The sequence below is a fragment of the Fistularia commersonii genome, chromosome 20 (assembly GCF_037954325.1).
Source record: "Fistularia commersonii isolate RoL2024-O1a breed Wild chromosome 20, RoL_Fcom_v1.0, whole genome shotgun sequence".
NCBI lineage: Eukaryota > Metazoa > Chordata > Actinopteri > Syngnathiformes > Fistulariidae > Fistularia > Fistularia commersonii.
The window spans coordinates 4,855,601-4,980,574 of record NC_141303.1 but is presented as its reverse complement, the minus strand read 5'-3'; the positions used below and the strand labels follow the sequence as shown (position 1 = coordinate 4,980,574).

Genomic DNA, 124,974 nt, shown 5'->3' with positions numbered 1-124,974 from the left:
CTGCAAAGAGCCACACCATGCTGGGATAGAGACTTATGATGAAATATCAAATTATGTGGTGGAGGAGTATGTCTGCATGGGGGTCTTGTACAAACACACACACTCATTTATGTACAGCAATACACCTAATCAAACTGTTGCCACATTCCACTAAAAGTCTCCCACAGAGTCATTATAATCTGGTGGTGGCAACAAGCCAGTATCACTGATTGTGTGTTGTTTTATTTACATAACACATCTCCTTTAAGCCATTGATGTGGTCTCTATAAAACCACTTTGGATTTATGAGGCCATTTTCATGCTTGTTACCACAGGAAATATGAGTGCCGATCAGCATGTGTTAGAAAGAGAGAGTTCCAGCTAAGAGCACTACATAGTGCGTCACCATGGGTTGCTGATTTGAACCCTGGTGATAGTGAATTTTTGCTTTGCGCTGAAGGACAAACTGAGCCATGCAACCATGTCCCCGGATGATCTACGTGTGTGACTGTGTACATATTATTCATATTTAATGTAAGTTGCAACTTAAATACAGACTAGGTCTCCGAGGTTGCAAATCCATCCAGGGGTGCATAGGGATCAAGCAAAGCCCAGCATGGAGCTCTCCTCTGGTCATCAATATGCACCACCACAGCCTCCCTGCACTGGATTCCAACTGTGTCTGTGTGAAAGAGAAACTATTTCAACGAGCGCCTGTGTTGACGTATCATATATCTATCTGGTTCTCGATGGCAAATAATTACTCTATGCATCTGACGGGAGATTGAGATGCATGTAGATGTGCCTTTGTGAGCAACCACTTAATTAAACACATGGTATGCAATTTATTCTACCAGAGGTCTTACAACTAAAATGTAACAAAAGAAGTCAGGTGGTGAATTTGTGAAATGGGATCACTGGAGTTGTTTTCTTCGTTGCTAAAGGTATAATTTCCAAAGAATAACAGTTTATATCCCCCCCACTAAGATCCACAGTACCATACCAGATGACATTCAAATTTCATAGACGTATTGATACATGGTTAGTGAAAAGATGCGTCTCGACATATTTTAAACAGGCAATAAGTGCCTATCACAAATTGACACAGTGAGATGTGGTACAATAGTTGGAATAGGGAGGATTTATTTTATCTCCAGTAACAAGAGACAGAAAGAAAGGGACATGACATTGTTTTAATATTTCATGAGGAATCTTAATTTGTAGCCTAATGAGATAATGTAAACAAGAATCTGAGAACAAATCTTAAATTGTTTGTAATGCATCTTTTCAGTGAGATGATAGAGCATTCTGTGCCTCATGTTTGCTTGTCTCACTTTCCAAAACATGTTTCCTCTGTTAGTCTCTTGGGCATGGCTAAGCCAAAATTGCAACAAAACTGCCTTTGCAACTATTCACTTAAATAACTGAGCCATCCAACTTCATTCTCAGAATTGTGTTGTTGTTTGCTACAAACAAATTAGTGGAGAGGGCGTTGTAGTCTTGTGTAGCGATGGAAAGTTTGAAAATTGCAAAATGCAATAAAAGTAAGGGATAGTGAATGAATAACTGAAATAGTTGACCAATAGCAAAGTTTGTATCCACTTTGTATACATGGTACACTGGACTATTTGAAAAGTTTTTTTTTTTTTTCCTAAGAGCATTTATTCATGCAGAGGAGAGTAGTGTGGACTGAGATATCTCATTTCAATATTTGTCCAGTTTGCATGAACATTTTGCAACACTATGTTCCATCAGTCCTGCACTCGAGTCTTAGGATTACATGATTGTGATGGTGTGCATGTCGACTCAGGTTTAAGACAAGGTATTGAAGCTCCATGAATGAAGACACTTGGAGTTTTGGGCTGAAAACAATGCTGCAATTGCTGAAGTGAACTGGTGTATTATTTTTAAACGTGACAATAAATAAATCAATAACAATTGATAAATCAGTTTTTAAGTGAAGGTAAATTCTTCCATAAGCTACCAAGAGTAGCAAGGCAAAATAGCATTTTTGTCTCTTGTTTTGTTTTCAGTTTTTGTTTTTTAATTTAATGTTTAAATACTCAGCGAGAGTTTGCATCTTGACTGTTGAGATGTGTTTTGATATGTCAGTGTGATTTGTCCACTGAAAAACAGTTTTGATTCCTTTATAATTAACTCAAAGGAATCAATAAAAAAATGTTATCCAAAGTTATAATCAGATGCCTCATAAATAATATCCTTATCACTTCAGGTGATGAAAGTCAAATTGCATTAGTTTTATCACTAAAACCAAATAAGCAAATTGCATTCTGTAGGTATCTGATATTAATTTGTGTAAACTGAAAGAGCTTCTCTAATGTAATTTATGAGTTATGGGATGTATTTGGAAATTATTGTCACACAACTCATATCAAGATGCGGGTAATGACAAACCAGACTTTGTCATTCTCCAACACATGGAGGCACATCCACCATGAGGCAAAAGCAATTTCAGTATCGATGGACTCATGTTTTAATAAAAATCAATGGTGCTTGCCTTGTGTCAGGTGGGGTCAACTCTCCAATTCAATTTCTTCCTGGGATAGAGCTATACAGACAAGGGTTAGGGGGAGGAGGCTGTGTGTGTGTGTGTGTGTGTGTGTGTGTGTGTGTACACAAGTATCTATGATGTCCTGAGATCCCATAAGTGTTAGTGTGCATGTTTCTGCAGGCACCGACACACATACACACTAACACAAATGGCTTGGAGACCTATTACAGTTACAGCATAAAACAGTACAGTTCCTCCCTTCCCCTGGTTATGTTACATACAGATACATGGTCAACTAAGATGCTGTTATAATTTATTGTGACATGTGTAACGTCTGTCATTATTTTAACCTGAAGGGAATTTCTAACTTTAATTAAACTGTTTTTTGTTCACTGTCACATTTGCATATGTCATTGTATGACCAATCTGCGTTTTAAAGAGACTAATAACCAGAATATTAAGAAGTCATTTGAAAGCTGAGTATAAACTTTTGGATACTCAATGTTAGCCATTTGAATTAGAGTAATTCATCATCGATGACGAATTTTTGATTTGGGATAAAAAAGATTGTTTTCAGGCTCCAAACAACCTTGACCTAAGATCACTTTAACCTAGTCAATTCATTCTTGATTCCATGTATATGTCTGCTCCAAATAAGAAGAATTTTCTGTCTCACCTTAGATATTGCATCCTTAACAATATAATGGATGGACAGGCACATGCACACACAGAAACACACACACACAAAAGCAAAAGCTGTTACTAGTGGGAGCATAAGATGCGTAGGACAATTTCATCCCTTTCATTTTTTATAAATAAGTGAAAACAGGCTACTGGAGTTCACATATTCTTCTTGTGTCTGAGAGGGTTTTCTCCAGGATCCTCCAATTTGCTCCAACAGTCCAAAACATGCAATAGCTGAACTGAAGACTTCAAATTGTCAATAGATCTGAAAGAGAGAGTGAAAAGTTTTATGTCTCTATATGTGGTCTCGAGTGGATCCCATTGCTTCCAGAAAACTAGCAATCACAACTTGTCACACAGGGCATAAAATGAATTTTCAAACCCAGAATGAGGCTGGACGCTCTATTCCTGGAGGTCCATGTAAACAGTTGATTTTTGTCCGAGAGGCTCGCTGTTACCAAAGACAGCCCAGAACTCCGTCTACCATAACGGCTTCTCCCATCACAGTGATACCTGATATTTAGTGTTGGAGAGGTATTAACACCCTGCATTCTCTATGGCGACGCCTCCTCGAGCAATGAACCTCTAACTGCTGCAGATGAGCAGGTTGGCCTCTTGAATGGCAGCCTCTGATGTATGAATGAGTGTGTGAGTGTGATGAAAAGTGCTTTGAGTGGTTGGTATACTAGAGAACTGCTATGTAAATGCAGTCAGTTCACCATTTTGGCATTTGAATAGAGCTAAAAGCTTTCAGGTGCTCATCATACACCAAGAATATGCTATTACTGATGTACACATGACTTGAAGAATCCTTATTGATGGACTCCATACGGAAAACACTGGAGATCAAATACTTCTAAGAGAAGTCAGAGGAACCCCTGCACTTATTTCTTCTTTTCTCACACCCATCAGCACAGAGACACACTTATACTGGATATGGGCTGATTGGACACGAGCAAGGGTTAGTTAACAGAGCTTCCAGTGATGGGAACCAAACTGAGAGGACGGGATGAGAGGAACACCTGCAAAGCTTCGGATTGAGTCGCAGTTCTTCATAATCTCTCTCTCTCTCTCTCTCTCTCTCTCTTTCTCTCTCTCTCTCTCTCTCTCTCTCTCTCTCTCTCTCTCTCTCTCTCCCCCCCTTCCTCTGTATACAGTATGCTATACATATGTATGTGTGTGTGTATTGAAGCTTCCTGATCCTGACTCGGGCAATTTTCGTGTGGAGTTTGCAGTCCCATGTCTGTGTGAGTTTTCTGTGGGTTTTTCAGTTTCCAAAAAACATGCAGTAGGTTAATTGAAGACTGAATATATATATATATATATATATATATATATAAAATATTGGCAAGACACTCAGGCAAGGACATAGACCACAAATGTCTTGATACACATAAAAAATACTGTCAGTGGCCTTGAGGACTGCAGGGTTTTATGTCTACCTTGTAAACCAGAAGCAAATAGCACTGGTCACGTGGGTTTATGAATGCTCCTCCAGAAACGGAATAAAGAGGAAAAGGAAGAAAGAGAGAAGGCGGCGCATGGATCGGTGACCCCCCCAACCATCCCATTTCATTCAGATTGTGTTGCTATTTCCCGACTGATCTATGCCATCTGGCTGTGGATCTAAATTTTGGCACCTCATCCATGTGGAATGCCCCGACACGCGGCTCGACTGAAGGGAAAATGAAAATGAAATGAGCTGAGCTTCTCTCCTGATCCTGGTCTCAGCTCTGTCCTCTGCTCAATCTCATCACCCCCTCCCTCTCTCCCTTCCTCCCCTCTGTATCATCATCCTCCTTCTCCATCCTCTCATCCCTCCTCCTCCTCCTTCACCACTGCCCCCCTTCCCCCACCCTCCACCCCCAACCCCCGCCACCCCTGGGTAATCAGTACGCTCCCTCATTCCGTGGCACACAGAGGCACATTGATCTGGCAGCACGCACTCACACATCTGTCAGTGCACGCCTACACACACACACATACACACACACACACACATATATGTACACACACACACCATGGCTGTCTTCTCACACACATTAACACACACACACAGACATTGATCTGGCCCGCAGGTCAAGTTCAATAGGAACAGCCATGTGGGCCTTTTTTTCTTTTTTTTTTTTAACAGACTAGCTCTGCAGTATATTGCAAGGAGCTCTCTTTCTCTTTCGTTACTTCTCTGGTTTTTTCGTTCGCACGGACACACACAGACACAAACGCGCACAACTGACGGAGGAAAAAAAAAGGAACTTTGTTATGAAATGGGATTCTCAAAAGACAGATCACCTCGCTAACATCAACACTTCCTGGAATTGATGTACATAATGCTAAGTTATTATCACTGACACAGATCCAATGTAAGGTCAAATGTTCAAATAATGTCACCAATAATGATGAATAATAATTCAATAATTTTATAATATATATATATATTTATATATGTATATTTCAGTTGTGATTAGTGAATTATGATGGCGTGAAAAATTGTACTTCGAAATACGAAAAAATAAGAATAAAACCGAGTCCAACTATTTTGTCCACGCCTCTTTTTATACACATATAAAACATGACATGTTTTTTTATTTTTTTACAAAGAGAAATCAATTCTCCAGAGCTCAGGCAGACAAAAACACACAAATACATGGATCACACAACCAAAGAGACATTGCAAAACATGCAGAAACAGACAAAATCAGAGAACCACAGCACACTGGAGACATATAAGCCAACATCTCAGTAAGTAAAAGCGGACTGGGATTGTTTGGGAGGAGGGATCCCACTCAACTGAAATCTCTCTTTTCCCCCCTTCTCTGTATTTTTTAACTCTTTTATGATTCTGGAGTAATTTATCCCTCAGAGAGAGAAAGAGACAGACAGACGGACATACAGAGGGGGAGAGACAGCAGGGAAGAGAGAGAGAGTCCCACATTTGGCACTACACTTTGATTTAGCGAAGCAAATTTAATTTTGTTTGCTTTATGCAAAAAAAAAAAAAGTGGCATCGTCCTCGACTTGTGTTGATTTCCACTGGAGGCAGAAACATCGCTAATGGGAGCTAGCGCTGTACGCACCACAGCTACAGGGCTACGACACTAACTGAATTAGCCTCATGCATATATTTAATACAGACCTGCTGCACAAATTAGCCTAGTGGTATGTAGCCTAGCACCTCTCCAGTGAGGCTTTGAGATCTAAGCTGCAAATTAATTGGCTAGGTTGCCTCCAAGAGCAGCTCCTCTGTTTTTCCTCCACCCTAAATTATGCTTTCCAATTGCTGAAACACATTTGATATGCATGGAAAAAGCGTGTAATGCAGTGTTCCCTACAAAAGCACTGTTTGCTTTCATTCCTTCACTTTGGTGCATCTGCCACTCATGTGATGAGAGGAAGAGTTATATAGCTGTACATGTGTAATTGTCAATCACTGCTTTGACTCTTTATTTAAATTTGAGTTTGTGTGTATAAGCAGCGGGAGACACTTGAATTCCACAAACCTGTAATGAATTGGTGCAAAATCGTCCCACTTGGAAACAAGGCAAGGGGAATGATGAGAGAGACGATGCCTTGAATTCAAACTCAGGAGATCTATCGCACCAAAGAAATGACAAATTTGGAAAAGGTAATATATATATATATATATATAAACTCCAGAAAACAAAGACACATACTCAGTTTTTCCTCATGTGGTTGAGACAAGGAACAAATAAGACAACAAGACAGGGATTAGTTTGATTACAGCACTGAGAGCAACCATTATTGCTCCCTCAGGTCTCTCCCCTATCCATCTTGATTCGATCCCTAGATGTCCATCATGGCTCAATTTACAAACAGGATCTATAAAAGTTGTTTAAGTCGCACATTGCTTTCCTCTCATCTTGGTGCAATTTGACTCAGACCATGGGGAAGGTTCAAGTTAGTGTTGGTATTTGCTTAAATGTTGCGCATTCAAATATATATAAGCTGATCATCGTTTCTTTACGTCTGGGCCTGCAGGCACAGCTTGGTTCGGGGGGAGGGGGGGCAGAGGTCTATTAAGAAGGCTTCCCTCTGCCACCCCTCCAGGTTTGAAGGAGATATAGAGTGTGATGGAGTGTGATGAAGTGACAGCTGGGGTCCCCTGATGAAGGAGCAGAGAAGCAAGCTACAAAACAGCCTGGGTGATGTTTAATCCAAGAACATTGCACCTAAATTGAATCTTATTTCTATTAATTTTTATTCATTTGCATGTTCTAATATTCATTTTTATTTTGTCTTATTTGTAAAATAGAGTGATAACCAAAACAGGGACAAAGAGGGATAAATAAGAGATAAGGACATCAATATCAGTTGAATATTGTGATAAAAAATGAGCCTGTATGCTGAGTATGTGTGTGTGGCTGCAGAATAGAGGAATTTTTCAGGTTTTAGTGGATCTGAACTAGTTGAGGTATGGTGCATTTGGCGGAGAGAGGAAGAAGTGCGTTGTGTTAATGTAAGTTCAATAATGATGTTATGGTAATGTTATCATGTCCAACATTATATAAAATATAATAGACAAAACAGTGCAACATCAGAGAATGAAATGTAAAATGTGCAACTTAATATATAATTTCATATCAGAATCTAATAGTATGTAAAGTAATTTAATACATTATCATAATAACAATTATGATAATGTCACTGATAGTGGAGGGTGCATGTTAATGCTAGCAGCAGCCTGCCCTGTTGTCTGAACTTTAGCAAGTGCATATTCGGAGTATTTTGTTGATGATGTGAACATGCTGATTGCATTATACTCAACAACGTAAGGCACTGGAGTAAGGTGATATTTCAGAATGCTTAATCTCATCTAAGACTGGTACCTTGCCATGGGGAGATTCTTGACTAACCCAGTAAGCTCTATCTGGGATATAGATCAAGGCTAGTCAATCAACCACTTCTCCCTCCTCCATGGGGGTCATGCCATTTGAGGCCAGTTGATCTTTCGCCCAATTGACAACGTCCCCATTTAAGATGTCTCATGTGTGATAAAATACTTGAGCCAAGCCCCGCTGCCCTTCTTGGAATTATCTCGCTATTTTTCCATAGCCTCAAGACCGAACGCAAGTCCTTCTCCACGGCTTCTCCAAAGTCCTCCTGCACTCTGGGGTTTTCTCAGCCACAGCAAGTGTGGCCCTCTGTTAACTGTCTGTAGTAAAAGGAGACCCATAGACCAACCCGGCAGGGAGGCCTCGATCTTCCTCGCTGCCTCCTTTGCTGCTGTCGTCCACCTTGGGGTTCTCAGGTTGATGCCATGACACCAACGGCGCCGATAACCCACTGACCACAACTCCACAAAGGAGGCACTGATCACAGACCACTTAGATACCGTGTCCCTAACCTCTCACAGTATTTGAAGGAAATCCCTCAAAAATTTTGAATTAAAGAGCTTGCAGACTGGGCCCTCCATTAAATATTCTAAATTGATCAAAACTAACTGATCCGACAGGTCATTCTGCCCAGTCATCCAGGTTTCTCTGTCATTGCCCACACACCAACATGGTGTCCTCGTGGCGGACGTATTTCCTTGCTCCAAATGCACTGCGGACAGAAAAGTAAGAATTTCATTGTACGGGGAAAACACGTTTCCACACTCTACATATGACAGTAAATTTTGAATTGAATTGAATTAATTGAATTAAGCATTGAAATCTCCCACCAAAAAGGCAGGACACCTCCCGGCAATTCCAAGAAGATTATACCGCCCGTCATACATGAACTTTTTCCTTTCCAACATAATCACAGGGAGAGGACACTCTCTTTCAGCAGGGAAGACTCCAACACGGGGGGCCTCAGCAGGAGACATGTGTGTATCCACACCTGGCCAATGCCTTTTACCATGACCAACTCCAGAAGAAAAGTGTCCATCCCTCCTAGGAGATGAGGCTCCTTCCCTGCTAAAGAGACAACATTCCATATTCCAAGTACCAGTTTGCCATAGGCCCACGCTTCCAGCTCTGTTTACCGCTCAAAATACACAGCAACAGAGTTTGATGTCTCTCCTTAGAGTTTGTGAACCCGCAGGATGATGGTTTCATGTTGTTTGCTTGTGATGTGCCAGACTAAGCCCTTCTCAGGCCTGGCTCCAGGAATGTGCCCTACTCTTCCTAATCCAAGCAAGGTGCCTTACTCCCTATTAGTGTTTATCATTGAGGAGATGATGATGGACCCTACCAGGGGCTCATGACCCCGACAGCATTGCTCCCAGTATGGCAGTGACATACATACTTGTCCAACGCACAAAATGAGTTGTTTACAAAAATGTTCTGATACATGTCTCAATATGGATTTTTTTGTATGGCTTTTTTACCTTGCGGGTTTTGTACCATTTTTCATGCAATGACCTTGTCAGTTAATGAGCTCCCTCAGTCAGCTCCTTGCTTGACCTTATGGTCTGCACCTGTTTCTTTTCTATTTACTGATTTCATTTATTTTAGTATCTTAGAATTGTGTGGATTGAAGATAGATAGTTTTGAATTTGTCTGTTACTTCTTTTTCCTACGGAGTCTATCTGAATTTTTTCATTCCTGTTTTCAGTTCCATCTCTCTCCATCCACTAAAGCAAAAGCCAAAGTCTAGTGCAGATTGCTGTTATTTTCCTTTGGGGAGTGAAAAAAAAATTGGGAGCCATGGTGGGATATCACGTGTTCTACTTTTGCTCAACTTTTCCATCAACACAAGCCAGAAATCATGAATGCTAATGCAACATATTTTTCATTTTTTACTTTTAACCTGACTTTTCTCCCCCGGCAAATCTCTCCCATACCACCATTGTCCATTCATCTAGAAAAAAAAAGAATTCACCTTCAGCCCTCTGCATTGATTTGTAATTGTGGGATTTAGTAACTTGTGTTTGCACCTGCGGTTTGTCATTGTGGCCACCTCATCATTTCACTGTGCTATGTTGAAGGACAGTGTTTTCCACATGAACATCGCAGACTTTCATTCTTAGGAATGTGCCAAATGTAGTGAATAGCTTAGCATGTGTTTTTTAATTTCTTTATTTTTTATGTGAGTTTGAATTTTCACCACAGTGTAAAAAGGGGCCACGGCATAAATACAGTAAATTATACAAAAAATTACATTGCAAGAAAATCAATTAATATTTTACACATTGAAAACATTTCAAGACTGAATTATATGATTGTTCAGGTACATTTTAATATAACTTATGAAACAAAGTTGGCTGCATCTTGATACAGCTGCCTCTTGGCTTGGCTTAATAAAAAGATTAGAGACAGGATAATCAACTCTGTCCTCCAAAAAAGCACATTTAAAACTCAGTAATCAACAGAATAGATTTTTTTTGACCAAAATAAAATATGCGAAGCTTTATGATAACTTTGGTATATGTATGAGTGTTTGCTGTATTCAATTATTTAAAAAAGAGAAACATGCATGTCTCCTCAAGAATTAGTTGCTCAGTCTACAAATGTGCAACTGTTTGCCTCCTTGCTGTCTGTCCATATTGATCAGTATTGGTAATTGATATGCCTACCTGTGCTTGTAAAATCAATTTAAGCATCTGTGTCCATCCTCCATTAGAGTGTGAAACAGTCAGTCTTGCATGGCGCACTATCTCTTAATACTTCAAGGGAGAGTGGGATAAGATACTTTTTAACCTTTTCCCCCATTCTCAAAAAAAAAAAAATCCTGAAAAAACACAAATATTGCACAAATGGTAGATGTATGCCATTAATTAACTTTAGCTGTGGATTTACTTGTAAATGATCTTGTGATTTTTTCTCATAAGTGGCGTAAGCGGATCTAGCAGCCCGTGCAAGTGTTGCCGTCAAACAAACTATTATTCTTTCACATTACACAAATATAGTTGTTGGAATAAAAGCACTCTTCAAAAATTGGACCATTTGAGACAAGTGCCAGCGGCACTGACCAAAGCTTCTAAATTGTAATTTTTGACTTTTAACCAAATCAACTGAACATGTGAAGGCATTGTGTTCATATGGCATTAAAATAGTCTTAAACAATACTTTGTATGATGACACATTAATGCCCGCTGGTGGATTCAAAGCACAGCAAGTAAAATGATGGGCTTCTCATGCAGCTGGTGCAAGGTACAAATACCTTTCGAGAAGGGTGAATTACACAAGCGACATCAATGATGTGGAGCTAAGATGCTAACAATATTGTACTGGAGTGACAACAAGATGAGGGGACTTCTATCTGTGAGATCTGACATTGGAACAGCCAAACAGATTTAGGGAACGAGGGAGACTCAGTTGTTTATGACCATATTACAGCGGGGGTTTCTGTAAACAAAACACAGTGAGCACTGTGTTTGCATACATTCTGCCTTCTGCATGTTCCTACCAGACACCTGTCAAACTGTAACAAGACCGTGAAGCCAGGCATCCACAGGGTCTGTAAAAGTATAAGCATGTGGTATAGGCTGAGTTGATTTTGTGATGTGAGAGACGACCAGCTTTGATGGCAACTCATTAGTAACAAAATCACAATTTCTAAAGAGGACATGATTTCGAATGAGCTGAAATTGTGAAAATGAATAATAGAATGTGCACATTTTGAATTTTTATACCACTTTTAGGTTAGTATTTTTTTTAGCGTGCTCATGCAGCTTAATATCAAAACTTTTGTGAAATCATTTTGGATTTGAATTGAATTTTGCTTGAATTCTATATTTTTTTCCCAAGTCTTTATCAAGTGGAAAGCAAAGCTAATACTGAAAAAAAAAACCTCTGCAGGCTTGGAGACACCGCTGAACAGCATGACGGAAAGATTTTCACATTTCTAACCTTAAGGCTAAACAGAAATTGAAGGGAGCACCTGCTCTTGTTTAACACAAAAGAGATGGACGTTATCCTCCTGTAAGACTGTGGTATATGCTTTCCGCTGGCCAGAAGAGTGTGTTTCTCTGAGGTTCAAGGCACCTCATTAGTTTAACTTCTTCAGTCTGGGGTGCCCTTTTTGCTCAGGTTACTTACACACAATAGCCAGAGTTATGTCATTCTAATTTTAATTACCTTTGTTTTATTATCATACCTTTTTAAATACAGCGCAGCATAGTGGTGCAGTGCTTAGCGCTTCCGCCTCAAAGCAACAAGGTCTCTGTTTTGATTCCAACTGGAAACCTTTCTGTTTGGATTTTTGCATGTTCTCCCCTGTGCCTGCATGGGTTTCCTCGAGATTCTCCGGTTTCCTCCCACGGTCCAAAAGCATGCAGTGGGTTAATTGGAGACTCCAAATAGCCCAGACGTGTAAATGAGAGAGTGAAAGGTTGCGTGCCCTGCGATCGACTGGCGACCCGTCCAGGACGAACCCAGCCTGTCAGCCAATGACAGCGAGGATTGGCTCCAGCCATAACTCTAAATGTTTAAATACATTATGCTTATTATACTGTCGCTCCTATATATGTATATATTTAGATATAGGTTCTACTCATATTTGTACAATTTCACACAAATAGTTACTGTCGCCAGAGCAAGAGACTGCAAACTAGATTTAGAGTCACATGACAAAAATTGAGTTGGGCCCGAATACAGTTAGTGGGTCACCTTGTCTCCTTCTCCCCTAATGTCTGCATAATCACAAATACAAAATGCATTAGTATCACTTTTAATATGTCTGTCTCTGTCACCCAAACACACACACACACACACACACAAACACAATACTGACACAAACATATACCCACACGTACACATTTCTGAGAGCTTTACTCACACTCTAGTCGTCCCCATCGATGAGCCAAAATTTACTGCTTCATTCACATAACTGAACAGAATGTATATCCTACATGTCCAGATATGTTGCAGCTACAGCGCTCGTTCATATCGACTATACTCACATGGCAACCCATTGTGTGTCCATTTGCATGGATAGCTCTAGATTTATCTGTCCTATCGGCCATAGTGCAGACTTGTGTATGGACACGTATGGAGATTTACTCCTGTTTTAACCCAAGGGTTAGTCATCAGTATTGATTGGAACAGACTTAGCCCGATTTTAATCCCTGCTCTGCCCAAGACTATCGATCAGGGCGCTGAGCTTTCAAGTGGGTTTAACGACCTTACTGCCCCTCCTCCCAATCTTCACTCCCCTGCCTCTGATGCCCTCCTCTCCTACTTGAGAAGGAAAGAAAGGTTTGTTATTACACCCCAAAGCAGAAGTGACACAAGGTGTTAAGCATGCACCTGTGAGCCACCCCTCCACATCCAACACCAAACCATTAACGCAGGATCTGACAAAGAGCTGCCTATAAAACAAGACTGCACTCATGCTTCTCCTGTCGGGAGTTTTTGTAGGACATTATAAAGCAGGAGATGAGATGAATCTGTGCAACTCAACAGCAATGTCACGGTAAAAATACCTCCCGGTGAATTATGACCACTCACCCAGAGGTGGGAGCGTCTCTTTATGTCTTTATGGGTTCCCTGGAAGACAGTTATATGAGACAACATGGGACATCTTAAAGGAGCCTGGTGTCATGGGACTGGGGGAGAGAATTTATGGTTGCATGGAATGGATACTACTTTGATTGGTCTGATACTCTGATGATGGAAATAGGGAAATTGAGCTCTCAGTGCCTTCTCATGGGCATTCAGCTCCCAGCAATATCACTAGGTTGTTCATATTTGGAAGTAAATAGGTTGTGAGGTCAGGTGATTACAATTCAGTTTCAGAAAACTTTCATTGCCATTTTTATTTCACAAAGAATACTATAAAAAGTTGAATTTACAGTTTTGTAGTTGTTTTAATGATGATACAGTAATGGTGAAACTAACTTTCTATCTCTCAACGCCTATGCAACATCAAGCCCCACCTCTTTTGGATGTTAAACTAATATCTCGTTGTGGCCGGGAACACACACAGAACCAGTCCGACGTGGTGATATATTGAGTTATTATTATTGTGCGTCAGCCGTGGTTATTGTGGCACGTCTCACTCACTGACATGTAAAATTTGGTAGGGTATGCTCTAAGTGAGAGCAATCATACTGATCATCAGCTCAGCTTCATGTGAAAGGGAAACAGAGGTTTCAAAAGTGACAAAAGCAGTAGTTGAAAAGGGAAAAAAAATGTCATGATTCGTTCGGTTCTTTGCGACAAAATCCAGGTCACTTGTAAAATTTGGCAGATATATTTTCTGTGTCTTATAAAACCAAATGGCAGGCATTTTATGCGCCGTTTCTATCAAATGTCCCAAGTTTCCTCCTTTTGAATGATGAATACAGACTGCTGCCACCTGCTGTTATGGAGGATTAATCCTCTCTACCAAAAAGTAGAACATAATAGTTGATCATCGGTCTTTGCAGTTCATTCAAGCAGAATACACACAAAAAGTGTGCTGAAACACCTGCCTGTCATTAATGTGCCCAGCTCTTTGACGTCCATTTGGTAAATCTTGACTCATTAGCTGGATTTCACCATGTGTGTTAGCATTTGCCTCCCTGTCTTGTTTATAAAATGTGAATTTCTAAATTTCTGCTGGCGGTGCGTGCGTTTGTGAGTGTGTGAGCGTGTGTGTGTGTGTGTGTGTGTGTGTGTGTGTGTGTGTGTGTGCACGCACGTGTGTGTGGCAGGGATATGTTTGGTGTTTCTCCTCCATTTGTCCTCCTAGAGGCAGATCAGGCGAAGGGGAAATAAATTGGAGAAAGAGAATAAATCAATGCTAAACTGAGCAACCGTGAGACCTTGTAACCCTGACAGTGTCGCGCGCGCACACAGACACACACAAATACAGATACAAATACGTGCACACATGAGAAATGTGGAACACATTCAGGGAAAATTGTACATTATCCATACGTCTCCACATTCATTAGAACCTTAATTGTGACACAGAAAAGACAAAAGAACAAGAAAAATAGATGGTTTTAAGGACCAAGTCATAGATCTGGGAACTCTCTGTCTCTTTCTCTCTCTCTCTCTCTTTCTCACACACACACACACACACACACACACACACACACACACACACACACACACACACACACACAAACACACACAGCTCTTTTTCACAGATACAAACACACCATTGCACTTGTTGGAAGAGATCGATGGGTGGGTGGAAACGGGCGGGATGTATTTTCTAACTGCAGCACCAAAACATCCTGACATTTCTCTGCAGTTTTAGCAGACCGATTCTGCACTGTACAGAGTGCAGGCTTCATAGGTGGAGCCAAGCGCTGGCAGTTGGGGGCAGAGGGAGTGTATAGATTGGGATTATGGGGGTTCACAGGGGGAAGGCTCTTCAGTGTGTTTTCTATTCAACTTAAGTCCTCTAAGACCTCCTCGTCTCTTCTGAGCAAAGCAAGCTGAGATGTGATCTAATGCCGAGTGCCACATATGAGTGTGTGTGAGAGATGCAACACTTTGATGAGGGCCTGCTGGGTTTGTGTGTGTGTGTGTGTGTGTGTGTGTGTGCCCGCGCATGCTCACTCGGTGCACGCACGCACATGATTAACGGCTACAGAGTGTGTGTGCCTATATGTTAAGGGTAATGAAGGAGTACAGGGTTTATATATCAGTGTGTATGTGTGTGTGTGTGTGTGCCCCGTGTCTGTGCACTCTCCCTCATCCCTGAAGGGTTGTTTGGAGTATTCTGCACAGGTTTTGCTTTGGGGGGAGGTGGGTTCTCCGGGTATGCATTCAGATGTAATTAGCACCGACAATGGCCTGGTTAAAGCTGGAATCCTCCAAGCCCCCTCTCTCTTTGATTGTGCAGGCCAGCTGTGGAGGAATGGCCATTATCTCCCTGTGTCCGACATCATAAAGAAGCCCCCCTGCTCTAGTTACTCCTACGTTTGGAGTTCCCACAGGGGGAGGGACATGGGCCGGTCACACACTGCTCCGTAGAAAATGAAAGCACCCAGAGCGCTTGTTCATCTGCAAACATTCGCTCGCACCAGCGTCTTCGCCTCACACTCGAACAGTTCTCTGCAAAACCTGAGCACGAGGTTTTCACATAGACGAGTCAATTTCCACATCTCGCGGCGCACGGTGAATTTCACCGCCTCGTCTGCGAAACTCTTTCAGTCCACATGTAAAGACGCCGAAGACGCGTGTTTTCTTGAGCGGTGTTCATTGTTCGTGTTCGTTTGTCACGTGTTCATTTTGGCCTTGTTTGCGTGTGGTTCCATCCTAAATATCACATACAGAGTTCTGCCTACGCAAGGGGACACTTACGCCCATTAGACTTGCAGAGAAATTGAATCTTCACTGCATTGGGGCCATATAATTACTGTTAATTTAACGCTCAGATTCTCCATCATTAACTCTCACTCCTGAGTACAGAACAAGGGACAAGGAAACAGAGACAGTATGTATGTGTAACCACTGTTTCGACACCATACGCAGTCCGTTGACTGAATTAACAGCGACCTCTTCGTCTTGTAAGAACAGGATTCGCATCGTTTATGCATTATTAAGTCCTGTAATTGGGCAGCCAGTAGTTTGCATATTAGTCTATTAGCGTAATATGTTTTGCCTCTCTCAACACACGGCTTGCAGGAGCCCCTGGCGACACATTTGGTAATTCTCAGAATGACACTCTAATCATAAAGCAGTGTTCTTTTGATCCCTATAATTCAGTGTGTGTCAGTTTTCACATCTTCAATTCATCTCCGCTCCATCTTCACTTCTTATCAAATTTAAAAGCGCTAAATATTTACATACATTTCCACTGATGATATCACCCCTGTGTTTGTAGGCGAATCTCTGATACGCTTTGTCTCCTGAGCTTTATTTTAACCTCTTAATTGCTGTTATGGTTTATGTTGGGTGTCCTACTTTGAGCCAATAATATCGCATTTCCTAAATACCAGTAGTTACCAAAGTAGGTCCAGGGACCCCCGAGGGGTCTGACGGGGATTCAGGGGGTACGGTTGAATGAGGATTAGTTTAATTTCAGTATCATTTCTCACATTTGAAAGAAAAGACCAGTGTCTAGTGAACGCCTATAAAACAGTAACACCAGGAGCTACAGTCTTATTTGAAGTGAACGAACATCTACACACTTGTGTCCAGCTACTCCCTCACCGAATACGTGTGTAAATGGGAACATTAAATAAATAGGTAAAAAGAAGTGACAGGTGTTTACGCCGTTCACACTGTATGTAGAAAGTGATCAAAACCATCTAATTGCATCTGGTCCTGCAATGATAATTCCAAATTATTTTACTTTTGGATTTTCATTTCATTATCACTTCCACACCACTACATATCAGAAAAAAAATTGTGCTTTCTACTCCACTGTATTTATTTGACCGCTTCACTTACTTATCTAATTGCCGTTTCCCCCCCCTAAAATTATACTCTGTATTCTCTCTTATAAAGTGTTGTCAAATGAATATGTATAATCTACTACATAGGCCATTATTATTATATTACAAAGTCTGTATTATGAATACTTTTAATTTTTTTTTTTACACTTCCCATGGGATGAGTTTTGCTGATAACTTATATTCTTAAGAAATGTTTTAGTCAAAGTAATCTACTGGCAAATAAGTAGTTTTGGACTACAGCGTATCTAAATTTACTCGGAGAAATGATCTAGCGCTTTAATATTTTGGCTGTTTGGAGCTGCCTGACTGCAGGACACTAAAAACTGACCCGCTGGAAATGAAGCCATGTGGGGGGGGGGGGGGGGGGGGGGGGGGGGTGCTGATATAAGTAAAGAACCATAAGTTAAATTTGTGCATATTGTACTCATCTTTTCTGTACCGTGGATATTCTAACTGAAGGCCTTTCTCGTGTGGGTTTTTGCAGGCCACACCTCGTTGGCACACCCTGGCCAAAGTTTGGCAGACGAGCAGGTGGAAGGAAAAGGGGTGGGGAGGCGGGGAGCACCGTGGGCTCCTTTTCTCGCAGGCACCTCTCTCTGGCCCTGGGCTGCCCTCTTACCCCCTCCCTCCATCCCCTCCCACCCTTTCCTCCATTATTTGTCCCGCGGGCCGAACGCGCGACCCCAATGAGCCCTTTGGAACGGAACGAAAAGAAGAGCGATTGCAGCTGTGACGTGGGCGTTGTTGTTCTATTCACCGCGTTCGCCATGGCAACGGGGCAGAGGCCCTCGAAGCACGCAGACCCCCTTTTTTTTTTCTTTCTATGGACAGCGTCCCGAGGGCAGAGAGGCATTTAAAAAAAAAAGTCTTAAAGTGTCCCAAAATCTTTTTTTTTTTCTTCTTTTTTTAAATTCCATTTTCATCAAAACTATTCAAAAAAAATTGAACTCCAAAAAGAGAAAGTCGTGGATGCGCTTTCAACCCTATAAGCCTGACCCACTGACATAGATGTTAAAAGTTTCATTTTTTTTTTTGTTTTGTTTTTTTTTTTGTTGTTGTGCCTCCCCCCCTACACCTCCCGTGTTTGCACTCGCGGTCCGATCTCTCCCTCCACTTTTTTTTAAATTTTTTTGTATGTGTGTGTGTGTGTGTGTGTGTGTGTGTGCTCCAGCGTGCTGCAGGACCCCCGCTCGTATTGTCGGGCAGAGCGGTTGGGGGGTTCAGTACAATCTCCCGTGACCAATGAGCGGGGTGCTGTCAGGGGTAACCACATCTGTCAACCGTTCTCGGCCAATAAAGAGCGGAGCGAGGCGGACCACAGGTGCGCGCCTCTGCGTCCCCTTGGCACAGCGCCCTGGAGATGCTGGAGAGAGACGCCTCGCTGCCCCGTGGCGCAAAGGAGTTCCTGTCAAAGGCGGACGCCTTTTAACTCCACGCAGCACTCGGGCTCCGATAGTTATGGCGACCGCCACGTCCAACCACTACAGCGTCCTGAGCGCCCCCGGCAGCGCGCCGCCGCCGCACTCGGAGTCCGGGAGCATGCAGCAGGCGGCGGCGTACAGGGACGCGCACAGCCTCCTCCAGAGCGACTACGGCGCGCTGCCGGGCGGCGGTGGGCATCCGCTCAGCCACGCACACCAGTGGATCACGGCGCTGTCGCACGGCGGTGACGGCGCGGCGCCGTGGCCGTCCAGTCCCCTCGGAGAGCAGGACGTGAAACCCGTGCTGCACGACGGCGACCGCGAGGAGCTGCAGAACTCCAGCAGCCTGCAGCAGCAACAGCGACACCCTCACCTCGCACACCAGCAGGCGCATCACGACGCCAGAGCATGGCGAACCAGCACGGCCGCCACGCACATCCCCGGCATGGCGACGTCTGAGGGTCAGAACCTGGTCTACTCGCAGTCCGGCTTCGGCCTGATGCCCGCCGGGGAGCAAGGCGGGATGCACCACCACCCCCTGCGGGACGAGGACCACCACAGCCACAGCCCGCACCTCAGCGAGCACGGGGGTGGCCCCGGGGCCCACCAGCAGTCGCTGTCACACCACCACCAGCACGGGGGCCACCAGGACCAGTCGGACGAGGACACGCCGACCTCCGACGAGTTGGAGCAGTTCGCCAAGCAGTTCAAGCAGCGGCGCATCAAGCTGGGCTTCACGCAGGCGGACGTGGGGCTGGCGCTCGGGACCCTCTACGGGAACGTCTTCTCGCAGACCACCATTTGCAGGTTCGAGGCGCTCCAGCTCAGCTTCAAGAACATGTGCAAACTCAAGCCCTTGTTGAACAAGTGGCTGGAGGAGGCGGACTCCACGTCGGGCAGCCCGACGAGCCTGGACAAGATCGCGGCGCAGGGGAGGAAGCGGAAAAAGAGGACCTCCATCGAGGTGGGCGTCAAGGGGGCTCTGGAGAGCCATTTTCTCAAATGTCCGAAACCCGGAGCGGCGGAGATCAACTCCTTAGCGGACAGCCTGCAGCTGGAGAAGGAGGTGGTGCGGGTTTGGTTTTGTAACAGGAGGCAGAAGGAGAAGAGGATGACGCCCGCCGGAGGACAGCTACCGGGAGGAGAGGACATGTACGGGGACACCCCCCCCCACCACGGCGGGCAGACTCCCGTGCAGTGACCCGATCCGAGCGCCCCCTGTTTTGTGTTTGTTCGATTCCCCGCACCGGGACCGCCCGGCATCCGGACCTGAAGCCCAGTTCGAACGCCCACGGTACCCCCACGGACAGAGCCGGTGTGTGGCGGTGGGGTGTGGGGGGGGGGGTGTTTGTGGGGTGGGGGTGGGGGTGGGGTGGGGGGGATTTACAGTGGCAACCCGAGCACTGATGATGAAAATACGCAGAGCCGGATGGAGAGGTTTACACGCTGCGGAACTGCTGGTGTGTGCGAACCCAAAAAAAAAAGGGGGGGGGGGGGGACCCACGACAAAAAATACCTACATCGATCCCAAACGCGTTTCTTTTACCTTCCACGGGGGAAAAAAGGTGCAGACGTGCCGTCATGCAGTCGCAGGTCGCAGACGACGGGTGGGATGTGTCGTGGATGCGAGGCGTCCGTGGAGGAATAATAATAAGAATAATAATTAGTAATTATCAAAAAAAAAAAAAAAAACTAAAATGACGCTACGGGCACAAAAAGTCGCGACCAGTGGGTAAATAAACGCCATCTTTTCGTCATAACAAAAGCAACAGGGGTTCCTCGTAGAGGCTGAAATAGCAGGCACCTGCTGTACAATGATAGGAGCCAATACCAGCCTTCTATAGTTATTATAATTATTATTTTGTATTATTATTATTATAATTATTATTATTACTATTATTATTAATATCATCAGTCGGGACTGGTGATTAAATCCAAATTCACTGTGATGTATTGATGTGCAAATCCATATTTTTTATTTTTGGAGACCCTTTAATTGAAACGACATTCAGGATTCATTTAAATAATATTTATAATGATGATAACAATAATAATAGAAGTAATAATAATAATAATAATAATAAAAATAACAACAATAATAATAGTGGTTACCAGAGAGACTGGGTATTGGCTCACTCTAATGCTTTTCGTGCGCCTGTTTACACTGTGTTTATGCTCTTTGTTATTTCCTGTACTCTTTTTTCCAAAATGCTGTGATAAGAAATACCGAGCCTGTCCGGCTGGAAACCTTCAAAGCAATCCAGCCCATTTTTTGCCTTCCTTTCCTATGAAGAAGAAGAAGAAGAAGAAGACGATGATGATGAAGAAGAAGAAAATAGAAAACAAACAGAGCAACTTAATCTCTCCTGGTACCAGCTCCTGCCGCAGCGGCTTTATACTGTATGACTCATTCATTCACCGAGAAGACTATTTGTGGGATGTACCTCCATTCGTTTTTGTAAGGCTTCGTTTGTTTGTATATTTGTTTGTTGTTTATTTTCTCCTGTTAGTCTGTGCCAAAAAAAAAAGATAGAAAAAAAAACAAAACAAAAAAACAAACAAACAAAACCCCACAAACACAGACATGTGTTCTTGTGCCACTTAAATAATAACCTGATCTGGGGGGTGGGGGGGTGGGGTGGGGGGGTGGGGGGGTACATGGTGAGGTGGGTAGGTGGGTGGGTGGGGGGACGCAAAAAAATAATCCACGAGTAGTTGGAGAATAATTCTCTGATTGAATGCTTGAGAAATTATAGACTTGCAGGAACTCAGATGCAGCTCAAGGATGTGGGCGGTTGTGAAGTTCACCCGGGAGGACATTGAATACAGAAAGACGTCCAATTTATATATATATATATATATATATATATATATATATGACGTAATAGCATTTCAAAACATTTTGAATGTCTTTAGAAATGTCCAAAAAAGGCCGTTTTGATTTGTTTTACCTGCTAGATCAATCCAGCTGAGCGGTTTACGTCATCTTTTAATGATAACACCCCTTCTTTTTTCGCCTTATTTAAAAGCCCTCTATTCCATAATAATCCAATACTGTTATGGCTTGTGACATAACGATCACTGGAATCTCGACATTGTCGTAAATATAACCGCTCAAATCGTTCAGCTGAATTTGAGTTTCCTGGGTGGGGAAGGGGGTTCGGGGGCGGAGGGGCGGATGGAGGGGCACAAAACCAAAACAAAATAGTACTGACCTGAAATCTGTGATCAAACGAAGAGGAAAAAAAAAATCAACGATTGCACAATTTCTATATGCTTTTTGTCATTAAATCGTATTTGTTTTCTATGACACTGCAGCCTTTGAATGTTTATTGAGGGAACGCTAAGTATTTTTAATATTTGTTTGTTTCCAAGGTGCCTATAAAAATTACAAATCGTTATTATTATTGTTATTATTTGCTCGACTGTCGATCAGCTGTGAAATATCGCGCTCTCCCGGACGATTCCCTGACAGTAAATGGCCTAAATATCTGAACGATGCCACATTTGATGGATTTACATTGTCCTGCAGTGAAACTCCCTTTATGATTCCCACTAATACGTCTTATCCACGTGTAGTGTGGATTTGCAGGCCTGAAGGGTGTAAACAATCCAGTATGACGGAGTGCAGGTGGAGGACAGGAGGTGATGTAATGGGATTCATTTGGACACTTGTCTTGAATACAAACGATGCAATTATTATATATTTAAATATAAATATATTTATATATAAAAACACACACACAGGGAGGCAAACCACGTGAATCACTTCCGGTATTATACTCGCAATAAAGAGAAACTGCTTTGTAAAATTGAATAGTAATTGTGTTTCCAGCGAAAGAGGAGGCCCGTGAATCTAAATTTTGAGGCGAAATCTTTGTTGTTGTTTTTTTTTTTAATTTCCTATAAGTTTTAAAAATTGTTTTTTTTTGTTGCATCGGGATATTAGGTGTAATTTCAGAGAACCGGAGACATCTTCATCATATCCTCGTCCTTTTGTTTTCCTCGCTTGTCCAATATTTCATAAACTGATCGATGGACGAATTACAACTTGTCTACTTACGCCCCCCTGTGGAGGTTACACAAACTTCAGGAATGCAGGAGGCTTACTTGGGTCATCCTTTCATTCAGACTAAATTATTATTTTATTTTATTTTGTTTCAAATGTTAGGATTATGGTCATCAATGGGTTTATCATTACATTTTCTGTCTGCTTGCTGTTTCTGAAGATGTAGAGCCGAGCACAGGTGGATGAAAAACACTATTCTTCCACCTATATTGTTTCAATTTGTAATAATTGCAACCAAAAATGTTCTGTTCTTCGTATATAAAGTAAATGGGAAAAAAGGAATACTGTATTAGCTGGACAATATTACATTTGATGGGATTAATAACATGAAAAGTGTTGAACAAAAAAAAAAAAATCTAAAAAAAGACCTTTATCCATTTATTTTCCTAAAAAAATAATTCAGCAGATTTATTTTCTTAACTCATATTTAGACAGATGATTGAATTCCTGAGCGTTTTCAATTAAAAAAAGGTTCTCTGAGATGCAGTCACAATGCAGTGATAAAATAAATTAAAAGAGATTAAAAAAGATACTTTGTGAATTAAGTTAAATCTGAAACTTTCTTTTACTGTTTTATCTGTACTTTTTAATTCTTAGCCATAAATCCAAAGTTTGCTTGCATACTTAACAACTGAAAAGTTTGCTTTTCCATCGAGCAATTGAAAAAGGCCAACACCTCTGCAATAACCTCAGCATTTTGACTGTTACAGTGTGTCCTTTTAAGCTTTTTGTCCACTGAGTGTTGACGTGTGGCTGCAGGTACTCTTACTGTGATACAGGCGACTGCAATGACAGATTGTATTTTTTGTTCTGCAACTATTGTTTACTTTCACCTCTTATAACTTAAGTCCTAAGACATCTTATATTCTGTACCACACTGTGCAGATTTAGGACATCAATTTACATTGTATAGTGGAAAAAGGGAAGAGCATGATGAATTGTCAGTACAAAGACAAGACAAAAATGTGCGTGTGTGCGTGTGCGTGTGTGTGTGTGTGTGTGCGTGTGTGTGTGTGTGTATGAGTGCTAACTGAGGTCTAAATCCAGCTCGCTGGAGGACCCTGTTGCTTGGATTCTGTCCTATCAGCAGGCGACCATCTGCCCTCCTCCTGGCCCTCATGCTCCTACAGGCGTCCTCTGCATTATTCATATTTTTACACAAGCAAGTGCGCACACACACACATGCACGTGTGCACATGCGCGCGCACACACACACTCACACACACACACACACACACACACACACATATATGCATGCACATACACACTGACTGACTGACTCACAGACACCCTCTCCCCACTGCTCACAATGGTCCACTTTACCAATCATGCACATGTAGACAGTAACACACACACACACACACACACACACGTACACAAACACACACACAAGTCTGACACTGTATTCCATCTCTGACTCACCAGAGATGGTCTATACTCTGCTGTTATTGTCTGCTTTGAATTGTTTCTCCTGTCTTATGGGGATGGGGTTCTCTGAAGGATTCCACACAATGGCAGGAGAAATGTGTAGCCAAAGTCATCAAATATCATTCATCTGTCCACCCTGTGCCCTTTTCATGCCCGAAACCCACACTCCAGTCTCTGCAGCCTGGCTTCCACAACTCTCTTTTTGTCGTTTTCCCTGTCTTCCTTTCTCTCTGTCTTTCTCCAGAGCTCCAGCACAAGCACAAAGAAAAGGGCAGAGAACTAATCCTCCAGCATTGTTGGGTGGGCTTAGTATTGTCATATGGCAGCAAGCACACAGGGAGAGGGATTATGAGACAGATATATGCCCACGGATACTCACCTCTAAGTACCCGGATTTTTACAGAAAGACGCCTTTTATCTGCAGGTAAAAATTAAAACTGACCTCCTCCAGCACAAAAAGTGATGCAAAACAAGAGAAAAATACCACAGTTATATTTAATGAAATATTAGGAGTAAACCATTGTCATACAGCTGTTTCATCTCTAGGTATTATACATTCGTAGGAGTTTTTTTTTTCTTCTTATAATGTTACACAGTCCATCATATATGCCACGTTATTTGTATTCCTCTTATTTACACTTTGATGAGTTTCCACAAGTGTTTCAACACACACGACACAAGTAGACATTTAAATATGGCTTCTACAGTCTACAAGCAGAAATCTCAATGAAGTTGTGACATCTTGGCGGGGCTGAGCTCCCGTCGATGACGCTTAGCTGCTGAGGAGTTGAGATGAAATCGCCTGCAGTCACTTGTGTAAAAATAGTTTTGATATTTACTCGTTACATGTGGCATCTCCTGCTGACCTCCCTCTGCTGTTTCAGAGACTCAGGAGGTCATTATGGAGGTGGGTTTTGATGAAGGATGAATTTGCGGCGGATGAAGGCCTCACATGATGATTTGACAGGATGTTATTGTGACGTGGATAACATTTACTTCATGACATCTGAAAAACATGGACGCACATGCAATGACTGGTAACGTGAAAATATAGTTTGTCGAGTGCATGTCAACACAAGTCTACAGTACAGTAGAGTCTACAGTATTGCACGTATATAATCCAACTTTCCATCATGGAACAGAACACACATGACAAACTGTGCAAATTAACTCAATATTTCCCAATTTGAGAACATCCAGTATCATAAACAATATTTATAAATATAGAATAGAAGAAAATTAAATAAACAACTATGCTGGCACTCGTATAACGTCTTCAGGAGACAGTTTGAATAAGGCGAAATCAGACTTAATTCGAGAAGGCAAGAACATGCAGGCAAAGGGTTTTAAGACTGAATATGATAGTATTGGATTCTTGTCTGCAGCACAAACAAAGGCCTTGCTGTCACTCTATCCGCCTATTTGATGCTTCTCTCTCCTAAGTTATTGGTGATAGTCATGGTTTTGATCGAGGTCTTGAAAAATATTATAACACGGTCAAAATATATCAAACTGAGATGTAATTTATACATTATTATTTCTCTCTGTGTAACTTGCTGCTACATATTTTAAACTGCTACTCATCCAGTGCAGTCCCTCATAAATGAAACTGTATCAATGAGGGACTATTTGTACGCTGTATTTTGAAGATCAAAATGTTGTCTCAAAATATTAAATGTAAACAATGAATTGATTTAATCTAAGTCAAATATTTTGGGGAATGATAACATTTTGAAAAAAAGCCTGTAACTATACATTTTATAAGGATAATAAGCAGGATAATTTCTCATTTCAAAAATTCAAAATAGTGGGAAAGCAGTACATATTTTCTTGATATTTTAACCTTATAAGTAGAGATAAACTCATCTTTTGGTCCTTTTCAAGATAACATAACGTTATCTTTTAGAGTCTAAACATTAATCAGTTCTTATTCTGGACTTTGGATAAACCTATCCGAAGACGTCACATATTCTCTAACAAGTCAAACAACTAGAGTGACACTGAAGTCATGACAGTGTGAGTGTCATCGGGACAGTGGGCTGAGTGACACGTCCTCACTGGGTCATCATTTCATCACGGAGTGACTCATCCACACACGGGACAGACAACAAGTCTACACACAAACTGAATCAAACAAGTACAATCAACAGGCATTCTGAAGGCTGTGCATTTGCTGAACGACAAACACAGACCTGCAATTTGTAGCGTGCCCAATAGCAAACAGCCTATAATAATATCAACGTTGACATTTCGCCTGCTCTGGTGATGCTTCAGCTAACAGTATATGAAAAAAACCCAGCAGAAAAGATATTAAACTGACCCGGTCCCAGACCCAAAACATTAGCACTTCCAAGTTCCACTAGCTACATCTTTGTGTGGTTGATTTGGCACCAAAACCAAAAAACAGCACCACAACCTAAAAGTTAAAGTTAACCAAGGAAAGCAATGTGGAGCATAAAGGGAGACTCTCAGCAGCACGTACCAGCCATGCACCGTCTATCACAACCCAGACCCGCTTTACCTCTTTCTACATGATTGTTGACTCGCTCAAAGCAACGCTGCAATGCATGTAAAATGTGGAGATATCGCTAAAGCTTTTTTTTTGTTAAACCAAACAAGACACCATGTGTATTCAGCAAATGTGATAAAATGCTGAGTAATGACACAAACTGCAAGTGCTGATATGATCAGGGTATGCTGCTGCAATAACTATAGAGGGTTAGTAAAAAAAAAAAAAACATAAGAAGTTTGTGTTTTTATTACGAGGCCACATGAGGTATAGCTGCATAAGTGATATTGCAGTAATTAGACATGTATTCATGCTAAATTTTACTCAGAGATACAACAAATGACAGATAGAAATGTAATTTTAGGTCATAACATACATTTTCAATAAAATTGTAGTTACTGCAATTAGCCTCTGGAAGGCAGTAAGACTCTGGACACTTTTTTTTTTTGAAGGAACATTGCAACTCAATGAGAAATTCATCCACAGATAATAATCCTTACAATTAGACCAGATTCTTGCACTGACCGCTTAATGAAACAAATATGAAAATTCCATAGTTCATTTGGATAAAGAGGCGCATTTCCCAAAAAAGTTTGTTCTTTAAACAAATTGTTCTTCAAACAAGTTCTCATGGGGGTTTGCCTTTTCAGTCAGCTTTAAATGAGATTTTTCCTCCACAATTCAGATATGTGCCTTTTTCTGACGACAGACAAACCAAAGCACAGGACTCACAGGACAGGTCCGAGACCAGCGGAGAGGGGGTTCTGTTCCGTGTGATAAATTCTGCAAGACATTGTATTCATTATGAAAGGGATTTTCCAGAAGGAGCACCCAGAGTATTTACAACATATGACACAAGATTCAATATGTTCAAGCTATCTATACTATTTATAATCATATATATTCAAATATTCTATCTATCAAATATTTTGTATATTTACAGTAAATCTTGTCCATAATGAATACTGTACAGTTTCCTACACGTCAACATCGTTGCACAATGCGTTAAAGGTCCGGTTAGTCGATACACGCGCAAGACAAGGTGGTGTGATTGGTAATGACGGGTGGAGGCCTTACACACACGGGTGCCACAGTTATGGCGGTGTGACGACACGTACAAGTTGTGGCTGCGGATGACCTCGATCGTGAGGAGTTTCTCAGCAGCTGCGTCATTTACTCCCGTTCTTTCTCCTTTTTGTTATTATCTTTAGTTCCACTTTACTGTCATTAATATTCTGAGCTGCACTCCTCTCTTGATTCTTCTCCTCTGCGGAGACTCCGAAAGTACTTTCTGATATCGCTGTGTCCTACGAGGTAGGGGACGTTTACAGGCTTCCTACCTGCGGTGTGCGTATATGCTTGTAGCTATGTGGTGTGTATTATCTTTGTATGCTTTGTCAACACTTGAGATGGTCTATTTCAGAGCACTCTGTGTCCATGTCTGAGTCATACAGGGAGTGGCCTGTTGGGTCGCTGTCGGGTGAGGGCGGGTACACTTGTGGTGTGTGAATGTGAGAGTGATGAGTGTATGAGTGCGTGTCGTCCTGGGAAGTGTCTGAGCGGGAGTACAGGCCCAGGTCGGGGAGTTTAGAAGGTGAGTCGCTGTAGTCTGAAGTGTCTTTGTAGCGGAAGTCCTCCGGGTCCACGAACCACTCGGGCCAGAATCGCCGGCGAATACGCTCGCAGTACATGGCCAGGTTGATCAGCTCACCTGAGACACACACACAGACACACACACACACACACACATACACACACACACGCGCACGCAAGAAATTCATGACACGGACAAATGAAAATGTTTGAGAATGTATCCGAAGCCGAAGGAAAATGTTCTGAATACACATGTAAACATTACAGAGTCTATACAGAGTCCGTATAAACATTTTGAAAAGTTGCATTAAAAAATGTTATAAATTCATGTGAGTCATTTAAGAATTAAAAATATACAGAGTCCATATAAATATTTTGAAAAGTTGCATTAAAAAATGTTATAAATTCATGTGAGTCATTTAAGAATTAAAAATATCTGTTGATTTTAATGGATTTAATCACTTTGGATCATGGGATCCTCATGTGTGTTTCTTGTAAGGAATAGCTAAAGATTTTTTTTTTTGTGAAAATAAAAGCTAAATTATAAATCTCTGTTTCTTCTCATTTTAAAAATTGAATTTAATCTCAGCAACCTCACCTTTGATGAGCTGCTCTGGCCTAGTTCCCGGCAGAGTCCACATAGCCGGTGCCAGGTGACCAAACACTGCAGCATCTACTGTTGAAAGCTTTGAACCCATAAGGTATTTTTTATTACCTGAGAAAACAAGGAATAGTTTATTAATTAAATAACAAAACAAAAAAAAACAAACAAACAAAATAAAAAAGATAACCTCCAGGCACTGGCCTGTAATGCCCAACTCTACCACAAGAGCTCAGTGCACAGCCTTTTTATGCAGCTATTTGTTAAAGTACTCAGGACACACACACACACACACACACACACTGCACACTGCACAATGAGGTAAAACAATTTCTCTGTGAAGTCTCATATGCCTCTGAATGAGTGGATCATTTAACAAACACACTGCAGAGGCTTGCGAGAATAATCGGCATTCAGTTTAGACAACTTGGACACATGCACACGCTCACGCACAGAAAGACATCCAACCCTTCACTTTTTTACCAGAGAAAAATAAGTGTTTTTTGTCAGTAGAAATGCATGTCATAATTTTTGATAATGAAAACATCCTCAGTCTGAGGTCACAATAATCATATTGGATGGGAAACCGAAGTGATGCCTATCACGATGATGTTAATGATGTTTGGTTACAAAATAATGCATTCGCAAATGTGATCTAAATAAAAAAGCAATTTGCATATTACTCACCTAGCAGAGTGGCCAAGGTGCGCATGTCTTTCTCCATCAGGGCATAGACCTCATCTTTTGAGAAACGTCCAATCCCGTGTCCATACATTTCCCTCTTCACAATGCCGCCAGTCACGTGACTCAGGATCCACTTGAGCAAGTCACTCAGCGGCCCGCTCACTGCTAACATCTTCTGGGTCTCCTCCAGGTTGTCCACCCACTGACAGTAAGCTATGGTCCTGTTAGGCACACACAAGCACACACACACACACACACAAATGCACACACATAAATTGTGGGTAAATATTAGTAAATTGACAAAAACCCCGGTATTTAACAACCAAACTCATCAATGAGACCAAAGAAAAAAATCTAAAATTAAATGAAAAATTGCCTTCAAGGAATCAAAAATAATCAAAAGTCAAATAGAATTCGATAACCTTAATAATGCAAAGTACGTAATAACAAAAGCTTTCAATCAAAACACTTGGGAAAAGCCTTCTCCTTTTGGCTTTTCTCTTCAGGGGTCGCCAAAGCGTATCTACTTTCTCCATCTAACCCTGTTCTCTGTATCCTCCTCTCTCGCACCAACTACCTTCATATCCTCTCTCACTATGTCCAGAAATCTTCTCTTTGGTCTTTCTCTAGACCTCCTGCCTAGCAGCTCCAGTTCCAGCATCCGTCTACCAATATAATCACGATCCCTCCTTTGTACATGACCGAACCATCTCTGTCTGGCTTCTCTGACCTTCTCTCCAAAACATCTAACATGTGTTGTCCCTCTGATAGACTCATACCTGATCCTATCCATCCCGGTCGCTCCTGAAGAAAACCTAAGCATCTTCATCTCCGCCACCTCGAGCTCTGCCTCCTGTCTTTTCATCAGTGTCACTGTTGCAAGACAATATTGCTGTTCTCACCACTGTCATGTACACCTTTCCTTTCATTCTGGCTGACACTCTTCTATCACATGTTACCCCTGACACCTTTCTCCATCCATTCCAACCAATGTGTTTCTTTACCTCTTTTCAACACTCTCTGTTGCTCTGGACTGTTGACCATAAGCACTTGAAATCCTCCAACTTCTTGATCTCCACTCCCTGTGGCCTCACCGTACCTTGCAGGTTCCTCTCATTCACACACATACTGTATATTCTGTCTTGCTGCGACTAACCCTCATTCCTCTCCAGTACAAACCTCTACCTCTCTAGATTTTCCTCAACCTGTTCCCTGTTCTCACTAAGGTTCACAATGTCATCTGCAAACATCATGGTCCATGGGGATTCCTGTCTAACCTCATCTGTCAGCCTGTCCATCACCACTGTAAACAAGAAGGGGCACAGAGCTGATCCCTGATGGAGTCCCACCTCCACCTTAAACTTCTCCTTTACAACTTCAGCACACCTCACCACCGTCTAACAGCGAGCATACATGTCCTGCACCAGTCTAGCACACTTCTCTGCCACTCCAAACCTCCTCATACAATCACAGTTACTCTCTTGGCACCCTGTCGTAGGGTTTTTCTAGGTCTACAAAAGCACAATGTTGCTCCCTCTGACCTTCTCTGTGCTTCTCTTTTAGCATTCTGAAAGCAAATACTGCATCTGTAGTACTCTAGAAACACTTGGAAAAAATAATTTTGTCAAAAAAAGTGTTATCCAGGTGGGGCAATTAGTTTGAACAAAAACCATTGGTTCAACCCATTAGAGATTGCTCAGGTTTTAATTTGCAATTAAAACTAATTTTCAGGACTACATCTATTTATATTACTGCAAAATCAAGAACAGGATAAAACGCCATAAAAATGTAAATCAGTTTTAAATTAAACACTTCTTTTCATGTAACTGAAGAAATTTTGGTGTCAGTATCAAAGCTATTCAACTCCATGACACAAGAAACACTTGTAATAACTTCACAGAAAGTACATCCTCCTGAATGAGCCCGCTCTAGTTTAGTTTGGTTAGAATTTCTGAAGTTTCTCACAGGTCACATTGCATCTGTGTATTTAAACTTAGTCAAACCGAATGCTACCTCTACGGATGGCACTCCTCAAACTCAACTGAGCGTCCAAGAAAATGTCTCTGACTTTGAATGGTCCCTCACCAGTAGAAATGCTCCTCCACCATTTTGGTTATGGCGCGAGACATGGCCCTCTCCTGTGGCGTCAGGGTCTTGTTGAGGCTCACACCCAGCCTCTCCTCCAGGAAGTCGATGATGAATTCAGAGCCACAAACCTGCTCCTGGTTGTACTCGATCCATGGCATTTTCCCCTGTGGTGAGAGCTTCCCATCAAAGTAGTTCTGGAGGAGCGTGAGGGCAGAGAGGAGACGGGAAGGCATCGGGAAATGAAAGAGCATCGAGTGGGAATTAGGGAAGAAGAGGAGGGAGGGAAAAGACATTATGAGGGAGAGGAAGATTAAGAATCTGGGGAGAGAATGTGGTCATGTTTGGTTGAAGGAGAGTTGAATTGGGTTGAGAGTAAATATTAAGCGGTGGAGAAATAAAATGGATGAAAAAAATGAAGGAGCTGTTTTGGTAGATTAAAAAATTTAAAATCATTGCAAATACCAAAAGGTCTGACAAAGAAACTCGTAAAAATTATCATCCAACAAATGGGACCAAAAAACAAAAAGAAAACACAAAAAAGATCAGCAATTCTCAAAAGTAAAAGAATCCATCTTAAATCAGCAACAAAAAAAAGCACCCAAAATCAAGCAAATAAAATTAGTCCTAAAAATAGCTGTAAATCGGTAAGAATTACATGAAAATTATGGAAAAAATAACTCCAGACTAGCATAAGAGGAAAATCACATGAAAAAAAAAAAGAAAAAGAAATCATAGCATCAACTTCATAAATTAAAATATAATTGAACTACATCTCTTTCGGCAGAGGACAAATTTAATTAATTTAATTGTTTAATTCAAAAGGACAGTTGCAATTGGAGGACTTCTGGGTCCTCCCGGTTCTTTCCCCAAAGACCAGATAATAATCTGTACATGCAGAGACTCCTTTTTTTTTTTGCTTGTGCTTTATTATATATTTCTATAAAAAAAATATAGCCAATAGAAACCTTTAGTGTTAATGTGAAGTCACCAAAGCATTTGAATCTATTCACCATTGACGAGAATAATTCTCAAAATTAAAATCATGTATCCAGTGTTGGATACTGTGAAAGTTGGGTGAATCTTAAGTAATTAAAAGTTAGATAAGTTAAAAGTCTAATTAGATTTTAAAAACATTAAATCATTAAAAATCGTTTCTATCATGTGCAATCCAACAGTTTTGAAACAGCGAAGAGGCATGTTAGAATATAACAATACCGTTGTCACCTTGCCTCGAGTCTATCAGATCACCAAATAAATGATTTCTAAGAGTTAATTAGAAACAAAACAAATGAAACGGCTGAGTAATTTTCTTCTCTCAGACATTTAGCTACCTGGTAGGGCAGGTCCACCATGCGGAGGTAGGTCTCTGTCTTAAGGCAGAAAGGGGACAGAGAAGGGACGCCGGTTCTGGGCCTGGAGAACTGATGGAGTATGATGGCATCCTTGGAGTCCAACTCTTCCTCTTTTCTATGAGAAAACAGAAAGATGTTGATGTTGACGAGGACGACGGCCAAAAGATTAAAATTGAAGGATGCAGGACTTCACATGAAGATATACTTTTAGCATTTAACGTTAGGTTGGACAGTATATCAAAATAAATCATATCCTCTGCCTGAAATATAATTCAATTCAATTCATTTCTATTGTAATATTTGTAATATTAATATGGATTAATTAATTTTTTAAATTAATATTAACATCTTTATGTCCATATCAAGACAAGGGAAATTCTAGTATTTACATTTTAATACTTACAATTTTATTCACGGTCAATGTAGAATTCATATAATATATAATATGAAATGTATAATATGTAACATATCTTCTTCCTCTCCTTTTAGATTTTCCCTTCAGGGGTCACCACAGTGGATCAACCTTCTCCATCTAACCCTATTCTCTGTATCCTCCTCTCTCACACCAACTACCTTCATATCCTCTCTCACCTTGTCTCGAGTCTATCAGATCACCAAATAAATGATTTCTAAGAGTTAATTAGAAACTTCCTCTAGACCCTCTGCCTGGCAGCTCCAATTCCAGCATCCACCTACCAATATATTCACCATCCTTCCTCTGTACATGACCCAACTATCGAAATCTGGCTTCTCTGACCTTCTCTCCAAAACATCTAATGTGTGCTGTTCCTCTGATAGACTCATTCCTGATCCTATCCATCCTGGTCACTCCCAAAGAGAACCTAAGCATCTTCATCTCTGTCACCTCTAGCTCTGCCTCCTGTCTTTTCGTCATTGTTACTGTTTCTAGGCCATACAGCTTCGCTGTTTCCTTTCATTCTGGCTGATACTTTATCGCAAATTACACCTGACACCTTTCTCCAGCCGTTTCAACCTATGTGTCTCTTTACCTCTTTTCCACACTCTCCATTGCTCTGGACTGTTGACCCTAAGTACTTGAATTCCTCCAACTTCTTGAACTTCACTCCCTGTGGCTTCACCTTTCCTCCCGGGTTACTTTCATTCACACACATATATGCTGTCTTACCTCCACCTCTAGATTTTCCTCAACCTGTTCCCTGTTCTCACAATGTCATCTACAAACACCATGATCCATGGAGATTCCTGTCTAACCTGTCCATCCCCACTGCAACAAAAAAGAGGGTCAGAGCTGATCCTTGATGGAGTCCCACCTCTACCTTGAACTTCTCTGTTACCCCTACAGCACACCACACCACTGTCTCACAGTGAGCATACATGTCCTGCACCAGTCCAACATTCTTCTCTGCCACGCCAAACAAGTTAATCTCTTGACATCCAGACAAATTCTTCTTATATATAATAAGAGGAATTTCTCTTGGGGGTTCACCCTGGACTTTTGCTAGTCGATCACTCTTTTATGCACACGTCATATAGAGACATACAACTATTCAAGCCCTCATTCATGCTTTTGGACAGTTTGGAGTCATCAGACTCAGAGAGAACCCACGGGGGAACACATCAACTCAACATAGTGGGATCCTACCAGAAAACTTCCTACTGTGAGGTGTGAGTGCTGACCACTCCACCACCCTCAAATGGGCAATGAGTCACCTTCAAAAATCATATGGAAATGACCAAAAAGGAACCATTTCTTTTCAAAATGGCAAAAAAATTGACAAACCTGTGATTCTTTTTGTGCTAAATTGAAAATAAAAAAACTGTCGACCCATTATCAGCCAGTATTGAAGTAACACGAGGGGGTGAAAATGGGTTTAAATGACACCACTATGTTTTTTTGCTCAAGAAGCAGCATGTTCCTCTTCCTGGCCCCCAGGAGGTCTCAAGAGAATCAAAGCAAAGAAATACTGTGCCTTCCTAGGAGTCAAGAACCGTCTGACTGTTTTTGCAGTCACAGTCCTAACACAATTCCAAGTTGGGCACAAAAAAACAAGTGATTGAATAAATGGAGTCACAGTGATGGACTCAACAAATCAAATAATGTGAAACCAAACCCCTTTAAGTGTCTCTAACCGATTTTCAGCCCTGGCCTCTTTGTAACAGCTTAGGGGAGGGAGAATCACAATGTCAAAACAATTAGCACGTCCTCCGCTGAGAGATAATTGTGCGTCCATGTGGAAGCTCATGGGAAAACAAGACGACTCAGTCGAGTCCAGAAGCAGCAGCGCGTCCACGTGGTCACGTGCATGAGCCACAGATTGTATAAGAGTGGATGTGGCGACCAGCATGCCATCACTGCTTCTTGTTAGTTGGGAAATTTTAAACCAGTTGCTAAGAACATGTGTGTAGCACATTTCTTAATTCTCTCTGCACATTCAAGCAATGTCTGTTCATATAAGTAGACGCAAAAAATACGATATAAATATGATATATGATGGAAATATCTCAGGTATTGGAGGCTGTGCAATATTTCACTGTTCACTATGTACATTGGACTCACTATATAGATATAGATATAGATATAGATACATGTGTGTGTGCATGTTTGTGTGAGTTTATATATATATGTGTGTTTGTGGTTGTGTGTGCGTCCAAAAATACCGCCACCCCAATTTGTAATATTCGATGTAGCATTTGAATCTGCGCCTCACTTCTGTCATTTATTCTCTTTGTGCATGATTACTTCATATACACACATACATGTATGTGTATATCTATATGTGAGTGCATAAATATGTGAGAATGTATATGTGTGCACACATATGTGTGTGTATGTATATGTGTGTGCACACACAAACAAATATATATATACACGTATATGCCATGTGCAATCATACTGTCATCCCAATGTGCAATATTCTACGTGGAAATCTCCACCTAACTTCTTTAGTTGGTCCACTGTGTGTATGTTTACTTTTATCATTGTCTGTATCTGAACTGTGTGTGTGTATGCAGTGTGCAAGCTTGTGTGTATGAGAAAAACGGACGGAAAATGCAGCCTGATTTTGTCGTATCGAACATTACAATGGCAATAAGGCTTTTCTTTCTGCATTGTGTTCCTGTCAGGATGGGCTGCAAGGCGTTTCAGCACCACGGACAGCTCCTGTTACCAAACTGTTATACAGAGAGGCTGACCGAACGCCGCGTCCACTCTTTTACGCAACATAGTGGGAGCTGTCCGGGATGTGTGGTGCTGAAATTTGGGGCTAACAAACGGAAAACACACCTCTTATTTTCTAATGCATGTAAAACATAAGGGGATCGGGAAAGTAACACACACACACATGCAGACACAAAAACAGCTTCTCAATCCACAACCCCGTTACGGGCTGCATCTTTAACAACAGCTGCGTATTACGGATTTTGTGAGGAGCCTTGACGTTGAGCATCATTTAAAATGATTTAAAACGACCACCCTCCTGCTCAGGATGTAGTTTTTCAGCTTTCAGATCTCCAGCCGGTTTGTCAACAGCAGCAGGCCCAGCCGCCGAGCCGCTGCACATATTACTGACAGGAGGCGCTGACCCTGCGCGCAGTCCTTTTGAATCCCGTCAATATTTGGTTTGATTATAATAGCGGATTATTCATCGTGCGTGTGTCTGTATGCCACACTGACGCACACTCGTCCTTGACCTGCTGCAGCCATAACGTCAACATAAACACCGAAGACAGCCAATAACCCAACAAACGCACAGCTGCGGATTGAGCGACGCAATATGTGGAATAAACCGTTCATTAACATTATTTTCAATGAGATTTCCTGCTGAGGCCAACGGGAATAAACGTGCAGATCTCATGTGTATTGTTTGTATAATTGGGGGTGGGGTGGGGGTGGGGGGTCTGTTACATCACAGTTAGCGACTCACGATTCCACATCCCCCCCGCCCCCCACCCACCTAACCAGACGAGATTAAGTAATTTCAAAATACATAGTGGGGAGGAGGGGAAAGGGCTTGGTGAAGTATGTTTTAAATTCCGGGTGCTCACAAACACTGTGCAAAAATGTGTTGATCTCTGCACTGCAGGCACTCCTTAGCAAATGTTGTTTTTGTTTTTTAATTTTATTTATTTTTTTACCTGATGGCCAGCAATTCGTGCAGCAAATAGGCGGCAGCGGCAAGCAGAGCCCCTCCGGTCAGATATAGTGTTTTCCTCCACCACGAGTCCGAACCCAGAGCGGACATGATCCCGCCGTAATCCTGCAGAGGGTAGGCGATGATGTACCCGTAAAACGAGAGCTGCTCATCGGAGCCCGGCAGGCCGGAGGAGAAGCTCTGGTTCTGGCCGAGATCAACCACACACGACCGCGTCCAGGCGAACCCGACGCGCCAGCACATCCTCTCGGTCCGCGGCCACTTTCCGCCTCACTTTGGCAGGTCGGGGCTTCATCGGTGCTGAGGGGTCGAGCGGCCCGGCCCCGGTGCGTGGAAGAGCCCGCTGGGCACCAGCGCCAGGCCCGGAGCTTGTCCCCGCAGCGGGGTCGACATCCCCCGCAGCCCGCTCGGAGCTCGCTGCTCGCAGGATCTCCCCCCCCCAGCACCCCAACCACCCTAGATCGCAGTCAAGTCAGACAGAAAAACCCCAACAGGGCAGCTAAAGAAGCCCTTCAAAATAAAACTTCGCTGTTGTGCAACATTATTTGAACGATGCAAAAATGCAGTGCAGGCAAAATTATTTTGCGTTAATATTTTCCGTTTCAGAACCAAACTATTTATAAGGATAAATCATTTTTTATTGTGAGTCAAATAAGAATGTTAACATTCGATTGCTCCATGTGGACATATGTATTTGCGATATATAAAATCCAGGATCAAATCATATCCTAGCGATCAAACCATTTCAACAAGCATTATTTTTATCATTGTCAAGGCTGTACAGAGACAAATTAATGCAGGACACTGTCCGAACATCTAAATATAGTTAATATACCTTTAAACCTTTCAAGAGTGCATGTTACACCTCTTTTTTATGAAAACTTAGGCAGGGGGTCCTTCTACTGTTGGACCCCTTAATAAAATAGACCTAGACAATGAGGGTCTTCAATAGACAACAATATGAAGTTAACTGTCAAACCTGAATCAGCGAATCCCTTCATTAAATTTCCCCAAAATTATTTTTCATTCATTTGTTACAAGTTTAAACATCTTCACTGAGTTAACCTTTTATTCCATTTAATGGTTGCCAACTAGTCGAACACTTTCGAGGACCCTTGTAATATTTGAAACCTGTTGTAAACTGCCTTTGAATGACTCATTCAGCTGGACTTGCTGCTCCTTGTTTTATTTTGAAAGGCGGGTCCCAAAGCGTTTCCGGTTTGTGACGTAGTTCTCAGTAGCTTTACACAGTTATGTTGACGTCACGGGGCCTGGCTGCACCATGTGATGAACACTTGGGAGGAAATTGCTGGAGAGAAAAAGTGCACCGGAACAAGGGTTTCTGAGCCTTCGGAATCACTTTTTACATAAAATTATTCATGACCCACGACCTTCCTATTTTAACACTCATTGATCTAATAATGTTTACCTAATCACAATTTCTGTGATCTTTAATCATGTCCTTAAGGTTTACCACTAGGGGTCCTTCTGTAGCCTGTCCACTAAGTTGACATTGAGGTTAGGTGAACATGAAAATGACCTCTTGACGTCCATTACATTTATTATTAATGTAACAGCTTCAATAACAAGATTGAATGGCCGTTTGCAACATAGTACATTTTATTTCCATTGATGAGCCATCCTGCGAATTCACAATCACAGATTTTCAAGTTTGTATTGATTTAAAGAAAAAAAAAATGTTTAGAATGTTTTAGCCATAACGAGAGATATTTAAGTGGGTTAAGCCCTTTTATTTTGACACCCACTCAAGTGCACAGTTGTGTAACAGATGGAGCTGCTGAAGGGGAGGAAAAATGCCGGAAGGCAAAGCTGAATGAGGAACTAAATGGCAGTGGAGCCCACTTCTCTTTGATTTAAAAAGAGAGATTGACCTCCACATGATACTCGATGTTTATATTCCTATTTGGCTGATTTAGAATCAAAGTGTCCGGGAAAGCCACTGTAAGATGGATGAAATCCCTGGGAGTTTGCAGTGGTTTGGGGGGGGAGGGCTCACTCAAACCCCTTGTGAGTGACCAAAGGTAAAAGTGCATATAGGGGATGTTCATAATGAAAAGCCTGATTATTGACACAAAACAATATTGGATAGAATAATTTTACGCCAAGAACTCTTTCTTCCGTAGAAGATATTAAATCTTTTTTTGGGAGCCCAAGCCCTTCAAAATGTACTGATGAAGATGGTTCACCTCCGAGAGCAAAATCCTCCAATTAATATACATTTCAACACTTCACCTGAATGGAAAATGTGCTTCTAATCAGAGTACCTCTGTCATCAGCAGCTTTTATTTTTGATAAGGCTTTAAAAGTACCTTGTTTTTGGTACACACCCACCCACACACACGCGCGCACACACACACACACACACACACACACACACACACACACATAGCCGCTTTTGAGTAATTAAATAAATGGTAGTTGGTGAGTTTTGAGATAAAAAAAATTGTGAACGAAATAATGTGGACTAATTGAATGACCATGAATTGATTTAGCAAAAAAAAGTCTGAGTAGCATTTTTTTTGCAGCTGTAAAACACTTGAAATAAAAGGGGTACTTTCATCTGGAGCACAAATACAAAGCTAAAGCAGTTCATGATTTCTATTCTAGTTTCATTAATTAAGCAAAAACATGGACAGTAACAATAATAATAATAATAATAATATTTACAAAAAGGGAAATACTGGGTTAAATTGTCGTTCTTTTAAACAGTAAATTCTATTAAAGAGTTAATAACAACTGTGAAGAAAGATTTGTTGCCACTGATCATCATCATCATCATCACATTTTCAAGCACATCACAGTTGCACGTGGTGATTTCCATTCAAAGAGCACAAAAAACTTTTTTTACAGACATTAGTAGAAGACTAATAATAGTCCCTGAGGAATGAAAACCCACCCTGACAGGCCAGTAGCGCATCTTAACCCACAGACACACAAACACGCACACGCACAGTACTTGTGATCAAGTTTTCGCAACCCTCCTGTGGAACTCTGTATAAAAACGATTAGCTCTTCTGGAACGTTCAAGAGTGTCAGGATCGTCACGATGCGTCTGTGTTGTGAACACATATTTTCAGACCCCCCCCTCAGCTCCCTCTCCTCCTGCACATTGTAGTTCATTTCAAGTCTGGAGCAGAGAAGAGAGGCCTCACCGAGACACCACAAGTGCCAGATGATGTCACCTGTCGACGACTAGCTGCAGGCATTTTGGTCCATAGGTGATCGGTAGAGGGGAAGAGTTGAAGACACGGCTGTCAGAGTTGGGTAACGATGAAGGGCATCTGTCGGCTGAAATGTGATTTTTTTTTTTTTCCAGCTGATATCGCTAAAGTTCTGCTGGGTGACACCTTACGATGAATTATTTCGCTGCATGGGTTCAGCAGGATTTAGCTGTCGTGCTATGACTGGCTGTAGGAATTGCTTTGGTTCCCATTGGAACTCTGGTCATTCTCACTGCGAATAAGATAGAAAATGACTACATGTCAGCTGCAGCATGATAGAATGACATATAAAGGGAAAGTCAATAGTGCTGTCCTTGATAGCAGTAGTTTACAATATTTCTTGAGCATGGAATATTATGTGTAGTCATATAGATTTTTACCAGACCGTGGTCAGAGTGTATTTCTAAACTAGTGATTTAGAGAAAAATATTGCACATTTTGACTTCAATTCTAAAGAAATACACAATACCATGTTACACTTAAAGAAAGATATTTATGTTGAAAAACTGTGTTTTGGGGGTCAACTGAATCAGCTTGTGATTGAGTGTCCCACCAGGTAAAACGCAGCATACAGCTCACAGTTTTCCTACTGCGAACTTGGTTTTACCTGTTAGGTGGTGGTTTGGGCTTCGGCATCTTGTTAAGAACAGCTGCTATCTCCTTCCTATCATCAAAATTTTTCCACTGGTCATAAAGCTTTAGAATCACTCGAATAATCTCCAAGATCTTAAACAGAGAAGACACAAATATGGGAATTAGTCCATACTGACCAGAAACAATACATGTAAAAGAAGCTTGCTGAATAGAAATGTTTTGAAAAGCGGCTGTCAATTACAATGGGGAAAAAAAGAAACAAAAAGGCTTCTTCACAAGTGATAAACTGAATTTTAGCAAATCATACACATTTATTAGTATTTTATTCACCATTTTATTAATGCATTCAGTCCTTGTTAAATTGATTCCTTGTTAAATGACTTGCTCCTGCAACATGAAGTTTTCATTAAATGGATGTTTATGTTTATCAGACTATAAGAAATATACCACTTTTATCAAATTAGCAATTTAAAAAAAGCTAAGTGGGAAAATAAAACAAAACACATAAGACACCTAGACTTCAAATTAGCCAAATCTAGAAAAAGTGGCGAGGAAAAAAAATACTAATCAACATGAACATAATGTATTTACTGAAATTACAGTTAAAATTTTAGATTAGTGATGCTGTGTAAATGCTCATGTGTAAATTCGGAGACTTCTGAATAGAAAGCCAGAGAAAGCAAGGGGCTTTGTATGGCGTGTTCCTTTGTGTCCATGCCACGCCCTGGTCACAATATGAGGAAGCAGGCCAACATCTTCATCATGTGCCTGTTCAATGAATTTGATTTGAACTGATTTCAATCAGCTCAGCCTCAGGCTTGAAGCTCAGCTTTAAGAGAGGGGAGAATTGTGCCACACATCCCCCCTTTCTGCCACAAAGCAAAATATTTTGAAATCAAACTATATAGTTTTGACTTACCATATCCGCAATATTAAAAGGCTAATTTACCTTTAACAGTGCAACAATCTTACCTTGTCCATATCGACAGAGAGCTCAGCAAACCACTGCCTGGCATCTTTCTGCTGAACAACACAGGCCACGTGCAGGCAGGCTGTGGGAGGAGGAGATCAACTCATCATCATCATCTACCAAATACATGAAGTCAGTAGCACCATGAAGCAGCTGTACTGAGAAATGGGACGCAAATCGTACCCAGGGCGATCATGAAAGGAGGGTAGAGGAGACACAGATCTGTCCTGTAGGTGTCATTCACTATTCGCCTGGTGCAGACAGACAACAGCACAAACAGTAAGGATAACTACAAAACTCTTGTTAATGACACCATATCATTTCTACTCAAGAAGAGTGTGCAGACAAAACACACCAGGCCAGTGGCAGCAGCATGTCTTCCTGTCCCATGTCCTGCACATACTGTAGCAGGGGTCTGTAGGGGTGGTACACAATCAAGCAGCAGTCCTGAAATATAAAATAAAGACATCAAATCAAACAGTGTCTCAAAAATACAAAGCGGAATTCAACACAAATTACCGTAATTTGTACAGAAGCTTCTCAACTCACCATCAACTCTAGAAGGTAGAACTCACACTCTAATATCTGCAAGGATAGAAATTAAGCATTGACAAGGCACCAATATGTTAACAGCTAGTTTTTAAATAAATTCATAATGGTCAACGCCTCACATGGATAACCTTGGCGCATGTTCACAAAGCTGGAAAAAAAAGGAAATACAATCTCCCCAGTTCAGAAATGGTGATACTATACTGCACTGAATAGCTTGTGACAAATAATTTAGATTTTTAAGTTTATATATATATATAGGTTAAGTGGCTTACACCAACATTGGTTTATGCATTAATTTGGATATCAGGAGAAAAGGTTGGGAAATAATTGGACATATCTATTTAGTGTAGAGAGTAAGGGGTAAAAATTAAAGTTATATGCTTAGTTCGATTTAAAGTCTTGCATGGAAAGCCTGCGTGGTGTGTGGTCAAGCAAGGCAAGCTTCACTGGGGCATTTATGAAAGGAATAAAATGGAGTGGATTTTAATTATGTTATCTTTCGCACACTCAGAGCTGAATTTGATACCTTTGTTAAACATCCTGGCTGCCATCACGGCCCTCTCTGTTCTTGTGCCATCAACTTTATTAATATGTCTCCGAAGATAGACATGAAATATTAAGAAGTTGCAGCAAAGTGTCAACTCATGAGCTGCAGTGTGAACCACTCCTTCCTTTTATCACTTCACGGTGGCTCGCTATAAATAATAGTTTACATGGTTTTCTGGACAGGCAGCATGTCTGAGAGGCACGAACGACATGGCATTAGTGTGGAGCTCATGGCTAAATGGCAGCGGGGCGCATTATTTGACATCTCAGTGAAACATGCTCCACTAAATAAACACATTATTGACTAGGAGGGTGTTATCCTTTTCTACTGCTTTTTTTACTTTAACAGTGTGAACAATAGCTGTGGAATCTTTCATATTAGTAAACAGTGAACTGTGAAACAGTAACACTTGCACATAGCGCATAAATAACTTTGCAGGGGGAGCTGAATGATTACAGTATATAAAGCTAAATAGGGTTTATTGGAATAGCTGAATTGGGGAATCCTGTCTGTTGTTTTTCCATGTGTGCACTGTACATCAGGGATCGTACGACGCCATTTATTTAAAAAAGACTGAATACCTACAAGCTTGTTAATTTTTTTGTGCAAATTGCCTTTCCACTATGTAGTACTGATAATAAGATGTTACATAAAATGAAGAAAAAAACATCCCAATTATGAATGCAACTAGAATGGTGAGTCAAGTTGCAAAGTTATGGGATATGATGAACCACCAAATTGACTTAATAAATAATCAAAAATGGAAGGACGAAAAAAAAATAACACTGCACTTGTGTGACTTGTTTCTCACACAAAAGCTTTCAGGAACACATCTTGTGAACTATAGTGACTTATATGACAAAAAGGTTTACTTGGAGTACACACTTAGCAAGTATTTCATTTTAATATCTGTAAAAATAAAAATTGCACCAGAGGTTTACTTACATGATTCATTCGGTAAGGGAACTCCTTTGGGAAGGCATAGGAAAATCTGGTTTTCACTGTTTGAGAAAATAAAATGTTTGAATTGTCTTTACACTTTACAAGAATTTTAGAAAGAAATGCATTTTCACAGCGTTTATCAAGTAAAGAAAATGGATCACTTAATATGCCTACGTACACACAGATGTTGCCGCAGAGATTAGCCTAGTGTTGGACACGACTCCAAATTCCTAGCAGACATGAATGTTAGAGATTAAATAATATAAAACATAGAAACCAAGTGCCCATAAGAGTAGATTGATTTAAACATAGTCCATATCTGAGATACCTGTGACTGAGGACAAAAATATGTTAAAGATATTGAGGCTTAACAAAACATGGACTTGCATTTTAATAACCACTTATTCCTGAAATGTGCTAGTTTACAATTCATGAGTTTGTACCTCAACTTTAGAAGCCAGGAAAACACAGGTGGGGGCCATGAGAACTGGATCAATGCTTTTAAGAGAATATCTGAAAGAGATCAGTTTATAATGAGGAACAAATATGTTCACAACAGTTTCAATATTTACAGAAAAGTAAAAAAACTAACAAGCTATTGCTATGTTAGTTAGAAATGCACCACTTGCAGCACAGTGATCCATGGATTGAGTCATTTGTAAACATGCTTGTTAATGAAGACAACATTGGCTAACTTGGCTACGCTTGGCAACAAGGAATAATGTGATTAGTCCATGGTGGCTGAGCTTGTCAAGGATATGCTACTTTCTTAGACTGAGCTATCCCTTCCATAAGACTAAACTTTGGATATTGCTTATTCAACCTTCCATGTTCTTACATTTCCCCTCTGTCACAACAAGAGAAAGCACTTATTGGACTTTTGGTCTGTGTTAAGCATTCCCATTAAAAAATAATAATAATAAAAAAATATTATTATTATTATTATTGCACACACACACACACACACACACACACACACACACACACACACACACACACACACACACACACACACACGGAGAGTGTGGAAAACAGTTGAAGAGACGGGTTCAAGCAGATTGGAATGGGTGGAGAACAGTGTTAGGGATACTATGAGAGAGAAGACTATCGGCCAGAATGAAAGGAAAGGTGTACAAGACAGTGGTGAGACCAGTGATGGTGTATGGCCTAGAAACAGTAACAATGACCAAAAGACAAGAGGCAGAGCTAGAGGTCGCAGAAATAAAGATGTTGAGGTTCTCTTTGGGAGTGACCAGGATGGATAGGATCAGGAATTAGTCTATCAGAGGAACAGCACATGTTAGGTGTTTTAGAGAAAAGGTCAGAGAAGCCAAACTGAGGTGGTTCTGTCATGAACAAAAGAGGGAGAGTGACTATATTGGTAGTGGATGATGGAATTGGAGCTGCCAGGCAGGAGGTCTCGAGGAAGACCAAAGAGAGGATTTATGGATGTAGTGAGAGCTTGGTGTGAGAGAGGGGGATGCAGAAAATAGGGTTAGATGGAGAAGGTTGATTTGCTGTGGTGACCCCTGAAGGGAAGAGCTGAAAGAAGAGGATACATACATACATATACGTATTTACACACACACATACACATATATTTATATATATATAAAATGATATTTTATATAATATATTTATGGTGCGGCCTGGCTTAGGGGGTTACAGCGGTCGTCCTTGGAACTGAATATTCCTTGTTAAATTCCCAGTTCCTCGCCTGTCAAAGTGTTATTGAGCAGGACACTGAACCCCCAACTGAACCCCCAACTGCTTTCCTGGTACTGTTCCTTATCTGCCTTCTGCTCATGGTTCTTCCATGATGGATTAAATGCAGTAATCAATCTTCACTGATGCTGTGCTCTATATATAACTGAATGTAACAATAAAGGTATCTCTTCTTCTTCTCTATAAAAAGCACCCCACTCCATCAAGTTGGGAGCTTGGGCTGTGTTGTGAACATATCCGTATGAAAATGAGCATAGTATTATATGATGCAGAGCAGCTGTAATACCAAATAGTTATGAAACTATTGGAAACATTTTACTAGGCTAATATCGCAAGATGACATATGACATGATAACACCACATATTTCAATGACTGATAATTACATTCTTGGTTGTCACAGTTTCTTTACCTTGCATAGAAACGTTTGAAGTAGACTGTAGCAGTGGCAATAACCTGCTGCCTTAACTTCAGGTGTTCTCCCAAAGCTTGGATGACTGAAAAAGCAAAAATATTGCAAAACAAATTTAATGTACTTGTTTATTCCTTACTATTCATTAGCCAAAATCACTGTTATCATTATTGTAAAAGGTAAAGGTAGGGTTACAGGGAGAATAAACATTTGGAATAGCATGAATAGTGATTTGTCCTCTGTTATTATCATCACACGTTAAATATTGATCAAAATTAGAAACCATTAGCAAAGAAGATCTGCAGCTTCCAGTACTCCTCTTCAGAGAGAAATTTGAGATCCTTCTGCCGTTCTTTCATTAGATCTTGCTTGTCCAGCACCCACTGTAGACTTATGATGATAAAAATAATGCACATTTCAATTTCACCATCCGTTTTACTAGTTAAGTTTAGAGAAACATTGTGAGTAGTTAACAAATCTGGCAAATTGGCACAATGATAATTAGCACAGATGTTATCTTGCTACAGTCGAGCAATAACATCCAACATATTGGGCAATTATAGTTTTAACTGGGCATTTCTTTTCAATTTTCCTAGGGATAATCTAGTTCTTTAGATATTAAATAAAAACCGAGGCAAGAATTAAAGAAAGACGCCTAGCATTTACAGCGCTAACCCTAGGCCTTACAACAAAGACGATGGGTTATTCAGTACAGATCTTAGACATCATATTTGTAGTAAAAGAAAGAAAACTTACTAATGGGAACTTTGCCAGAAATTTCCTGCCATGTCAAGGATGTTGAGGTAGAAGAATAAACTTTAAACTGTTATTCCACTGGTTCAAATCAGTGGGCAGCACAGAGAAAGTTGTTATGCTATTCAGACGGTGGTGTAACGTCAAAGCTCTTCCGTGTAGCAACACGGGAGCAAGTCCGCTAGTTCCGGATTAATGTTTCAGCTTTATAACGGGTAATAGTTTTATTTCCAAGTTGTTGTTTGTTTTATCATAATGTTGAATAAGAATACAATTTTAGGAACTCCTTTATTTTAAAATGTTTGTTATAAATCAATATATAAAAATATCATACAAAAGTACGAAACATTCGTAGTCGACTCGCCCCCAGGTGATACCAATCCTCCTCGAGATACTGCTTTTTTCAATTCCCATCCTTGACATCAACTTGATAAATGTTTGTAGTGGCGGTCAGACGTGGGTTGGGGAGGTTCAACATTCCTCCAGTATTAAGGGAAGGGTTTTAGGATATAAAGGAGCCCCCGGCATCCGTGGGTGAGAGCGAATCAGTCCCCTGGAGAAAAAGTCACAGCACAGCAGGAGAGTCATCATGAGCCGCAGCCCGGAGAGGATGTCCTCATACCGCCGTCATTTCGAGGGAGCCTTTGACGGCGCTCCCGCCATCCAGCTCCGGATGATCAGTCCGTCCCCGACCCGTAGGGAGGCCCGGCACCGCTCGGTGAGCTTCACCCGTGGAGACAGGAGAGTGGGGCGGAGGGGCATCACTGACAAGAGTCGTGTAACCAGGTAGGTCACTTTTTTTCATCCCGATACAGAAACATAACTACCACTGCAGCAAAAAAAAAAAAAAAGAAAAGAAAAGAATACATGAATAAATCACAGTAGTTACAAGAGAGGACGAGGTTCTGAGGGCTGGGTGAGATCATACGAAAAGTTTGGAGAGAGAAGAAGAAAGTTGGTGGGGATTTATTTTAGTCCACTATTCTTTCAAATTTGACAGGAATTGGAAATATAATGTGACATTCAAAGAAATTTGCTCACGCAAATATTATCCTCTTAAGGTATGGGCATTTTGATAAAAGTGCCTAGCTATAAGTGATTGCATCATCAGACTTTTTAATTCCTCTTCCTTCAGCTGCAGGGAATCTTCAAATCTTTGCACTTAAGACCTGAAAACACTTTATAGCCTTGACTTTGACACTTTATAGTTTTATTTGTATTTCCTATCCCTCCCCCCGCCTTTTTTTTTTCTTTTTTTTATTGTTTTTACAATTTCCTACGATTATTTATTATTGTTATGTTTTACTTGAGACTCTGGCACAACAATTTCCCTCGGGATAAATAAAGTTGTTCTTATTCTTATTATTACATTCAGGATATGAAAGATGTTTAAATGTCAGACTTACCAGGAAATGTTAAATTACAATGACCATTTCTTTCAATTACATTACTTTAAGTCAAATTGGGATAAATGAGGTAATTATGTTGTTGGTTTTTTTTTTGCTTATGCATGTCATGTAGTATACTGGCATGAAAAAAGATCAGCCTAAAACCTGTATAAAGTCTTTTGTATTTAAAACCCCACACCTGGTCCTGTCCTGTCTACATCAGTGCAAGTTTGGGAGCCTTGTGTTTTGGTATGTCAATGGGTCTCGGCCCTCAACTGGACTTGGATGCTGCTGCAGCTGAGAACCAGGATTACATGAAAACTCGCTCCACTGAAAGGAAGGAGATGATGGCCCTCAACGATCGCCTGGCAGTGTACATTGAAGAAGCAAGTGTTCCCACACACTATTTGAATTTGCTCTCATGTTTCACTCGTTTTCAACATTTTTTCCTAATGGAACTTCATTCACCCAACATCAGGAAACATAAATTGACCAATTACTGTATAAAGCACAACATGAAATGGTAAGTACCAAAACAGGGCAGAGTAAAGAAGGATTTTTATTATCTGTCCTGTAGGTTCGTACACTTGAATCCAAGAACAAAGTGCTGGAGGCTGAGATTGAGTCACTGAAGAGCCGCCATTTGAGACCGTCGGGCCTCAGGCAGCTTTACGAATCTCAGCTGAAGGAACTCCTGAGGGTCGCTGAACAAATGAAAGTCCAAAGGGTGAGGGAGACAATGTAACGCCGCAATCATGATATGTTGCTCAGACTCATCGAGACTCTTGCATTTCCTGATGCCATTTTCTGTGTTAATTTCTGCTTTTCACAATTGTTTGCCAAACGTATCTTGGGTCTATATAGGATGTGTCCTTGGCTGCCAAGAACGCCATGTTGGGCCAGCTGGATTCATTGAAGGCGAAATATGATGATGCTGTTGAGGCTCGGAAAGCAATAGAGCAAGAGATTGAGGGTCTCCGCCCGGTAACACACAATCAAACCTTTATTTTTGTTCAAAATATGGTGAGGTCTGTGGTATGGACAGAAAAGTACTGGATAAAATGGGAAAAAAAGTATTTTGCCACCCTTTTTCTTGACATCGATGTACATTACAACATATGTTTGGTATGTTTTTTTTTTTTAGTATGTTGGTTTTTTTTTATGTTAAAAGGTAGTAAAACAGTTTCCAAGTTATACATTGTCCTGTAAGTTTGCTCAGTCTCAGTGCTGAATTAGCAACATCCTGCTAAACATATGGGGTGTCTGTACCAGGATGTGGATAGAGCTACTTCTGCAAGGTTTGCCCTGGAGAAGCGTCTAGACAACCTGGAAGTGGAGCTGGCTTTTCTTCAGAGAGTTCACAAAGAGGTATGTGTATTTGTCCACCGTCTAAACATCTGCATAACTGTCAATGACTTGCTGTCAGATCTTCACATTCCTCTCATTTTGTCACTGATGCTTTAATGAGCAAGTAATTGACACTGTGTCCGATTATGGAGGGGAAGATTGTAAACCTAGTGGTCATTAGGACAATATTAGTTTAGAAGCCAATGGAGAAAGGTTGGCCTACATTGTAAGGCACAGTCTTGGATGATACCATGAAATATGTTTCACCTAATTGGAGGTCAGAATTTTTTAAATAATCAAAAAAAAAAAATTCTAATTATTCTCTCGGCATAGTTCCTCTATTTTCATTGTTTGTCACAATGAACTTTGTTATGTGTTAACTAATGAAACTTGGAATTACAATTTTCAAATGCTATCAAAGCATGTCAGAAATAATTTTGTGACTCATCTCACTGTGTTGTCTAATTTCCTTGTAGGAAATTGAGGAGTTGGTGCAGCAGATCTATTCAGTCACCACCAAGATTGACATGAGCTTTGGCCTCCCGGACCTGTCCTCTGCTCTCAGACAGATTCAGTCTCAGTATGATAGCATTGCTGCCAAAAATCTACAGGTATCACACAACACGGAAACCATATCATGTAACTTGATGCAGTCTTGAACCACATGAAGGAGTGCAATCAGATTAATGATAGGTAAACATCCGTGTCCTATTCTGCTATGTTTGTGCTTTTCCAGGAAATGGACGGCTGGTACAGGACAAAGTTTCAGGATCTGAGCAATGCCTCCACAAAACATGTTCATAGTCTGCGTGGCGTGAGAGAGGAAATCGCAGGTTTTAAAAAAGATGTGAGCTATGTTTTCTTTCCTTCTACAGGTTAAAAAATAAACTCCTATGAGATGCTAAAAGTGGTTATTTCTCTGCAGATTCTCAGCAAAGAACGAGAACTTGATGCACTGAAGACCAGAAATGAACACTTGGAGGCTCAGATCCGTGATGCGATGGAGAAATACAAGAAAACGGAGAATGACCTGCAGGCATGTAGAATATTTGGCATGTACATTTTTTTATAGCCATATGTGACACACAATGACATTCTGCTAAATGATTTTAGATGTTTTCTAGCCATAGGACTTCAACTTATACTTTTTTTGTTCTGTCACTTCAGGAACGTATTGAAGCGATAAAACTGGATTTGAAAGTGACAAAGGAAAAGATTGCTTTGCTTCTGCGAGAGTATCAGGATCTACTGAATGTCAAGATGGCTCTGGAGATTGAGATCATCACATACAGGTAGATCTACAGCCAGTCTGGCTTTTTGTGTTAGCAGTACTCATTTTTAAAAGTAAAATATGTAATATTGGTGAATTGGCTGATATTTAAGCTATGCTAAAAAGTGACCATGGAAATTTTGTATTTTGACGAACGTGTCTTTATCTAACAGGAAACTGATAGAGGGTGAAGATAGCCGTCTGAGCACCATGGTGCGAAGCCTGTCTTTAACCGGGGGTTTGCCTCTCACATCAAATGCTAGCCTGACTGTTGCATCAGCACCAGTCTCAGCTTCCTCATCAGTCTCAGCCTCAGCAACATTAGCTTCAATGACAGCTCCGGCTTCAGGCAGCACTGAGGCTGCACCCGATCCAAAGCTTGGTGAAGTTTCTGATAAAAGTACTGAAAAAGCTCTGATTACTAGTGCGACTCAAGAGGACTTGGCCTCATTGGACACCCAAGAGGAAGATGGGCAGGCGACTGAAACATCTGAGAGGAAGACCCTTTTAATCAGGTAGAATTTGTACTGCCTGTTATTTGAAATTATTTTGCTGACTGATGGTATATTTCTTATTACCCTATCCTTTGCCTTCTCCCCAGAACAGTTAAGATGGATGCTGACACATACGAGAGTGACTCAAAAGAGCGCACCATCACTATTTCTGGAGCAGCCGATGACACAGACGAAGAATAATTATAGATTTTAATTATTAAAAAGCTTAGAAACGCTAAACAAAAATTGAGTTTGAGAAATCAGAGGAATTACACAAAGTTGCAAAACTAGTATTAAAATAATTAGCAGATTTTACCACTGTCCACTGAAATTTGACATGACACAAGCCATAATCCAGTCACTGTGCTGTCTGCCGCTAACTCTCTCTCAGCTTCTTCTTATGCTAGAGCCAGAATGTCATTTGCAATGACAGAATAAAATGCAAGCAACCACAATTGTATTTTTATTGAAGTCATCAGAAAAGTACATACAATATGTATGCATGGGTATCCAGTCTGTAGCAACCATTATTTTTCCTAAGCAACATTCAAAGGAAGACTTGATTTAAACAGAGCCATGTAAACATCATACTTAAATGTTCCATCTCTTCATGAAGGTTTCATGGAGCACAGTTCATTCTCATAATCGAGCACCAACAAGAAGAATTTCTTTGATATATATTATATTAGTTCATGATTGGACTGAGGAATAATAGCATTGAGTAATATAGCATAATAGAAAACATGATATATAAATGACCATTAATATTACAAAATAATTTTGCATCGGACCAAAATGGATTTTGATAATCACAGTATTAGAAGTAGTGTTCAAGATATGGATTGGAGTGATGGGCATGCAACGTGTTGTCTAGTTCACTGGTTTAGGTTCGCCTCCCACTCCCCCGGCGAGGCGATACACTGCAAGGCTCACTTCATGTGCCAAGGAATCTGCACTCTCCTAAAACACACAGTTAAAGCAACCAAAATATTTATAGTGCTATCAAATCCAGAAATACTTGCTCAGCAAAAGTTCCCCTGGTTTACCTGAGTTTCTGCTTCAGAATAAACTCTGACAACATCCTCGGTGCCAGAAGGCCTCACAAAGGCACGGGCCAGCTGATACTTCCTCACTAAGCTGTCAATGGCGTCTTGCAGTCCAGCTGGGCTCACTGCCCGTCGCTCCGCATCTGTTGTGTCTATCACCCTGCGGTCTGACACCTACAAAATATGGTCATGGGTAAGGACATGTTTAATGTGATTCACCATGATAATGTACTTTTTTTTCTAATAGTTTTTTTTAGCATCATGGCTTTATTTTTTAATTCCTTGGGTTGGTTTATTGAAAATGATTTGGTTTGAAGAACTTAGTCATTACAGACCGAAATCTGTTTGGAAGGAGTTCTTGGAAGTAAACCACAAAGTATTACAGCTGACCAAAATGGAAAAGAGACCTTTAAATTTAGTTCACCCAAATGACATAATTGGGAAATCAATGGCAATGGCAAAGAATGGCAACTATGCCCCGAACATGTTTCAAGGGGAATTTTGCAACAGATTGGTAAAAATACATCAATATACCTTGACTTTTAGCTGCCTGTTTGGTAGATCACTGTAGATGGCATCCCACTGCTGTACAGACATACCTTTAATAGCCAATATAGCTTCGATAAGCAGCATGTCAGAGATAGCGTCACCCACAGTCTTAAGAGATTAAAAAAAAGAACATTAAAATCAATCAATAGACAAACGTGTTTTTTTACAAGATATTTCCATCATCCACTTGGATTGACTCTCTTTGTTTGTCTACCTGATTGATGATATTGATTGTGTTCTGAAGCAGAAGCACCGCTCTCTTCCTCTCGTCATTAATGTTAGGATCTTCGGCGAGCTGCCGGATCTTCTCCTCACTTGCCTTGCTGAATAGCACCTGAACCCAAAACACACTGTGACACCAAATTACAACAAAAGGATTGACACTTGTTTTCTGAAGTAATAAGTGACACCAGATACTATGCTAAAATGTCTCATATACTGTATGAGGGGCTGCTACATTTGTGAATATTCTTGTGATCCTTTCACGTATGTATATGTGAATCTACTCACAGTTCCGTGGCCGTTGGCTTCAAAGTACACACTGGTGTCGAACTGCTGGGCTGCATGGTGGAGGTGCTTCACTCCAGTCTTAGTACACTTCACTATTAACTGAGTCATATGACAGTATGTCAAGCACGTGCTTTTTTGCAGAAGTATAAAAAGTGATGTGTCATAAGTTTTCTCACCTTCATCTTATCTTCCAGGTAACGTGTTGAGCGGCCGTTAGCGTAAGCTGTTTGCACCACGGCAATATTCAAATCCAGGCCAGCCTAAATAGGTAAAAAACAAATGTAATTGAGTATTTGCAATAATTTATTACTAAAGTTTGATCAAAATCATCAGTAAGTGGATACTCATTTGTTATCAATCTTTCAAAGTTCCATGTACGGTATATAAAATACATGTGGGCGGCACGGTGGCACAGTGGTTAGCGCTTCGGCCTCACAGCACAAAGGACCCTGGACGATAAATGGATGGATGGATGGGTAAAATACATGTAAAATATACTACATTATGAAATCTCGTCATATGGACAGAGTAAAAGTACAATATATATAAAAAGTTTAGTTTGTTTCCCAGCAGATGCCTGGCTGGATACCACTGTCATTATTTGTGGATATTTGAAATCTCACTGACCTATAAGGTTTTGGTTTCCATATGCCACAGATGTCATAATGTTATATTTCACTAATATTGCATTTAAGCATAAAAAATTTTCCAAGAAAAACTTTTAAACACAGAAATTAGAAAAAAAAATGTGATACCAAAGTAATGTCAGGTTTGTGTTGTTCTGTTAAAGACACTTCAAGTGAGTTATATTGTCTTTTAATGTGGCGAGAATGTAAACTCTTGCCAAATGTAAACTAAGCAAAAAAAAAAAAGCCCACAATACAAGTCAAATATTGACTTGACCAGTTTTCTGTGACACTTCTAATAGATTTTGGCTGTGTTACATTAGCACTTTTACTGGATAGAGAATAATCACTTCAAATGTATGACTAATTCAATTGATTTTACCCTCCAATGTAAGTATTTGGTTCTACTTACTGTTCTGTTTATCCGATGGAAAGGGAAAGTTTACCTGTGTGAACACCTCTTTCAGAAAAGTGCTGATGAGTGTGGCTATCTTGTCTCCATCCAGCAAGTGAAACCGTCCGTCAGCGTCAGTGAAGTAGTACACGATTCTGTCGGCATCACCGTCAAATGAACAGCAACGTTCACCTGCCTTTAGTTCAATACCTAAGGGAGTGAGGGGGATTCACAAAGTTATAATTTTACATTTGTGAGTTGTGGCAAATAATAGTTTCATATTGGACATCTGTAATTTAAATCTATGACATATATTCCTTTGTGATTATTTAATAACCAGTCCAACGTTAGTAGACAAATCATTGCGGGGATTGAAACCCTCACTTCAGTTTGTTAAAGGATTTAAAAGTCAAGCCACACCTGTTGGGAGTTTTTGCTGCACTTTAACAAAATCAGCTCCACACTGATGGTTCAGAGGTCCCTCGCCTTTGTTGAAAAGGGCAATGTGCAGCTCCCTCTTTAAATGTTTTTCCAGCTCTAGAACTTTTAGGGCCCCAATACCATTGGCACCATCCACAGTGAGGCACTTTTGGTCGTCCGTACGGCTTGATGCCTACAAGAGGACAGGAAAAAGAATCTTCAGAAACATTATGTGAGTAATTACACACTTATGGAAAAACATTTTGTGATACTGTTTCTCTCGTGTGTTCACTCTATTAAACGACATACCCAATAGTTTGGGGGAAATCGAGTCAGCACACGATCAAATGGATTCAGTAAAGAAAAGCAAAGTAAGAAAATCAATTCACAAAAAAAGGAAAACTGAAAGCGAAAACAATGACAAAAGCTAAAGATTGCGAACAGATAGCACAAGAACAAAATAAATGTACATTTTTGGTAAGCTGGATGAAAGCTTGGCAGAGTTTGTTGTAGTATCCTTCGACTGTAGCCTCTCCATATTTGCCGTGTGTGTTCTGACAGCAGACCATGTAATGGAGCTGTGGAGTGGTTACCAGCCCGTAGTCTAAAACAACAGAAATGGAGGAAAAAATGAAGGAACGTGATAGAACACGCAAAAAAATATGGTGATGCCCCCTTTGCTGAAGCTAACCTTTGCTGTGGCCACCAAGAGCACTCACTCCATTCAGCACAGCTTGAGAGAGGCGAGCACTGCTGCTCCTATATTTAGACAAGAAGAATCTTCAGTCAAATAAGAATTGTCACTTCCGTCTCAGGATGTCATAGGGTGAATGTAATTACTGTAACAGATCTGATTGAAGCTGGTTATTCAAAAGTAAAGATTTCCAAAACTTTCAGGAAGTTAAAAGGGTTAATCACTCTAAAACCAAATATTCTCCCCTGCTGTGTGAAACATTATTAAAAGAGCACAGAAAACAAAATGTATGAATTTTGTAGAACATCTTTTCAGTAGCTCAGTTACGATGATTGTAGAAAGAAGTTCTAGAAGAAAAATACACATACCTCGTATCTTTTCCTATAAACACATTTGACTCCTGGCTCATATTTATGGTCTCTTTTTCGACAATGTCTTGTAGTGCAATAATCAAATCTTGCTGCTCTGCGTTGGCAAGACGGGTAGCATATTCCTCCCATACTGGGACCAACATCTCTCCCATAGGATCAATCAGCTTAACACCATTGTCCTCCTGCAGACGTCCAAAAAAAGACAGGGAGAATTCTAATATTAAAAAAAAAATGGGCCTTGATAAACATTTTATGGCAGTGCACAAATAGAAATGGTGTTCCTGAAACTATGTCACACCTCGGGGTTATGAGATGCAGTGACCATGACGCCGATGGTGGCTTTGGTGTTTTTGGAACGAAGAGTGGCAAGTAGTCCCATCCTAAACATGACATGGTCCAACTGTTTGGCATTGGTCCTAAATCCAGCGGTGCCATACTGCAAACTCAATCCTGTGGGTTTAGGGTGCAAAGCAGACTGTTTGGATACTTCCACAAACTCTGGCGTCACTGAAACACAACACAAAAAGCACGACAGACCAGTCAGTGTTAGAAGTGCTTTAGTCATTATCTTGGTAGAACTAGCAGCTCTCCCAAGTACTAGATAAGATAAAAGAACCAGAAATAAACTTGTACCTTTGGTTTCCAATACAGCAATATGTAGTAATACTCTTCATATAGTGAGTAGAATGAGCTTAATATATTTGTTTCAAAATAGTACGATAAACATTTTGCAATTATGTTGACAAATGTTCTATCTATCTGCGCTAACAAAACTGCAGTTGACTGGAATCAAGTATCAAGTAGTTTGCAACACAGAAAATATATTCATAAGGAGAGGTGCCTCAGAACTGTACAAGAGATAAACATAATTGTAAGCCTAAGGTAGTCCCACCCAAAAAGCAGGGAGGTAAAAAATATCGATCCTGTTATTCTTAGATTCACAAATATTCATCATAGGATAAATCTATTATTAATGGTCGTTAGTCCACAATCTCAGTGGTAACTGTAACAACAGCAGAATTACAGGAAATATGCGGATATTTGTGCAGACGAAAAACAAAATGTACAACCGATCAACAAACCATGCCCATATATCACCATGGATAATAACAGGGCAAAGTTTGCATCGGAGTGCAATCTCACAAGATGAATCACATCAAGTGACACTGACAGACCAACTCAGTCAGTGTAAAGAACCTACAAAAACACACATATAATAATAAACTGCAATTTCCGGGGCTCCAAATTTTGTACAGCAGCTAATCAGTTTTCTCTTCATTATTATGAAGGAATCGCGTTGACTTTCATTCACTTACTGTTAGGATTTCTGGGGAACTGTCGCGCAGTGGCAAGTCTCTTCCTGACTCCCTGGCGAGGCCTGATTATCGACGTGGCTTCACTTCCGGGTACGTCACATGACACAACCCTCTCGTGGTGGAGCCTCATTGGTCAATTTCAAGAAGCTCAGTTTCTAAGATGTTTCGTCCGCCTCTTTGACACTGTATTTATTAAGTCAATTCAAAATTAACTAAGGATACATTTTATGAATCTGCGTACCGATTTACACAGTTATTTTCCATGGGTTTGTTGATACATTTTTCTTTTTGAATGCAGCAACATGCTAATATAATCTTCTTTACATCTCCATAACCAGAGCTTTAACTATTTGTATTGGCCACATTATGTTAAAATGTTGTATTTTTTTCGTGCCCATTATCGTGCAGCAATACGTCCCACCTTATATTATGCAAGGATGAAATTAATTATATAATCTCATTTAGATAAAAATAGATTTTAAGATTAGTTAATTTTATACTCAAAATTTAAAATGCTTGCCTGCGTTTACAGTATGCTCAACTGCCTGTGGCAAATATAACTCAAATTGTGACTGTACAACTCTGTTCTCGCCCGATTAATATTCTGCACTTCACAAAACAGAAAGGAAAAACCCAGATCTTTCAAGAACACTTTCAGGCTCGAATCATTTGCAAAATTCCTCCTCATGTATGATTTTGCATTCAATGCGTGTCACCCTCCCTGATGCATCCCCCTGCTGCAGCCATAAACCAGTCACGCTTCTATATTAACCCGTTGTTGAAGCCAAGCGAGTGAATAGTAGCTCCCCCTCCCACCACCCGACGTCGACTCCCCTTTAAGAGGCGTGGGACGATATGCGTGTGTCACCCAACCCTGTCCACGCATGGCTGTGGGGAGGAGAGTAGAGATGGACATATAGATGGGCAAATTAATAACCAGTGAGCAACAGTGATGTGGTATTCACGAACGAGCCGGTGATAAAAGACGATTCCTTTGTAGGGACCGAAAAGAACCGACTCCCATCGGAGTGAGCCGAATCTTTAGCTGGCCGCTCATCTCTGCAGATCAGGCAGGCAGGAGAGGGACTTAATTTTAAGGAGAAAGACGACATAGTCACCCTCCTCAGGTAAGACCGCCTCAAAAGAAGACAAATAATTACAGAGAGGAAGAATCGAATCAGCACTTCCAAGCCGATGCATCTGAATACCGACCATTACTGTGATCGGTGTTAAGTTGTTCGAGTAAAACATAATTTGGGATTTTTACGGAAAAAAAATGAATGAGGGGGAGGGGGGTTGCTCATTCACGCATATTTAACATTGCTTGATTATCCAAAATAAAAGAAAAGTCTGAGTGATTCGAAATGATAGCGAGAGAAGGGAGTCGAGCCAAAAGAAACGAATCTTCTAATAGAGCCTGACTTCCCTCCATTAATGAACAAGGGGAGTGTGTGTGTGTGTGTGTGTGTGTGTGTGTGTGTGTGTGTGTGTGTGTGTGTGTGTGTTGGTTGGAGGGGGGTGCGGGCTGGCAGAATCGGAAATTCCCTTCAGTCTCTTCCTCCTGCGCTGCGCAGTGTTGGCGACACCACCAGGGAGCGGTGCGCATCCCCCCCCCGCCGATCTGAGGAGGGAGCGCGGCGTCTGAGCCCGGAGAAACACCGCAATCTCACCGACGAGCTGGATGTTGTCTCCTCGACGGCGTTGTTGTCTTTCCAGCCCCGGGAGGAATGACGGACAAACCCGATGCGCCCTCCATTCGGGATATTTGACGAACCCATGGATTTAGACTTGATTTTCCATTAATGTTTTTTTTTTGATAAATAAAGGAGTCGCCTCTTAGGGTTGTTTTTTTTAACACCCCCTTCGTTTTTTTAACAAAGGTGAAAAAATCAAGCTTCCAGCTCCAGTTGAGCGTTACATAACCGCGTGGCTTTAGCTGTCCAAGGTGCTGAACCGCTCGGTCGGAGCCTATAACGGGACGAGCCGCGGGGAATTCTCAACCTTGCGTAAGTCTTCACCTATGTCACAACGCGACACGACCGCACGATTCTTTGCTATTTTAATCCCAATTTAGTCATTTCTAGCTCAATTTGTGTGTCTTTCCGCCTCCCTCAACCAGGCAGAAGGTCACAGGCCTGTCGAGGAAAAGCAAGGGATCCGCTCTCTGCAGCCACCGGGTAGCTGGCGGGTTGTCGATACATCTATCACTTTTTATTTTTTAGGGGGGAAAAAAAACACAAAGGTGTGATACATTCCCCGTGGTGGTTGATTCAGCACTGAGAAAATGTCTGGGCAAACGCTCACGGATCGCATCGCCGCTGCGCAGTACCAGCTGACGGGCTCAGACATGGCCCGGGCCGTCTGCAAAGCCACCACTCATGAAGTGATGGCGCCCAAGAAGAAACACCTGGACTGTGAGTATCTCCCACTCTGTGAGGAATGTCTGCACAGCCTTGCTTTGGAAAAAAAAAAAAAAAGATCACATTACTCCTGAGGGTTTATCACAGAAATGTCATCAAATGGGTACTGTAATTAATTGATGTAGTCATTGAGATGACCCCTCTGGTGACCCCTCCTGTGTGCCTCCAGTAAAGATGGTAGAGAGATACAGTAATACCCAGAGAGCAGCCAATATTCCAAGGTCGATGCAACAGTTATTTTTAATTACTTAATAGCCATCTGTAATGCATTCTCCTTTGAGGTTCTGATTAATTGTCTATATTGCCATGGTGACCGGTCTCAAAGAGCCCCCCCAACTCCTCCCGCATCACACACAAGTATTATTTATTATCTATTTTACAAGAACATTTTATTCAACAAATGGATAAATGCACCCATATCCCCACCCCATCCCCCATCCCCCATCCCCGTAAAATGACCCTATAATTTTTTCTCTCCTTCACTCTTTGTCAATTGCTTTTATATATTTCTAAGGTCTAAGTGTCATTAATTTGTTACCTGTCAAAATTTCAAGAGATTTTATTTTTGCAGATTTTCATTGGTAAATTGCCGAAAATTTAATCATGCCATTTTCCCAACCAAATGACTGCTGAGGGGAAAAACGTGAATAGCTTATTGGGGGGAAAAAATCAAATAGCAATAAAAATAGCAATAAATGTGTTAAGCCAGTTAAATGACTACCGGCATATGTTGATATATTATCTAAGCCTATGTGACTATAAATTGATCATTTGAATCAGCTCTTATTCTGAGAAATAGATCAAGTTTAGCTACATGTGCAAATCCCAAAGTTTAATGATCATCTTTCGTCTAATTATTGGATTTTATTTTTAACAAGTCACAATCGTACGGGGCTTTCTTTGTAGCGCTACATGGCAGCGGCACCACCTTCTTGTCAAACCATGATTTATCACTGTCTCCTAACACATACAGTGAGTCAGACCAACACAGCGGTGTGGCTCTGTAAACAGATGACTTAATATTGTGTATGTGTCTGCATTTGTTTGTCTGTGTATCTGTGGCTGTCTGTGTGTGTGTCTGGGCAGGTCTGGTTTTGTGTCTTGAGCTAGGACCTTATATCTTGTGATCCGCTCCCCTTCTGAATAATTCAATAATCAGCCAATGACTGCCTTGCATTATTTAAACAGCAAAAGGTGACAATGTTTGAATACGGCAGAAAGGGTTGTCTGTTCTTTTTTTTTCTGTGGCTGGCTGCTTTTCTAGTTGTCATCTTAAATCATGCTGGCTTTTTGTGGCTCTGGAGTGACTTAATTTTCATCTACCACATGCAGGAGTCATGTGATCACACTGTTCCTGTTGGTTTCTTGATTGTTGTACAATAATTGCAACAGCATATTATGGATGTTTGAGGTTTTGAGGTCTTTTAGTCTGTTCTGTATCCATTTCTAGGGCAACTCAGCAAGCTTCTTGTATGTAGGCCACTGTGCCTCTCTTGCCTTGCACAAGTATCCCAAATACCTATACAATTAGAGAGTTACCCTCCAAAGAATAAGACTATTATATACTTATTTGATTTTTCAAAATGCATCTTTTAAAAAAAGGAAATGTGATTTCAGGAAAACAGACCGAATGTAGGCACAGAGCTTTCAGAAGCAACTGCAATGATACTCATCTATTTTGTTTCTTATAAAGTAAGATTGAAGAGGACAGCAGTTATCCCGTTTGCACAGTGACACAGGCCTGTGACCCTTGGGGTGGGCGTGGGTGTGTGTTGGTGGTGCAGTGCAGTTGCCATGGCAATGAACTGAGAATGTCAGAGGATGGCAGTGTAATGACAGGGGAGATTGTGACGGGGAGAGGACAAATGGAAGGCCTGTCATCCTTAAAGAGTAGGCAGGAATACATATTTGCGTAACAGCGATTAGGGTTTTTTACTGAATAGATTTGTGTAATTTTGGGTAAATAGGGGATGTTTGGTAAAGGTTTTTTTCTCTTTTTTTTTACAATCATTTTTGCAATGAAACCAATATCACATTTCTTCAACAATTTCATACCATATTCTTAAAAAAAACAAAACAATATACTGTGTACCTTCTGTATATTATATTCATATAATATGTATATCTGTATAGGACATGATTACTCATATAATATTTTCTATATTATATAATATATTCTATTCTATTGTGTTGTGGATGTTTTGAAAGAGTACGTGAAGTTAGTTGGTGTGAAAAAAGGGATGCAGAGGAAAGGGTTAGATGGAGGAAGATGATTCACTGTGGCGACAGTGAAGGTAGGAAGAGAAGATTTTGTATTGTGTTACATTTATCATTTCCTAGCTTCAATTAATCAGTAAGAGAATTTTTGTACTGGTCCTATCTTTTTTTTAAACTCTATTTGAGTAAGGGCGTCTTAAATAAACTGTACTATTATTGTTATTATTCTGTCATTTGAAATGTCTGTCATTTGTGTCTTTCAGCTGTCAGGTCCTCCATTAAAACCTACATTCTTCTCCACTCAACCTTATATTTAGAAGCCATAACTATAGGGTGTTTGTCGGAGGAAAGTCGTCAAAAATGGTAAAAGTAATTCATTTTGGTCAATTGTGAAGATGGCGAAAGCTTTATTGATTTCAAACGTGTAAGTGACTCACTTGTCTGATGAAAAAAGGTTGTGCATGCAGGTGGCACAGAGCTTAGAAGCTACCATCTCTCTCTTGCAGTGGTTGGAAACCTAATGTAATTTGACATTATTAGATCATTACAAGACAAGAAAGGAAAGCACAACTAGTAAAAGTGTGAATAACTGTTAAATTGAGCATCACAATATTCAATTATTTCAAGCAATGCATTACTGTTGCTGAGGCTGAAGATGGCTGTAAATTGAAATTTCGCTATCCCTTTGAACTAAATATGTTTCTCAAACACAAGATGTCTCATTAGCTCAACAAATGGGTCTGTGGGTCATTTGCAAGCACCCCCCAATAAAAGTTTTTTTTTGGGTCAAATTGGACCCTTATTACTGTAATTCAGCCTGGAAGTGCAGACAAAATGGAATTGCAGTGCTTTAAATTGACTCAGCGTGAGTCAAAACTCGTAGCTGACAAGAAATCAGTATCACACCAAGAAATCACATTTGTATTATGGTAGCATGAGCACTTTCTCTAATTTTATATAGCTTCATATTGATTGCTAAAATCCATGCAATTATCAGAAAGTTGCACCTTTACTGGAATGATGGGATGTCACACACAAGCCAACACCTTGGCAAGTACAAGACCATGTGGATCATTCTTAGAACCCTCCTGTGGGCCACGGATTACCGTAAGAGTCTTTATTTAGCTCAGCCAATCCTCATTAGACACACAAACAAATATACTCACACTACATCATGAATACTGGTGTGTGTTTCCTTCAGCTTCTAATGTCACTGCAGCATGCATGGATTAAATCCAGTGATATGATCCATATAGTTCATTTGAAGTTACAGAATAAATGGAGTTTGGTTGTTTTACAATATTTCAGCAATTTCAGTATCAACTTATAGCTTTGCCTGTGAACTGTTGAGCCTGTGTGTGTGTGTGTGTGTGTGTGTGTGTGTGTGTGTGTGTGTGTGTGTGTGTGTGTGTGTGTGTGTGTGTGTGTGATATGTAAAAGCTACAGGGGTGGTTTAATTTTCAGCCATAACGCAAGACAGATGAGGGGAAGGGAGTAACATAAAAGGGGGATAAAAAGTAAGGTGAGTGGAAGTGAAAATTACCTTGGGAATAAAACACTAATACATTAAGTATATGCATCATTACCCCTGACAAACTCAAGCTGTCCGTTTAATGCGGCCTTACTGACTAAACAAACTGTTACACTATAGCTGACACCATCTGTTGTATGGATGGATTTCAGCAATGTGAGAGAAGAATTTTTTTTTTTCATGTAAAAAAAACAAAGTATGAAATTATGTTACCAAATAGACGCATTATACTGTCTGAAAAAGAAAAAATATAACACTGGTGATATTCAGAACATGAGCCCTGGCATTATATTTATGTTTTAAACACTGTGTGACTGGGACATTGAATTATGGCTTTTTTTACATTCATATTTTCAATAATTGTTTTTACTTTTTTGAGATGTGGTTCATTGTAAAATTCTTTTTTTTTTTTTTGCTTTTTTGATCATTTTATCATTATTTTTTAAAACGATTAATAAATCCCATAAATACCCATGGTATTTGTTTAAAATCATCGGCACTTAATAAAGCTGCATTTTGTCAGCTCTGAACATTTAAAAATTATGGCCTAAATATGAACTAAAAATGTGCAAAAATGATGTAAAAGCTTAAAGCTTAAAATCTGTTGTTATGATTTTAAAATGGGGGGATGGTCTGTCAGGATGCCAGTGTGGAAAGACGGGGTGAAAGACGGTGATTAGTAATAATCTGTTTACAAGCCCCGACATCCCCATCCTAAACCTCAGCCCTCATGTCCAGCATGCCACATGACCTTCAGTAGCCTTCTTTTCTTTCACACTCATCTCTCCTCATTTTTTCCTTCCAGTTGCAAGCTACCCCTTATATTAAAACATGGCTGGACTATAATTTTGTGTCTGCAAAACCAAGGTCTGCTCGACGTCACAGCCTTCCTCCGCTTCCATAACTGGACATGCCTGCCAATATTTGCTGCATTCCTGGTTGGCACGATGAGAGGATCCACTCAGTCCCGCCCTTGGATTTTATTTATCAGTGTCATTCATGCTGTATAATGGCACTTCCTAAGAATCTTGAATTTAGGAAAACTGACAAAAATGTCAAAAAGCTGAAATGCTTGCATATGTTGATTTTTGATGTATAATTTCTAAATTAGATAGTTGCTAATAGGCATTGTGTATGAATAAGCTATACCTTCAGAATTCATGATCAACACTCATTTTCCATCCATTCACATATTTTTAACACATTTCTACAGACGCTCTCTTTTTTGTAGTTCACACTGGCAGGCAGTGCTGAGCAGCCAGACTAGTATTATAATCCTTAGATTGACATCACAAATTGTAGCTTAGCTTTTCAAAAATCACATGTAGAGTCATATTTGTGGTGCTTGCTTTAGTGAAATTGCAGTCAATGATAATAATTCCACATTACTGATTTCAGTTTGCTTGTTGTGAAATTGGTTCTGCATCTTGTGGAGGAGACATAAGTAGATATAAAACAAAATGATAGAGGGAAACCACAACTCTTCCCCTTTTTTGTCTTTGTGTCTTCAAATAAGAGTAATTTATAATAATCTGTATTACGGATGAATCTGCCAGTTCCCAGAATAATTACTTACCTTATGTTTTGTAAAATTGACTGTTCTATCTAAGCATGCTGCTGCAGCTGCAAAAATCTATTCCTCCAAGTAATGGTGCAATCATTTTACCCTTCTGCAGTGACAACTCTCTCTATGACTGACTAGGAGGGAGATGACAAGGCATTATTCTGTGTGTGTGTGTTTGAGATAGAGTGTGTGGTGTGTGTGCGCACACATCATTGCCCTTCAGTGCATACACTACCTCTTCCAGTGGCTTGGTATTCTCATGGGTGTCTGAGAAGCGCTATAGCATTTACTCTGCTGATTTAGATAAAATTGAGTCATTACATTAATATTATGGAGACATTTATCCAGTAATAAAGTAGCCATGATATGCTTGCATGTCACGGGCTCGTTGGTTTATACTGTTGCTTTGCAGCATTTAGCTTGTTGTTTATGTGTGTGGGTTTCTTACTCCACACATCCTTCTTCAAAAGTGAGTGCTCCTGTTTGCCCTGTCTTTCTAACAAATTAGCAGAAATAACTTTTGCTTTTAGAGGCCAGTGGAAAATTATTTCACGCTGATTTTTGCCTCTGTAACTCTGACATAGACCAGATCATCATAATTTCTGACTTTTCCAAGTTTATTTTTTTGTTCAAAAAACAAACAAGTTCATGAATAAAAATGAAAAGAATACTTTCCTCATCATAGGATGTTTTAATAACTATTGAAACAGCAACGATATTTCTAGTTTGAAATTTGAAAATGGCTGTCATCACATCTTGGTTATCCTATGTATGTATTGCTAAGTAGCAGTATTTTATCTTAATTCTTTGAATTGAATGGTTCTTAAAATACATGCATTACATTTTCCAGATTATTCTCATTTGCCTCTTGTAACTTTTCAAGCTTGCACTTTTACATTATCGGAATGCTTTGTTTATAAATTTCAGATGATTTGATCTCATAGCGATAGAAAGTATCATATTATAGGTTTACCCATTGGGGAGAATTCAGACTTCATTTTTTCTGGGTCAATGAATAGGATTTAATCTGCATTTTTGCTGTATGTCCTGCTATTTGTTATCAAAGAGCTTCCTGATGCCCAGTTTGAGTCCGACGCTTTCCATGACAAGTGTTTGTTTTCATGTCTGTGTTGCAGACCTGGTCTCAGCCACCAACACCACAAACGTCAATATTCCTCAGATGGCTGACACGCTGTTTGAGCGAGCCACCAATGCCAGCTGGGTGGTCGTCTTCAAGGCTTTGGTCACCACTCATCACATGTGTGTCCATGGCAATGAGGTACAGCGTCGAAATCCAGCAAGAATAACCCTGATTCTCTGATATTCTATTTTTTCATCCATACATTGCTTTTCAAATGATAATATAAATATTGAATTGACAAAAGATTTAATAATAAAGTCAAAACGCATTATCTGTTATCTCACTATCTACAGACGTCATTCACAATTTTTTCCATGTGCAGACTTGTCTCAAGATTTAGATCCTAATATACAAGCAGAAGGACATAAATCTCCATGTTTGCATGGGTTTCCTCTGGATTCTCTGCTTTCCTCCTGAAGTCCAAAAACATGGAGTAGGCTAATTGGAGGCCTCTAACCCCATGGCGCCCCCCTCTACTGGATAAACGGGAAAAAAAAAAACAATCAAATAGGTGTCATCTGTGGGCTACTCTCATGGAAAATGCTCTATAAATTCATTTATTGTTTATAAAGCAATACGCGTGCAAAAAGACATCCTGTTTTGAACAATGTGACGCTGTACTTTTATCGTATCGTGAAAAGAAGCTTTCAGTCGTACACCCACATGTTCACCAACTGTCTGAACCTCATCTGCTGATGAAACGTTTCATGTTTTATTTCAAGCACAATTAGATAATGCCACTTGTGTCTAGACTTTCTTATGTTGCTCAGATGTGCGCTTTTGGGTGCACTGCAATCTCACAGGTGATTTTTGGTCTTGCAGTGATGGTCATCAGCATTTGCATAGATACACTCTTCCTTTTTTTGACAATTTTGAATTTTGAATATATTCATTTTTTGCTTCTCATGGTGTCTATTTTCATTTTTTTCTCTTGTACATTTACACAATGAAGTTTCCACTTGCTCTCTCTTTCTCTTGTGCAGAGGTTTATTCAGTATTTGGCCTCCAGAACCTCCTTGTTCAACCTCAGCAACTTCATTGACAAAACTGGCTCTCATGGTGAGACCACCCTCGTCCTTGTTATTTTTATATATTTATCCTCACTGGGTGTGTGTTTTACAGATGAGGCTCACTGACAAAAAGAGCCATCTGGCAGAAAGACATTACAGGAGGGACAGGACATGATCTCTCCCCCTCTCCCTCTCTATCTGTTTCTTTCTCTCACACACCCACCTAACCACCCATCAACCTACCCAACCCAACACATGCACACATACACTTACTCGTACGCATGCATGCAGAATTATACCCGTATGCACTCACATTCATGCAAACAGCTGCTGCCTTTTTTCTCTTGTTTCACATAAAATTAACTCTACGTGGGTTACATGTTACCTCCACGGTCAGTGGAATAGTTCTTGTTATTAGGGATTTTGTTATCGTTATTGTTTACTTTGAATTGTGAAATTGCTTCTGACAGGCTATGACATGTCAACATTTATCAGACGATATGGCCGATACCTAAACGAGAAAGCCTTTGCATACCGTCAGATGGCTTTTGACTTCACCAGAGTCAAGAAGGGGTATGTCTAATTTATTTTACTTTTGATGTCATAAAGTTGCCTGACTTTGAAAAAGTGTGTATGTCTTGTATGTTTGTGTGTTTTCATGCATGTTCTGAAGAATATTTTAATTATGTGTTCTCTGAACTGTAGCTGCAATTTGCTGAATTTTAGACAATGCAATTTGACTTGAATTTAATTCCCAACGCTGACTTTCTAATGTCATCTAAGACTTTTTGGTGAATGTTTTGCCAGGTTTGATGGCAATTTAATCAATTTACTCAGTGTACTTTTTGCCCATAATTTCAAAAAATGGTAATGCAAATTAGGAGGGAAGACAAATATTATTTGTGCAAATGATGAGTGTCAAGAAAAAAAATTACAATTATTTGATTAAAAAACATGCGCTATATGATATTGATGTTTCACAATACTTGATATGCACATCACTACCCATCCCTAGATACATTTATGTCTAACCAGGACCTGAAAATCCATCCATTTGGCAGTCCTTGGTACTTCCTTTATCTAAATGCATTTTGAAAAAGGGTCTCCTGCTTGTTCTGTTGCATCTGTGCAGTGCTGAGGGCGTGATGCGAACTATGACCACTGAGAAGCTGTTGAAAGGCATGCCTGTTCTGCAGACTCAGATTGATACACTCCTGGAGTTTGATGTGAGTACGGCTGAGTAAGCACATATTTACACTGTCGACCGGTGATGAAATGAGCGTCATGCCTTTCCTGTCATCGCAGGTTCATCCCAAGGAACTGAACAATGGGATTATCAATGCTGCATTCATGCTTCTTTTTAAGGATCTGGTCAAACTTTTTGCGTCCTACAATGATGGAATCATCAATCTATTAGGTCAGTAGCCAATGAATAAGTAACATAACAGGATGAGTAAGTGTCAGATGCTCTGTTTTCTTGTTTCTCATATTGTAATTGTCTTCAGGACTGTGTAACTCAGTTTTGGGCTCCAACTTTGGCCTTTCCTGTTTACCAGCAGTATATTTGGAGTTGACGTTGAGGAAAAGATAATGAAAAACAAATCAATAAATGCCTGATACATATGAAGTCACAGTTAAACATACTTGAGCACTTGGGCAATTTATCTCATCATGATTCTACAAATCTGTTGTATTTTATCCAGAGAAATACTTCAAGATGAAAAAGAGTGATTGTAAGGAGGCTCTGGAGATTTACAAGAGGTTCCTAACCAGGGTGACAAAGATCGGGGAATTTATGAAGCTGGCTGAGGTAGAGGATGAACGGGAATCATGCGGCATGGTTGTCAGTTAGCATGTTTACAGCTAAGGAGACAGTGCATACTCATTTTAATCTTTATTTTTTCTTTGATTCAACAGACAGTCGGAGTTGACAAAAATGACATTCCTGACATCAACTATGTAAGTTGACACAGACTTCTTTTTTAAATTAAAACTTATATTATAAGCAACGCCTGAAGTAGACCAGGGGTTTCCCAAGTTGGGGAGGAACATGGTTTTAAGATATGACATAATATTCTTTGAGTGACATTAATACAGTATCATTAATACAGTACAGTATACAGTATTAATACAGTATCACATCAAATATCATATCACAGAAAAATAAGCATCGTCTTAGTGTGATTTTTTTTTTTCACCCATTTTCTACACTCTGTCTGTGGTTAGATTATGATTGTGTGATTTTGTTGTGATTTAACTTGCTGGGATTTGATTGGAATAAGAAAACATCTTATGTACTTGATGATGGTGTCCAAGTTAATTATTGTGTTTAGCAACAATATACTGATGTGACATTAAGCCAAAAAGAGGCAACAATCTATTTCATCAAAGCTAATAAGTTTTATATTTGTATTGTCCAGGACTACAGATGGAAATTAGCTATGAGCTACAATCTGGTACAAACATCTCTGCCTCCGTGCTTAATGTTATTGTACACTGTCCTAATAAACTTCTAAACAAATAAACAAATAGATTTTTTTTTAAATGTTGCTTTAGACTATTTAAATTATTAGAATATTAACCATATTTGTTTTCAAAATGTGAGTTAACAGATGACCGGCAGGCTGACTGAATGGCTAAGTGTACAGTATGTGTTAGTGTGTGGTTTCAGCATTTTTATTTGCAACTGCCTCCAGGGCTAATCAGGGTTGTGGTTCTTTAATACCATCATTTTATATGTTATTAATCTATTTATGGTTTACTGGTGGTGTTTGAGTGGTGACTGAGTGCATGCTTGTGAAGAGACAAATGTGGAAACATTATAAAACACATTGAGTGTCATTATAGTGGAAAATGCTCTGCAATTTTTAGTCCAAAGACGCCACCATGTCTCATTCCACCCATCCCCCTCAGTGTCTCCATCCGGGGGTAGTTGTGGATCTAGCAGACTCAGATGATGAAGACTGTCCTTTTAAACCCCTCGAGGACCCGGTAACCGCAGAAACGCAGGTTGCCTTAACTGAGTGTCTGTTTGCAAGATGGAGTTTCGGCATGTTGATCTCAGTCTAGCGACAAAAACATGCCAGGCACACATTTTTCCTTTGCTGTGTGTGTTCAAGTGCATGTGTGTGTCGTGCAGTGAGGTTTTTTTTTCAGTGATTATCCAAGATGGTTTCAGCGCCGGAAACTGAAATATAAGTCTGCACTTAATTAAGTCTAAAACGCAGTTCAGTTGTGTGTGGAAAGGAGTTTTACATTGATTACAGTATTGATTTTTTTTTTTTGCCAGGCTCCAAGCAGTATCCTGGAGTCTCTGGAAACACACATGAATGGCTTGGAGGATGTAAAGGGTGGAAAGAAGGGGTAAGACATTTTATTTCTTCCTAGTCACCTAAGATTTCTAGATTTTCCTTATTTCTTCTGTAATTTATTCTGATGGTTATTTTGTTGGTTTGTTGGCTCCAGGGTTTTTTGTTTTTTTTGGTACTTTTTGTCACAGCATCACTGATCTTTGAAGTGAACATATGTTTTTCGCTAAAGTTGATGAAGAAATTTGTTGAATGATGTTGTATTTATATTGCTTTTTTCTCTCAAGCATCCAAGTCCATTTATGACACTGATGATAATAATCGTTCCAATTCAGCACTTTAGGGGAAATGGCAATACAGAAAGGAAAAATAATCTTTTCAAATAGCAATTTAGGTTGATGGAAGAGACCTATTTGCAGAAACAGTTGCTGACAGATTTCGTATTTCTGTTATTCCTTTTAACCCTTACTCTCTTTTATTCCCCTTTTTCGTTCATTGGAAATCACCAGTGAAGGGTGAGCATTTACTGTATGTGTTATTAGGATCTGACTAACCTACAAAACAAAAAAGAGTTATTGTCTATCAAACACACACACCTAAATATGTGGTCGATCCACGGGCGATCCCTGCATGTGAAGTCAGACTTAAACTTCACGACTAACATGTTGGAGAGTGTGTGTTATTTTGAATGCATGTGTGAGCTCTTCAAGACACACATGTTTAATCGGAGTTGGACATGCAGTGTGAATCATAATATGAAGGGTTTTATTCCAACATTTCTTACTTAATAATTATAATTGCAATTGTTTACCTAATAAAGTAATGATAAGCAAATTGAGCTAATAGCGTGTTGCTCAGGGGATTTAACTCTTCATATGCATATGATCACATGCAATCTGTGACATAGTCATCTACTGTAGAGGAAATATTATAAAACATTTACAGCAAAATAACAAACACTTCTGTTTTTTCTTTTACCCTTTAGTTCACCAACAAAGGTAAGTCACCCTTTTTAAAATGGGACTTTTATAATGTTCTTTCAGACTCGTGCACATTTCAACACAGCTCTTAATGTCTTCTGCCAGGGATCTCCGACAAACAACGTCTCTCCAACATCAACTCCAGCCAAGTCTTCAAATGCAGTTCCCGCTCTGCAGCCTCCTCCGGGGGAGGCCGCCGCTGCCGCTGCCGCCACTCCTGCTGCGGCCGAGCCCGCTGAAGAGTATGTATCTGCGTTTTTGCAATACACAGTTACACTAAAACATCATCATACAATAATTGGTTGAAACATTTTACATGCCTATGATGCTGACAACTAATAATGCTAGGTATGATCATGCAGCTTGAATTTTGCAGCATTTGTCATGGTCATCTATGTACGTAGACACATATGTAGCATTCTGCATGGGTTTTCGGGGTTTCTTGGATTCTTAGGTTTCCTCCCACTGTCCAAAAACAAGCAGAAGGTATACATACATATCACCAAGGAGCTCCACTGAACGCCACAGGAGGTCTTTCCTACCTGAGGCTATCAGACTTTTTAATTCCTCTTCCCTCAGCCGAAGGGAATCTTCAAATCTTTGTACTTAAGACCTTCCTAAGACATTCTTATTCTCCCTCCTTCCTACTATTATCTATTACTGTTATGTTTTTGCTTAAAACTCTGGCACAACAATTTCCTTTGGGATAAATAAAGTTGTTCTCATCTCATCTCATCTCATTGGAAACCCCTAGCGCCGCTTAATAAGCATTGATATGTATTTTACCATTATTATTATTATTATCATTATTATTATCATCATTACTATTATCATTATTATTATTGGCGTCATCATCATCGTCATAAACTGTATGTCTGATGGTGTGTTTACATGGCAGTGAGACTTGTGTGAGTACATGTGAAATAACATTTGTTACTGCAAAGGATGGCGGGTTTAAAGTTGCCTCTATCTGTTTCATCTTCTCTATCCAGTTCTTTGCTGGACCTGGATCCACTCTCGTCTTCTGGCCCCTCAGTGACATCAGCTGCCCCCACGTCTTGGGGAGGTATATGCAAATGCCTTTTCAGGCTTTTTTCATATATTTGACTTTGAATTTACTGAAGTGTGAACTCCATGGATGGACTCCACATATTGAAATAGTTCAGAATTAACTGCATTTCTTCGGTGATCATGAATTTAATTTAATACTTCTGTATTTGCTGTCCGCTCGAACAGACCTCCTTGGATCGGGTGAGTATTTTTCACATTCCCTAGTGGTTTTGGTCACAATGAGTGTTGTGCTTGTATCCTCCACCAGTTTACTTCAATGTCACTGAGAGGTTTTCATAAAAGAACAACTCCTAACCTGAAATTGAGGCAAACTGGAAACAATCTCAGTGTTTAAATCTTTAGATAGCCGATACTGTGTCATGGTTACCTCCTTGTTTGTCTCCTCTAGCTGTTCTCTCTAGTCTGAGTGGTCTTTTTGTCTTTCTCTGCCCTCTCTCCCCTTCCTCCACATATTCCATTGTCTGTTTTTGGTTTACAACGGGTACTATTTTCATTGGTTGCATTTTTTGTTGGTTTTGATCGGTGGTGATGGGTATTTTTGCAACTTTAATTTGGTTAAATATTTTACTTTTTTTGCCTTTGTCGATTCCAATTGATCTTCAATGGGATTAATTTGAATTTGTTTTGGCTTGCTTTGCTGTAACTGGGACTCAACTGGTTGTTTTGGTTGCTCCTTTGGGCTTTACTTTGGTACCTTTGTTTGGGAATTTCAAACACCCCGTTGGTACTCGCAGAAATGGGCGATTCCTTGCTATCCGAACCCACCCTCACAGCAGAAGCTGCTCCCTCCCCTGCAGCAGCAACACCCACACCTGCAGCAGCAGAACCTGGAGGCTCTCTAGCTCCTCCCGCTAGCACAGCAGCCACCACCTCCCCTGGCGCCGCCAATATGGATCTGTTGGGAGGTCAGTGGGCTTCCAGAGAATTCTCTACGACAGAATCCCTCTGGGAAGCTCAACCCTAGAACCCATCACTTAATGTGATAATACAGATGACTGCATGCTGAAACACATACAGTCTGTGGACTGAAATGTCAGCCCTTTATATTACTGCCTGCACTTACAATCTTAGAAACCATCCGATTGACTATATTGTTTAAATACTGTGAATCTAAGGCTTTTATTTATCTGACATACGGAACTTCAATCTTACACAGTAAGAGTGATGATGCTCTTCCGCTGTTCAAGGCCAAAAAAAATGTCACGGGTAACAAATTCACCAGTAAATACATGCATTTCTTAATTTTTACTTTCAACAAGGTATGCTAATTTATTAATTTCCTTTGCCAATCACACATCATGTAAGGATAGTCGATTTGATAGAGATTTCAAGCTGATCACTTGCTACTAAGTAACAGCACAGGGGAGAGGTGTCTCAGAGGACTTTTGCAGGAACCCCCTCACAATCTTAGCATGGCTATAGGGTCCATTTGAATGCAGATTTTTTCTTTCAGCCATTATTATTATTATGGTGATGATGATGATGATGATTATTATTATTACTACTACTACTAGTTCTACGACTACATCATCAATTTATTTGATATTGTAGGTTGTAACAGGCTGTTTACAGTAAAACTAATTTATCTAACTATTTTAATCCAATTTAAATTCTAGTTACCAGGTAAATCTAGGTTTTGTATGATTTCTCTTGCAAAAATTTATGCATTCCATTTTGGTAATCATCTATCACATCGATAAGGTTTACCATTTTTTTTCAATCTTATTTTGTTTTGCTTTCACACTTGTAACTTCGGTGATTTGCAGGCCGTAATATAAAGCATTACTACAGAATTATGATAAAAAGGCTTGTCCATAAACTCAAACAAGAAACAATTGATCTTTAGTGATGTACATCTCCATCATCCTCAGCTACCACAAATAAGATCTTGCAGGTGACCGACGATACTCACAATTAAACTGAAATCTACTCCACAAGTATTTTCAAAGATCGCTGCACCGCATTATACTTTTACTTCAGACTTGGACTTGAACTACCACCAGTCTCATTCTCCACGGGTCTTGTTTGATAGGCAAACGTGCTTTTCTTGACTGCTGTGAAAAGTGATCCTATCAAACACTGTCACATTGCTGGAGCTACAAATAGGAATTGTAAAGTAGTCACTGCTTCTTTAACTAGGTAGTATCCTTAAGTAGAGTCTTATATGGCCTTGTGTCTGTACTCCCATTTGTCCATTCACCTGTCTGTCTGCATTTTCTTTAGAGACAATGAAACAATAGAAAAAGCACTGTCACGTCCTGTTTCCTGCGCAATCTTTTAAGCGTATCTGTTTTTATTCCTGAAATTCTCTCTTTCCTGTCATTTTTTTTGACTCCTCTTTTTTTCTTGGTTTTCTCTTTTATTTCTCCATCTGTCGCTGTCTCTCTGGACCTCCGTGTCCACCGCTGGGGTTTGTGCCAACCTCAGATGCCTTTGCAACGCCTGCCCCTGCCACTGAGGCCTCTGCGGCAGCAGCAACAGCAGCAGCAGCTGAGGGTGGAGCTGCAGCTACACCTGCCCCAGCCACCAACACTGGAGCTGGTGGGTGACTCAGAGCCTGTGTGTGAGCGTGTGGGAGAAAGAAATTCACGGGAGGGAATTTGGAAAAGGCCAAAGCAAAGAATTATAGGGACAGATGGACTAGTCACTCTGTTGTCTTGTCAAAGACAGTACTCCTCACTTGGTTATATTATTGCGGTCGTGAAATGGCCAACCTATTTAAGTTGTAGTTTCCAAGTGTACGGTTGTCGTTCAGTGGTCCGATTCCAGAAACTGGGGTGTGTGGAACCTCTGCACTTTGTGGGCTATCCATTCTCAGATTCACATTCCTTAATATCACCTTCAGCTTCCGTCACAGGCGCAGTCTGAAGTTTTTAGCCGATGCAAAACATCATATTGTGTTTCCTCTATTTTTATGCAAAACCCCATGCTTAAAGTTCAAACTGTGCCTGTGGACCTCTTCGCAGCTTTCATTGTTAGCGTTAGGATTGTATGACCACATGGAGTGTACATCATGTCAGTTTTTGTTACTGTCATTGTCTCACATTATCTCCATGTGTCACATTTTTTTTCCCAATCCCCACATCAAAAGACCCTTTTGCTGTCTTGGATGGTAGCACCAATGCCTCTCCCTCAAGTCTAGACCTTTTCGGCATGATGACGGTGGAGAGTAATAACCCGGCTAGTTCGCTTGAAGCCTGTTTTAGCTCTGTGATGCCCCAGCCCTCTTCCCCCTCCCCTTCACCACTCTTCACCTCGTCCACCACCATCATCACCAACGCAACATTTTCAGCTCCCGTAGCCTCCAGTACCGCCAACCCTGCAGTTGACCTTTTCAGCGGTAAACGTTTTATGTGTGTGGTCACTTATTAATTTTACAGTCTTTTGTTCATATTGGTGTTGACTGACATCTGTCTGGCTTCCTGCTCCTGCTACTCTCCTCTCCTCTTCTATATAGAAGGGATTCCCTTCTTGACTGCTGTGTGTGTGAGCATCGTCAATACTCTGTAGCCTTTGAGCACCTGGTGCCGGATTGTGCATGTGTTTGTAAATCTCTATGGTTCAACGTCGCACACGTAGCACTGACTTGTTTACACCGGGTACCCTGGTGCATGCACCCTGCTATCTCCACAGAATTTACACTCTCATATCCTGTATTGCAATGGCTTTTCCCCCCCATGAATATTCCTTGGCTTAGATGCCGGAAATGAGCTTGCTGGCCTACAGGTTAACTAAAAGCTTGTAGGACTCACGAAATAACCCTTACTGCCGTCCAATCCCAGCAAGCTAAGTATGTGTGCCCGGCATTTGCAAGTGAGAGTATGCATTTTAATAAAACAGAGTCCATAGCCTTGTGTGTGTGTGTGTGTGTGTGTTTGTGTGTGTTAGAAAGAGAGAAAGCGTGTTGTTTTTAGTCTGTTTGCCAACTAAATACCATCTCCATTACCATTACCCTCCCCAGCAGATGTATTCCATTCCCCCGCCCCCTTCCTCCCCCCTGCACCCTCACCTAAAATTGACACGGGAGCCATCATGAATCTATTTGGTGGGTAACTCGTTTTTTGAGGAGTTTTGTTGGACAGACCTCAGATTGTGCAATTCATTATATGATTTTATCATAATTAGTAGGTTTGTTCATGCATGTACTTTCCCTTCACCATTTTCATTTGCTAACGTTAACCTATTTCCTCATAGGTGTCCCACCAGTGAAAATATTTTTTTTGGTTTGAGTCACAATCTATGCACGATTTTGATCTATTCGCTTGCCTTTTAACATACCAAGGTATGATGTCATAACTTGAATTAAGTAGGTAAACAATGTAGGGCCACATTAAGGGTGGCTGTTACAAGATTGTCGTTTATGTGTGTGTGTTGGTGCACCTTTCACGTGTGAGGATCTTGACAGTTTAAAGTGTGCAAGTTAACTGTCAACCAAGACAATTGATCGCTTATAAATTCTTTCACCTTTCCTCTCTCAACGCTTCTGGCATCAGCGATGTAGAGCGGAAGGCTGACTCTTACCCCCTCTTTGCCCTCATGCTGCGATGGACATGTAACGCTCATGACATGCTATGTTTGTGGTCGGCCTGCCAGAGTCCACAGGAGGAGACAGCACCGCTGCTGCCGCAGCCGCCCCTGCTGCCCCCGGTGCAGAGCTGATGTCAGGTAAAAAACGCTCCATGTGAGGGGCTGCGCTGCATGCAGAAAGGCACGCTAATATGGTTTTCCATTTCACATGAACGCATCACACAGTATGCAGCTGTTTTCATCAAGTGCTGCATACTGGCTGGAGTGTTTAACCAAGGCCGCCATGACTGCCGTGCTACAACGATTCTTGCTATAACTTCAATTCATACTAGTTGTACTTTTTTTTTTTTTTTATATAAATAATTACCTTTTTTGGCAAATGAATTTCAATGTGGTGTAAAGTCTGTAAACATGACTACAACTGAAAGACGTATTCTACTTAATGGATGAATAGCCGTTTGTGTACATGTACAGATGTACAGTTTATTTATAGATGTTTGGATCTTTGGATGCTGCCCCACGTGCCCTCCAATTGTCCCTTGGGGGCAAATTAAGTGATCCTGATTCTGACCACAGATGGTTTCTGATGAATGATATAGGACTTTCACATTTATGAGTATTGGCGACACGCAAAACAGATCGACATTTTTACGCAAAACATTTCGGTTCTGAGGTTCATGTGTGGTTGAATGTAACTAACATCCCGCTCTGGATGTTGATTTCCAATCATTTTATTAAGAATACTTACATCAACTGACATTGTTTGGTTGCGTGTTGTCACATTGTGTCCTTAATTGTCAATTGTAACCAATGCGTGGTTATGATTCACACCTGTAGTGTTTGTTTGTGTCTGTATCTGATTTAATTTAATGATTCATCCTCCTCTTCAGTTTTACTCCAAGCATCAATATCATTCAGACTCTAATTATTTATCATTTATAAAGTATTGCCATGATATTCAGACATGTTTTAAAAGAAAAACAGAGTTATTATTTTTATATACATGATGACAACCCTAATTTGAACAAATAGATAACTGTATGGATGTCTTAACCGCTTGGCGTTTCATTGTCGTCACTGAGATTTTCCTTTTAACGTAAGCATTGTTACCTCACTTGCCCATTAGTCCTCAGGGAATTCCTCCCACTCTCCGTGACTATGCAGCTGGTAACCATGGCAACACTATCCATTTAAAACGGACAATCCTCACCTGGTTCTTCGCGAACTCCGGCGCCACTAGTCTGCATGTTACACAACTGATGGTCTGCATTTCTACTGCTTTGAGGCTTAACTCTTTCTTCCCCATCTATCATTCAACCTTGAATGGTTTTATTCCCTCGTGGCATTTTTGAAACACAATCATTGGCCCTTTTTCTCTCCGGCTTCTGTATATTTTACTTTCCAGTCTTTTTCTTTCTCTCTCTCTGTCTCGTATCTTCGTCCTCTCTCTCCATCTGGCTCTTGGGCTGGCTCATTGCTTGCTTCCTGCTATTCGATTCGGTGAGTTTTCTCGCTCTTCAACACGCTAATGTCTCACAGTGCACTGCTGCATTGCAGTTGTGGCTCAGCTGCACTGTCCTGTCCGGCACCAGATGATCCACGGCTACAATGAGTGCGAAACACCGAGTGCCATTTGCTCTTTCTCCAACATATACACAAGGCTGCAGTGCTTCTTCTGTCATTATGAATCGTGTTGAACTCTCATTGAAAGTAACAATGAAAATTATCACAATTTATCAAAAAGCTGATGAACTGATTTTGTACTTTGCCACAGCCCATTCCTTAAAAATACACCGATAAATTGAAAGAACAAACGCGTTCATATTTTTACATGTAAATAATCAACATTTCCCATATTTATGTTTTCTTTCCTAATCAAGAAAGCTTAAACTTACTAGCCGTTCAACTCAGCTTGCATTTATTCTCGAGGATCATTGATTGCTACCCTCAATTAGAAGAAAAGAGAGAAAAACCTGTGTTTTTTCACACTGAATATCAGCAAATATTGTTGCGTGCATTGAACCTATCATGCATGGGTTCAGGCACTGATGCAGCATCCGATGAGCAGTTAGGGTTTCAGTGTCTTGCTTAACAACACTTCAACAGTTAGCCGCTCTTTAAACCCTCAATCGTAATGGCAGCGGTGGGATTTAAACCCGAACCGTTGAAATGACTGGAACCTAAATCCACGCTACCAGTCCTATCACTGTCAGGATAAAAAAAAAAAAGCATGAAGAGATCAGAATATCATTAAAGTTAAATGTTGGATAGTAACAAATAAAAGCACAGGACAAAAACTTGATTGATGAATTTGTGAAACTGAAATAATTCAAAATCACCACAGTCATTATTATTAACTTTTTAAATGTAAACGTTTTTAACTGAGTAGTGATTTTCATGTAGTAAACCTAAGCGACCCGGCCGACTGATGTCTCCTGTCACTGATATAAATGTTTTCTATTTGTTTAGTATTTCACTTGTTTCATTCAGTAACAAATGACAGAAGTCATTTTATTTTGTGTGGTCCAAATGACCACACAATTTTTTTTTTGGAAATATCTCATCATGTTTTTTTTTTTCTCTGATACGAATCTACTCTGTGAATAATTTCTACTCTTGTTGTCATGGAGACATCTACTGGTTGTCATGGTAATTCCAAGTAGTAAGGCAGTCTGCTGAATTGTAGTCGTGTTAGGATAGCTAATATCATCTCCCACCCTCTCCTTATGTGCCCCTCCCCCCATCCTCTCCGTAGTATTTGATGGCCTAGGGGATGTAATGAAGCCCACTCTGACACCCCAAGCAGGTGACGTTGACGCCTCCATGGCCAGTATGGCGAGTAGTAAGTAGCTTCTAGCAATACTGTAGGTCCAAGCATAAAGGAAAAGTACAATATTTTGGGGAAATATATTAAAATGTGGACCCGAGGGCTATGTGATGATTTGTCTAGCGCTTGATCTGAATGAGCATTTGACGGATTGACTCGTAGGCCGATTGATTTATCTTCCGAACCAGAGGAATGTTTAATTTATTATGTGTTTTTGCCTTAGAGAATGATCCTGGTCAGAGCGCAGCCAGTCACAACTGTAACTCAGTTTGTTTTAATATCCACAGTAATTTGTAATAATTACCAACACATTTAATCATAACTAAACATACATAATTGTTTCTTCTATAGCCACTGCAGCATTTTGAACATTTTCGAATTCCTAAAAATGAAGGCATTTAACAAGACGTATTTGCAGGTGAATAAAAATATTGTTAATGTCTCTATTTGTTTTCTGCAAAATGAATTGAAAAGTGATATCAGTGTTTCATGGGGTATTTTAGTCATCACTGCAGTACTTTTATATCTTTTGCTTTCTGTTTTTATTAGGCATCCGCAAAACTAAATTTTTTGAAAAAAGTCTCCCCAAAATGTTGAACTATCCCTTTAACATTCCCCCAGTTGGAATAAAAGAATGGTTGTGTGATAATGTTTGCCAAAGAGGGCAGCAATTTTGTAGAACGTCACTTTCTCTCTCTTTCTCTCTCCCTCTCTCTCACACTGCCAGATCTTACAATGGGATCCCCTGCAGCCCCTCAGGTAGCTCCCCCCAGTTGGGGTGCTCCCATGGTAAATGTTGTCTGTGTCTTATAGCATGGAGTGGAACCGCATGGCAGCAACAGACAGGGCGTAGCCGCAATCACAAGGCACTGCCTTCATCTGGCTCTCCAGGTTCCATGTTCAGTTGTTCTCTGAGGCCCATGTCAAGGGTGGAAGAAAAGCAAGGAGATAAAACGGATCAATCAGTTGGCCTCTTGCATGTTCCACGTATGTCCGGAATATGACCGAAACACAAAAAATGAGGTTCACACATTTGGATATTTTCTGCTGGAGAGCGATGAAGTGGCAAATGAAGGTGCCAAAGACAAGGAGCTGTTGCTTGGAAACGGTTTATTCCTCTCTGAAGTTCATTCCTTCTTCGAAGCCTGATAAAGCTCTAGCGATCCCGGCACTTTTACCCCTCCCCAGCCCGCAACCCCCACCCCGCTATACTCAACCCATTTATTTTCCTAAAAAGGACGATAAAGTTGTAATTCTGACGCACACGGATGTTGTCAGCCTGCAACAAGTTTCCTCCTGCGTTCTAAAGCTTTGTGCATGTGTGAATCCTTTGTTTTAATGATGTTGCGTGTGTTGGAGTGCGTCTGTCCGTCGATCACTGTAGAAAACATTGTGTTTTTTTTTATTTTATGTGAGTTTGCGTTGTGTTGCATTGTGTCTGTCTGTTACATAGTGATCCCGACTCCTCCTCTCCCTCCCCTCCACACCTTTAGACCATTCCCATAGGTGTTCCTCCTTTTACGGGGACTCACCCCAGCTTCAGCCTGGTAAGACAAACCAGTCCAGTCCAGTAATGTCCCTGAACCACTCTGGACATTATGGGAAAGTCTTGGACAATGAGCCCTTTAGGTGTCCCAAACGCACCCCTCAGAAAGTGTGTACTGTGTGTCATTGTATCCTTTTTTTTTTTTCCTCTATGTGTCTCTGTGCAAGCCGGGGGCACCAGTAGGCGGAGCTCCCATGATGCCGATGGTGAGGCCTGGCTTCCCTGCCACCGGAGCGACCCCCGGGGCACCGGTAACGCCGTCAGCTAGGAACACGTTAACGGAATGCTTGGTTTTACAGCCGCGTGCTGAAAGCGTAATATGCTTGCAGATGTCTCCTGGAGTGGCCCAGAGCCCAAGAAAGCCTCCGCCACCCAGGAACGCTCTGGATGACCTTAATATTAAGGACTTCATGTAGACCGACTGAAGTGTAATTCCCAAGGTAAGGTCACTTTGATTGGACTGGACAAGCTAATTGAATTATTTTAGGTTGGTGTTGGATTTGTGATATTATACTGCCACTTTTCCTGGTGGAGATCCGGATGTGTGTGTGTGTGTGTGACCCTGATGGTGCCAGACACTGAAAACACAACCAAATCCAGAGACTCTACCTCACACTGCATGGGAATACCCACAAAGACATACCGGGATAAACACGAAGTGTGTTTTTCCAAAGTGTGGGTAATATGTGTTATCTCTGGGTCATTTCTTGCCGGTTCTCTGCTCATATGATTACATTATTATATAACTAATCTTGTTAGTCCTTCTTGTAACCTATCCTGGAGATCCTCTATTAATGTAACACTTAGCGGATGTTTGCGTGGGTTTTTTTTTATACTTGCATGTTGTTTGACATTGTGTGTCTGTGCCATTAAATCACCTTGTAAATCTTTTTTTTTTTTGATGATAGTGTTGTGATCTATTTCCAAAGGTTTGTCATTGTGTCCAGAGCTCTGTGGATGTGGAAAACTGCACTTCCCCACTGCCTCCCCTCAGTCACGTCCCAACAAGCCATCAGTTCAACGATTTCTGTCCTTTTACCAGCCGCACCCCTGAAACAACTTGCCCCCTCCTTATCTACTGTTGTAGCACAACTGTGAATGTGAACCCTAGATACAGAAAAAAAAAAAAAAAAAAAAAAAAAAAAAAACTGTTTATGTGTGTGTGCGGGTGCGTGTGTATGTGTAAATCGGTGTTAAACTTTACTTAATATACGAATGAAAAATCAACAAAAAGATGTGTATTTAGATTCATTCTGGATTTCCATGTATCAGCTGACTTGGAATGGTGGATATTTGTTTGTTTCTCTGCGCATCTCCCAGACAAGGACTGTATTGTTAAATGTGGACTGTGTTCAGTGTGTGTAATTTCACCGGCCAACCCTCCCATTCCTCCTAAAACTTGGTTGTACCTCTTACCTGCTTGGCCATCAATCTTCCCACTTGTCTGCAACAATTCTTATTCAGAACAATCCTGGAAACAACTTGCGTTGCAAATATAAAACTGTCACGGAGCACATTGGTTTGTGTTCGGTTTTACTTTCACTTTATTCTCTTTTTTTTTAGATCTGTACGGAACACGCAAAAGTTGCGAAACTGTGTTAAAATTGACTTATGCATTTTAGACTATTTTGATAGATTATACATATTTTCTTTAATCTTTATTTTGAGAGAAAAAAAAATGTACCATATATTTTTAGTTACATCAAATTACATGTTTGAAAAAAGGCAAGTGGATGAGAACATCCCAATATTCTTTGTACATACCTCTCAGTCCGTCATCAGGTGCAGTATTGGAAAGAAACTTTGCCACAGAGTTTACTGTTGCGCCCTCTGTTGGTTTGGAGTTCATCGCAACGTGGGATGCATTCTACCCCAATGAACTCCTTCCCTTGCCTTGGTTTCCGCAGGATGAAATTTGACTTAAAGTAAGGCTGGATATCAAAGAGACACGGATGCGTTAATGTTTGTGGTTGGAATGTGGCCTCAGTCCTCTGGGGGTCAACGAGGAGACCGGTCCTGGCACTGGACGGCTCGGGGACTCTCACTGTAAAGCACTCAAGTATACGCTGGATGTTCTGTGTTGTTTCTTTTCAAGGTGACTATATCTTAATCCGTTGTGGCATTACCAAGTGTTGAAAGAAAAATAAAGGTGACTATATCATACAAGTACAAAAAGGATGTGGATAATGATGTTTGCTAAGTATTCAAATGAAGGCTGTGTAGTTTTGTTTCTTTTTTTTTTGGATTAAAATGGATGGCATTGTCCTCCCTTCCTCCCTCTCTTATGCCCCCCACCTGCATGTGAGTCCAAATGAGATGCAATAAAATACAAATACACTGATCTGAACCATCCTACTGGCTCATCACTTATCTCTCTTCAGTTACGTTGGTCGGTTGAAAATTATAATTATCATTATCAGCATCAGTAGTAGTATTTCCAATAATAATAATGATTAAGACATGCTAATCAGATTGTTTTCAGCATTCCTATTATCTTACATCACTCACAAAAACAAACATAGTGTACCTCTATTATGTCCGTGATATCCATCCATCTTCTGCTGCTTATCCTGCACTCGGGGATCCGGGGTATGATGGAGCCCATACCAGCTGTTCCGTGATTATAAAATGATGGAAATATAATATGCCAAGAAGTAACTATAACAACACATTTTACAACATAGAATATTGGAAAAAAAAGTACTTCTAAAAAAATGTGCATTACGTCATAAAAAAATCACCCCATTGACAACATTTGACATATTTATTCGTCGTATGCATAATCAAAATTTATCTTGTCATCATATATTTTCTGCTTTGTGTGCCACAATCTATTGAAGCATATAATCGTACAAGACCTGCTGAGAGTTGTCAACTAGCAGTACAATAATACAGTAATTGTTTTCAAGTTCATTTGTATACCTATTGTCAAACATCAACAGTAAAATATGCACATTGAAATATATATATATATATATATATGTACATACATGGGTACATCACAAGTCAAAAATAAAGGAATGCAGGGATAATAATCTATCCGCCATGACACATCACCTATGGATGTGTTCCTTTACAGTGCTTGAGAAATAAGCTAAATGTTACTTTCACTTTTTGCACGTTTTTCTTTGAATCCTCCTTTATAGGATCTTTGATATTCCTATGAAATTGTGATCTCCTGCTGGACGCTTCTATTGTTCAAACCTCTTTGCAGAGACTGGGATCTCTGTGAATCCAATGGCAGATCTGGGCATATTTTGGGGGAGTGATCCTCACCGCAATGTTAAAATCCCTCTGTTCCCCCTTTTCCAGTTCCACCAACTGATGACCTGAAAACACCCCGATCACCCTCCGCTGCCACTTCCCCTTTCCTCCTCCCTGCACGTCTCGCCTCAGACGGATATAAACGCCTGCACCCGTGGCCCCTGGTTGAGCGTCACAGTGCTGATACATCAGATCCTCGGACTCTTTAGCCACTGAGCAAAAACGGTACACCACCTTCTCATCGGTGCGACCCGCCAGCTGGCTTTTGTCTGCATCATAACCTGAGAAGTGGATGCGGCTCAGGGGTACGCTTGAAGGCACCACTCCGAGTTCCATGAACTTTTGCTTGAGGGGTCGTTTTAGCTCCAGGAGAGCATAGTCGTAATCGGAGGCCACCGAGTCGGAGGCGCTCTCCGACTGGATCCATCCTTGAGGGATTTGGGTTAGTTTTACTCGGGTCCAACGGAAGGCCGGCTTCTTCCTAGGTTCATCGCTGCGCCGTATTCTCCTGAGACCGCCTCTCCTTGGTTTTCCTCTTCTTTTAGACTCGACCGTGTTTCCGCTGCCGGTCCTCACCCTGCGCCTCCTAACTCCCTGTCTTCCCCGAACTTGACCCTCATCAATGCTATTCAGCTCCTCACCTTCACCCGCTTGTATTCTTTCCTCGGTGGCATCCTCTTTCCTTTTCCTCCCACCTCGCTGCTTCCTTCTTCCCCTCTTGCCCTCTCTATTTCGCCTGGTTTTCAGCTGTAACACTCCTACTTTCAGCTTCCTCGCTTGCTCCAGGTATTTCTTGCCATCATGGATGCAGTGAGCCGCTGTCAGCACGTGTTTCGAGGACACCAGCACTCCAGAGCACCCTGTGGATAGGCGGACTGCGGTGGAGAAAGGGTAGCGAGTGATGAAGTGGGAATCGGAAATCACAAAGCGTCCATCTGTTCCATAAACTTGACGTTTGTTGCGTGTACGTGAAGAAGAGCTGGACGGCAAATGAGTGATGTTAAAACCCTGCAGGGTTACATCTGTGTGCGTCAGTGTGCCGTTCTCATACATTGTCTCATATCCCAAGACTCTTTCTTGTTCACTCTCATCCACCTGCGGGAGCTTTTGCTGACACTCTATCCCACAGAGTGTCTTTGTGTCACCTTTCTCCTCATCCCCACCTCTCTTTTTGTCCCTTTCTCCTCCGTACAGGGGTTTGTTTAACAGCTCGGTGCGATCGTCCAGCAGCGTCGGGAGGCTCTGCCGGCTCCACCTACTGCTTTCATTCTGACCCAACACAGTCAGAGTGGCCGCACCAAGCAGCACACACATCAACTTGATGTCCATCCCACTGAACAGAGAAAGAAAGGAAAAATAAAAATCATTCATAGAATTACAGTTTGTTTGAAATATGGTTGCAAACCCATCATTATTTATCTGTTTTTGTCAGTAGCTCTAAAGTGTTTCTTACTTTCCAAAATAATAAGTAATGTTAATCATTATAATTCAACAAGACATCATTAATTGTCTTATCACTGCAAGTTAAATTAAATTTAATTGCACACCCAGCAGTTCAGGTCACAACAGCTTTGAACTGATAGAGTGTGAAAGCTGGGAAAGAGTCGGGGAGGTAAATGGGATAACATACATTATTTCTTTCATATGATTTAGAATAGACAGTTTTTTTTCTCAGTGCTGCTTTCAGTGTGTCATAGGAAATCACATTAAAAAAACAAAAAAACTTCCATGTATTGTAACATGAGCTATATTTACATTTACCCCTTTTTGCCCCTTTACATTTTGTAATACAACATATTTAACAGAATGGTTGATCAACATGAGTTTTTTTTAATTTTTCTTCCATTCTTATATAAAGTAGGTCTTGCAAGAGTTGCTTAAAATATCCCCAAGAACTTGATTTCACTAATGTTTTTCACAATTTATAAGTTTATCATGGACATTTTAGCTACATTGCTAAAAATATTAACTTTTAAAATACCCATATTAGAGAGAGCAACAAAACTGATATAGTGATACATTTTTTGGAAAATAAAAAAAATGAACAGATAAAAAAATTAATCAACTACACATTGAAATATCAATAAAAATTAACATTACAATATATCTAATATTAATATGAAATTAATCAATTAATGAAAAATTTTGAAGCTATTGGTCGAGTGTCTTACTTCACTGCCGACATGTCCTTACGTTAATGGCTGGTTGAAAGTTGATTTACACATAAATAATTTGCACAAACAGATGGTGGACAAGACCGAATGAGGTTGCTTTCCATCTGTAGTCCTTATGTTAATATGCCATAGTCTCAGTAGTCAGATGGTGAACAAAACCAGATTCAAACACAAAATTTACGCAGAAAGTCAAACGTCCCAAGTTATATTATGTATATAAAAAAATCAATCGCATTTCTTCACCCTGTGCCTCGTAAAGTGCTTAAACATTTGGCCAGCAGATGACGCCAGAATTCAGATTCAAAGCCACCAGAGCAAATATGAGTGATTTCTGTTATCATTTATTTCCAAATGGACTTGGAATTCCGTCAGTTGACAGAATTCAAAGCATTGTTTCTCTCAAAATGCAGATTGAATAATTCTCACCAGATGTACCAACTTTTAAATATAGACAAAAATGTTGTTTTGGCTTAAAATGATGCCACATAAAGGAAAATAGGTGAGTTGCAGCTTTAGATGACTCATATAAAGTTCTGATAACAAGCATACACACAGAAAGAAAAGCATGAAGAGAGACAGTAAAACATAAGATCTTGGCAAAGAATTCTGCAAAAACACACAACAGATAAGTTATGCAAGAAATACAACCTCATAAAATGTCTTACCTGGAAGCTATTGCCCACAACAACCTCCGGTAAATGTTCTCTTTCTCATTAATAAAGCAGCTCTCTCTTTCCAAAAGACGCTGAGCAGACTGTGTTCCATCATTTGCGGAGCTCACCCCCCCCCCCCCCCCCCGCACACACACACACACACTCACTCACACACACACAAATTATCACAGAGCTCTACATCCAATTCTGATGCAGAAAAAAAAAAACGATGACTCGAGATGTGGAGGAGGGAGCCAGTGGAGATGCTGAGGACTGCGAACATGAGTTAAGTTTTTGATCATGAGGTCATTTTACATTCCAGGTCAAAAGTGGGGCCATGTGGAGGGACGTTTGTTTATTTTTCTCCAGTGATTTTTGGAGATATTTTCATAACGCGTCGAAACCACTGAGCCTAGCAATGCTTTCACTCCCATGGAAATTCATATACATGTAAATCCATATGAAGAGAAACCCTCCAATGTAAAACTATCCTATGAACTTGGGTTTATCTTGTGCTTTTGTGGGAACAAATCAATATTTAGCTTTCTGTTAGAGGATAACATAACATAACATAACATAGCATAGCATAGCATAGCATAGCATAGCATAGAATAGCATAACATAACATAACATAACATAGCATAGCATAGAATAACATAACATAACATAACATAACATAACATAACATAACATAACATAACACAACACAACACAACACAACACAACACAACACAACACAACACAACACAACATAACATAACATAACATGACATGACATGACATGACATGACATAACATAACATAACATAACATAACATAACATAACATAACATAACATAACATAACATAACATAACATAATATAACATACATGCTTATTGATCCCCAAAGGGGAAAGTCGTTTGTCATGTTTGAACCTTGTCAAGAACACACACACACACACACACACACACACACACACACACACACACACACACACACCTATACACACGCATAAAACAAATTTACATCATTGATTTCTGCACAGGTGAGTGACACCAAAAGCAGTAGGAGCGGTTTAACTCCATATCTCTTCTCCTCCTTTCGGCTTTTCCCTTCAGGGGTCGCCACAGCGAATCAACCTTCTCCATCTAACCCTCTTTCACACCAACTATCTTCACATCCTCTCTCACTACATCCATAAATCTGCAGAATTTCTGTTCAGTCCCGTCTTTCTTGTTATGTCGGTAAGCTTTTAGTCCATCGCCAACGCATCAATCGGTCGTTTCTGCTGATTTGGGGCTCATACTTGCTGCTGTTGCCATTCAATTAATGAATTCATTGATTTATTTGTTTTTTTTTTCATTATTGTGACCATTTGAAAGTAATGCATTGTAAGTACTTCAGGTATAAATATAGATACCTTTTTTTAAATGTGGCATTGTAGTCTGTCATGGTTTGCTTTTGTGGTTTCTCATTAAGTCGTGCTGTCGCTCAAGGAGGCAAGCAGTGCTTGAGGCATTCAAGAGCAACCTTAATTGTTCGTCTTTTAAATAATAAGTCACTCCCCCAGTCGTCTCTCAGGTAGAGCTCGAAGCTTTCGTTTCTTTATATGTTCCTTTCTGTATTATGGATTCTCTGAATACATGGAACACAAAGCGAAGCTTTCAAGGACCTGTTTTAGACGTTCGCTATCAACTTCCCATGACTGATTAAACCTTCATTATCAAAGTTGGAAGAATAAAGTTTCCACTAACCTCTGGATTGTAACAGTTACTCTGTGCGATCCGAATGCCACCACTGAGAGATGATGCAAGATAAGGTGATTGGGATGGTCTCGCTTTAGCGTACAAAGGACGCGCTTCAGCCAAGCGTTTTTAGTTTGAGCGGTTGTGGCGGAGCATGATCAAGGCACATTTTCATCCATGCAGTTCATATACACAGGGCTGTCCGGGTGGTTTATTTCATTTTTAACAACACACTGACACATTTTTAGGGGGCATTTTAGGGTAGAATTTAACCAGTTGTTGCTTTCACATCCCTGCGTGTTCCCAGGATCTTTTGTTTTTGCCTCCACTGTAACTTCAGCTGATATACTGTAAATCAGAAACCACTCTGACAATGACTTCTTTCATGTCTTGAACTCTTTCAACAAAAAAAAAACAGCGCCTCCCGTGGCGCAGCTCAAACGGAAGAGATAAAAAACAGCAGTCCATTAACCCAGCCTCTTTCAGCATCTGAAGCAAACCTGTTCAATTGCTTGTTTGAGTGTTGATTCTCTCCAGGGCAGCTGCCGGCCTCAGATGAGGCATCGCCTGGATGTGCTTCATGCTCAGCTCCAGAAAATCAATGCAATACATTCGTGCCACTCTTTCAAGTCGCAGCCGCTCGGATTGCCGTCGACTGAATCCCCCACTTTGTAACAATTATTTACCGAAATAGCTTCATTTGCAAACCGGATAACTTTAATTTCCACTTAATTAGCCGCAGGAAAAATAAATATATAGCTATATTGCAGTCTCTTTTTGCAGATGAGAAGGGGGAGAAGACCAAAGCTGCTCCCGGTTTGTTGTATTCACTGTCTGAGAGAGTGAATCATGTTCCTCAAAACTCATTTACCTCAACCAACTGGTGTTTTTCTTTATTTTAAAATTTTAAAAACATCTTAGAAGTCTCCTTCTTGGAATGTGTGAAATATCTACCAGGTTGCCTGCTGATAACTGTGTTTTAAGGGTGATGAACTATTCTGTTGAGCAATGTTTTCTCTGTTGATTGTTAACCAAATTTGTAAAAGGATTTATTTTCCCCCCATACAGTTTCACTATAGATCGACATATAAAACCTGAAATGAAACTGATTTGTAGTGCTTTTTGTCCATTTTGAGCTTTTCAACGATCTACTTTTCGATTCCATTCCTCCAGTCTCTTCCGTTATATACCACGATAAATAGTTTACACCATGAAATAATATACCTTTAAGTGAGTTATTGCTGTTGGATTGTAGCCTTTGTGGGAGAGTCACAGAGGAAAGAAAATAATGAATGAAAACACTGAATGACTGTTTTTGTTGGAAAGCGTCCAGTCAAAGAAGAGATGGTCTCCATTCCTCATACAGGGAGAGAAAGAAAAAAAGTGTGGAGATCCTAAAGTCTTTATCCCATTTTACTGTCTGTATTTATCCAATAAAAATGTTGAAGAAGAAATATATAAACAATAAAGAACAGATAATGATAGTTCAGAACATCTTTATTAGATTTAATAAATCTGTCGGAAATACTTTTCCTGTTTTTAAGTATTTTTGACAGCTATTCTGGTGCACGAGTACCGTCTTCCTCGGTAGTTAAGCACAAAACCTCATGTAGGATTTCAGACAAGGAAATGAAAATGTCCAGATATTACCAAATATCCAGTGGCTTATTTCCTAAAACCAGTCAGCGAGTTTCATGATAATTAGCCCATGAGGGTTGTGTACTCCAACTGCTGACAGACAAACACCAGGAATGAAAATACAACATATTGAGGAAATACATGGACGAATCTTTTAGAGCTCAGATTTAAAAGTGCGGACAGAGTGAAGCACTAAGTTCGTGCAACGTTGATTAATGTAACGTTGTGAGTCGTATTTCTCCAAGGCGATGTTGTCTGTTGTAGTGCGTCGTCTGTAATAATAGATGGCGTGTAAAACCCAGTAACTCTTTTCTCCTTTGTGTTTCTCTGTTGACAGAACAAAGAAGGCGCTTCATCATTTCTTCCTGACGCGCTCACTTTCACGCCGCCTGCTCCGATTTCATTGGTTTCAAAACGGAGATCTTGTAAACCTGGAGGTCCAGGTGTTCTTGTTTCCGCTTCATCCTGCCGGTTGTGCCCTCAGCTGCGGAGGAAAATGTCCTCACAGCAGTGTGGGTCAGTCCATCATCTGCTCCTGAAAGTCTAGTCTAGACACATTTGTAAATAATAACCATTCCTACCGAGGGGGGTCAAACAGCTGTGGGAGAGTGTCCACGTTTTAATCTTTGTGCTGGTGGTGACTCAACATCTCCAGCTGCTCCTTTGGGCCCTGCCGGGGGTTTTCTGTGGTTTGTTCTCAACACCGCTTTTTCCCATGCAACCGTGACTTCTTCTCTAAATCGTGGCCAAGATGGTTGGATGCTATTTTCAAGATCTGACACATGTCAAGTTTTGTCATCAAACATGGCTTATCTTGACCCTGAAAACACAACATTGGCGAGTGACTGGAGCCGAACGTGCAGTATCAGTGCTCACGCCCAAGTGGCAACAAAAAATGTAAAAGCCAACAAATTATGTTTGTTAAGCTTTAATCATCTTATCGATTTATATGCTCGACCAGGCTGCCTAAAAGAAAGCAATGAAAGACCGCACTTAAATTTCAATTGTGTGTTCTTATACTGATTTTTATCCAACTGTCAAAAGTTAGTATCAAATTTATTGTAGCTCTCTGCGCTTTTATATTGGCATGCTCACTTTGTGGCTAAATAAAGTAGCTTGACTGAATCCACCAAAATCTTCACAAAGAATATGGTATGAACTATTCACACGAGCATCCAAGTTAACGTACTATGGTTTGATTTGAAGACAGAAAGGCTTATTTCCATTTTCTGCTCTAAGCTTGACAGCAGCTGATGGTGGTGTCCAATTCATGGCGTTTAGAATGAGTCTTAAAACCGGAAATGAATTAAACAGAAATTCAAAGAAAGAGAGCCAACAAGCAATGAGACAAAAGTTAAAACTATTAACTTTTTAATAATACTGATACAATCAACCTGGCATAATAAATGACTCATTTTTCCCCTTCTCGGTTTACAATTCCCACAAATTTAGGATTTTCTCCCGTGTTCTCCCAGCCCATCCGTGTGTGATTCACCCTCTCGCCCTCTTCATCCCGACCCAGCTGTTGTTTCCTTGTTATCCTAATTGCGTGTTTTACTATAAAGACATATATTTTTTCTTCATCCCAATATTCTTTTGTTTCCTTTTCCCTTACAGGAGTCAAAGAGAAACCAGGTGCGTGACCGAGGGGGAGGCCGAGGGGAAAAGGGGAGCTGATTTATCTTGGCTTGCCGGACGTCCTTGTCTCTTGTAATACGTGACGCCGGTTCCAATCCAACTGTAACACTTGTTCGATCGCAGCCAAGGTCAGCAGAAAGTTTCTCCCTCAGCATCAAGTAAGTCTAGTTGTTAAGGTGGTCCTTAAGGTGCTCCAAGAACTGTGACAAATATCAGCACGGTCGTTTGAAAATACAGGACTGTCTCAGAAAATTAGAATATTGTGATAAAGATCTTTTCTGTAATGCAATTAAAAAAAACAGAAATTACTTCTTCATGATATTCTAATATTTTGAGATAGGATTTTGGAGTTTTATTAAGATGTAAGCCATAAACAACAATATTGAAATAATAAAAGGCTTGCAATATTTCAGTTGATTTGTAATGAATCCAGAATGTATGACATTTTTGTTTTTGTAATTACATTACAAAGATAAAGAACTTTATAACAATATTCTCATTTTCTGAGACCGTCCTGTATCTTTGCCGTCGAGCACCAACACTGTTATATTGCTTTATTCCTTTGAAAAAAATAAACATCTGTGCAATAATAAATAGTGACGGAATCAAAAACGTAATTTGGGAATTGGTACGATTTTTTTTTTTTTTTTTAAGATTTACATGTTTTAAATTAAATCTCAAAGCGTGTTTCTGCTTGGTTATGGTCATGTAATTGCCCTTTGTCATGTTAATTGTTTTGTTTTTGTCATATTTATGCGTTAAAACCCCTTGGAAACAAAACTGCAATGTTCTCATGAAATCAAATTTAATTGTTCTGTTTGTTGTGGGGAAACTTTAGGATTTTTTTTATGTCTTCTTACCATTTCCCCACCACATCCCCATCATTTCAATGAGTACATTTCCAGTCTGCTAGATCTTACTTCCTGTCAGCCATTTTGGATTCCCTGTGATTTTCCACCTCGCCTGAAATCTGATCAGTCCAAGGTATGAGTATTTTTCTTGGCTTTCTAAAAGTATGCACACACTGTGTGTCTTGTTGTGCATGCTAGTTCCTCATTTTTTTCCCCAGCGATGTCTCTTGTGTTGTGTTGCTGTTTCTGGAAAGTGTTTTTTGGCTCTCTGGTTCGCTGCCCTATATGTGTTAACTGTTTTTTTTTGTGTATGATTAGGCCTCACAATTTGCTATATGGCCCCTTTTACCAATCTTTCTATTTACTACTGACTTGAATTGTTTAGATTGGATTTCCCTACTGCTGTGGAGTGTTTGACTTTGGATCCCTTGCTGAAGAAACCATATGTTTCAAGGGGTTTTGTCCTCCAAATCGTGTAAGCAATGCCATAAGTAGGTTCAACAAAAATAAAGAACATTAGCTGGAAAGAGCCTCGCAGCCGGCACAATGGACCGAGTTTGCCAAACCGTCAGATTTGCATTTAAATGAGACCTGACATGCATTGTAATCTGACTTCTAGAATAAGCCATTTCCCCTGAGCTCTCACGGGGTCACATCACTTGCAAGATTTAAATGAATGAAAACCGTCTGGGTTCTTGTACGTCACGTTCGCTGTGGACATTTGAGGACACACGCAAACAAAGGGAAGGGATCTTCTGTAAAAAAAACGAGTGTTATGGTTGCATTGCGGACTACCGCTTAATGACTTTAATATATTTCATGCGTGATCAGTTTGGATTGTAAGACATCTGTTCTGCATACAAGAATGAACCTTTTTTTTTTTTTTTTGCTATCCTATAATTCACAAGCACATTCATAACACAAAGATGAGATGATGTGGTCCTAGGAACAACACCACCTCCAGTAATCCCTGGGGGGTTTACAGCTGAGCAGTCAAGGATTATAGTCAGCACCTTCAAATCAATGATGACTGTTCCTTCCATGTTGGACATGACTTGATGCCCCCAAGTTAGAGAGTTAATTTAAACCGTGGTTGTCAATGTTCACAAGTCGGGATAGGATGCGACAAGAGGGGTGGATAAAGTGTAATGGGGACTCCATGGTTGTCTGGACTGAAAGCTCTAAATACGTCCCTCAGACTGTACACATCATTTCTACAAGTGGCTTCTAGCAATTTAAAGTCAAACGGTTCAAAATATTTGAAATGATATAATTTGCATGCTGCGAGCCATATCATCTGCAGCTAATGCCAAATCTTTTGACTGTTTGTTGTTGTTGTTGTTGTTGTTGTTGTTGTTGTGGTGGTGGTGTTGGTTCATGTTTTTTTTTTTCTTGAAATATAAATTTCTGTCGTTTAAGCTGCAATCGGCTGAGATGTTCTGTGTAACCTGTGTTTATACTCCCGACATTGCCATGCTGGTTCGATCCGAAAGAAAAAGTGTTCTTTGGCAACCGTCTTCAATGCGGTCCAATCTCAACACAAGCTAAAATGTATCGTTGTGCTATTGATAATATCCATCAACTAATAATGCTACCAGACCTCACTTGAACATTTGTAATTCCATGTATACTGTATCTGCATAATAAATTCCGAAACCGCACGCCAATTGTGCTCTGATGTTATCGCTCCTTTCAGGATGTGGATTTGTTGTTCTAATATTGTCGGCGAAAACAGACGTGTTTGTCTGGAGGCGTTTGTTTGTGGGACTTGGATGACTGTTGCAACGTCAGTATGTCAGTGGTGTTTGTGTTTTCACGATTACTTATTTTATCCCTCAAACGTGTGTGTGTGTGTGTGTGTGTGTGTGTGTGTGGTCCATTTTGTGATTTGTCTTGCTGTTTATTCTGCTCGTTTTAAAGTTGAAAACAGTTGTTTCGGACAAGACCGTGTCCAGCGCTTGAAGACATCTGAGACCCCGTAATCATTAATAAATTCAGACTTTGAGAGATCCGGCTCTTCCTCATTCAGATTGATGAGTTTAAGCCCACGCTAATCATTTTTAAGACAGAGAACTGATGCCTGTCCAGGATCACCAACTCCCTACGGCTCCTCAGAATGAAAACAGAATTGTTTTTATAGCTGCTTCAGAGACGAGGTTCAGTAAGTTAATGGGGACATAAAAACTGTCCAGTCGAGACAGAAAAAGATTCTGTTGGAATTTCCAGAATAGATCTTGCATTTTAAAGATAACATTATTAATCTTAATTGTATTACTGTGTTTAGAAAACTGTGTATGATCCTGCAAGACGTGTGATACATATATATACAGTGTATACATAAATATATATACATACATAAATGTATAACATATAAAGTTTATTTAATTTGGGTTGGATCAGAGTGTCATAGGACATAAATAATTGCTTGCTGACAAATGACTCTCAGCTCAATGTGAAAGATCTGCACAGACACTAATTTGACAACCTCAACATCCAAATCCTGTAAAATGAGCCCGAGTTCTCGGATTCTCCTGACATCAGTTGTTGATCTCATCGGATCTGGTTTCTAATCTTGTCAAACCTACCTGGAAGTGTTGGCGGTGTTGTGAAAACACCTTATTTTTGAAAAGATTCGCTGAAGAGCCACCGGCAGCTGTCATGTCCTGTCTCTTTCACAGGAGTTTTTTTTTTTTTTTTTCTCTGACAACCCTTGTATAATCCCCTGGTGTCTCTAGGATTAGTTAATATGTCGTACAAATAAGCATCTTTTCTTTGTACACGCTCCCCCTAAGATTTTAAATATTTTATTAACAGTTATTTTTAGAAATTCATGACATCTGCTTTCACTGACATGGGGATGACACAAAAAGCTATGAGTTTTTTAAAAGTAATTTGTGCAACCCCTGTGAGAATGTCGCCTGACTGCCTTAATGTAATCAGCATCGGAAGAGCCCAAAACTGGAATCATGATATTTGGCCCGTGTTTTGCCCCTGATGCCCTGAATTTCCTCAAAACATGCTTGAAAACAGTTGTGTGGGTTTTATGGTAATTGGTTCGATGTTTCTTCCGGTCGAGATGTTAAATTACCGCATCTTTCAACGAGCAAACACAAATACTTTCCGATTCACAAACCCATGCAGGTTTTTTGATAACTTTTACTGGTTGAAATAATTAAATAGACTCGCCCCCACCTTGAATCTCTCTGCTCCAACCTTTTAAATCCCCCAAACATCCTGAGATCATTATGGGCTACCAATGTGTTCCTTCTGGTCTCACCAAAGATAAATGCAAAGCACAAAGGGAGTCATACCTTTGCAGCTGCTGACCCCAAGTTTCCTTTGCACCTCAAAAATCCCCTCCCTTAACACTCAACTACTAGCGCAGCCTCTAAATCACTTTTGAAAGTTTTTTTTTTCTGACAACGTTTCTGACATTTTTATTCAGTTCTCTGGGTGTTTTTCTTTTGTACTTAGTATTTGCTTTCGTCATTACGTTCCGTTGTAGTCACATTTAAAATGTGCCGTCACTGTGCAGTTTCATTTGATTTCCACATCTTTTCATTAATGTTTCAGTGTATTTCACCCTCCCCTGAGATGTCCTCTGAAACTTTATGCTAAGGATTGTCTGTTTTGTAAAAGAAAAAAAGAAGTTTTACATCTGTGTTCTCTAAGCACTAACTGTATGTTAACATTATATTGAAGAAAGAAGAAGCAAAAAAAAAAAGAGAGATCAAGGCGTTGGATTATTTCAGGTACTTTGGGTCAACAGTCCAGAGTAAAGAGGTAGAGAGACAGGTTCAAGCAGGTCGGAATGGGTGGAGAAAATTGTCCGGGCTACTATGTGATAGAAGAGTATCGGCCAGAATGAAAGGAAAGGTGTACAAGACCGGTGATGCTGTATGGACTAGAAACAGTTACGATGACAAAAAGACAGGAGGCAGAGCTAGAGGTCGCAGAGATGAAGATGTTGAGGTTCTCTCTGGGAGTGACCAGGATGGATAGGATCAGGAATGAGTCTATCAGAGGAACAGCACATGTTAGATGTTTTGGAGAGAAGGTCAGAGAAGCCGGACTGAGATGGTTGGGTCATGTGCAAAGGAGGAACAGAGAATATATTAGTAGACGGATGCTGGAATTTGAGCTGTCAGGTTCGAGGAGGACCAAAGAGAAGATTTATGGACGTAGTGAGAGAGAACATGAAGGTAGTTGGTGTGAGAGAGGAGGATACAGAGAATAGGGTTAGATGGAGAAGGTTGATTCGCTGTGGCGACCCCTGAGGGGAAAAGCCGAAAGGAGGAGGAGGAGATTGTAGAAGTTTGAAGAAGAAAAAAATACAAATAAAATATTAAAATTAAAATAAAAATATAAAAATATTTTTTTTAGAAACCGATCCGGGTGAGAACATCATATGAATCATTGGATTGCTTTTTAAATAGAGAGAGGCCTCAAGAAAAACAATAGATTCCTTATTTTGTCTGTATGATTCAGTACAGCTGATACCTACTTTCAGCTTTGGGGATTAAGTATCTTGAAAAGTGACTCTTTATTCACCCACGCCAAGCATTCATGATGTGAAAGTTTATATCTCGGCCTCCAGCTGATGAAATGAGGAATTTCAGGTTGGGTATAATCGAACAGAGATCGCGCTCACGGGAGGGATGATCTCCGCATAGTTGAGAGGAGACATTTTTTAACTGACATCTGTGGAAAATCTTCATTTTCTGTTTTGAATTTTCAAACCGTTGCCACATGTTGTCCAGTTCATGAGTCAAAGAAGAAAATGGCGGCTCTAAATTTTTCTGTGGGAAAATCTTTTGTCCCGTCAGGATTGTTACTTTTGCCATTTGTTTACTTAAATGCCGCCAAAACAAGCTGTTTGTTTTGCAGTAACCAACTTTTCTTATTTCATTTTTTGTCACCACTTTCCAGTACTTCGTCTCCTCTTTCTTCGTTCCCTGGGCCGTTTCCTGTTTTTGTTTCAGACTCTGAAACTGACCTTGAATCTGTTCCAGCTTGTTAAAATGAGGGGAATTCAGTGTTTTGAGAAAACAATATGAAGATATGACGAGCGGAAGACAAGTTTGGCCAACTTGAAACTGAACATGAAGACACACATATAGACATCGCGCATCTTCCTACTGTAGGATTTTCTAATTCGCGTCGGCCTCGGTCAGCACGGAAGAGAAAATTCCCTTTGTTGCCAAGTTGCACAAAATAAAAACAAACGGGCCGACAGGCAGGGGTAATGTTACTTTGGCATGTGACTTGCTTTCATAATTTGTCTGTCCTTGTATGAACTTTGTTTATTTCCACTCTCTTTCTCAACCCACGTCAATATAAATCACTGATTTTCATTATGATCAATAATTAATTATGGATCTTTGCATTATGAAACTCCAGCACCTCCAATCGCACTCACAAACACAACACACACGCGCACAGTGCAATAACACTAATTGAAACAAGATGTGAGGAAACACCATCATGAGGGAGTCAAACATCAGGATTAAATGCTGAATACATCCCAGCAAAATGAAAATCTAGATTTTTTGTTTAAGTATCTGATGCAATCAAATGCTAAGTTTTGCATCGGTGCTGCTTTATGGCCAAAGTTGATTTTAATTATTTTCAAATAACTGCTTTAAGGCGGCAACTAGAAACTACTGTGTCTCTCATATTGCGCTGCTCAAGTTATTTTTGCAGTAGACCTGAAATCAGAAAAACGTTAATGTAGTAAATAATTACACAACGGGTATTGATGATTTTGTGTTCACTTTCAAAGATTGTGTAATATTTTTACATAAAGACTTCTAAAAGAATAAATATATTTCCAAATATTACTCAAGGATTGTGATTATCACAGTATCTTAAATCAAAAGTACGTCTGTATCTCTCACATTCAGTCATCATAAAATTTATGCAATTATTTTTCTGCGCCATGTGGTTGACATTTATCTTTGCATGTATCTGCTTTGGCATCAGCTACCGTATGAACCATGGCGTGTTTGGTTCCACGTTGACCTTTCACCTTTAGCTCCTTATGCATCAGTTCCAAATCTATATATCAAAAAAATTCAGATTCTTTTTTTTTTTTTTTCTTTTTAATGATACTACTCGCCATCCAATACTGTTATTTGAGAATAAAAATGCATTTAATACAACGAAGAGGAGGAATAACAAACACCAGATAGTTGAACTGTACTTGCTCAGACTTAGTAATAATCAAGTGAAATAACATGCAGATGTTGATCTTTATCTGACTTTTCACATTCTCGTGTTTTTCTACAGTGCTATCGTAGGCGAGCAGGAAAATGATCCAATTTTTAAAATGTCAATATCCATCGCAAATATGGCAGAGAAGCCGATAGAACGCAAAATCCCACACCTGGGTTGTTTTACATCTTGACAGATGCAGTGATCGCATTACTTTGTGGTAAATTGTAAAAATTGCAGGGTGGATTTCAAGGTTCAATTGAAATGGAACTTGATGCATCAGATATTCGACCCTGGACGTACAGCTCATATGCAAACGTCCCCTGCGTACTATTTTGAATGAAAGCTATTTCATCCGGTGTCATTTTATTTGTTCCAATTCTCCACCCACATACTGTCTATGAAGTTACTCTTAAAGTGTAGTTTCTCTCAAAGTTAACACAATGCAAAGTGTCCAGTCTAAAATTGTATTAACAAAATCCAAAAGGCAGACTTTTTTTTCAATTTTTTTTTTTTTTACTTTTTTACAACATCATAAGTATTATAGTGACTTGAGGTCAAAGTGATAAATCCAGTGATCACTAATACTAACAAGTCCCAATACACAAACAAAATAAGAATTCTTCCGACCAAGACTGTGAATTAGGAAACACAGCATGTGAGTTTATTTAAATCTGGCTTCATCAGCCCAATGATTTTAAATGCCTCGAAAATGGAAAGCAGAACACCGATATATTGAATTGCGCTAAGTTAGGGAAGGAAATCTGTTTCAGTTTAGAACCACCTCCTGATTTCTATTCCCACAAAGCTTATCAATTCCAGCGAGTGTATCATAAATGGATGCTTTGTCCCTCTATCAATAATCAAATACTTTAATTTCCATTCCCTCTCTGGGTTTCTATGACAACTTCCTTGCTTATCTCTAACCTGAACAGCAGGCAAAGGTTAGTTACTTTTTCAAGTGATGCATTTTCGCATTAAACAGATTGTGAGCGATGGGAGGAAGGCGAATTGACTGGCTAAACATGACAAAGTGGAGATGAAGAGCGGGGTTGTGTGAGAAATAGGCCGCAAAAGCAAAAACTCCCATTTGGGCTAAATAGAAAAAGATGTGGTTTGTGACATCAGGCTTGGAAAGACTCGCAGCGCTGGCTGGACGCTGCACCTTGGATTAGAGGTGGCGATGCGTCCCCCAGGCTTGAGTTAGGAGTGCGGTCAGGCTTTTTCTACATCTAAGCACTTCTGCTGTAATTTATTTCTGTATGTTACTCCGAGACTTTCCTTGATAGGCAATTCATTTCGATGTATTGTTTTTATCCTCCTGTTTGTTTCTGCAGGAACTCTGGAATGCACAAGATAGTATCATTCATTTTCATGTTCAATTTCCTTTTCCCCTCACAAACCTCACCACCGTTGGGTTTCATTCAAAATGAGAACCTCGTGATGATCTACGAGAAAAGGCAGGAGTCAAACCTCACACGACGCTGCTCTTATAAAACTACCTTTACCATGACCAGCTTTTAAACAGTCATAGGATGATTTTAAAAGAATATATAGTTTTGCCTGGAAGGTTTGACAGCATATGTGTGCTTGTGCCTGTGCCCATTCTATAAATTGTGTTAGCGCGACGTACTATGTCATATATTCGCTAATCATTAAGACGGCTAACAGGTTGCAGATGCAGAGACAATCGTCTTTTACAACGTATGCCTCCAAGGCCCCCCTTTTTTTTTTTTTTTTTGTTTGGAGTTTTGCTGTACTTATGGCCATAAATCATTCTGTAGCTTCAAAACAGAACCGAGATTAAGTATTCGCCTGTGAAACACAGAACATAAACAAGATGTTTGAGTCATCCATTCCACAGACAAGGAACAGACGCAGCTGCGTGCTGCTAATTTAAGTCTCAAAAATAATGCAAAAAAGAGTTTTTTTGCACAAAAGAGTTAAATCACCACACATTTTCGCACCATTTGTTCTGGATGAGAAAACTTAAGGAGACGGTTTGCAATAAGGGCGCTCTATTTTTATTCATTCAAAGCATTTCACTTATACACAAATATTGAATAAACGGGGAAAGTTTTGAATGGCATACGGAGACACTGAGGAGACACAGCTGTCTTTTTGGATCCATGGAAATGTTACGTCCAGTCTCCTACACACGTTTTAATTCTTGTAGGGTTGTTTTTTTGTTTTTTTTTACATAGTAAATCATTATTCTCGGTGAACGAGTTGAACGTTTAAGTCACCCGTGCAACCCTAGCAGCTTTCCCCAAACTGTCAGCTTTACTTTAAGAGAAAGAGGTGCCTCACCCTGATTCTGCACACATGCTGCATGTTAAAAGAAGTACTTCTGAGTAACCGATGACTCATTATTCCGATATCAGTCAAAGCTGCGGGGTATTATAGAATTAAGCTTTTAATGACAGAAACCTAATAAGCGACATTAATGAATACAGTGACCTATCTTGGCTTATCTTGGATGACGGTTCAGCCGGTACAGCTGTATAAATACTTGTCAATGTTTGACTGCGGTCTGAATGATGGGAAAATATAAGATGAGAGAAATGTGAGGAGAGGTTAATTAACTTTCTGCTGTAGGAAAACAGCGCCACCTTGTGAGATTGTTCACTGGTGTGGCTGTATGGGGGTGAGACAGTTGCATTGCAGACTGTTTGCAGTCATCCAGCAGATGGCCCTCTCTGTCTTCCATGCTATTGTTGACCTTTGTGCTGGCTTTTTTTTTTAAAAAGGGATTTTCCCAGCTTCTCCATGAAACTAGCAGCTTTGAAGACAGGGGGAAGTTTATCAAGCCCAAAAAATAAAATACTTGTCTCGGCGGTAAGAGTTCACAGAGCCATGAAGCAAGTACTTTTATTGAACGGTGCTTTGTATAGACTTTTACGTTACTGCATTCTCAAGACACGTATTGCATAGACTTTCATATTTCATATTTTCATACTTGATGAAGAAAATAAAGTGAGCTGATTTGGGGGCTACTGTTTGATTATTTACATAATACCATTGACAAGGTAGGAAGATATATGAAGAAGACTTTTTTTCCTAGAAGGACTTGACAAATTGTGTTAAGAGGTATAATTTCATGATTCAATTCCAAACATTTCAATCTTGATTTTTATTGTTTTTATTTTGAGACTCATTAAAGAGAGATATTTTTAATAATAACAATAACATCTTACTTTGTTACTTCATTAAAACATTTTAATTTTTCATATAACTCATGTGTTTGTATTTTTTTTTAAATTAAAAATGTGGTCACCCTAATTTATGCTGAAGAAAACTGAAGATATCTGTTATTCTAAACTCTTTGTACCAGCCAGAGAGGGCTAGTGCATTTTTATCCCATCTTTTTATTAACAGCCCCACCAAAATCAAATTAAAAAAAAAAAAAAAGAATTTCAAAAAAGAATAAATATCATAGGCTTTGCAGTTAAATTGAATCAAGTCAACATGAGGCCTCACTACAACTTGTAAAGATTCTCTATTCGTGTGTGTGATAGAGAATAAATGTGACAGGCAGAAGAAAAATGGAATACCAGAAATAGACAGCAAAAGTAAAACAATGTATTGACCAGAAAGAATGCAGCTATTACAATTAAAGTAAGTGCAGAAATTAGAATTTAACTCTTTCCAGTCCCAGGTGGGGGTCTCATCATGTATTTGCAAAAAGACATGGGAAAGTAACAAGCATGTCCAACCACGGTATAATACAGGAAAGTGTGTCATATGTGGTGCGATCACTTCCTGTTTTCATTTTCATATCAGTATCTGCTGCCCTCTGCAACAACACATCCCAAAAGCAGAAGAGACTATTAATAATTTGAAAATAAAATGAATCAAATGACCAGAGCATTGTTGACTTTAGCTGGTATTTACTGTGTGCTGGAGTCTCGTATCACAATGTGATGCAAACATATATTTTGTCAGCAATATCTACATAATTATGAAAGATTTCATGAAAGAAAATGCTGATGAATATATATTTCTTAACTGTATATTTCTGTTTTTTTTTTAATTTTATTTTATTTGAACTGGCCTTTAGCGCACTTGCACACAGAACACCTTGTGGGTGCACTGCAGCCTGGCTTACAGCGCAGGGTACGTCAGCGAATCTCATTAGAGGCTGTGGAAGAGTTTAGTGGGGGCTTACACTATTGAGCACAATCTTCAAGGTTGATTGGGGTCAACAGAGGTCTCTTACAGGGGTCAGGGTTAAAACTGATGGGAAATATCGGGTTAGTCTTGGCGTAGAGACAGAGACAATGTCTTACAATGTACTTTACAGCGACTTAGTCGAAGGCCAATTGGCTGGCCAGCGAGAGTGGATTTCATGCCCAATGGCAGCTGCAGGAAGGTGTATAATTGCTGGCATATGATTTATGAAGTGTAAGTTAGCTGTTAATGTGGTACCACCAACATGAACCAGTATGGGAACATTTCTGCATCCCTTAGGGACTATTACATAATCTTGCAGGCTTATATTTTTTTTTTTCCATATTAGCCAAATGGTCTCAGATTATGAGTCAAATATTTCTGCACATGTATTATTTTGCCAGCAGAATAAACCATTTGGAGAAATTATACAAAGGCCAAAGAAAAGATTTACGGACGTAGTGAGAGATGATATGAAGTTAGTTGGTGTGAGAGAAAAGCCAACATTTCTAATGTACATTTGAGAGCTGAAGTTGTCTGTTGTCATTGTTGGTTTTTATTTATGTGATGCATATTTGATGGCATTTTCCTTTAAATGCACCATTGTATGTTAGTATCTTAGTTAGTAAACTTATGAATGTTTATGAATTTACATTATTTTGCGTGCGTGCGTGTGTGTGTCTGTGTGTGTGTGTGTGTGTGTGTTACAATATAATAAAAACTGGGCAGATAATATATTACTATATTATGACATGATATGTGTTTAAACTCTACTTTTATATTTCACTGAACATGCATATAAAATAATTTTGTTGCTTTTACTGAACTCTTCAGCTCAGCTTCCTCCAGTAATTTTGCTTTTTTATTATTGTCTGCCATAATCTGTTCTGGTTCGCTCACAAATAGGAATTGCTGATTCTGTTTTGATTTGTTTTTTTTTTTGTTTTTTAAACCTAATCTACACTTGAAAATCTTAGATTATCAACTGTAACATTTCAAAAGAGATGCACATAAAAAGGGGATGTGTGACTGAGAGGCAAAATTTATCCGGTAATGATTTTTCAAATGAATTGCGGGAGGTGAAAAGAAATTTAAGGTTGACAAAACAAACATCATTCCTGTAGATGAAAAGTGAATTAATGGTAGCAGGCAAGTAGCTTAGCATTAAGACTGCAGAGAAGTCCGGGTGGACCCTCATAAGGTTTCGTGGTTATTAAAAATAACACAGCACAATTTTTCCTTTTACATGGTTTCATATTTTTCAAGACAAACTTTATTTTAAATGTCAAAATGGTAGAAAAATGAAAAAAAAAACAATACACTGTGTTTTCCAAGTGGTACTATTCACAAGTTAAATTTTCGGCCAGCCTGTTTAAAGGAATAAAATTATATTGTATTGTCATGAAGCACTCTTACATGTGGCCTTATCATAATATTGAGGTCATCCAACAACTAGCTGTGACGTTCATGTTGCCTTTCGACTGGGTTTGAGGTTTGGCTCTGTTTCCTGTTATTATGCAGACCAATATTCATGCCAGTAATTTGTCAGGCTACCTCCGAGACAGTTTTAGTCAACGTCAGTACTTTTTCAATAATAGCGGAAGCCTCTGGAAGACGCCTTAACGTATTTTAATTGCAGGTTTAAAATCCGCCAATATGGATTTTATTTATCTATTTTCATTTTTGGGTTGTTGTGATTCCTTTCGAATTAACCGTCTGAAGAGTAGAAACCAAAACGTGATATTCAGCAAAATCTGCAACTATTGGGATAATCAAGAGTATGAATCCCGACGAGAGTAAAAATAGACGATTTGCTTGAGGTGGGAAAGGAAGGAGGGACGGAAAGGAGGCACGTTCGGCTAACTAGCTCACGGTAATCTCTTAATGAACTTCCACGTGTAGGAATGGTGATAAAGGGGACAGAAAAGACGACGAGCGAAAATAGAGGTGATGTAGGTTGGATGGAGGGAATGACAGACTGATAGTAAAATGACAAGAGCAGACAGAACAATGAGTGTCTCACGCTGAAAAACGTCAAAACCCAGTCACTAATGCGGTTTTGACTGAGAACTGTAATTAAATTCCTGATTGGTAAGAACATCTGCATATTCTGGACTAATACATGGGGGGAGAGAATGACATGGACACATTTATTTTTTTTTTTAAATAAAGATAACACAGATGGATTTGTTTCACAAACGTGAACCCCCTCCCCCCCTCAAGCACGTATGCACACGCACACACTCGTTGCCATGGTTGGAAATTGGTTTGGCAGCCTTACGAGGGGTCTGTCAGAAATCCCCTTGCCAATCCTCTGATGTCGTCAGACACTGGATACCAAGCTGGTGTCATCCACTTGTCAAGTCAGAGGTCAGATAAGTAGAATCCCAGGCAGTAAGCCTGACATTGAGCCTGCAGATGAATGGGGAAAGTGAAAGAGTATGACTGACCTGCTGTCCTGTCTTGACAGAGTTGCTTTGTCTGAAGCTTCACAATGAACTATAAGTTCAGTCTCGTCTGTTATCGTCACATTTTATTTCGAGGTTCCAAGTTCCCCCTGTGTCTGACATTTGCGGGGCGGCCGCTTCGCTCGCCGCCGGCGTTCCAGTTTCACACTCGAACGAAAAACTTAATGCCAACGATGCTGAAGTTAAATACGGTCTCCGTAAACTTTAACTGTTTCCTCATTGTCATGTGCCACAGAACAATAGTTCCTGTGATTATTGTTCTTACTCTTAAAATCAGTCATACATTGACGTCATGAAATGTCAGAGGTACGTGTTTATTTTCTTTCTGTCTGCAGTGATATCGCATCAAATGTGTTTTTCGTTATTGTTTTTTTTTTTTCCTGAGCAGTGCAACTTCAATAAAACAACCTCTCAAATCTGTTACCATAATCTTCTCCTCAGACATACAGGCCTTGTATTTTAAACCATTAGGACCCAATAGAGTATTTCAAAAACAGCATTTTGCTTCACTTATAACTTTTTGATAAGACCGCGCTTCTTTCACCACGCTTTAAACAATGAGAAAATATTGGCCGAGTATTATTTGGAATGGTGTGGGTGTGCATTTGCCTCTTCCCGCACATACCTGTGCGCCTGTGTGAATGTGAGTGTCTCTGCACATACAGGTTAATCTCCAGTAAGCTGGTTTATGGGCTCGTCTGCAGTGACGCAGGTATACGCGCCGAGCTCCGCACTGATAGATTCTCCATGACAACTAAACTGCACTGGCTCTATGGGCAGTATTTTGCAATTATATGGTAAAGTTTGGTGACAGGGTTGGAAAGTAGCTGCTTTGCAGGGGTAGCTTTACACAAATGTCTACAAAGTTATAATAGTAATTGCAACTTCACGTGAGTTTGAAACGCATAAAATAAAGTTTCCCAACAAGTGGTTTGGAACGATGAACAAATCACCTTTTGTGTGAAGGAAGTGTTTTCAGATAAAACATAATCGCACTCATATCGGGGCAGATTTGGAAACCAATTAAATCCTACTTTATCCTGACTGCAAAGACCAGGCTGTTGGATAATTTACCGAATGTCAGTTCGCCTAGATCCCCGCAGGGGTCACGGCGCGGAGCGAGCCGGGCATTTTATTTCACAAGAAATGCAACTTAAAAACCAGGAGCTGGGGTTGGAGGTTCTGCATCCAATCCGGATATGTCCCTCTCTCTCTCTTTCTCTCTCCTCGCAACGCCCATTGTTCTCAGTCCTCCTTCACCCAGGGGAGCTGGGAAGCGACGGCTGCTATTAGTAGGTGTTTGCTGTCACTCAAACTGACCCGCCCCGACCGTTTCTCAGACGGGAAGCGTTATCGGTTCACAACTTCGACGGCAGTCGTGGGACCGGACATCTCCACGCCACCGCGCGCTTTCAGGGAGAAGAAATAAACAAACAAAAGAAAAAAAAACGTTCAAAATGTAAGGGATAAACAACCGCACACGTCTGGCGTGCAGTGGAACAGCGTTGAAAAGTTCTCGCCGAGTTGCGCTTCTGCGACGCGCAACCATCCATGCGTAAAAGCGAGCCATTAGTATAAAACTTTTTTTTTTTTCTTCTTTTTTTGAGTTGACTTGATTCGCTTTTCTCGGATGTAATGGATACGTCGGTCGGCCTTTGGGACGTGAGTAAAAGAGGGACACTTTGACCTAAGCATCGTTTGAACTTCTTTTTTCTCCAGAAGGAGTCTCTGCGGAGCGGAGCGCGCCGCGCGGCGGGGCAGCGGATGCTGGACGGTGCCTGAGCCTTGCGGCTGGGTGGTGGTGGTGGTGGTGGTGGAGGAGGAGGAGGGGGTGGTGGTGGTGGTTGGGATTGAATTTGTCTGGACGGACTTTATGTAAGAAGTAGGACAAGTACAACAACGCCGCTTAACGCGAAGACGCGCCGCCGTTCCTGCATCTTGTAATGACATACATCAATACATAGGGACAGTTGTGCGCGGGGAGGGAAGGAGGGGGGGGGGGGTAAAAAAAAAAAAGTTGCCACTACTCCAGAGGGAGTCAGTGAGAAACTCCCCATCGTTTTCCGTCCTTTTTTTTTAATCGATCGAGGATGGACGAAGGAGTGGAAGTTCTGGAGCGGTGCTCCGACGGGGAGAGCATCAGCCTCAGCGTGCTCAACTGGGAGCAAGTGCAGCGGCTGGACGCCATCCTTACCGGCTCCATCCCGATCCACGGTCGCTGGAGTTTCCCCACCTTGGAAGTGAAGCCACGGGATATCGTGAAAGTGGTGCGCAGCCGGATGGAGGAGAAGAGGATACACGTCCGGGAGGTGCGACTTAACGGCTCAGCGGCCAGCTATGTTCTCCATGAGGACAGCGGCCTGGGGTGGAAAGATCTGGACTTAATATTCTGCGCCGACATGAAAGGGGAGCTGGAATTTCAGACGGTGAAAGATATTGTTCTGGACTGTCTTCTGGACTTCCTACCGGAGGGAGTGAACAAAGAAAAGATCACACCAGTGACCTTAAAGGTATGGAGTTTGATCCCAGCTTGAGATTGAGTCTGTGATTTTCCAAACATGTGGATAAAATGCAGTGCAGCCTGAATCCTCACTCTCCCACAGTTTCAGTTCATAAAGTCAGACGACCGACTGCATTCAGGACCGCGATGATTCGGGCTTTTTAAATATCAAAGATCTGTTTTCGATTCAAAAGGGGGATCTTGTCTAATTCACTTCGAGTCGTATCCATAGGAATTAGTCGCCCGTCCTGCCAAGGCAGATGTGATCCCCGACCCCATCGCTGCTGCGACGTCACACATATTATTGGGCGAACTCAAGCTGAATTTGAATTTAGTTCCAGGCAGTCACCTCGTGTGGCCGTGTCTTATAACCCATTGCACAACATTTTTCAGAAGAATGGAGAACCTGCATAATGAATTGCGCAATTGCTGCTTCGACTCTTTGATACAACAATGTTGGGTATTCATCTAGGAAGAAGTCGTGGCAGCTTGAATTACAAACTAGTCATATCTGATAACACTTGAGAGGAGAGGAGGCCATAATTTGCTCGGGGAAATTAGTTTAAACATCATTGAAGGCATATGTGGTCGCATATGCCGCCCTTTTTAAATTGTGACGTAGTTAACTGACAGCTATATTTGAATCGGTCTGTGCTGACAATTTATTTCTCACTGATTCAGGAGGCCTACGTGCAAAAAATGGTGAAGGTTTGCAATGAATCAGACCGCTGGAGTCTCATCTCACTCTCCAACAACCGTGGCAAGAACGTGGAGCTAAAGTTCGTGGACTCTCTTCGGCGGCAGTTCGAGTTTAGCGTCGATTCCTTTCAAATTCGCCTGGACTCTCTCCTGCTCTTCTACGAGTGCTCCGAGCATCCGATGGCCGCCACCTTCCACCCCACAATCCTGGGCGAGAGCGTCTACGGCGACTTCCCCACGGCCCTGGATCACCTGCGCAAACGCCTCATCTGCACAAGGAGCCCGGAGGAGATCCGAGGCGGAGGCTTGCTAAAATATTGCCACCTGCTGGTGCGGGGTTTCCGTGCGGCTTCTGACGCAGAGATGAAACTCCTCCAGCGCTACATGTGCTCGCGCTTCTTCATAGATTTCCCCGATGTCAGTGAACAGAGGAGAAAGCTGGAGTCCTATCTACAGAATCACTTTGTAGACCTGGAGGACAGGAAGTATGACTACCTCGCCATGCTGTACAACGTGGTGCAGGAGAGCACGGTGTGCCTGATGGGCCATGAGAGGCGCCAGACGCTCAGCCTCATCTCCTCGCTGGCACTGCGGGTCCTGGCTGAGCAGAACGCGATTCCCAACGCTGCCAACGTCACCTGCTTCTACCAACCTGCCCCTTATGTCTCAAATGGCAACTTCAGCAACTATTACGTCGCGCAGGTTCAGCCCATTTATCCCTGTCCTCCGTCACCCCCCCAGCAGTACATTCATCCTCCACAACATCCCATGTATGCCACCTGGTTGCCCTGTAACTAAACTGTGTGACAATGTATGCACTTTGGCGCAACCGGTGGAGTCTGAAAACCCCTCAAAGAATGGGGATTCCTTTTTTTTTTTTGTCTTCCTTGAATTAAGGGAAACAAGAATAGGAGTTGAAAAAAAATCACAAAAAGCATGGATAAAAGACAAGACTGGATGAAAGAAGTGAAGGGTGAATGAGGACAATGAACTTGGATTAAGGCAGTGGACCAGGAAAAGGCTTTTTGCCTGGTTAGGCGGCGCAGCAGTCGGTGCTGAGCATGCCGGGAGACATGCCAATGAGAAATACTGACGTGCTTGCGAGAGTGTGACCCATCAGTTTCAGGGGCTCCTTTAAGTCAAGAGTGATACTGTCAAATATGTTACCAACAGCTGGGACCCGATGCTTATTTCCCCCCCAAAAAAAAAAAAAAAAAAAAACAGCATCAATGAAAAATAATGACCAAAACAAAAGTGGACACTCAAATCAAAGAATAAATCTGCAAAATACCTTCATCCTCTCTATACCTTTGCTTTACAAACCACAATCATATGCAGCAATAAATAGTCACAAAGGGATACAAGACTAAAGGAGAGCATAATGGATATATCAAATTTCCATGTGCACAAGTGCGTGGGACTACTTTTTGCAAGATGATAAAGTGGGTTCTGTTTACAAACACAAAGTTTTACTTTGAGATGAATGACAACAACAACAACAACGAAACAATGCATGCTTTATTTCTGTACAGGAATAATTTTCTTTAAGTGCCTAGATGAAGCCTAAAGGGAAATGATTTTTTTTTTTTTCTGTGATTCTTCATTGTAGAAAAGATATCTAACCGAGTACGACGTCCAAGATGATAATGAATGAATGAACAGAGTATGCAGAGTAAGGTCTTACACTAAGGGATACTTGTGAACCAAATTATATATTTTTGAATGTTTATAGTTGAAGACCACACTCCTCCTGTATCTGCCATCGTGCTTGACAAACACTCATACAGATTATCAAAGAGGAAGTCGTACATTATCTCATCATCTGACAGGGGGGAGGGTTGATGAATTGATCGAAAATGCTGAAAACAATAAAGTAGATAGGAACTGTGACAAAAATGTACAGACAGACTGTAAAGATGTTAGATGGAAAACAGTTGGAACTGAGGTGATTTTCCTCTGGTTTTTTTTTTTTTAATAAATTGACAATTAAAGTGGTGCAGTGCAGCACTGGATAACCAAAAGGCTTTTAATCACACACCCAAAAAAAAAAACTCAGCGAAGGCAATGAATTATTAGAATTTTAAAATGGAGAATGCAAAATTAAAAGTACTTGTTGGGTGTCCTTTAAGGAGAGGTCTAGATTCACTCAGTGTCTTTTATCAAAATAAATTTTTGTGTAACCTAACTGTCAAGCTGAATGCACTTCCTCATTGTCCTTATATAACACAAGCAATGTTTTTACTAATAATATGCAGTAGGGCTGACAATGTCTTCTGAAGGAGAGACAAATTTCTCAAATTACCCAAAGGCTTTAACATTCTGCACGTTAATTTATATAATTTTATTGTACTGATGATAAGTAGCAATTTCCCTGTTGTGGGACTAATAAAAGATGGTCTGATCTGAACATGTTTTTGTTAATTATTAAAAAGGGGTGCAACATTACACTTGCTGGAAAAACTTGCGAGAGACAGATGGTTCAAGAAAAAAAAATCAGATGTCGTTGTTTTGATGCTTTGCTGTATGTTTGTCAGAGACAAAGAAAAATCGGTTTACAGGAGTGTTTAACCTAAGTGAAGTGCAAGACTACTAGGAGAGTCAGGGATCCAACAGAGAAGAACATTTTCACACAAATGCATTGACTCAAGAGCGTCCATGACACGAGACGGGCAAATTTGTATTCGCACTTGATATCTTTTTAACAAGTGAAAAAATGATGCAAGAACAGACGTTGAGGAACATGGTGATCATGAACCTAACAGTCACTTTTTAAGGAAACCTATTCAGCGAATACTTTGAAAACAAGCTGTCCTATTTTTCTATGCATTTCTATTTTTGTACAGTTTGTCTTTGGCTGATATTACCTGCAGATCTGACTTGCTGAATCCAAAAGGTGTTTTGTGGTGTCCGTGTGTGTGTGTGTGTGTGTGTGTGTGTGTGTGTGTGTGTGTGTGTGTGTGTGTGTGTGTGTGTGTGTGTGTGTGTTCCGGTGACAAAGAACAGCATTGGTCGCCAAAGTGTCTAAACTGTTAGGACGCAGGTGTACTGTGTGATGCGCGCAATCAAATCCGTTTCCTCTGGATATCTGTTTCTCCAAAGATTTGTTTCACGGTTTCAGTATGCCATTTCAAACTGCCATCTGGTTCAGATATGGAAATAAACATCTGATTATTATGTTCAAGTTGACCAGCTTGATAATTAAAGGTGGAAAGTAAAAGAAAAGCAGAAGGCTTGTCAATGCATTTTTTTTTTTTAGTGTGACTCCAATAACAGTTACCGCTATCAAGATTCTCTCACACTGACATTGTAAAACCGCAGAGGAGGACGGCTCAGGGTTCTGACAGACGGGGTCGACATCCTGAGGTGCTTAAAGATTTCATGGCATGGAAGACACTGCCAGCGAGTGACAGCTGAGCATGAAGGATTTCTCGTGCCAGAGACGTCACAGCAAACGTCAGTGACTGTCATTACGCCGTTTGCCAGGCCTAATTTGCTTCAGCATCAGCAAGCAGATCATGTATGTGCACAGACGTGACTTCCAGCAGACCCTTGGTCTCCAGACACACATGGTAATAGAGTGAGTAGATCAGCTCCAGGTCTGAATCACACTAATGCCCAGAGGCCTTGGCCTCCAGATGTCACTTTCCCTGCTGACATTGAGAAAAAATATTTAGGACTCTTTCATGTTTTTTTTTTTTTTCTCCCCCATTTCCTCCCCTCTTTATCTTCTTTTATTTATTTAGTTGACATTTGCCACTTGAGTCTGGCTGGTCTGATTTGTTGCTGTCTCCCTTAAACGCACAGCTTCATACCGGCCTGACCCCTCCCCACTCCCCTTCCGATACCTCTCATCGTGTCGGTCTGAGTTTGTTGAAGAATTAAAGCAGAAAAGTGATAAAGGTGAACAGAGCCTATGTGATCCCCTGTTAAGAGGGAGAGAGTGGACACTAAATATAACCCCCCCCCCCCCTCAAACTCCCCACCCTCAGCTACTGTAAGGACATTAGCTCATCTGCAGAAAGCTGATTAGCATCCCACCATATGTACTCACTGTACTGCTACGGTTACAGTGAATAGGTTTGCTGGTGAGTGAACTGTAACGCATACTTCCCCCTATCACCCAGTGTTTTAGGTCACACTCCGTGTAAACAGCACAAAAAAAAAAAAAAAATCAGTTCACTTCCTTATCAAAGGCTTAAAGGGAACTGAGAACAAGGGATTGGGACTTTAAGTGTGTTGCACAATGAGGAAAAGAGCTAACCCAATAACACGGGCAGCTTAGGAAGTGTGTTACTATGGAGCTTGAAAGTCTTGTAATGTCTTCACAGGTGGGCTGGACCCGAGGAGTGTGTCGTGTAGTTTTTCAGCACAGTAACTTCATCAAAGAAAAATAAAGCACTGCATTATCAATCCATATAGAAATGAGTGTCATTACAGTTACTTAGAATCTAAAAAAAAAAAAAAAGAGTGTGAAAATACCGATTAGATGAAATCCATTCAAGTATATGATTAATAATCAGTATCGTGATACTGTTGAACAGGTTGTGTAAACCAGCAGCGCTGAACGTCAGCTCACGGCCGGAAAAATGTCATTTCAGAGCCAGAATAGAATCATCGAGATGGTACATTTTAGTCAGAAATGAAAAAAAAAGGCTTAAGTCTCTTTAACATCTTCAGATGTTTTCAAAAGGTAAATTATTGGCACTGGGACCATGACCTCAAAGTCTACAGTCAGGAGAAAAATAATAGATATGAAAAATCATAAAATGCAAAAAAACTGAAATTACATTCGCATGCAAAGAACAGTTGCCTATATCAAACTGATTAATTGTTTCAAATGAAAAAAAAAAAAATCTGTATATGTCAAATAAGCATATTCAGTATTACCCTGAAAGCCAGTCTTGCCTTCAGTCAGGATCCGCTTACAATTCCTGTTTTCATTTATTTTTTTTTTTTGATAGCCAAATCTGCCCCAATACAGTAATCAAAGACAACATGTAGCAAATGACATTTGGATCCGCCTCACATTTTTAATCTTTGTACCAAACAGTAAAAATATTTCTCAAACATTATGCCACTTATAGGTATAACCTGCAGCCAGAATCAGTCTTCTTCAGCTTCTCTTGAGTCAGCTGGTAAGGACTGCAGCTCTGCCACACTTCACCACAGAACCAACCAATGCAAGGTCTGCGCGTGATCGCGGTGTTGCGTCATTCCTGCAAGAACAAGCACTTTAAGTTGGCGTCATGTCTGGCAGCTACAGGTTCTTCACACCGCAGTGACACACTGCAGCTGGGCGTCTAGGACCCTGCTCGGATCCTAGACGCTACAGCTTTGCTACGTGCTTCAAAATATTCCTTTTTTTAAAGTCATTCCCCATTTTTTAAATGTTATTTCAATGACAAAAAATGAATAAACACAAGCGGTCACAAAGTAGCATCTTTTTAATTATGTTAAACAATATCAATTACATTTGTTACGTAATTTTGGAACGATAATCAGATTGTGAATTATGAATTTGTTTTCATTGCTTTCAGTTTGAATTTGTTTATTGGTAATGATGTAGAAGAAAATGACCCTGACTTGAGTTACTCCATCTTTTACTAATTTGTTTCACAGTAATATATCAGCATGGCATTTAGCAGCTTATAAAGCATCAACATGATGATGAGGTTTTGATTTGTTTGGACAAGCATGAGGACACTTTTACAGAGTTAGGCTTAATTATAACAAATGGCAAAATTGGGACGGAAACAAAACCGAACAAGAAAAGGGAAAACGAAGAACCCCATAACATATGCTATTATTTCTAGTTCATTTTTTGAACCGGAAATCGCATGGATTGACATATCTTGGCTATTAGCGTGAAGTGAAAACACATGTGTATCAGGACATGTAAACACTGATATCCACACACGGACATACAAATACATCTCCAATGGGGATATGTTGGAAATGGCCCAGTTGGAGCGACACCCAGGCCAACAGTCCATTAAGCTCAGTCCAGCCAAGGTCAGAGGTCCACGGCGTAAATCAAACAACAGTGAGGAGAGACTGTGAGAAACCAGTGATAGTGTACTTCTGTGTGCGTGTGTGTACTGAAGAAAGCTGGCATTTGTGTCTGCAGTTGTGTTTTTGTGCCGTCTCTGTATTTGGGTTACAGGAAAAGTTGAGTGAGCGTTTAGTTTTCAGCGTCTGTGAACAACATTGCTTTTAGAGATTACAAATAGCAGCCATGAGCAAAACTTGATCCTCTTGATTATTAGGAAATACAATATAATAATAATTCATGGTGTGGAACAAGCCAATCACCGAGAGACTTTTCCAAGACAACAGATGCCAAACAACTGGCGAGCTGTAGCAATAAATCAGATTCATCCCCGATCTTAAGTGTTTATGCCTGGTCGTATAAATTCTGTGGCCAGCTGAACCAGGGCCGGGGCTGGAACAGAGATCAGTTTGTTGCAGTTTAGCGATCAGCCACAGAGAGAGAGGGCGGGTGAGATTGATATTGAGATCCATATTTCGACACGAAAGAACAAAAACGATCGGCTTCTTTCTCCCGATCGGATCAGGAGTCGTCCTGTCAGAAATCCAAAAATGAATCGACAGCGTCTCCCGACAGTCTGCGTGTTTCTGTGCCCGCCTGTAGCTTCGCATTCACTGCAAATTCATTTTAAATCCATCAATTATTACTTTATTTCAGTTTTTGGTCCCACTTCTGAGTAGAAACTATGAAAGTAATTACAGCTTTTCCACGTTTAATTACAGCTCGTACACACTCCCATTCAACATTTAGTCCAAAGTTGAACAAACATCGACTTGATCATTGTCTACTTTGGCAGCTGTTCTGGAAAACTTTGCATTAGGAACAGAGCAGAGAGCATTAAGAAAGGAAGCTGAAAGTTATGGAGGATCAAAACTCCCTTTACTGAGTGGTTTATTTACTTATCTTATTTTAAAAGAAAAGGAAAAAAAAAGATAGAAAAGACTAAAATGTATTGTGCTAATATTTGCCCCCACGCCCTTTTACTGGTGATACTGTAAGTAGAAATAGAAGTGGAGCACATTAGTGAAGACTTATGAGGGGTTTGGTAGCCACAAGCACAATAAAAAAAACATATTGTTGTGTTAAATGGCAAGTACATTCTTCTAATTTCTCTTACTTTGCAAAGCAAACATCAGCCTTCACACCTTCTATGGTCAGCTGTGAAGAAGTGCGAGATGTGATCTCTATCTTGTTGTCTTTTTACACAGTTGATAGAGTTGTGTTTTATTTCAAGAGCGCGGACTCGAGATATCTTCCAAGATACGATATAAGTGACTTCTCATTTGTCACCTCTCAGCCCCCCAGGTATGCAGCGCAAGCCAGAATCACCTCTCACAAAATAATGACTCAAAAAGAACACAAAGTAAACTTTTATTGATGTGATTTTAGAGTGATACCAGGTCTTTACTGAACCTCCCCTTGACTGTACTAACAGCTATACATATAATTTACCACAACAGCCTTGTAACAATTCCAGTTTTACTACAGGGCATGAGAGACCTTTATCCTCTCACCTACAAAATAACATCTGGTACAATGAACCCCCACATCCTCATTGATACACACACACACACACACACACACACACATACACACACACACACGTAGTGAGAGAGATACTCACAAACCCCGCAACCGCAAGTAGCAAAGTTGCACTCACCCAGCTGATCGTCCTCTGAACCCATGCATCTCACAGGTAGGAACTGGTTCACAATCATTTCCTTCAAACCTTGCACTATTAACAACACGCACACACGCAACACCATCATCCAAACAAGTAAACATATAAGTAAAATTGATTAATTAAAATATTCATGTCAATCTATTTGCAGAAGAAATGGTTGTCATCCTAACAATAAAGTGATTGTGTGAGTTTGTATGTTATCATACCTTGTCATGCATTTTGTCCCCTTGCCAATTTAAAAAATATATATATTTTAGCTTTTTATTGTCTGATTGACTTCAGTCTGTTTTGGAGTTAAGATGTGTGAGCTGGCACTCATGTCCCCTAGTTTGCCGTCAAATGTTGAATACATCCAAGTTTACAGACGGACCACAATTTGTGATTAACGAGTCAGTTCGTGTCATACAACTGTAGATAGAAAATCAAAGTGCCGTGAATGTGTCACACGTGCAATTATTAAAAGATGTGTGTAACTGAGTTTCTGTGCACGTGTTCACACATCTGCCTGTGTCTCTGGCTGGAACACCGAAGGAGGTACTAAATAGCTGTGATGGATTTTCCCCAGATGGCGAGACTGCAATAATAAAGTGCAACTCTGTCTTTCTCTTTCGGTGCTGTTAACTGGCTCTGTGTGTGTGTGTGTGTGTGTGTGTGTGTGTGTGTGTGTGTGTGTGTGTGTGTGTGTGTGTGTGTGTGTGTGTGTCTGTGTGTGTGTGTGTGTGTGCATGCCTAGGGACCAGCCAGAACTTTTTTTTATTCAATATTATTGCATGATTGTATTTAAAATATGCATCCATTTGACACATTTGAATCAGTAGATGTTGGTATTGGAGGTTGATGATCTAATGAACATCAATTTCAGAATTGACTCAAAGATATATCGTATATTTTTATTAATCTTTAGCATGAGGCAGCTTTTGATTGCTTGAAGACTAAGTTTTGTAAGCTACAGCTAACGTTCATTTTAGCTTAGTTGGATTTGTCCAACACGAAAATTAGAAATATCCCACATGCAGACACAATTGTAGACATTTCAAAAATTTTAAGTTTAATCCGTTGCTTTTGTGTAATTTTGGTTGTCTGTTAACAACTTCAGAAATGTCAAGTTGGAATTATGTTTCACGCAGTATACTAATTTCCACAGGTTAAACAGGTGAAGTTTAAGGATTATGTAAGCCTTTGGTTATTGCTCAAAAGTGTGTGTGTAAAGTCCAATGTGATCCACTGTTAGTAAGTGACATAGTGTTGCATAAAAATCCAAAGCAAACTAAAGAACAAGAAGCCCACAGCAAGGCTTGTTTGACTTATGGTCAGACTATGTAATTACAAGAAGTTATGCAATGCAAACTCCATTTTTTTTTTTTTTTTTTGTTATTTCTAGCTTAACAGGTGTTCAAGTGTAATTTTCCACTCGGATGTTTTTTTTTTTCCCTGCTCAGTTTAATATATGCTGTTCAACACCACCATTAGTGCCTCTGAGATGCTGCTTCTTCTTTGATGACTCTGCGAGGGCACAGGCCATTGCTACAGCTTCTTGTAGTCATCTACAAGCAAATATAGTTTATAACATCGACTTGCACTTTCCTCCATCAAATTAGGGTAATCTGTAATGAGCATTTATTTTTTGGGCCAATGGTAACTAGAACCCAAGGGTTCATTTGGAGCTAAATGTATGTCACCAAGGTGCTTATTTTGTGTGCGCTCATATCAGTATGCATTTGTGGTTATTGCTAGGAGGTGAAGAAATGCCAGTTGTTACTCACATCCTGGTAAAAGCATTACTGCCCTCTCATCTCCATGCAAGCCTGTGGCAAACAAGCCTGTTCTTACCTGAGCTGTAATTACAGTCATTATCACGTTGTAATGGCAAACACACCAGGGTGCATTCTGGACGTACCACCTACATGTGCTATATGTAGCTCTTTGATATATAAGGAAACAGAAAGTTGTAACTCGTCTGAAGAAATAACGGAAAATATATGACTGAGCAATTTCTTTAGGTATCATATTTCCAAAGATCTGAGTGTATTTCTGCATGACAGTGATCATTTATGTGTCCCTCAAGGCTCCCCGTCTTCCATATTATATGTGCAGAAAGAGTCCTGTGTAATCTAAGAAACGATGTCAACACAGCAACTAGAAAAACATTTTAGGAGTCAAGCGTTATAAAATATTTTGGTCAGAAAACATGAAGATACTATCCAGGCAATGGGATTTTATGGTTTTAGTTTTAAAGTGATGTTTTCTGTCCAGAGGAAACTAAAACGAAAGGTTGTAATGCTGGACGGTTTGACAGAGCTGCTTATTTGTCATCACTTTCAGCAAGAGAAACAGAATAGTTCCTGCTAATGACATATTAATATGAAACAAAGTTTTAGGCCTATGATGGATTGAATGCATTATCAATTGCACAATTATCCTCTCCATTGTTAAAAAAAAAAAAGATATGTTATCACTTTAATGCTAACCCGCTTGATACAAATTCAGAACTGGTCCGCGGCTGTTAGGAAATGGACATATGACTCTAATCAGATACCTCCTACAGGTCTTCACTCCAAGCTTGGTTTTTTTCACAGCTTGGATCCAGCTGTGTAAATGACTTATCTTAAACCTACTACTGACCTCTGTAACTTTTATTTGAGTTGTTGAGTGGAAACAGTCCATTCCAAGGTTCCCAGGGTGATATCCTCCAGCTCACATACACTAAAATGTTTTTAGGGAGTTTGGGGTATATGGGATTTTGGGAAAAGTGAAGACATATAGCAATGTGCGTTTCCATAAGTGTCATCTCAACAAGTCTTTACACATCAGACCCTCCATAAATCAACGATTGAAAATAATATTTTTTGTTAAAGTGTATGGGTTGCAACTTGACACATCAACATAAAACGATACATTGCTGAGGCATGCTGTTTTGACACGTCGGTTTTTAAGTAGAATGACGGACACGGTTAATGCACTCAGAAGAAACCAACTCTGTATTTTATACAGAAATAGTGGCAGGCAAATTATTCAACTCCTTTTTACTTTAATAATTTTACCACTTAAATGTTATTTTATACATTTTTAAATTAATGTTACTGCTGTGTTCATGTCGAGGCCTATGTTGCTTTTTTACCGCACCCTCAAGCACTAAGGGTTGAAATCATATTTACTTCTTCTTTTGCTCGGTGGATAAAACTTTAACTTTATAAACTTGTGGGCCCAGAGGAACGGCCTGGTTCCATCTTTGTCAGCAACAAGCTGAGATCTCAGCAAATAAAACACGTTAGCCTTTACTTTATAACAGGTGTAAAACATCCACTTGTTGCATGATATATGATTTTCACTGGTCAAGGAAGTTACGGAAAAACTTTAATTTTACAAGTAACTGGTATACAGAGCAGTCAGGCAAATGCAGGAAAGTGGAAAGTCCAATTATTTCCATGTTGCAGATCATATTTTAGTCAATAGAATATATTTATGTAGTATAAAATGGACTTATAATTCATATTGTACTGCATTCAATACAATGTGTGTATTCATATTGGTGTGTATAGGCCAACACATAAAGCAGATGTTACTCATATGCTAAAGGTCAAAACAGGGAAGTATATAACAGCCTGTAGACCAAACAATTTTAGTTTTTGACTGTCTTATTTATATTTAATCTGCCATCTTTTACCTCTCTGAGTCTTTCCCTTGGGCTGTTATCGTTTCTTACATAAAAAACTAAAATGCCATCTGTATGCCAACAACTAGGGTTTTTTAAGTCATATATCATTAAACTCTTATCTGTTAGACATATTCAATTAGGAAATGATTTCATTATTATTACACGTTACTGCACAGGCTCTGCAGCATAGACGTATCATCAAGCTTCCATAAAACTCCATTTTTTTCTTTTCTCACATGCATATTTAATGTATATGACAGATGTGAGCTATTTTATCTGATATAAGTATTACTAAGCTATATCGCTCAGCAAGTATCTGGTTAATAAGCTTATTTAGTTTTAGTATGTGTCATGTCGTTGCGACCCAAGAGATCCTGCCATTGGAGGGGGAGATAAAAATTGTGCGTGTGTTAAAAAAATTTATACGACTATGTTCACCTGACAGTTAAGTTGTTTGTTATATCTCGCATCATCACACTGTTGTGTCGGCTAGACTGGGTGTGTGCATATCACTTTTGTCCCTGCATGTTTTCTGCCATATTTGCACAACAGGCAAAGCGATTATAGTGAGTCATACATAATCCTCCAGTTAACCAATCAAATGTTAATTTTAATAACCTCTAGGCCAAAACCAGGGTTCACTACATGCTGATGAAGAGGTTAATGGCGCAAATACCTAATAGTTGAGTCACTCCCAGCTATGAAACTTAAACGGCTCCGCCTGATTTAGTAAGCTCATCACACATCAAATTAGACAATTTTGTGATTTTTCATTCTTTTTGAAGATGTGCCTGGTTGTTTTGCACGGAAAAAGCAAAAAGACATAAAACTGGTGACTGGTTCGTCATACGCGAGTCATGTTTTTTTCTGGATTGTGTTTCAATTAAGTAGGTTAAAAAAAAACATAGCTGATTGTTCGCAAAGCATCTATAAATGCACAATTTTTCAACATCAGCTTTTTATTTTGCTGAAGACCAGAAAAAAATGTTAGAATATTATCAAATATCCTTTCATCTAACATTCTTCCCCACCTTGGAATGGGTTTCGCTTTTCACTCACCCTTTCAGATTCATACTTCGGTTCAGCCCCCGACTGATATTTGATCGATGGTTATGGGTAATTTTTTTTTTCTTTTTCTTTTGTTTTGATTGCTCCTTTTTTTCATGCACACGTGGCACCAGAGTCTCAAAGAAAAAGAACAGTATGTTTGTTGGTCTCATCAAGTGTTCTCTTTGAGAAAAATGCATGATGTGTTGAGGAAACTATCTTTTGTGGTTTTCACTTGATGGTCAGTAAAATGGTCAGGGCAAGTCACCCGCCACAAGCTAAGATTGTTGTAAAATTGCAAAGTAAAAGGTGAATGTTTTGTGTGTGTGTGTGTGTGTGTGTGTGTGTGTGTGTGTGTGTGTGTGTGTGTGTGTGTGTGTGTGTGTGTGTGTGTGTGTGTGTGTGTGTGTGTGCTTGTTTTGTTTTGTTTTGTTTTGTTTTATTTTGTTTTGCCTCAAAGTTTGCACACCATTATGAATGATATGCAAAATAAGACAGTAAGGATCCTTACATTTAGTGAAATAGTTTCCTGGAGCTCAATCGGCTTGTTTTGCATACTTAATTTGTGAAGTAATAGTATTGAAAGAATATACTCAATGTGACAAACAAATTTTCTGCGGTGCAGAGAAGTGACATTCGAGGTCAAAACTGCTGACATATTACTCTTACCCGCAGTCCTGCTAAGACTTCCATTTCTTGACTGTATAAACTGCTGATCCTCGATTATTCTTCATTTTGAAAACATTTTAAGTAAAAACAAGAAGAGTGGTAGATGGAAATGATTTATTCTGTCCAGTCTAAAACATTTTCACATTTATTTTTTGGAAGACTTTACAAACTCTGCAAACATTCGATTTCCACCACAAGATGAAATTGAGTCAAATGATATTATTAACTGGTAATATTTGCCTATATCTGAAGTAGCTCACACATCCTGCATCTTTGTCATGCATTATGTGATAATTCTCCATGTCTGATGCGGGCTGCTACACCACGACATCTCTCAAATCGCCTTTACTTTCAATAGAGCAGCACAAGATATAATATATATGTCAGTGATTCCTGAATTACAGGCTTTTCAACTTCCTGTAATTCTGGTGAGCGGTTCTGTGCACACAATCCCCCTGAATAAATTATAATACATTTTCAGGTTTGAAATGTGAAAAGTGAAGTAGTGTCATACATTTACAAACTTTGTGGTGAGTTTCAGTTCAGGAAAACCTATTTTTTAGTGTCCTTTATTGAAGGAAACTGCTCTGTAGAAAGAGGCCAAGCAGCATCTGAGTCTCAAGCGTTGTAAATACTGGCTGAGTTAGCGGCTGCGATCATGCATCGCAACGCATACTCACTGCAGAAAATCAAGGGCCGGTGAACCCGAACGACAATATACTTAATTAATGCCAGTAAATCGCCATGTTTGCTCATCTTGGATGTAGCTCAAAGCATCGTGTTCCTCAAACCACTCCTGAACCGTGCAGCGTGGCAGAGCCAGTGATTCTGCCAAAAGAGTCCACTCCCCTTCGAGGATAATCTTTCCGTGAAGGGGCTGTGCTTGGTCTTCAGGGTTGTTTAGATAGGTGGTAGGTGTCAGAATAACCTCCACATGAAAAGCAGGACCTGAGGTCTCCCAGCAAAACATTGCCCAAAGCTCTTCCCATAGTGTTCCTAGTATCACGTCTTCTCACCTGGTTGATGCATCCTCACCTGGTTATCCCCTAAATCTGAAAAAAGAATACGATCCATCAGACCAGGGGACCTTCTTCCAATGATCTGTCATCTAGTTCTGGTGTTTAAATGCCCATGGCGGGTGCTTTCAGTGGTTTTTATTGACTCAGCCAGAGCACTCTGACATTCTCCAGCTACTCAGCCCCAGACATAACAAAATATGGATGTATTTTTTCATTCTGGCGCCTTAATATCTCAATCACAACAAATTTTTGAGCAATCTCAGCTTCAAAGGCTATTCTTTTGGAAGATATGGGGCAACTTTTATTTCACATCTACATCAGTTAGCTTTCCCATGTAAAATTCTTTTGGCAGTTTGCTTTTTTTTTACATTTATGTTTGGTACCGACGACCTCAGACCCCCCAAAAAGTCAATGGTTTCTAAATCCACGTGGTCACTGTCACAATTTGGCCTTTGCCAATTCTCGATCCATCTTTACTCAAAGACATCAACTTGGAGGAGACACTTTTCATTCGCAGACATCCCATCCACTGGAAGCTGCCACCCCAACAGGATAATCAATGTAATTTATTTGCATTTTATTTCTTTATCTTGTATTTTATTTATTTGTGATTTATCTCAACTACCAATGATCATTATGCTGCAGTTTCTTTTTTTCTCAAAATATGGTGATAGGGTGCGTCTGCTTGTGAATAAACCAAGCCCACACCGTTATCTTCCACATGAATCATTTGTAATACTAGTTGGACAATAAGTCTGCAAAAGAATGAGATAAAATCATTATCTTAGGATTTCACACAGGATTGCACACCGCTCTCAATTGCAGTGAGAATTCAAAATAATGAAGAATGGGGTTATTTGGTTCAAAATGTTTTTATTAAAATGTGATGAAATGTTAGGCCATGGCATGAAGCTTGATGTTAATCGGAATTATTTTGCTAATTAAATTAAGAAGGTATAATTCAAAAAAATTGTAAACAGTTTTTATACCCTTCAATTCTTTGAAACCAGCACACAGCTGCAGGCCCAGTGCACAATCTTTTTTTTTTTCTGGTTCCCACCAGCTGATGGGTGTGACCATCCAAAAAGGAAAAGCCTGATGTTAGTTAGGGTGAAGACCAGAAGCCTAACATACTGACCTCCTTGTCTTGGTAACGGCAGATTTACGATCTTCCACTGTGGGCTCTCATTTGACCCCAGCAAGGTCTCTGAGGTC

General features: G+C 40.3%; 8 protein-coding genes across 16 annotated transcripts; 4 read left to right on the top strand and 4 right to left on the bottom strand.

Annotated features, from left to right (window-relative positions):
* Positions 1-18,748: 18,748 nt before the first annotated feature.
* pou3f2a (POU class 3 homeobox 2a) lies at positions 18,749-21,202 on the top strand. The gene has a single exon (XM_086166939.1). The coding sequence runs from the start codon at positions 18,921-18,923 to the stop codon at positions 20,082-20,084; it is 1,164 nt and encodes a 387-aa protein (XP_086023065.1). The 5' UTR covers positions 18,749-18,920; the 3' UTR covers positions 20,085-21,202.
* Positions 21,203-24,860: 3,658 nt separating this feature from the next.
* Positions 24,861-37,798, bottom strand: faxca (failed axon connections homolog, metaxin like GST domain containing a). The gene is made up of 6 exons (XM_086167206.1): positions 37,324-37,798; positions 33,187-33,322; positions 31,853-32,049; positions 29,771-29,988; positions 29,081-29,197; positions 24,861-28,600 (listed from the first exon to the last, which is right to left on the bottom strand). The coding sequence occupies exons 1-6, from the start codon at positions 37,581-37,583 to the stop codon at positions 28,287-28,289; spliced, it is 1,242 nt and encodes a 413-aa protein (XP_086023332.1). The 5' UTR covers positions 37,584-37,798; the 3' UTR covers positions 24,861-28,286.
* Positions 37,799-38,942: 1,144 nt separating this feature from the next.
* Positions 38,943-47,210, bottom strand: ccnc (cyclin C). The gene is made up of 12 exons (XM_086166971.1): positions 47,079-47,210; positions 46,606-46,712; positions 46,323-46,407; positions 44,631-44,700; positions 44,366-44,417; positions 44,191-44,246; positions 42,696-42,731; positions 42,502-42,593; positions 42,330-42,397; positions 42,149-42,228; positions 41,190-41,308; positions 38,943-40,814 (listed from the first exon to the last, which is right to left on the bottom strand). The coding sequence occupies exons 1-12, from the start codon at positions 47,108-47,110 to the stop codon at positions 40,760-40,762; spliced, it is 852 nt and encodes a 283-aa protein (XP_086023097.1). The 5' UTR covers positions 47,111-47,210; the 3' UTR covers positions 38,943-40,759.
* A 409-nt stretch (positions 47,211-47,619) lies between these two features.
* Positions 47,620-51,998, top strand: ngs (notochord granular surface). Of its 2 annotated transcripts, none has more exons than XM_086167421.1 (11): positions 47,620-47,861; positions 48,687-48,849; positions 49,041-49,190; positions 49,328-49,447; positions 49,736-49,831; positions 50,287-50,421; positions 50,547-50,657; positions 50,736-50,846; positions 50,978-51,102; positions 51,254-51,595; positions 51,687-51,998. In XM_086167421.1, exons 1-11 carry the CDS (start codon positions 47,665-47,667, stop codon positions 51,688-51,690), a joined length of 1,554 nt encoding a protein of 517 aa, XP_086023547.1. In that variant the 5' UTR covers positions 47,620-47,664; the 3' UTR covers positions 51,691-51,998. The 2 variants fall into 2 exon arrangements, with proteins under 2 accessions (XP_086023547.1, XP_086023545.1); XM_086167419.1 differs by having other exon boundaries at positions 51,682-51,996.
* A 16-nt stretch (positions 51,999-52,014) lies between these two features.
* On the bottom strand, positions 52,015-57,630 carry pgm3 (phosphoglucomutase 3). The gene is made up of 13 exons (XM_086167583.1): positions 57,501-57,630; positions 56,483-56,691; positions 56,182-56,366; positions 55,811-55,878; positions 55,590-55,723; positions 55,120-55,312; positions 54,752-54,909; positions 53,856-53,939; positions 53,680-53,778; positions 53,384-53,503; positions 53,155-53,277; positions 52,621-52,794; positions 52,015-52,534 (listed from the first exon to the last, which is right to left on the bottom strand). The coding sequence occupies exons 1-13, from the start codon at positions 57,628-57,630 to the stop codon at positions 52,445-52,447; spliced, it is 1,767 nt and encodes a 588-aa protein (XP_086023709.1). The 3' UTR covers positions 52,015-52,444.
* A 1,307-nt stretch (positions 57,631-58,937) lies between these two features.
* LOC147222661 (clathrin coat assembly protein AP180) lies at positions 58,938-83,993 on the top strand. 8 transcript variants are annotated; one of them, XM_086167683.1, is made up of 23 exons: positions 58,938-59,506; positions 59,620-59,914; positions 66,369-66,511; positions 67,357-67,432; positions 67,854-67,956; positions 68,516-68,609; positions 68,689-68,800; positions 69,087-69,193; positions 69,301-69,342; positions 70,673-70,746; positions 71,677-71,689; positions 71,777-71,913; positions 72,664-72,737; positions 72,908-72,922; positions 73,477-73,647; positions 75,170-75,283; positions 77,336-77,407; positions 80,025-80,111; positions 80,824-80,885; positions 81,590-81,643; positions 81,810-81,893; positions 81,972-82,082; positions 82,572-83,983. In XM_086167683.1, exons 2-22 carry the CDS (start codon positions 59,785-59,787, stop codon positions 82,056-82,058), a joined length of 1,851 nt encoding a protein of 616 aa, XP_086023809.1. In that variant the 5' UTR covers positions 58,938-59,506; positions 59,620-59,784; the 3' UTR covers positions 82,059-82,082; positions 82,572-83,983. The 8 variants fall into 8 exon arrangements, with proteins under 8 accessions (XP_086023809.1, XP_086023806.1, XP_086023804.1 ...); XM_086167680.1 differs by lacking the exon at positions 81,590-81,643 and having other exon boundaries at positions 80,040-80,111; positions 80,824-80,855; positions 82,572-83,993; XM_086167678.1 differs by lacking the exon at positions 81,590-81,643 and having other exon boundaries at positions 80,040-80,111; positions 82,572-83,993.
* Positions 83,994-84,392: 399 nt separating this feature from the next.
* Positions 84,393-87,833, bottom strand: LOC147222660 (inactive serine protease 35-like). Its single transcript, XM_086167065.1, has 2 exons — positions 87,746-87,833; positions 84,393-86,239 (listed from the first exon to the last, which is right to left on the bottom strand). Exon 2 carries the CDS (start codon positions 86,233-86,235, stop codon positions 84,841-84,843), a length of 1,395 nt encoding a protein of 464 aa, XP_086023191.1. The 5' UTR covers positions 86,236-86,239; positions 87,746-87,833; the 3' UTR covers positions 84,393-84,840.
* A 20,591-nt stretch (positions 87,834-108,424) lies between these two features.
* On the top strand, positions 108,425-112,043 carry LOC147222659 (terminal nucleotidyltransferase 5A-like). The gene is made up of 2 exons (XM_086167149.1): positions 108,425-108,947; positions 109,619-112,043. The coding sequence occupies exons 1-2, from the start codon at positions 108,528-108,530 to the stop codon at positions 110,432-110,434; spliced, it is 1,236 nt and encodes a 411-aa protein (XP_086023275.1). The 5' UTR covers positions 108,425-108,527; the 3' UTR covers positions 110,435-112,043.
* The last annotated feature ends 12,931 nt before the right edge of the window (positions 112,044-124,974 follow it).

Coding starts and splice junctions, on each gene's coding strand:
- pou3f2a (XM_086166939.1), top strand. CDS start 18,921: ATGGCGACCGCCACGTCCAACCACTACAGCGTCCTGAGCGCCCCCGGC.
- faxca (XM_086167206.1), bottom strand. CDS start 37,583: ATGTGCTGGCGCGTCGGGTTCGCCTGGACGCGGTCGTGTGTGGTTGAT. Junction 29,989..31,852: donor GTGGAGGAGCATTTCTACTG/GTGAGGGACCAT, acceptor TGTGCCTAACAG/GACCATAGCTTACTGTCAGT. Junction 29,198..29,770: donor CACCTTGGCCACTCTGCTAG/GTGAGTAATATG, acceptor TTGTTTTCTCAG/GTAATAAAAAATACCTTATG.
- ccnc (XM_086166971.1), bottom strand. CDS start 47,110: ATGGCAGGAAATTTCTGGCAAAGTTCCCATTA. Junction 46,713..47,078: donor TTCTGGCAAAGTTCCCATTA/GTAAGTTTTCTT, acceptor TATCATCATAAG/TCTACAGTGGGTGCTGGACA. Junction 40,815..41,189: donor CCCAAACCACCACCTAACAG/GTAAAACCAAGT, acceptor TCTTATTCGCAG/TGAGAATGACCAGAGTTCCA.
- ngs (XM_086167419.1), top strand. CDS start 47,665: ATGAGCCGCAGCCCGGAGAGGATGTCCTCATACCGCCGTCATTTCGAG. Junction 49,448..49,735: donor AGATTGAGGGTCTCCGCCCG/GTAACACACAAT, acceptor TGTCTGTACCAG/GATGTGGATAGAGCTACTTC. Junction 50,658..50,735: donor TCGCAGGTTTTAAAAAAGAT/GTGAGCTATGTT, acceptor ATTTCTCTGCAG/ATTCTCAGCAAAGAACGAGA.
- pgm3 (XM_086167583.1), bottom strand. CDS start 57,630: ATGAGGCTCCACCACGAGAGGGTTGTGTCATGTGACGTACCCGGAAGT. Junction 55,879..56,181: donor TTTATAGGAAAAGATACGAG/GTATGTGTATTT, acceptor GTCTAAATATAG/GAGCAGCAGTGCTCGCCTCT. Junction 53,779..53,855: donor ACCTGGAAGATAAGATGAAG/GTGAGAAAACTT, acceptor CATATGACTCAG/TTAATAGTGAAGTGTACTAA.
- LOC147222661 (XM_086167683.1), top strand. CDS start 59,785: ATGTCTGGGCAAACGCTCACGGATCGCATCGCCGCTGCGCAGTACCAG. Junction 67,433..67,853: donor TGACAAAACTGGCTCTCATG/GTGAGACCACCC, acceptor TGCTTCTGACAG/GCTATGACATGTCAACATTT. Junction 69,343..70,672: donor ACATTCCTGACATCAACTAT/GTAAGTTGACAC, acceptor TTTTTTTGCCAG/GCTCCAAGCAGTATCCTGGA.
- LOC147222660 (XM_086167065.1), bottom strand. CDS start 86,235: ATGGACATCAAGTTGATGTGTGTGCTGCTTGGTGCGGCCACTCTGACT.
- LOC147222659 (XM_086167149.1), top strand. CDS start 108,528: ATGGACGAAGGAGTGGAAGTTCTGGAGCGGTGCTCCGACGGGGAGAGC. Junction 108,948..109,618: donor TCACACCAGTGACCTTAAAG/GTATGGAGTTTG, acceptor TCACTGATTCAG/GAGGCCTACGTGCAAAAAAT.